Genomic DNA, 143,182 nt, shown 5'->3' with positions numbered 1-143,182 from the left:
TAAGGGAAACTTCCAAAAGACCCCTGAGCTTCCTCCGAGACCCCTTAAAAGCCCCCTCCTCCCTGCCTTGGGTGCGACTTCCGCCACTCTGCTTTCCAGAGTGGCGGAACCTCGCCCGAGGGTGCCCACCTCCTCCCGGCGCAACTTTCCTGGCTCCCCTTCTCCTGAGCCCTGAAACTTCGCTGGAGAGCGTTTTTAATAAATCTTGCCTTGCACCCACTTTGCCTGGTGTTGTGTTTATCTCGCCGGAAAAAAACCTTACAACTACCATGTCCAGTTCACTGCGAGAATCAGAACTGCAAACCCGCTCCAGGCGGAACCCCCACTCCACTTTCACCCCGAAAAGTGCCCCCTAGGAGCCCTGGCTCTCACCGCCCCCCTTCTCTGCCTTCCCCGGGTCTCTCTTTACTCCCAGCCATTCTGTCAGTGGCTTTTCCTCCTTGCCAGGGTGCAGAGGAGGGAGCTAATGGTTTCCGTAACCCATTTTCAGGCATTTCCTTCACAGGTTCTGAAGGTGGGCCGGGGCCGGGATGGGGCGATGATCGATCATCAGTCCCCAGCACTTTGTGAGAGAAGTTTCCGCTGGCCCTGGCCACGGCTGAGACAAAAAGCTTCCTATGTCAACATCTTGTTCTGTGAACGGGGTGGGGCCAAGTGTCACAGAGCCCCTGGCTTAGAAGGGAAGAGGAGGAAGGGGAAGCAGAGACTGCGTCCCCCAAAGGAGAAGTCCTCCTTGGGTGGGGACAGGGGGACAGGTCAGAAGCAAAGTCCCAGCTTGAGTTTTTGGGAGAGAGGACATTGCACTGCAAGCCTGCCCCTTTGGGGTGCCCCTGTGACCGCACTGCCTTCAACAGGAATGTGGCCTGTGTGGCTCACACCATCTGATTGGCTCAGCCTTCCACTTCCTGCCATGGCCCTGCAGCTTTCAGAGGTCTGGTATAGGGATGCTGGGCCAGGGTGAAGTTGCCAGACAACCCCCCCCCCCCCCCCGCAACTCTCCCCCTGAGCCACCACCACCCTTCCCTGCCCCTGCGGGCAGTTTCCTGGCCTTGGCAGAGGAGGGGAGCTCCACCCTGTTGGCCTTGGACACTGGCATCTGTGACTCCCAGGCTATTGGGAGGTCAGGCATGGGAGTATCAACTGTGAGTAATCAGCTCAATGGACTACAGATTTAAAACATACCAAGCATTTCACACTCATTGGGTTAGCAGAAAATGGCAAATTCTAATGCAATCACGTATGGCAAGGATGAGGGACAATGAGGACTTTGACACACTGCTGTGGGGAGCTGGAAAGGTCCAGGTTTTGCTTGAAACGTATACACTTTGGGAACCTTCTTATATTTAAAGAATACAACGTAAGGCAGGATCTTAGAAGGGGCCTGAGCTTAATTATGCGCCATCAGCTTCCAGGTAACACGGCTTCTGGAACATGTCCGTTGGAAACATCCTTTTGCACCCTGATCGGGTAACAGCTGGGAAAAGGAAGAAGTGCATTCCCTATGAACCAGGAAGTCGCATCCTCCCTGGGTGTTCTGGGAAGAACTTCCCCACATTGAACTAACAGGGCACATTCAAGAATGTTCTTGGCGATGCTAGAAGAACACAACAAACTGAAATCAGCCAACGCGTCCATTAAAAGAAGAACAGGTAAACAGCATCACCCCGCAGGATGTTACTATTTTCGTGAAGTGACACCATATAAAACAATGCCACGCACAGTCCACCCCGAGTGAGGCAGGCAGTTTAGGTTTAAATCAGCTCTGCTTGGGAGTCATGAACAAGACGTACAGCCCAGGGACTGTCCCGAGAACGGAGGGAAGAGAAGACGATCGCGGAAGAGCCGGTGGGTTTAGATGCCATCTGAAAAGCTTTATTTCCCGAATACTAAAAGTCAATCAGGTCAAATACTAAGATTTGACAAAGCATAGTGATAATCATGTGGGCGCCTTTTCTGTAATATGAAGTATTTCTTGATTTTTATTCTTTAAAAAACTTAAGGGAAGTCTCCATAACATAAAACGAGTCATCTTAAATTGACCTGTTCAATGGTGTTTAACACGTTCACCACCTCTAACTCCAAAACATTTTTGCCACCCCAAAAGGAAGCCCCGTTCCCATGAAGCAGTGGTTCCCCTCTTCTCCCTCTCATCTCAGTCCGTGGACAACCACCGGTTTGGGTTCGGTCTCTATGGATCTACCTATTCTGGATGTTTTACATAAATGGAATCATATAATTCATGACCTCTGGTGGCTGGCTTCCTGTACTTGGCATAATGTTTTCAGAGTTTATCAACTTTGCAGGACGTACCAGAACTTCCTTCATTCCTTTCTGTGACTACAGAATATCCTGCTGTATGGACAGATCGCAGTCTGTCTATCCATCCACTGAACTGGGGCCGTTTCCACCTGCTGGTTATTGTGAACAGTGCCGCTAGGAACACGCAGGTACATGTACTCATTCAGGTCCCTGCTTTTAATTATCTTGGTTAAAAATCTAGCCATTGAATTGCTGGGTCATATGGTAATTTCTTTTTTCAGAAACCATCAAACTGTTTTCCAGAAGCAGAACACCAGCAGTGTATGAGGGTTCTAATTTCACCCTGACCAAAACTTGGTATTTTCTGTTTTCTTTTTTTTAATAATAATCACCATAATTTCAGGTGAAACTACCCCACTGTGGTTTTTATTCTATGTTCTTTGTGATGAATGATGCTGAACCTCTTCCCATGTGCTTATGGGCCATTTCTACAGCTCCTCTGGAGAAATGCCTATTCAAGTTTGTTGCACATTTTCTAACTGGGTTGCGTGTCTTTTTGTTGTTGAGTTGTAAAAGTCCGTAATTAAAAGATTTTATTTATTTATTTGACAGACAGATATCACAAGTAGGCAGAGAAGCAGGCAGACAGAGAGAGGGGGAAGCAGTGCTCCCCGCTGAGCAGAGAATCCGATGTGGAGCTTGATCCCAAAACCCTGGGATCATGACCCGAGCCGAAAGGAGATGCTTTAACCCACTGAGCCACCCAGGTGCCCCAATAGTCCATAATTTAAAAAAAAAAAAAAAAAAAAAAAAAAAAAAAAAAAACCAACAACAACCCTCCCAGAGTTTTTTAACTCACTACTCTTTTCACACATGTAGACACATAAAGCTTCCTCTCTACAATGTTACAACGCAGGCAAAGGAAAATTTAAAGGGCCAGTGTCTGCTTTCTTTTCTGCTCTCTCAGACACCCCATGGGCAAATCCCCACCCTGGAGAGGAAGAAAGAGATTCAGATACACACTGGGGCACCTAAGGTCTCCCGGAAAGTTGGGAGGAAGGAAAGGAGGTGGGGAAGTAGGGCTGAGATTAAGGAGAAAAAAAATCACTCCTTTTAAAAAAAATTTATTTTATTTTAAAAGATTTTATTTATTTATTTGACAGACAGAGATCACAGGTAGGCAAAGAGGCAGGCAGAGAGAGAGGAAGGGAAGCAGGCTCCCTGCCGAGCAGAGAGCCCAATGTGGGGCTCGATCCCAGGACCCTGGGATCACGACCTGAGCCAAAGGTGGAGGCTTTAAACCACTGAGCCACCCAGGCGCCCCACTGAGCCACACAGGTGCCCTCTTTTTTTTTTTTTTTAAGATTTATTTATTCATTTCAGAGAGAGAGAGAGTGCACGTGCCAGAGGATGAGCAGGGGGAGCGTTAGAGGGAGACACACAGAGAGAGAGAGAGAGAGAGAAAGAATCTCAAGCTGATTCCCTGCTGAACACAGAGCCCAGTGAGTGTGAGGGCGGGGCTTAGTCCCAGGACATAGAGATCATGACCTGAGCCAAAACCAAGAGTCAGGTGCTTAACCAACTGGGCCACCCAGGTGCCATTAAGGAAAAAAAAAAAAAATCACTTCTAACACAGTTGAGGGGTTGATTTCTTATCAAGAGAGAATGATTTCTTATAGAAGAGAGAATGATTTCTTACAGAAGCCCCTACCATCTCAGGTCACAAAACTGCCCTGGGAGGTGTAAATTTCCACTAATTCATGGTTCTGAGATTTCGCACACCCAACCTTCCCCTTTCACATACTGCGATGTGGGGGTGGTATCCTCCCATCCCCACCCAGCAGACGGCTCTGCTTGGCTGGGCTGTTCCTACCCTCAGGGGCCCTCCTTCCCCTAAACTGTGATACCAAGAGGAGGCAAAGGGTACTGGGAAATTGTCCCTTCTGGAAAGCCCTGCCCCCGCAACCACTGCCACCTGCAACCCACCTGCTGCCCTTGAGCCCATTCTTGTCAGGGCAAGAGGAGAAGACCACAGTCTTCCACCTGGAGCTCAAGTAACACACTCTCCTGATTCTTGTTTTAATGCTCCTCAAATAGCTACAAAGGTAGAATAAACCACTCATAAGGGCAATTTAAGAGGCACTAAGAAGACCTTCTGTTGGTTAAAAATCTCTCTTGCCCCACCACACCTCACCATTAGCCATCATCTCTTTCAGTTACGAAACTCCGCCTTTGTAAATGCAGTAGCCTCTGAAAGAACCACCCACGACTGACTCCCAAGTCAGAGGGTCTACATGCTCTTTTCAGAAATCCAGCCTTGGGCAAGCACCGGCTAACTGCCGCATGGCTCAGACAAGCCATATAGGAAAAGAATGTTCTAGTGAATGCAAGCCCCTCTGCTCTGGGCTTGGGTGTCCCTATCCACAAAAGATGGGGCTGGCCTTAGTGGTGTCCAGGGTTTTCTAGATTAGATTAGTGGTGTCAAGGGTTTCTTCTAGATGTTACTTCCTTGATTCTGGCTAGCTCCAGGATTTGAAATCATTCTGGATACATCCCTGTTTGGGATCAACTCAACTCACACAACTTCAGTAATAGGGTGTCCTCAGGCCACCTCAGCCCCCTTTGCCCTTTCCACCAAACCCTCCACGGAGAGTAGAACCTGTTCCCTTTGCTGTTCACACCCTCCCGCCTCCCATTAGACAATAAGAAAGCCGAGATCCGGTTTTTAAACAGTTAGGTTTGGACGATTTCTTTTCCAATCAACCCTCCAGGCAGCCACTTCCGCAGTGGCGTGCAGGGAAGGAGGCTGGGTGGCCGCCAGGCAGCACACCCACAGAGTAACTACACCAGACCCTTACCTCCCAGGTAAGGGTCTGTGGCTCCTGCCGAGTTTCGGCTAAGGGCGGTCTGAAGCGTCGTTACAGTTATCCCCTTACTAGGAGGCTGGCGTGGGAAGCGCTCTTGGGCCACCAGCGGTGGCAGCGGAGACAGCACCACTTCGGCTCCAGCTCCAGTTAGGGACCCGTGGGTTTCCTGCCGCTCAAGGTCAGCCAAGCGCAGGGCCGCTCAGGCCAGCCCCTCTCCATTACGCCCACCCGCAGCACAGGGCAAAATGACCGTGGCCAGCAAACGACGGCCTGTTCTATTATTTCCAGATCAAAGTTGTGGCAAGTACCCTCACTCGCCAGAAACTTTCAAAGGCCAGAAGAGAACGATTCAGATTCAGCTCCTCCCAGAACACCAACCCAATCTCCAGGCGTCGGTTGGCGATACGTACTCAGGTTTCTTTTGATTTTTGTTTTGTTTTGTTTTGTTTTTTTAAACGAAATCCTAACCCTGGGAGAAGCTGGGCACTTGTACAAGGATGTTGCTCTCCAACAAGGGCATACTCTGCGCGGCTCCTGTGAAGTGAGCTGGGAGCGCGGCTTTGAAACCAGCGCACCGCAAGTGGACCCAGGCCTGCTTCGAACATTTGACCCATGTTGCGAATTTGGCTTTTCCACCTAGGTCCTGGAGACTGCTTACGCCCATTGCTCTTGTCTAGAGGGGGCCAAACGACCGGGGTGGGGGTGGAAGGAGAGAGGCTTTCCTCATTCCTGCCGCGCTCCCCGGATGCTCCGGGGACCTCTGTGCCGCTTGCGGACCCGGCCGCCACCACCCATCCCAACCCTTCCCCCGCACCCGCGCCGACGCGCCAGCCACTCACAAACTCGAAGATGAAGAGCAGGTCCGGGAAACTGGTGAAGACCGCGACGCCGCTGGGCAGGGTGCTGCCCCCCGACGCCGCTGCGGGGGCCATGCCGGCGTGCTGGCGTCGGCCTCGGGACTGGACGTGCGCGGCTCCGGCTCTGCGCTGACCGCTGGCTTGCTCTGCGGAGCCCAGTGGCCCGGGCGCCCCCGCGCGCGGGTTAAGAGTAGGGGAGCCCGGGGCCGAGGAGGGAGGAGCCGCGGTCCCCGCCCGCCCTGTCCCCGCCCAAGTCCTAGACTCGCGCGGAGCGCAGCGGGTGCGGTCCTGACCCACCCGGAGGGCGCGCTGCGGGCTTGTGGCGCTGCGGGCGGGAGACGGACTCCGACGTCCCACCTCCCGCGCCACCTCCCACCTGGAAGGTGACAAAGCCGCTTGGGCGAGGGGCTTCGCACGCTTCGCACGCTTTGCACGTGATCACCATCCCTTAAGAATGATTAAGAATGATAACCATCAATCATTAGGCCCCCCCCCAAACTCCTCGTGACACCGCTAGGGTCCTCATTGCTTTGAGTGTTCCTAAGTTGGGTCTCCTTCATCTTTCCGCTGGGTGCGTTGATCCGCCTTGATCCGCGCTCAGGCTCCAGGGGGAACGAGTTCTGAGTTCTGCCCTCAGTTGCAGGCTGGGGGGTCTGCAAGGGCGGCGCTGAGACCAGCTCTGGCCACCGACCCCTTCTCCCCGCGCCTTCCGAGCCCAACGCGCGGTCCGCTCCACTATGCTTTGGAGCTGCGAATCTGTCTGAGGGTAGCAGTTTGCTCCCTGCCATGTGACCCTCTCCTCCCCCCGCCCCACCCCCGCCCCCAGGAGGGCTGCTGGTGGCTGTGCTGGGGCAACTCCGCTTGGAAATCAAGGGCGGGGAGGGGCACATTCAGAGCAGATTTATCTCCTCTTAGAGGGATATTCTGGGGCCTCTGAGGGTAGAATGACTCTCCCCTATGTCCTCTGATTGCCTGGATTTGGTTTTGGTTTTGTTTCCGGACCACGATTTCTTTATTCTTTTCTCCCTTTATTTTAAAACATGTCTCAGACTCCAGTAGTTGCCACTTATTCTTAGATACAATTACAGTACTGAGTTTTCTTCTGCTGGCAGTTCAGGACATGCCCCCAACTCAGACTCCCCAGTGCTGCTACTGCTTGCCCCCCACCCAAAGATTTTATTTATTTGACAGAGTGAGAGAGCACAAGCAGGGGGAACAGCCAAGGGAGAGGGAGAAGCAGGTTCCCCGTTGGGCAGGGAGCCCAGTGTGGGATTCCATCGAAGGACCCTGGGGTCATGACCTGGGAGGAGGGCAGAGGCTTAAGGGACTGAGCCACCCAGGCGCCCCCCCACCCCCACCCAGTGCTTCTATTGTCTCCACCCACAGGAAGCAGCAGAGCATAGGGCTCCACTCTCTCCAGGGGGACCCTCAGTCTTTCTCTTCTACGCTGCTCTTTTTCTCCTACTCCCTAGGAAAAGAAGTAAATTCCTAGACACATTTTCTGAAGCAAAAATCCATGCCCATTGATGTAGGAAACAAAGGCAAAAGAAAGCCTAAATTTCCTTGTTGTCTATAGCCCTCTGACAGGTCCTTGAAATAGGCAGAGTGACTTTCCTCTAGGAACTCGGCTGCCTCAATGTTAATGCTTTGCTGCGGACAAGAGGCCATCTTTTCCTGGCCCGCTGCCCCGATTTCTGTAAGTCTACTTTAACATATAGAAATTGCTTTGGAAAATTTCCTTTATCTACACCCGTCAAGATACATGTTGGCAGTCATCCTCCAAGCACATGGCCCACTGATAGACATCTGAAGAGCCTAATGACTGTTTTTTTTACCAAATAGTAATGATATTTTCCTAAAATAGCGAGCCCCCTCAGATCCTGGAGACCTTGCTTCCAAGATACCTGGGAAGCTTGTGCTGTCCCTAGCCCCCTCCCAACTTGAAACTCTATAATCAGTTGCTCCTCACAACCTCAGTGCAGCTCTTTCTGCCTACAGGTCCTGTCCCCGTGCTTTAAGAAAACTACTTTCTTGAACCAAAGATGTCTCAAGAATTCTTCTTGGCCGTTGGCTTCAAACAGTAACATCTTTCCTACATCACCCATGAGCTGTCAATTCGGACCACTTAAGGAGAGGGACCAGGCAACTGAAATGAGAAAATCTCACCATGCCTCTGTGAGCCTCCTTGGTGCTGCTGGCTTTGGTGGCCCAAGACCTAGGCTGCCATTGTGCCAAGGCCTGTTGGCCCTTACCAGGTCCCCAGGGCAGGGCCTCTCCTGGCCAAGGTCAAGGGATGGCTTGTCCCTTGCTCTGTGAACACCTGTCTCACCTGTATCCTTTGCTTGATGTTCAATTTCCTGATCATACTCTACCTTCGGCAGGACATCCACCACGTCCATCCCTCATGTACCTGTCTTCTTTCCTGCATATCATGTCTTTGGTGCCTAGCTAGGACCCTCCCTATGGTAAATGCCCAAAGAATGTTTATCCAATGCCAGGATGGACACAGCCTTGCCTGTGCTGACTGCCCAAGGAAGAAATTAAATGACTATGGATGTAAAGAGTATCAGTAAGTAGAGATGGGTCTGTCTTGATTTCACAGCAGAGCTTCTAGAAGGTTCTCTGAGCTACTAGTGAAACTTTAGTTGGTTCATATTTATAAGAAGCCCAGGACCATACTTTGGTTTCCAGCAGGATGTGTAAAAACCTTAGCCAATAATAACTCCTTGCAATGTCCTTGGTCTTCCTAGCACCATAGTGAGTATGAATGTGAGGGTCATTCTGGGTAGATCTGAGGCTTGGGTCTAGGGCGGTTTCTACAAAGTGGACAATGACAATTACTATGCCATCCTGAGGGCACGAGAGGTTACTTCCAACTTTTATACTTAAGGGAAGGAATCGGGAGGGAGGAGAAGGATGTTTTCAGCGAAGGATTCACAGGACAGAAGTTGCCAGTAAAGAACGTGATTTGCTTCTGAGGTCTGTAGAATGACTGCCATTTTATGGATGGGGTATGAAGGCTCAGAGAGGTTAAGTAGCTGCTCAAGGCCACACAGCTGGTGAGTGGTGGAACTCAGCCTTGAACCTGAACGATGCTGTGTCTCCAAACCTGCAAGTATGTGATTAAAACAATGCTAAAGGTGGACAGTTGTCAGCCAAATGCCATGTCCATGCAGCTACCCAAATTGGTGGTCCTCCTGAGCGTGGCAGTGGGCACCTGTTCCCTCAGGGATCTCTGCCTGCCTGATAGGGCTCTGGACTTTTCCTCCCTAGAGTGGGTACACAAGGTTGGAAGCTGGATGAAGGCCCAAGTTCAGAGAGCTACCCTGGGCCAGCACTTATCTCAAGAGATTTTATTTTATATTTGTTTTTAAAGATTTTATTTGTTTGACAGAGAGAGAGAGAGAGAGACAGCCAGAGAGACGGCCAGAGGGGCAGTGGGAGAGGAAGGAGGCTTCCCACTGAGCAGGGAGCCCAATGTGGGGCTTGATCCCAGGACCCTGGGATCATGACCTAAGCCAAAGGCAGTTGCTTAATGACTGAGCCACCCAGATGCTCCGTTATAGTCACCCCAGAGCCCCAGATTTCTACGCACAGCAGGAAGCACTGAGGGCACCTGCTGGGTGCATGGGTTAATGGCAGTCACAGCTGCCTTGGTCCCTGGAGGGCAGAGCCAAATTAGCATCACTGATGGCCTACTAAGTGCCTACCTCGGCTATAAGCACTTGGCCCATATGACCTCCATTTAACTACATCACCCACTGCACAGGCTCGGAGTAAAGAGGAAATGTGCCCAGACCACATAGAAGGCAACCAGGCCTCCTGATTCTAAAAGGCAGACTATCCGCACTGCCTCTGTGCCTGATGCATAAAGTCCACACATTTAAAAACAAGAGGCAGTGGTCGCCCATCAGAGAGCTGTCCTTTGATCGGTGATGGGCACCTGTGCCCTATTCCCTCCAGCGACCACGAACCACGGCATGTGTTCTTTCCCCTTGTTCCCAGCTTTTTCTAGATTCCTGTTTCCTAGTATCGGGGAGACTTGGCCACCCTCCACCCTGAGAAAGCCATCAGCAGGCTCTCAGATTCTGAGCACAAAGTAGGGGCTAGCACTGTCTCGGTGTCACGGACGCAGGGATGGAAGGTGGAGGGTCTTTAAAGAGGGAAGCCAGAGTCCCTGCTCCCGAGTGAGTTCCAACCAAAGGGACTTCATAACATTCAAAGTCAACAGATACAGGGACTGGGCCGGCGCTGGGCACTTTCCCTATCTCTGCAGACTGACGGCAGAGGCACAGTGTTCAGTCCGGTTCCTCGGCAAGCAGGTGGGGGTGGGTGCAGTCTCCCATTTCTGAGTGCCTCTTGGGTGCACTGATGGTGTAGCAGTAAAGTGAATAAAGGCCTCTGTGCTCAATTGTCCCATCAGTCCCTGGGCAGCAGGGACATCATGGGAGCAGGCTGGCCATGGTACTGCCTTTTTGAAGCTTCGGTGGCACAGGAGACAGGTCAGTCAGACACGGCCCAATACATGTGTAAGGAAGTTTGTGCTGGAAGGAGAGTGCAGGGAGCCCCCAGGAGCAGGGACCAATGCAGCCTGGCTTGGCCTCCAGGTCCGGGGAGCTTGTGAAGGAGGAAGTGAGCAGTGGCTGCCCAGGGAGAGGGGAAGAGCCCTGCTTTCTCAAGGAGGAATGACATGTGCCCTGCCCCTAGCCCTCTCCTGGAATAGGCAGGCACCGTTTGGCACCCAGAGAGGGATGCAGCTATAAATGAGGGCATCCAGAACACGGGTCCGAGGCACTCAGGTAGGATCAAGAGGGAGAGTGTCAACAGCTAGAGGAATCCAGGACAGAAGGAAGTCAGCACAGGTAGCAAGTTCTGGAAGAAGGCAGGATGGTTGTGGACAGGAGAGTGAGAGGAGGGCCCTGGCAGACAAGAGGAAGAAGAGGGGCAGGCCAAGGGAGCAGCATGGATGAGTCTTGTGAGGCTGGAGGAGTCCTTTGATCTCTGTAGGGGCTCAGGGTGGCTCTTGGGGCAGAGCCGGAGAGGCCAAAGGCGAGCTGGGCTTAGGAGAAAAGAGGTAAAATTCAAAGGGCAGAAAGCATACATCGAGCTGTCCTTTCCCCCTGTTCAGCCTAGAGAGTCATCAGGCTCACTGTCTCTCCCTCTTAGTGGGGCTGCCCTCCGCCCCTTTACATGAGAGCTCAGCCCCCACCCAGAGCTGCACCAGGAATTTGGCCCAAGTTGCCTGAAACATCGCAAATGTCAGATGCACAGAGCAGGGCTGGGCCAGTGGCTCCTCGGAATGTCGTCTCAGCAGGTTTGGGACTGGCCTGCTCCCAGCCTAGCTCTTTCCTTCAAGTTTCCGCTTATAACACCCTTCAGATAGCCTTTGCCACACAATGTGTTTCTTAGACTCGGAAGCAGTTGTTGAGTAAATATTAGAATTTGGCAGGTGTGTCCCGGAGCAACCTTGTTGCCCGGGCCTTTCGCTCTCAAACTCACTGTAACCTGGGGCTTCCCCCGCAGGCCTCCCGGTGGGACCTCACCCCCACACGGATGACCAGGAACCTACCTTCTAGAGATGCCGTTTGCCCTCCAGCCATTGAGAGAAAGAAGGAAACCTTTAAGCTCCCAATGGCCAGGTTGGTGTGCCCTGACTTGCTATCTCTCCTTAGCATTTCCGTTTTCTGTTGGAAAAAATAAAACACACTTACACATAGAAAACATAGAAAGAGAACATTGTATGAGTGCGCTCCCTTTTTAAAGATTTTAATTATTTATTTATTTAGAGAGAAAGAGAAAGTTGCGGAGCGAGGGGCAGAGAGAGGAGAGAGAGAAACTCAAGCAGGTTCTGCACTGAGCATCCAGCCTGATGCAGGGCTCGACCTCACAACTCTTGAGATCGTGACCTGAGCCAAACTGAAATCAAGAGTCAGAAGTTCAATGGACTGAGACACCCAGGCATCCCTGTACTAGGGCCCCTTGATTCTTCCAAATCAAGGCAACTCTTTTCATCTCTGCATATTATCTCCTAGAAGAAGAAACCCAATGGAACAACATTGGAAAATAGAAGAGGTTGGCTCTGAAGAAGCTGACTTGTTACCTCCTGGAGCTCTTACATCCACATAGTCACCTACTGATTCATTCAGCTTCAAATGCGTGTTCCCACCAAAACGCTCCAGTGTCTGGGCGCAGGTAACTAGGCTGGAAAGGGAGGCAGTGTGGGAGCCTCGGTGGTGGAAATGAGGTCAACATACTGTAAGCCTTCAAGGCCTCTGCCAAGGCCAGCGGGAGTTTTCCTCTGGAGGAAGAGGGGGGAATCCAGCAGGTGCCCATGTTTCTTTGGTCTTGGGAATCCTTGGTCAGTACCCGCCACTCAAAACAAAGCCAAAAGAAACAGGGGTCCAGGGACCAGTCAGGAGATCTCAAAATTGACTCAGGGACCCTGGAGATCTGGAATAGCATGAGATCAGAAAACACAATAAAACTGTAAAACCTCACCCAAATAGAATATGAAACTTGGTGCAGAAGAAGAATGGAATAGTCTTATGGAGAAGAGTAGGGACTTGCTAATTTATCTCTGGGTGCCCAGTGCTTAGCACAGTGCCTGGGGCAGAGGAGGGGCTGTGAGTGTTTGGTAGACAGGGAAGAAGGGAGGCGGGAGGGCAGAGAAGGAAAGGGAGAGGGAAAATTAAGTCTGCAGGAAGGCTTCTGGAAAGCTGACGAACCCTCAGGTTCCACTGATCTTTTTTGTTTATTCCCAACCTGTTCTAGTTTCCAGTGTTGTTCCATTGGGTTTCCTAAACTTGCCAGCCATGACACAAAGTGTGTCCTTTGGGTAAACTGATTCCTATCACATCAAACAGACCTGTTTTTCCTGCTCTGAACTACCTTGGGTACCGGTCTATGACTCAGAGCAGCCAAGATCTTAGAAGAAAGAGCAGGGATCCCCTGCTTCCTCCTCTGGATGATAGAGGCGGAGTCCCCAGAGAGGTGCGTGTCGGATGTGTGCAAGAAAGGGCTTGGCTGATGAGGTGGACAGCAACCATATCCTGTGGGGCAGAGGGTCAGACTCTTCTCTGACCAGCCCAACTGGTCTGGGGAGCAGTTCCGACTGTGCAGAGCTGGCCATTGGGTCATGGGAAATGGCTCAGACCCCATCACTTCTGCATCACCTCTCTGACTCACCTCCTCACAAACTCATCACTTCCCAGACCCCATCAGGGTTGTGGGATCAAGCCCTGTGTGGGGCTTCATGCTCAGCTGAGTCTGCTTGTTCCTCTCCCATTGTTCCCCCCCCATTCACTCTCTCTCTCACTCTCTCAGATAAATAAATAGATACAAAATTTTTTAAAAAATCGAAGAGACTGGGATCCAGGCATGACCAGTTACTCTGAGACACGACTTCTTCACCCCAGCCCCACTCTGGTCCGTTGCTCAGAGGGGACGACTGTGTGGGAAGGGACGATCCATTTGTCCATGTCGGAAAGGAGGCCTTGTGATCCCATCCACTCAGCACAGGACAAGTCACCCGGTCACCCAGACACGCGAGGTCTGTGTTCCTCCCATAGGAGGCCACGCCAGTGCCAGAAAAGGGACAGTGGACATCTGTGTGCTGACTGAGAAAGATGGCCAGGGGAGTATTTTTTGGAGGTGAAAAGAGGAAACTGCAGAAAAATACATGAAGCAGCATCTATGTCTTTTCTTTTAAAGAAACGTAAGTTTGTCAATGCGTAGATAAATAAGGAAGGACAGAAGCCACGCTTTTCACAGTGGTTCCCTCTGGGGGCCAAACGGGTGGGTGAGGGAGAGGTGGGGCTCAGGGTAGGAGAGAGATGTCATTTTTTTCTTAAATAGTGGATGCAGCAAGCGAACTTGCCATTGGAAAACGCATCCCAGGAAGCCCATCGGGGCTCCAGCCTGCTGGTGTCTGGAGGTCTCTGTTCTGCCGCATGGGGAACTCTTGTATGCGGCGGAGCTGGGGGCAGGATCTCAAAGCTCCCCACTTCCAGAAACGTCATTTTTCTTCTCTCTATACCCAAATGGCCCCAACCTCTAGCGGGCTAGAGGCTGGACAGAGTTATTTGCACACCTGGGCTCAGGGGCAGGATGGTACGCCTCCCGGCCCCTGGAGGCCCCTGGCTGACGAACCACCCATGTTCTTTTCTCACTTGGGCTGCCTCAGGGCATCTGGTTGTGACAGCCCTCCTGGCTTGGGGTTTCCTTCCCACAAGAAGAAACTGAGCATTCAGGCACCTGACCGACTGAACTTTGACCTCTGACTTTCTCTTCTGAGTATTGCCTCCCACAAAGGTGGCCCCAGCCAGGGTCAGGGCTGTGCCCCCTCATTTTATCACAAACGCCGCCCTCCCAATGGTCCCATGTTGAATATACAACATACAACGACAGACCTTAGAGCGCCCTCTCATTCATAGACAGCGAACTCGAGACTTGGGTTTAGAGTTTCCCTTCTGTATTTACTCGCTGTACAATGCCAGACAGATCGCTTGATTTCTGTGCCTTGGTTTCCTTGTCTGTAAAATGGCCACAGCAATCCCTCCCTCACAGGATGATCTGTGGATCACACGAGATAATGTGTGTCGAGTGCCCTCTTGGCGCCTGCCGAGAGTGAGGTGAACTTTGAGGTATCAAGCGGTGCTCACAAAATGCCCCTGGGATTTATCACTGATGTGTGTGCCTTTCATGTACCTTCACTCTTAGACATTTTCTGCCTGACCTAGATGCAGATTCTATTAGAGAACATTCTGGCTCTCTTGCTCACCCACCTGCCTCACTGCCTCATTTGGTCGTCACCGCCATAGCCAGAGGCTGTTTCTGTTCCTTATTCTTCAGTTAGTAGAAGTTTCTGTTCTACTCACCACAGGAGCCACCAGCTGTGGATTCTGGTAACTCAGACCTGAGAGGCAACCCCGTCTTTACAGGTGAGAACGAAACCAGGGGATGACAAGGTGTGAGTGTCGCTGCTGCTCAATGTTGAGCTTTTAAAGGGATCCTGACAATGCTCAGGAAAAACAACAAATTAGAAAAGTTCCCAGAAGTTTGAGCAACAAATAAAATCCTTCAGCCCAGCAGAAACCCAGCCCATGGTTCTCCCTCATTGCTCCCACTCTGCCATCCACCGAGGGAACAGAGGACACTGGGTACCAGTGGGAGGCATCTTCTTCTGCCGCCCCTGATTTGAGTCACCCAGCCAGCCTGCACTGGACGGTTCACATTCTTGGGTCTGTGGGGGTGGATTGGCGGCCGTCCAGCATCCCCTAGTGTTCTGCCTAGTTCACTGGGGTCCCAAGCAGCCGCCCAGCCCAGAAGGCTCCATTTTGCTTTCATGAAAAGCTCTCACCTCCTGCTTTATTTCACCTGCTCAGAGGGCCTGGGTCCTCTCCCTCCCCTTGCAATTGTGTCTGGCTAGCTTCTGAGTTCCGGCCCTGGGAGGCAGAGGACCAGCGTGATTACCTTCGTCTGCGCCTGCACCTGCCCCCACCCCTGCCCCCCCACCTCTCCCCACTGAGCATGGAGCCCCACAAAAGTCTCGATCTCATGACCCTGAGATCATGACCTGAGCTGAAATCGAGTCAGATGCTTAACCGACTGAGCCACCCAGGTGGCCCTGGAGATCGCTCATACTTACAAAATAGGTTTACATCTTTCTTCTGGTGATACTGCGTGGAAGTGTGTATTGCTACTGATATGAACAATAACCAGGCTCTCTTTTGTCAAGTATTTTCCTGTGCTCACTATTTTACATAGTTATAATTGTCCAACAATTCTGCTTTAAAAAAATTTTTTTAAATTGTGATAAAATACACTTGGTATAAAAGTTACCACCTTAACCATTTTTTAAAGATTTTATTTATTTAACAGAGAGAGAGACCACAAGTAGGCAGAGAGGCTGGCAGAGAAGACCGTAACGAAAAGAATGGTGGGAAAAGAGGGTAGATGGAGTCCTAGAAATCAGAAGGACCAGTGAAAGCAGAGGGCCCAGTCACGTGATCTCCTGTTCGCGATACCTTTCCTAACACGCTCCCCCAGCCCAGGAGCTTCTTGCTCCCTACATCATTTATTAGGTCTCCCTGATCATTTCTCACGGCACTGTCTTTAATAGAAAACTGTCAAACACGTACTTGTTGAAGGAATGCTTGCCCTCTGGAATGCCTGCCTTGTTCTCTGAGCCCGGAGTAACGCTGGCCCAGAGAAAGTCCTCCGAAATAGCTGTGGAGCTTGAGTAAATGGATCCTACAAGGTAATATCGTGAGAACATCCGGGAACCAGGAAGCCGACGGACTCATCAAAAGCCCTGCGGGTCCTCGCGGTTTCTATGGATGAGAATTAATCTGTAGTCACCCTTGATGCTGAGCAGCTGCGTCCTGGGCTGGGGTCCGGCAGGTCTGTGGGGGTGGAGACAAGCAGGGGTCAGGAAGCACCCCGTTCCCAACGATCGAAACTCTGGTTGGTCATCTGTGCTGCTTACGTGACGCTGCCCAGCTTTCTTAATTCTCTGATCAACACCCTCATTTTCTCTGTCGAAGCGCAGGACACATTTCCTCTCCCTCGAGGACCAGTGAGAATCCTCTCTGTCTGCCCTCATTTTGCCCTAATATCTGATGTAATGCGCACAGGTCCTTTGCCCAGGGACCAGCACCTTCCTTGCCTTTCTCTGCGTCGGCGCATTTGCCTTTTGCCCTCTCTTCCATGTAGCACCTCGATCCCAGTTACCACCTGGGTGCCCCGCACTACCTCTCTTTCTTGCGCTCCCTGGGGCAGCTCCTTCCCAGACCTCTTGTGACACTTTATTCACGCAGCATCTCTCCTACAATAAGTATTTATTATCCCATGGGAAGAGCATAGGAACTTTTCAAGGAGAGCACGGGCTTAGTATTTTTTCTATCCTTAAGGTGTAGGGCATGAATTTTTTTTTTAATCTTTATTTATTTGACAGAGAGATCACAAGTAGACAGAAAGGCAGGCTCCCTGCTGAGCAGAGAGCCGGATGTGGGGCTCTATCCCAGGACCCTGAGATCATGACCTGAGCTGAAGGCAGAGGGTTAACCTGCTGAGCCACCCAGGCACCCCAGGCATGCATTTTTGATAACCGAGTGAGTGACTGACTGTGATTGGGTGAGGGCTCTGTCTGTAGGTGGCTGTCCTGGCAAGTTCCATGGTTCCTCTGACCAGGCTTGCAGAGGATGAATATGGGTCAGCAGCCAAGTTTGTCCTTTGTGGCTGACCTTGGCCACAGTCTACTCACAGCCATCCCCACCTTGCCTTCTTCTTTGTTCAAGACACTGAGTTTGGTCAGATCCTGGACCCCCATAAGCTCCATGGCCCCTTCCCAGGCTCAGGGCTTCCCATCCTTTCCTAAATTAAAGAGCGTTTGGTGTACTGGTCTCTTATAAAATTTAAAGATTATTTGAATGGTGAACACAATACTCTCACACTTGGAGAACTGAACGCGGAGTTTTTTTTTTAACTTACACCTCCAAACTGGAGAAGACGTACTAATAGCAACTTATGGTACAGAGCATGGAGCTAAGAAGGGCAGGGTTTTTGTTTTTGTGTTTATTTTTGCACCAGAAGCCCATAGACAGCTTCTGGATAGCATGAGCCATCCAGAGAGCCCAGAAGATGTACAGAGAGGTTGCTAAATGTCTATAGTGAAGGAATTTCTGAGCGCACTAACAGGAGTGCCTGCTGATTTTCGTTTGGACAGCTTTTAGAACCTTTTGTTGGTGACAGCCCCATTTAAGGAAGGCTGATTTGTAAGTAGCAGCATCAGTGAGATTCAATAGAACTTGTAAATGAGGAACAGGTTACCTGCAGAACCCAAAATGACTAAAAGAAGTTGTACTTGTAAGTCTTCCAAGAAAACAGAAGCCCTTGGAGGAGGACGTCGTTCATGTGATGTCACAGCTAGACCAAGGTGGACGCAATCAAGATCTTGTTTGTGATCCACGCTAATGACAGAGCCACTGTGGTGTCCCGTGGGTTGTCCCCGGAAAGGGGCACTGTGTCCCTTTGCAGTGTTTTAAAATGCAGATTTTATTATTATTCAGGTACAGCGAGGCCCACAGATTGGGTTTCAGATTGCCATTGAAAGGTCGGTTGCTACTCACAGTTCCCAAGAGGAGTTATATAATTTTTAAAGTAGATCTTGGATTTTCAATACAGTCAGATTATGGATCTTTGTTTCCACTTAATTATACATATGTGTGTATATAAATGTATAATTTAATTACATAAATATTAAAAATTATACACACACACACATATATATGCACATATATACACACACACTCCTCTACCTGAGTCCAAGTTTGTTTCTTTCTTTTCTTTTCTTTTCTTTTCCTTTTTTTGGCAGGGGTTTGGAGAGATTCTTCTAGAAGGCTAAAATGTGGTTTTTTCCTTTTAGTCTCTGATAACTGCTAGTTTGGACCTTCTAGAAGGTTAAGGAAAGAGGAGGGGAGGCCAGAGATCAGGGTTTGCACTTAGGAGAGTGGATAGCAGTCTGTCCTCAGACCAGAACCTTAGGCCCCCTCTACCACCTGCCCCATCTGAGGTGCAGTCCCTCTGCATGTTAATAGGCAGGGGCCCTTACTGGGGTCCCAGCACACTGGCCAGTGGACTTGCAATTTAAGTACTTGGGTAACTTTGGCAGGAATTGGGGTAGGGAAAAGGTGTGACCCACAAGTCCTTGAGGGTTTGGGGGCCAGGTGACAGTGAGGGGACAGGTAGCCTGCACCCCCTCCCAACCCCTGGAAACAAACTGACAGTGAGACCCAGCACGTGAGTCTCATTTTTCTTTCATTTTGTTGGGAGTCCAACCAACACCTTCTTCCACAGGGGTCCCCAAAACACACAGACAAACCAGGGTTCTATGCCAAATATTAATAAAGAAAAATGACACTGAAGAAGTGACCAGCTCCTGGAGGGGACCTCTACTCCACACGGGCTGTTCTGGAAACACACTGGAACACCCCCAGCCCGGAAGAGCAAGCGTGGCCCAAGTGACCTATTGCCTGAGCTGGGAGTCAGGGCCCGAGTCTGGTCTCTCAGCGCTGTCTTTAGCAGCATTCCCATCCTGAGGAAGTCTGGGGAAGGGCAGAGTGGCAGCTACGGGCTCACAGCTGAGCTTGAGTTCCGTCCCAAGCCCCTCCTCTCGCCTTGGTCTGGAACCAAAGAATCCACCCAGAGCAGTGGCCTGACCAAAGTCTCCACGGGCCAGCCGTCCTGGCCACGCCATCCTGCTCACAGCACCCATTGTTCCCGAAGATGTAAAGCTTCCTTTGATGGTGGACACAGCACAAAGACACTCAGATGAAAGGCGGACTCTGTTACTTACAGCTTCAAACAAGAGCAGGCTGCCGGGCAGGGCCGCTCAGGGACTGGCAGCCGGGACCAATGTAACCAGTGGCTGGAGCTGCAGGGGGCGGCTTATGGGTGGCCAGTGGGGTGTGGATAGTGAGTTTCTTGGGCTCCTTGTGGATTGGGCAAATTGAATGATCTCTCAGGAGTCTAAGAAAGCCTAAAGGACGGTGGAGGGGCTGTGTCCAGTTATCTGGTCTCCAGCCCTGGGAGTTAGGGCTGTGTACATAGGGTCTGGAGTGGGAAAGCCCCAGAACAGAAGTGGGGAGGACTTAGCTGTTGAAGGTAGCTGGCCAACCTCGAGCCAGGACCTCAAAACTGGCTCCAGACAGCATTAAAAAATAAAAAACACAAAACTCTGTGTTACAACTAGCGCAGGTGGCCGGGGGCCCCTTCCAGGGCTGGGGAAGGACTGTCCCAGCACCGATGGGACCTGCTCACTGAAATGCACTAGCTGGGAAGCTCTGGTCTGGGTCAATCGTGGCCAAGCGGTTCCCAGTTCTTAGTTCAGGCCTGGGCAGGTGCCACAACCCTGGTCAATTATAAAATTCACTGTTCTGTTCATTTGTACATTTATGCCACTCCTATCTAATGAGCCCCTGCTCTTTCCCAGGCGTGGCTGTGGGCACTGGGAAGTTTGCGACGAATGGAATGGAGGCCCTTCTTCATGGAGCTCACTCTTTAGCAGGGGAGGTCTCCTGGGGTGGGGGAGGATGTTGGAGTCCTTCCATTCATTCTGTTGGAACTGACGCCTGATCTTTGGGATGAGCTGGAGCTGGGTCCACCTTGGGAGGGTTGTTTGGCTAGGAGGGCCCTAGGGGAGTGAGTGAGGAGTTAGGCCATTGACGCCCCTTCCAGTTTCACCAGAGGCCAAGGGGGCACATGATAAGAGGCCTTAGTTTCAGGCCTTCTATGGCAATGGGGTGCTCCTGTGATGTGATTTCTTTATGTCTTTGGACCTTATTATTGAAGATACGATGCTTGGAGCTATGGCAGCCTCCCTGAGATAATGGGTAAAAGCCATGGAAACAATAGAGAGGCTGACCTAGGACCCAGCTGTGGTTGAGCTCCAGAACTAATCAACCCCGAGGTGCATGGCTCCAGTCTTTTTATTATGCGAGCTATGGCACTAAGTTTCTTATAGCTTAAGCCATTTTGGTTTGGGGGTTCAGTTCCTTGCACCAAGGAGCAGCTTGACTCAGTGTTCATACTGTATGATTCTACAAATTTCAGGGACCCTGACTCTACAACACCAAGGAACTTAGAGCAATTATGGGTTCCCTGTCTCTGGGTATGTCTGTTGTGCCATTTATACAAAAAAAAAAAAATCCAGAAACCCCAATGCCTCACTGGAGGGTATTGGGGAGAAGAAATACATCGGGAGGCTACCCAGACCTGGAGAGGCCGGGTATGGTCCACTAGGAAAGATATCCCCTGTCTGACAGGACTTGGATTTCAGCAGCGCTAAGATGGGTCACAGGTCATCCCAGCAGTGGGAGAGCTCAGCCTCGGTACCCACATTTAACCAAACAAGAGGAAACTACAGAAGAGGGGAATGTCCTCTCTGGTGTCAGTGAAGACCTGAAGACCCAAGAAGGTCTAAGCCCTGAGCACCAATGACTTGACCTCTAGACCACAAGGGGGTACTGCACACAGGAAGTAGGGGAATTTGGTAAGGGGTGAGGCCCTGGCGACCTGTCTTGGGGCCAGAGAAAACTCACCTGGGCACTGGTTGGTGGTTAGGGGCTCTCCCTCGGGGCCCATGACTTCTAGGCAAGGTTGTTGGTGTGAGAAGTTGGTGTGAAAAGCCATGTCTCACCTCCCCTTCTGAGAATTAGAAGGTGGCAGTGGATCTTTATTGAGCACATATTAAGGACACAGGGGCTTTCTACCCATGATCACTGATCTTTACAACCATCCTATAAATAATGAAAGTGATGTTCAGAGAGGCCAGTGACTCCCTAAGCCCACACATCAGGGAAGAGGCGGAGCCTGGTTGAAATCCATATCTGGTTGAAACCCAGAATGCAGAGGCTGCTCCCACCCTCCCCTCCCCCCTCCCCCCTTTCCCCTCTCCCGCCTCCCAACCCTTGGCCATCATCTTGGGTATCCAAAGCCTTAGGCAGCAGTTGCAGTGGCCAGCATGGGACATAGGCAGGCTGGACTATTACCTAGCTCCTGAGCCTCAGTCTCCCCATCTGTAAAGTGTGTGGGGGGGTGCAACTCATAAGACTTGGGACGGATGTGTCTGGTGCTCGACACAGGGCAGCCCTGGACCAACGAGGCACCTGCATCCTGCTGGATAACCTCTTTTAAAATTCCATTTATCGGGGCATCTGGGTGGCTCAGTGGGTTAAGCCTCTGCCTTCAGCTCAGGTCATGATCTCAGGGTCCTGGAATTGAGCCCCAAGTCGGGCTCTCTGCCCTGCAGGGAGCCTGCTTTTCCATCTCTCTCAGCCTGCCTCTGCCTACTTGTGATCTCTCTCAGTCAAATAAATAAATAAAATCTTTTGAAAAAAAGATAAATATAATAAAATTTCATTTATCAGAGGAAAAAGAGGAGGAGGCTGAGCTCATGATGGCATCATGGAGTCAGGCCCAAGGCTTTCAGGCAAATCACAGATGAATCCATCCTCTTGTTTCCCAGGGCCCAAGCAGAAGGCCTCTGGCCTCCCTGCAGCCAGTAGGCTGACAGCTGGAGCAACTGCGTATGCACAGGGGTTGGGTGGCCGATAGCCTCTAGCTTTTATAGCCTGGCTGCAGATCCTGGAGTGTGAGCTGCGTTTCCATCCCTCCTCTGCTGGAGAGGAACTGGCTATCACCGGCCCATGCTGGGCTGGGCCACTGGTCACCGGGTGCCTTAAAACTCCATCTGCTCCAGACAAGTCGGCCTGGAGCCCTGGAACCCAGGGCAGGACTGAGTGACTCAGGGGAGGGCAGGGTCTCCACCACTTCAGCTTCCCACACTCCGGCAGCATCAGAGGCTGAGTTTGGGAGAGGGCCCAGTCTAGCGGCGGGACTTGCAGGGTGGATAGGTTTGTGTGTGGCGGTTACGGGGCAGGGACTCAGGGGGGCTAAGGGACTGGCCCTCAGCGGGCACTGTGAGATCACATAGCATGAGTTCAAGGCCACTGCTGCGGGAAGTCATTGTGCTCCACGAAGCCTCAGCCCCCTTACCCGTGAAGCAGGCTCAGGGTACCTCCCCTCGAGGTTGCTGAGGGAAGTCCTTCCAGTCTGGTGCCCATCCCATATGAGTGGACTGTACCCAGGCCCTCGCTCTGATCCGGAGAGCCTTCCCACCTCTCCCTGCTTGATAGAACCCTCCTGGCCTGCCTTCCACTGGCCCAGGACACTTCCTCTCCACTCCCCCCCACCCTGTCCCTCTTGCAAGCTCCTCCAAGAAGCTTCCCGCCGGCAGGAGCCTCAGGGCCCAGATGGAACACACTCATTTACGACATTATTTCACCCACAGTGGGAGCGAAATACAGCAGTGTGAGGTCACAGAGGACTTTCCTGACTGAAGGAGGCCTCCTGTGGCATCTGTCTCATGGCTTGGGTATCTTCCGGGCCTGCTTCCGCTTTCTCTTCTTCCTGCCTTTGCTCAGCAGAGATCTGGCCCCTTGCCAGGTCCCCTCACCCCATGCTCACCCTCCACGAGGCCTTCAGCTGCTGAGGTGTGTTCTCCAAAATTCGTGTGGCATTTGGAGTGCGGACTTCTGAAGGAATGAGGTTTAGCTGAGGTCATAAGGGTGCGGCCCCACTGCGGGCTTCATATCCTTTGAAGATGAGAAGGGAGCCCAGGGCTCCCTCTCTCTCTTCCACGTGGGACAGAGAAGGCAGCCATCTACAGCCGGGAAGAGAGCCCTCTCCAAAGACCGAAACTGCGGACACCTTGATCTTAGCCTCCCCAGCTTCCAGAACTGTGAGACGTTAGTGTCTTCTGGTTATGCCACACTGTCTCTGGGGTTTGGTTGGTGGCCTGAGCTCATTAATACACAAGAGCAGGACCTCCACCCTTTGACTGGACTGTACAGCCACAATCGTGCCCTCTGCACAGGGACCCCTGTGCTGAAGCTTGTTGTAGGTTAGCCCACAGCGGCTCTGTCAGGGAAGTGTTGCTGGAGCGCCCATTGTCAAGATAAGAATCAGAGGCACCAGAGGATGGCTTTAGAGCTGGAACGTGGCAGAACTGGGATGCGCACCTGGTTCCGGGGGGCTCCCTGTCTGAACCGCACAGCCAGATTCTGCCGCAAACCGGCAAAGCGGCCTCTTGGTCTCAGGCATGCAAATTTAAAATGATTATTTGTACACTTGCAGATGGCAAAATGTACACAACACACAGCTATGTTTATTGCCAGGGTTCCCTCCCAGGGCCACGGAAGGGCCTGGAAGCTGAGGCTTCACAGCTTTGTGGCAAATCCCCAGTTCCTGCTCGAGGCCATCCAACCTTACAAATAACCGAAGAGAAGATTTATTACATAACAGGATCCGTGAAGCCAGCCTTCCCAATGAAATATTAAGAGCAATAGATAAAAATTCTGACTTTGGGGAAGAAATCAGGCCTTCTCTTGACTAATCTAATCATGGCTGTATTAATCATACCTAGGGGTCACTCTGGCTACCCCTGGCTTGCCCCCTGCACAGAGCCTCTTGTCTGGCATGTGCTATCTTCCGTGATGAAGGTTTATGGTGCAGGCTTAATATCCAACTCACGAAACTCCCCAAATCCTAGTTTGACAGGGTTAATATCCAACTCATGAAACTCCCCAAATCCTAGTTTTTTGCTTAAGCATTTAATGTAACCAACCCATTTTTAGATTTTACCTATTTTATCTCACTTATATAGCAATCATTTTAAGGGTGCCTTTATTTCTTGATAATTAAATACCCTTAAGTCCTTAAAATTATATCTAAAAATATGATAGTTTTAATTTTCCATTTACATAGTTCAGTTATTTCATTTATCTATATTTATTTCAGTCATTTGATTTATCTAAAATCTTCCTGAATAGTCAAATAAGTCTCATACACCTAAAACATCAAAACAAATTTAGAAATAGCATGTGTTTTAAGTTCTTGCAAATATTTTATTTAGAGGATTTTATTTTTTTTTAAAGATTTTATTTGTTTATTTTGACAGAGAGAGATCACAAGTAGGCAGAGAGGCAGGCAGAGAGAGGGGGAAGCAGGCTCCCCACTGAGCAGAGAGTCCCATGCGGGGCTTGATCCCAGGACCCTGAGATCATGACCTGAGCCAAAGGCAGAGGCTTAACCCACTGAACCACCCAGGCTTCTATTTTTAAGTGATCTCTACACCCAACATGGGGCTTGAATGTGCCACCCTGAGACCCAGAGTCGCCCGCTCCACCGACTGAGCCAGCCAGGCGCCCCAACCTTTCTCAAATACTTTAACACGGTTGGTAAATTTCAGATGTTCTGACTTAAAATCACAGACCTCAGTTGATGACACATTTCCATCTGTACTAGGCCACACTCTCTGGAACTTGACGAGACACCTAGAACATGAGATACGCACACATTTATGTGAACAATTATTATGAGTTTGATTCATTCTCAAATAGTTCTGTTCTTCACTCTGAATCTTGCTAGGCTGTGGCTGCACAGACAGAGAGGAGAGAGGCCAGCAGAGCAGAGGGCTGGGGTGGGAGCGAAGGTGCTGCTGGAGGCGCCCAGCAGGCCTGAGTGGCCGGCAGCCCGTGGTCAGGCCCTGGGAGGCTTCTCCCCCGGGCAGGTGTTGCAGGAACAGAGGGCCGCCTCCAGCCAGCCTACCAGGGGTTTTGACCTACCTGCCTTGCAGGTGTTCTGGGATCTGCCATGTGGAAATGACAGCGTGAACACAGTAACGTGGGAAGATGTTCCGGGAGTGGACACGGTGTGAAGTCGTTTGGCTTCACGTGAGTGCGGCACGTATGAACCTGGAAATGTCCTTGGAGGCACCGTAGACAGAAGAGGTTGCATGTCAGGGGAGGGGCTGGACCCTAGAGCAGAGAACGAGGAGGGGCCAAATGCCGTCTGTTTTAGAAGTTGGGAAGTCCAGGGGCGCCTGGGTGGCTCAATGGGTTAAATCCTCTGCCTTCGGCTCAGGTCATGATGCCAGGGTTCTGGGATCGAGCCCTGCGTCAGGCTCTCTGCTCAGCGGCGAGCCTGCTTCCCTTCCTTTCTCTCTCTGCCTGCCTTTCTGCCTGCTTGTGATCTCTCTCTGTCAAATAAATGAATAAATAAATCTTTAAAAAGAAAAAAAGAAGTTGGGAAATCTGGTTCTTCAGCTGTTGGGGAGGAGGTGAGGGCAGAGGTGGGGAGCTGGTATCAAGTCAAGGGCTTTCCGGAGCCTGTTTGAAGAGTTTGACCTGTGACCCGGAAGTGTAAGGGGTGTATAGACGGGTTTCAGATTCAAACTTGAAGAGCCCTGAGAGGAGTGACAGGCTGGCCAGTCTGCTTTCATGGTGGAACCCAGGTGCCAGAAAGGCTTGCCATGGACCAGACCGGGGCTAGGAGGCAAGAGACGGGGCTGGGATGGTGGTGTTAGCTCCTGCGGGAAGAGGACCGCATGGGGGTGCTGGGAGGAGTGGGGAAGCTGGCAGCCCAAGTTTCTTCGGAAAGCACCCAAACTGGACAGAGCCACGTCCTCCTCAGTGGTGGTCTGCCGGCCAAGGATGCACAGCGAAGCCCCTGAAAGGCAGGAAGGAGCCGGGGTGGGGAATCTCCGTAGAAATCCTGCAAACACCTGCCTGAGAAAGCCAGGGCCGGATCACACCACAGGACCTGGCTCCTAGAGTCCTTCCCACCGCCATTCTGCCCTCTTTCCTGATTCTCCCAGGAGGGTCAGAAGCTAGGTTAGCAAGCAGGGGTGTGAGGACGAGGGGAGAAGCCTGCCGTGTCACCCCTCCCGGGCTGTAGCAGGTGAGGGAGGGATATGGGTGGGGTTGGAGCCAGGCTTGATCACCTAAGAAATGACCTGACACTCTGTTGGGTTTTCCACCAGGTGAGAACTAGCCCCCAAAAGTGAGCTAAAGGGACAGAGGGGAGTTAGGATGTGGCTGCTTCTCGATTGCTTTGGTCACCTGTAGAAAGGGCTGGGCACGGCAGAAAAGCAGAGATGCCCTCCCTTCCCCACTTTGTCTTTTCTCCCACCTGATAGCCGTTCTCTCCCCACCTTCACCCCTTTTCCTCTGCCCAGGACCAGTACGCAGAGGAACTAGAAGACAAAGACAGAATCCTAGGCCACCAGAGTCCTGTAAGGGTACCGCCCTGGGAAGTTCCCTGTGCTGGGGGACTCCACCTGCTGTCCCCCAATGGGGTTTCCTGCTTTGCTGGCCCTTTGCAACTCAGCTCTGGGCTGCTGCCGGCTGTCCACCTACTCTGAACTCCCCTGGGGGAGGTCTTTGTGCCTCTCTGGTCCTCTCAGGACCCTTGGAGATCCCACTCCTATGTCTCCCCGCCACCCCGCCCCCGCCACCGGTTGGCCCCCGGCATCCGTGGAAGGCTGTGTTCCCTCCACGACTCTCTCTCTCTCCCCGCTCTCCTGGAGAGGCAGCTCCCACCACAGCTCTTGCTCTTTGATTTCCCAGGCACAGACCTGGTGCTGCCCACCTCCCTGCACTCCAGGGGACCCAACAAGTTCTGTGGCAGCTCTCCTGATGGTTTGAGAGCACCCTCCTGCCTTCCCTTCATCATCAAAGTGGGCAACGGACCAGTAGTAGCTAGCAGAGCACCCATTTGGTGAGTCCGGCTGGCTGGACTTCCTGTCGTGGGGATTCTTGGCAGCATCTGCTCTCCTTGGACGTGCCAAGACCCCATTGTCACCCTGTCACATTTACAAATACAGCCAGGAAGGGTGCGCCTGTACCAAAATACTAACATTGGCCGCCCCTGGCTAGCAGCGTTCCAGGTGATATTTTGTTTCATTTTTTACATCGTGGATTGTTTTTTTGACAGATTTTTTTTTTTTTTAAAGATTTTATTTATTTATTTGTCAGAGAGAGAGAAAGCACGAGCAGGGGGAGGGAGAGTGAGAAGCAGACCCCCCCCCCAACCCCAGCAAGGAACCTGATAAAGGGCTTGATCCTAGGACCCTGGAGTCATGACCTGAGCCCAAGGCAGACGCTTAACTGACTGAGCCACCCAAGAGTCCCTAAAATATTTTTTAAATGCCTACAACTTATTATTTCTAAATGAGAATTTTTTTTTCTTTGAGAAAACCAGTGAATTCTAGGAGTCAAGTAAGGTAAAAATAGGAATATTCTAAATAACATCTACATCTAAAGGGAAGTATATAGCAGAGTTTTGTGTGTATATGTGTGTGTGTGGTGTCTTTGCACACACACAGGTGGAAATAAAAAGCTATGTATTTGCAGACTCAAACTTCTCAAACAGCAGCTCTCTGGCCTTCCTCTGTTCTGGTCTGCACCATCTCCCAGGCTCCTGACTGCTTGTGTTGTGTTGTTTGCCAGTGGTAGGCTCTGGCAGGACACTGGAAGGTGGGGGAATGGTGGGGGTGGAGAACCTCTGTTCTTGCCCTCTGCTAGGGAAGTGGTTCCAGCTGCCCAGGCAGCTATGAGCACCAGGGGCTTCTGGTGGTTTCTCCCTTGGCAGCTGGCCCCCTGCTGCAGGATCAGCAGTGATGCCCTCCTGGGCTACAGGGTCACCCCAACCCCTTGTGGGCCCCTTTGGCCCTCAGGGCTGTGCTGACCTCCTGCAGTTACTAATCTCTGGGTTACCTCTCATGCTCCTTCTTTACTCCTTCAGCCCTTCAAGCCATTTGTCACAGGTCCCCAAATTAAATCCTCTTTCTGGGAAATACTTAATGTGGTTTCTGTTTTCCAAACCGGACTCTGGCCAGCTCAGCCAAGTGCGTGGCCGATGTGGGCCCTGGTCTCTACAAGGCCACGGCAGCCTTCTTGTCGCTCTCCACTCTGCTCCCTGCTGCCCCTGCCACGGCGGGGTTCTCTGCCACGCACAGGGAGCAGGCACGTCATCCTAACACAGAACAGCTGGCCCTCGGCTAGCTTGGCCCTGGGCCTGCAGCATGAGTGACTCCCAGGCCGGGACTCCTCTTCCCCAGCACCTCTCATCCTGTGCCTTGCCTGGCCCTGAAACCCCTCGCCCCCATCACCCCACGTCTCTGCGGGGATAGGACACGTTCCCACGGGCCTGTCTCTTCTGAGCAGCCTCTCATCCGTGGCCTCAAGCCACACCAAATCCACAGCTGTGACTCGACTGTCCACACTGCTGGATGCCTTGGGGATGTAGAAGCCTTTACCTTCCAGGTAAGGAGACAAAGTGAAATGGAAGAGAAGTGTCCTGCCCTGGGTCACCCAAGTGACTCATACAGGAGCCGCCACGGCCAGATCCCAGGCCTCAGGCCTCCTGGCCTAAAACACTTCGAAACAAAACAAAACACACAATTTTGGACCATAGTAGATGCCCAGGAGGTTGTAAGAAAAAAATGCAGAGAGATCACATGTGCTCTTTGCCCAGTTTTCCTTAATCATGACATCATGCAACAACGTCGAACAGTATCGCGACCAGGATGTTCATGTTGGTAGGTTCACGAGCAGGTTCACGAGCCTGCTGGTCAGGCTCGGATGTCCCCCGGCTGACTTGTGCTCGTGTGTGTGTGTGTGTGTGTGTGTGTGTGTGTCTGCGTAAATAGTTCTACCCGGTTGGATTACAGATACTGCCTATCCATCCCCACGGTCAACATACAGGAGGGTCCCCGACATGTCCTTTTATAACCATATCCACTTCCCTCCTACCCCACTCCGTCCTTAACCCTGGAGTCCACTAATCCATTCTATTTTTGTCATTTCAAGAGTATTATTTCAATGGAATCCTATAGTATATAATCTTTGGGGATTTTTTCCCTTTAGATCTAGCATAATTCTCCAGAGACTCCTCCAAGATTCTGTATCAATAATTCATTCCTTTTCATGAGTGAGTCCTACCCCGTGTTATGGACGTGCCACAGCTGGTTGACCACCTTCTTTTTTTTTTTTTTTTAAGATTTTATTTATTTATTTGACACAGAGAGATCACAAGTAGGCAGAGAAGCAGGCAGAGAAGGGGGTGCGGGGGGCTCCGGGAAGCAAAAAGCCCGATGTGGGGCTCGATCCCAGGACTCCGGGATCACGATCTGAGCTGAAGCAGAGGCTTTAACCCACTGAGCCACCCAGGCGCCCCGGTTGACCATCTTCTGTTGAAGGACATCTGGGTTGTTTCCAGGTTGGGGGCTACTACAGATACAGCTGAGGAGAGCACTTGTGTGCATATAGGTTTCATTTCTCTGGGATAAGCCCCCAGGAGGCAGCCAGTGGTTCTCATAGAGGAAGCACGTCCGGTCTTGCAGAGCGCTGTGCCGTGCTGACTCACACTCCATCAGGGATGTAGAACAGATCTGGGTTTTTGGCCTCCCTGCCTGCTTTGGGCGTCATCATTATTTCAAATCTGCTTATCACTGTTGTGATAAGCATGTGAGTTTAATTTCCATTTCTGGACTGGTGAGTAAAGTTAAAATGCTGGGCACATGCTTATTGACTACTTGTGTATCTTCTTCCATTTAGATCCTTTGTCCTCATTTTAGTGGGAATTTTAAAAAATTGTTGAGTGGCAAGAGTTCTTTTTATATCCCAGATACAAGTCCCTTATCCGATACCTGATTTGGACGTATCCTCTCCCATTTTGTGAGTTGTCATTTTTCTCTTTTAATAGTGTCCTTTGAAGCATACGATTTAAATTTTTCAACAAATCTGATTTTTCTTTCTTTATTTCTTTTTTTGGCTTGTCCTTTTGCTGGCACATTGAAGAAAACATTGCCTGATCCAAGGTCACAAACATTAACTCCTATATTTTCTCATACGACTTCAGCAGTTTTAGTTCTCGTTTTAGGTTTTTGACCCATCTGGAGTTAATTTCTGTATCTGGTGTGAGGTAGGGCTCCACCTGCATTCTTTGCACGTAGATATCTAAGTGTCCCAGCATTGGCTGTCAAAAAGATGAGTTCCTCCCGTTGAATTGTTTTCGCACTCTTGTCAAAAATCAGTTGACCATAAACTTGAGGATTCAAGTCTGCATTTTCACTTGTATTCCTTTCCTCCATATGTCCAACCTTTACCAGTACCTGACTATATTGATTAGTATAGTTTGTATTAAATTCTTTTTTAAAAAAATATTTTATTTATTTGATAGACAGAGAACACGAGTAGGCAGAGAGGCAGGCAGAGAGAGACGGGGAAGCAGGCTCCCTGCTGAGCAGACAGCCCAATGTGGGGCTGGATCCCAGAACTCTGGGATCATGACCTGAGCCGAAGGCAGAGGCTTTAACCCACTGAGCTACCCAGGCGCCCCATATTAAGTTCTGATACTTGGAAATGTGAATCCTCCAGTTTTGTTTTTCTTTTTCAGAATTGTTTTGTTTATTCCAGGTCCTTCAAATTTCCACATGAATGGGGGGGGTCAGCTTATCAGTTTTTGCAAAACTGCCATTGGGGTTTTGATAGGGATTGTGTGGAATCTGTTGGTTAATTGGGGAAATAATGTCATCTTAAGAATACTAAATCTTGGGATGCCTGGGTGGCTCAGTTGGTTAAGCGGCTGCCTTCGGCTCAGGTCATGATCCCAGCGTCCTGGGATTGAGTCCCGCATCGGGCTCCTTGCTCGGCAGGGAGCCTGCTTCTCCCTCTGCCTCTGCCTGCCTCTCTGTCTGCCTGTGCTCACTTGCTCGCTCTCCCTCTATGCCTGACAAATAAATAAATAAAATCTTAAAAAAAAAAAGAAAAAAAAAAGAATACTAAATCTTGGGAGTACCTGGGTGGCTCAGTGGGTTAAAGCCTCTGCCTTTGGCCCAGGTCATGATCCCAGGGTCCTGGGATCGAGCCCCATGTGGGACTCTCTGCTTAACAGGGAGCCTGCTTCCCTTCCTCTCTCTCTCTGCCTGCCTCTCTGCCTACTTTTAATCTCTGTCAAATAAATAAATAAAATCTTAAAAAAAAAAAAAAAGAATACTAAATCTTGGAGTGCCTGGGTGGTTCAGTTGTTAAGCATCTGCCTTCGGCTCAGGTCATGATCCCAGGGTCCTGGGATCGAGTCCCACATCAGGCTGCCTGCTCAGGGGGCTCCTGCTTCTCCCTCTCCCTGTGCCCTTCCCTGGTGCTCTCTCTTGCACTCCTGCTCTCTCACTCTCAAGTAAATAAATAAGATCTAAAGAAAAAAAAAAGAATATTAAATCTTCTGACCCAGGGACACCTGGAGGTATGACTAGCCCTTTTGTCACACAAGCCATCCAGCTACCGTTGGCTCCTCAAACAGGGCTGCTCTGAGCTCCGGGACCCATCCTTACACTGTTCCCTATCCTAACTGCCCTCCCCACCTGGCCGCGTCTTATCCTTTAAAACTCCAGCCGGGTGGCTTTAGACCAGGAAAGGATATGTGGCTGACGGTTAATCATTCTGGTAACTTCCTCAAGGTCCCATTTTCTAGGCAACCGCTCATAAATTCCTCCCCTCTACTTCCAGCTGGAGCCACTGCCTTGTCCCTATAGGACATGAGCCCTCTGGTCCCTGCCACACCCACCTCATGTTCTTAAGAGCAGGCAGGCTCCGCCCAGGGCTGAGCATGCAGGAGATGTACAGCAAAAATGCCTGCAACACAACTAAACCTGGATTTTTGCTGCAAGCAGACATCATGGTTGCTCCCAGAAGGTATGTGCTCCTGCAGGGCTCTGTCCTTGCCGGAAGATCCCAGCTTCTCCCACTGCTGTGTCTCCTGAATCCATACCAAAGGAGCCTGGCTTGGCGGGACCCCTGGGATTCGACTCGGGTGGCAAGAACTGCCCTCTTGGTACGTGAAAGTGTCTTGGGGGTCTCCCTCTTCGATTCTCCTTTCCACCCTCCCTGTCTGCCTCCCTAGGACGAGGAAGTGGCCCCAGACAGCCTTTGTGGACACCTTCGCACACACCTCAGTAAACAGCGAAGTAGCCTGAGGCAGACAGAAGGCACGTACCCAAGACTGTGGGTGTTGGTGCGTGCTGGAGTGGCTTTTCCCTCCCTGGTGAGATTCCCCAAAGATCCCATCTGGGTCCTGCAACTTCTGACTGGCCACCTGCTCTCACCGGGACCTCTCTGGGTATTAGAGTGGAACCCAGACGCCACCCAGTGGTATACCTGGGTAATTGCACCGAACGCTTTCATCCTTTTCCCCACCTCCATCTGGCTCCTGAATGATTATCCATTAAAAAAGAGTCTTAACTCAGGAAGGAGAAATAGTCCCATCATCTTAATGATGGTGAGGCTGTTTTCTATCATTGCGGAAGGAAGGGACGTGACCTCAGGGGTGTCTCATGGGTTCCTGCCAGTTTCCTTCAAACAAGTCCATAACGATTACGTTTCGTGGGCTCCCAAACCTACTGCCCACACTGTTTCTCCCTGTGCCCCACAGCCGCCCCTTCCCCTGTGTGCTCCTTGAGATGACCTGACATAAACACACCTTGACAGTCCTACAGGTTGGTATGAACACTTTAACCGGCTGGATCTGGAACCAACTTCCCCTTGGCATGACCTCATGCTGATACCTCTCCATCTTGAAGTGTTATCCTTAGACATTATGGTGTGGGGGTACCCACGCATCCCAGCTTACGGAGAGGACAGGTTCGGAAGCAGCAGCATGCCTTGCCCGAGTTTACAGAAAGATGCAGAAGCAGCATCCTCTGGACTCTCCTCCCTGCCCTCCATGATCTCCCAATTCAGGATCCGGGGCAGGTAGCTTGTGGAGTTGACCTTGAGGCAACTGTCCGCTGCATTTCCTTCTTCCCAGAGGTCAGAGTGGGTGCCCATGTAAGGAATCAACACCTGACAAAGAGCAGCTGCCCCCAGCTCCGGGGTTCTCCATGCAGAGAATACAGAGGACCCTGCCTCGTCACACTCAAGGCCACAGCTGGCCTTGGCCTGCAATCCTCGTGCCTCTCAGGCTTGGGTCAGACAGTTTTGGAGGCCAGGCTTGAGTAGCTGCCTCAGAAGGGCTCCCTGATAGAGGGTCATTAACCTTTTCATTAGCCCGACTGCATGCTGGACTCAGAACCAGCAAGGCAGCCAAGCCAGGTAGCTCCGATCAGACACAGCGCCGCCTGGCTCTGGGCCCCGCAGCCTGCCAGAGCTGGCCTGGCCCTGGTGGTGGTGACTGGGCTTACTTCACTGTGGTTGAGGTTCTAAGGTTTTAGGATGGAAGGAGCTAAACTGCCCCATGGGAGTCCGGGAGTAGAGGACTGAGCAGAGAACAGCTTTTTCTGCTCGGGATGTCAGACTGTGGGTTGGAGGTGAAGACAGAGAGGGCTCAGGATCCAGCTCTGCCTTCAGTCCCTGCAGACTGGCTATGGCCTTTGCAAGTCCTCATCCTGGTCAACCGTACAGGGGCAGAACTGAGACTGGTGGGGGCCAGCCAGGGAGCTTAGGGTAGGGCAATGATGGTAAAATATCCAAGAGCCAAAGCCCTGCCCTTAATGGTCTCGTAGTCTAGTCAGGGAGACCCTGAGGCACATGGGGCAACTCTGCGACAGCGGCACACACCCCTGGAGCAGAGGCAACCCAAGGAGAGAGTGATTAACTCTAGGGGGCGAGAAAGATCTCTTGCAAGGTTAACAAGGGTTTTTCCTGTGCAAGAGGGACTGGGCCTTCGTGTTCCCAGGAGGAGGGAACATAATGTCTGGCACGGGCATGGAGGCAACAGCAGGACTGAGCTGGCCCCCTCCTGACATGGCGCCACCATGGGGGCAGGGAGGGGCAGAATTTGACCCATGGCTGGAGGAATGGCCAAGTGTTCCTGGGGGTGGTCCCTGGCTCTGGGGACCCAGGTCCCACAATACCCAGTGATGAGGGACTGGAAGGTCTCTGGACTTGGGAAGAGCCCTACAGACAGGAAGCTGGCCTCCGGGACTGGAAGGTGCTGGCAGGCTGGGCGGTACGGCCACTGTAGTGAACTTGGGGGAGCTGGGGCTCAGGGTCTGGTCCACTGTGGGTCATGGATGGGTGCCTTGCATTGTGGGAAGCGAGAAGGATGGCACTCTGTCAGGAAGAGTGGGAATGGCACAGAGGGCCGGGCAAGGGGTCCACTGTGTCTATGGGGGCCTCTTCGCCTCCCAGGCCCAGCTAGCGCACCCCCAGCCTTGCTAAGCTGGGAATTTGGTTTCTGGAACTTGCACTCAAACTGTCCTTACTGAAGTGGAAATGGCACAGGCTCCAAGCCCTGGAGACAAACTCGGCCTCCCTTGCAGCTGCCCCAGGAGCAAGGCTGGTGGGCTGGGCCCTCAGACCCTCCCCTGGGTGTTTGGGTGAAACTGCTCTCAGGATGTGTGGGGCAGTTCCAGTCGCTAACATCACAAAAGTGACCAACTTAATACTTCTTACTATACAAACAACTTTTATTTGGATATGGCTACTCGGTAAATATTGAACAGTAATCATCCCAGGCAATAAAATGAGGGGTACATGGTGGCTTTTCAAGATAACATGGTGGTTGGAGAGTTGAGTGGTCAACAAGAAGAAGCCAGAATTTTCTCTTTGGTGGCTCCCCGTACCCGCCCCCCACCCCCATCAGGAGCAGCAAAAAAATTAGTACAGAACTGTAAGCCCCAGAATCGGCTGAAACTAGTCCCCTTCCCGTAATAATTTATTTCATTTCAAAACTAGAGCAGACACGTGTGGCTGTGGCGCTGTGTCCCACTCGCCGGGGTCAGGAGCTCAGACGAAGGATGGGGACTGGAAGCCTTGCATGGAGGAAGACAGGCCAGAGAGCGCAGCTTCCTTTTGAAAACCATTTACTTTGACATCAAGCACCTCGATTTTATGTTTCTGTATGCATAACACCCCCCCTTTTGTTTTAAAATGACCCCAAATCATGGAGGCCTTTGCATGTTGGGGTTTGCAAGCCCTTCCCTGAATGAGGCCTCATGCAGCTGGTGCCACTCGGGGGGACGCAGGGGGTCCTGGGGGCACATGGAAGAGCATGGACCCTGGGACAGGAATCCTTTCTGGCCCCCTGACGTGTCCCACAGTGTGGGACAGAAGCCCACAGAAGAATCCTTGCCTGGAATGTCCTGCCTCATTTCCTTGATGGTCTTTTCTGAGGGAAAAGGTGGCTTCGAGTCCTCAGGAGGCAGGTTTCTGGAGGCCTGGCACAGGTGTCCTGCAGCCTTGCAGTTCTCTGACAGGCTTGACTTGTGGAGAAGCAGGCCACCCCTCCCCCCATTCCACCCCTCCCCCAGGTGTTACTTCATAACAATTTTGTAGTCAGTCACTTATTTTCCCCACAAATCTATCCTCAAAGTTGCTTTTATGAAGATTTTCCTTGAATCCCAAAACTGGGGAGAACAGGGAAGGAGGAGTGGAACTGGGGGGGAGTGGGCTGTGTGGCTCGTCCCCCATCAGCTCCCTGGGGGGCACGGGAGAGCGGATTTGGACCACCGCTCCAAAACAAGGTCAGGACCATGCATCAGGATCCAGGCCTGTGGGTCTTCTTCTGAAGGCATCGGCAGCACCATTTTGATTTTAACAAAACAAGACGAAGTGTTCCCTTAAACCTGCTCCGGGGGAACCTCACTGCTGAGGTAGAATCCCCAAACAGGTGTGACAAATGGCAGACATGGGATTCTCCCCTGTGAGGACGTCAGATACCAGTTTTCCAGGAGAGTGAGGTTCCCTGTGAGAAGGGACAGTTTCTCGCCCAGGCAAAACCCAAACCAACCAACCAAACAAATAAGCAAACAACACCCCCGCCCCCCAATCTTTGTCATATTCGCCATAATGAATTAAAATGTCCAAACGGAGATGCCAGAGTGCGACTATGTCCCTCCGTGTGAGAAGCTGGTTTGTCCTCAGCCCACCGAGGGTCTTGCTGATGCTCTGTTTGTCACCCACGCGACCGATGTTGACTGCGAGCTTCGGGGGCCCATAGTAGGTGCTGCTGGGGTGCTTCCCCACCGCGCGCCCGGCTCCTGCCGCTTCAGTGGTAGTAGATGCTGAAGGCGTGGAGGATGTAGAGCAGGGTTGTGATGAAGGCGAAGAACTGGAAGGAGACGGGAGGCTCCTGGGTCAGCAATGGCCAGGGCCAAGGGCAGCCCCACCCACTCCCCGCAGGCCAGGAGGTCACGTGTCCTGACCCCGCTCCCCATGCCTGCCCCACACCCTGCCCTGCCCGCTCCTCTCCTTGATATTCGCTATCCCTGGGCACCCTCCTGGGTTCCAGCTCCGACTCTCCTGGGCACCCGTGTCCTCCTGATCCTGGGCAGGGAGCAGGCTCGCTCCATCCCTGCCCTGGGTCCTGTCTCCCTCACTGTCCCCTTGTCCCAACCAGTCTGCACTCCGATGACTTCCCCCACATGTCCACCCAGTAGCCCAGCACCCTGCTCTGAGCGCCCTGCTTGCCAGCACCCCGTGAGGGCTCTGGGGGTCCCTCCAGCTCTGAGTGGTCCAGAACGGACTGCTGAGCTTTCCTCTCCAGCCTCACTCACTCAGGGGGTCTTCAGGACCCCCATCTCACCCCGCTGCCTGACAGAAACCAGCCTGACGCCTCCCTTCCCCGACCGCCACATCCAAAGCCATCCCCAAACTCAGCTGCATGTACTGCCTGACCACCTCTTGTGCGCTCACTCACATGGAAGATGCGATCGAGCCGCTCCTGTCGTATGTTTGAAACTGTGTGAGGAGTCCCTGCTTCTCAGGATAGAGGCCACTGCCCTTAACAGGCCTTCCAGGGCTGGATGACCCTTTCAGCCTCGAACCGCCCCCCTGTCCGCTCACACCCTGTCCTCATTCACCCGCTCGCTCATTCAACAAACATCTTTCAAGCACCTGCTGTACTTCAAAAATGACAGTCGCCCTAACAGCGAACAAAACGTTCAAAAATATCTACCCTCCCGGTGCTCACATTCCAGCGGCAGGAGCAGAAAGTAAGCAAGATCAGCCAGGACAGTAGCAGGTTCGATGGGGCTAAGCGCCCCGGAGAGAAAATAAGCCAGAGACAAACCGGGCCTGCGGGGGAGGCAGAAGGACGAGGCTTCCCCGAGAAGGTGGTCGGCCGGTGAGAAGGGAACAGAAGGTGGCAAGGGGTTTGGCTCCTGGAGCAGGGGTGTCCCTGCCAGGGAGAGGCGAGAGCCGGTGTCGTGTGCTCAGGTGTGACTGGAGGCGGCCGGCGGCTGGAGCAGACCGACAGGGAGCAGCAGGACAGAGCTCAGAGGGCGCCGGGCCAGACTGTGGAAGGGCGGCGTGCGGATCCTGCTGGAGCCAGGAGTTTAGGGGAGTTAGAATAGTTTGAGAAGGAGGGAAAGGAGGTAGACGGGCTGCAGAGGCAGCTGAATACGTGTAGCTGCCCTTCGTGCCTGCAGGGCACCCCATTCTTAGGTGGAGAACGGCACCCCACGCCCCACCCCTTCCTCCTGCCACCTGATCCATGCAGGAGCACCGACACTGACACAGGCCGTGACCATTCTGGTGCCAGGGACTGGTTGCTGTGGGGCTTACCACGGTGTGGGTGTTAGATTCTTTCTGAGAAGTTTTTAAGGGGGGAATAAGGAAGGTCAGACTACTAGAGGAGGAAGCCGTGGGCTGTGAGTGAGCTGCCACAGGAGGGCGCCATTCCCTCACAGGAGAAGAGAGGCCGCCGCGGGCTAGGAAGGCAGGTGAACTGGCTGAGTCTCTGGTCCTAGTGGACCTAAGGCCTTGAGGGTCCAGCTCTCCCTACAGCTGGCTGGACCACCTGGCCCCTGGATTCCATCAGCCAACAGTTAGCCCGGTACACTTCTGTCACTGAAATAAAAGGACACTGACGCCCTTTGGCCACGCTGAGGAATTCGGGCTCCATTCCACAAGCAGAGGGGCCATGGAAGAACTTTCAATAGGAGAGAGAGCAGCGTTCCAATTTGTGTTTCAGAAAAAAGGTTCTGAGGGTGGTATAGCGAGTGTATGGGTGAGTAAGCCTGAGGTGGGAAAAGCAGAAAATGGGAGATGACCCCTGAACCTGAACAGCACATGGCTGTTGGCATGTGCATGTGTGCACACACAGACACACACACAGACACAGACACACATAGACAGACACAGACACACATAAACAGGCACAGACACACACAGATACAGACAGCACACACATACAGACACAGACAGACAGACACACACAGATAGGCACAGATACACAGACACACATAGACACACAGACACACACATATACAGCATACACACACACAGACACCCATAGACAGACACAGACACACCCAGACACAGACACACATAGACACAGAGACACACACAGACACAAACACAGGCTCACACACACGTATACAGCACACACACAGAGATACAGATAGACACACACACACACACACACATATACACACACACAAACATACACACACAGCTTCTCCTGTCCTCCAAGGCCCTGTCAGCCTGAGGCTTGGGGTCATCTCTCCGCAGGGGTAGAGGAGTCTCCGGCAAGGTGCCCCCCACCCAGCAGCTCTGAGTTCTGTCCTGCGCTCACCGAGGCTGCGGTGTTGATGAAGTAGTTCTTCAGGTCATAGATCTCGGACATGATGGTGGCGTGTGCCTGCAGGACCGCGGCGCTCATGTACAGGATGCCGGTGGTGCCGTGGTACAGGCTGTCCTGGAAAGGCAGAGGGGGCCACGGCCGGCGTCACGGGGGCATGGAAGCAGGTGGACACTTGCCCCCTGCACCATACAGCAGGAGGAGCGGGCCAAAGAGCCCGGCCTGCACCCCAGTCTCCTGCTCTTTCCTTCTGCAGTGTATCTGATAAACTCGAGATGCAGTGAACCATAGCGGATTAATAAATGCCAGTAGTGACATCTGTCCAAGCCAGCATTTGGCTGAGTGCTTGTTCGTGCTAAGCCTTTCCTCCTGTACCTCATGTAAGCTTGCCAGCTATGGGGTTGGCACCACTTAACATTAGTGCCATTTTGAAGAAGTAGGAGCTCAAGGTCAAGGTCTAGGAATAAAGAGCCAAGTCAGGATTTGAACCTAGGCCAGATGAACTCCGAGCTTGTGCTCTTACCCATTAGCATTACGAGGACCTGCTATGTCCTAACAGTATGTCATGCCGCCTCATTCATTCCCACAGCTAACGCCATAAGGCTGCAGCTCTGGGCACCCCGATGTGCAGGTGATGAGCTGAGCTAACATGTGGCGGAGTGGGTAGAGTCAGGCTTATCGGACTCCAGATTCCAGTGGCTGAGTCTCTGTGCTGAACGCTCAGCAGCGTTCTTCAACCCGAGAATGTCAGGCAGTCATTTAATAAGGGTTATCAATTCAGGAAGGCATGTCATCACTGGCGTTTTACAATCTCTAATGAGACACTCAGTTTGGGGGAAGCTCATTAAGAGGTGAAAAAAAGCATGAAGGAAATAGTTGATGGGGGGTAAGCCTGTCACACTGGAGATGTTATTACCAGAAAAGTTCACGCATCTTTCATTCAGGGATTTGGAGGCACAAATCACATCACACTGGGAAGAAGCAAAGAAAACCCAAAAACATCAGACTTCTATAGGACTGCTGACCCGCCTTCTTCAACCAGTCACTGGCAGGGAAGGCCATTCTGGGTTAAAGGTACCCAAGAACCATGACTGCCAAGGGCAACGCAGTGCCCCTGGGAGGATCCCGATCAAACAGGTCAAAGGTAAAGAGATGTTTCAAGTGTAACGGAGTAAATCTGATCATGGCCTGGGTCTTAGGTGATACAGAGGAATGATTGTTAATAAGTTTATATAAGCATGATGACATAAGAATGTGTGCATATTTTTTTGGAGTCATACTGAAGTGTGTAGAATGGAACAACATGATGCTTTGGGTTTGCTTTAAAATTCTTTAGGAAAAAAAGGCTAGGTACAGCAAGTGTGGGAAAATGTTAATAGGGCAGGAATCTGGGTTGTGGTTTCTTGAGGGTCTATGATGTGATGTTCACTACTTTTGTATATGTTTTTAAATGTTCCATACAGAAACATTTTAAATGGTTTTCAAGATCTGTGACATGAAAGCAATTTAGTGACATAATGTTAATGAAAGAATTGACACCAAAACTATTGGTTCGGCATGATTATATATACACTTTTACATAAAATACATAAGGAAGAGAGGAATCGCTGTAGGACGGGGGTGATCCCCCCCCCCCACTATCATGTCCTTCAATCCAACTCCAATGATTTAACCATAAATAAAGCTTAAGGGGAAACGAGTCAAGATGTGCTTGATAGAGAATGTGTATATTCCTAACAAGGAAGACAATGGAGGGGAATACGATGAAACATTTACTGTGGCAAAAGAGTGCTTTCATTCTGCCTTACTAGTAAACACATTAAGATAAAAAAGTCTTGGTTCCATAGTGGCCCAGCCATGACAAGGTCTCCGGTCCCTGGTGTCTGGTCTCTGGTCCCAACCTGCTCCCCACCCCACCCCGTGCCCAACTCCTGTCCCAGCCCAGAAGGGCTCAATGGTGTCCAATGAGGACAATGGTGTCCTCACAATACCCAGAATGGACATCCAGAGAAGCCCAAGGGTCTGGATCACTCCCTCTGATTCTTACCAGGACTCGCCAGGACTCATATCTTTTGTAAAATCCAAACAGGTAAGACAACAGGAACATCAGGGAGATGAGAAAGGAGGTGAGCGAGACATACATCACCCATCCTTGCAGCAACGGATTTGCTACCTGGGTGGCAGCTACCAGAATCCAGACCCAGCAGCCAAATATCTGCAAGAAGAAACCATAAAAGAAGAACTTTAAGTTGCTCGTGTAGGCATACTTCCCTTTGCACAGCATCACTCTTCTCTTCCGTCTGGTTAAAAGCTCTTCAGGTGAAGTTAGGTGGAACAAGAGGGAAATGGGGAAGGAAGCCTGGCCCTGGGAGAAGAGTAGATTTTTTTTTTTAAGTCAAGTGGTTAATATAGAGGTATAAATAAATAAAATTAAAAAAAAAAAAAAGAAGAAGACTTGACATCCTTAATGGACCACTTCCCCTTTACCCCCAACCCCACGCCATTGTGTGGTATGTTTTCTATTGCTCCTTTTCACTATGGCACACTATTTCCTTTTCCTGGCTCCCTTTACCCACTCACAGTGCCAGCCTTGCCCTGTGGGCATTTGGTTTGGGCCCCTGGGCAATACCATTCCAGTTTGATTACCTCTCAGCCCTGTCCAGGCTGTTACTATCGCCTTGGTGGAGAAACCAAACCTTCCCCCCATTCTCTCTGGGCTCTGTATTTGTTTGCTTTTGTGCTGGGTTTATACCCATATGGGTCAGCCCAGGGAAAGAATTAAGTACATGTCCACATGGTAGCATTTCCAATTAGAGGCCTGAGGGAGCACCAAGTGGTTTTGTTGTTATTAGTTTGTCTCAGACTTTCTTTCTTTCTTTCTTCCTTTTTAAAAAAAAGATTATTTATTTATTTATTTGACAGAGAGAGAGAGAGATCACAAGTAGGCAGAGAGGCAGGCAGAGAGAGAGGGGGGGAAGCAGGCTCCCTGCTGAGCAGAGATTTTTCCCCATGCAGGGCTTGATCCCAGGACCCTGAGACCTTGGCCTCAGCCGAAGGCAGAGGCCTAACCCACTGAGCCACCCAGGCGCCCCTGTTTCAGACTTTCTAGGCTCCTCTCCTTCCTGGGTTCTCCTTAGGATGTCCCTGTGAGCCTCCTCAGTTCTCCCTCTTCTCACTCCTGGTAAATCTGTGCACCCTATTAAATCTGTGCACCTGTTCAATCTAAGCACCATATAGGCCGGCAATCCCAGGCCTTCAGTCCCACACATCCACTGGCCCACTTGGAAGTCTCCATTCAGATATTCCACTGCAGGGGCCAACCATACTCTGACAGGACCCTGAGGGTGAATGCCTTATTAAATTTTGCACCCTGAGCACCTCATTTGCCCCTCAAGCTCCTCAAATGCAACAAATTACAAAATCTGAACTCATTGCCACTCCCCAAATCCCTCAGAACCTATTCTCCTCAGCACCTTCTGAAAATGACCCTTCTGAGGGAGAGAGTGATGGGATTGGGAATGAGTGTACTGAGACCTCCAAAGACAATGGTAAAGTTCTATTTCTTAGATGGCACAGTGGGTAATTTTTTCTTTTATAAAGCAACAAAATAATTTTGGGGGAAAAAAAAGAGAGAGAGAATTTTTTGGACTATGAGAACATTGGAGATTTGGAATAATGGGGAGAGGGAGCCCCCTTGGTGTGGAGGAATCACACTACCAGATTTTAAAACTTTCTGTAAAGTTACAGTAATCAAAATAGTTGTGAGTATAGGTGGCTCACATTTCTGCCCATCTCTGGAGATAGCTCATCCCCTTCCCCAGTTCTGTTGCTTCCACACAAATTTTAGAAGCAGACTTTTTATATCTATAATATCTATCTGTTGGGATTTTGGGTTAAATCTATAGATCAGTTTGGGGGGAGAATTGACATCTCTACTATGATGAGTTTTTCAATCCATGAACATGGTATGCTTCTCCAATAATTGAGATGTTCTTTGACTTCTTTTATCAATATTTTGTTCTTTTTAGCATACAGATACTATACACACTTCCTGTATGTATGCCTAAATATTTCGTTTTGGGAAGCTATTGTCAATAGTATCGTTTTTTACAAATTTCATTTCCTAATTGTTCAATACCAGTAGATAGAAACATGATCAATTTTTTGTGTATTAATATTGTATCTTACAACTTGCTAAACTCACTTATCAGTTCAAGAAGGGTTTTTTGTTGTTGTGGTGGTGGTGGTTGTCATTTGGCATATTCCTTGGGATTTTTATGTATCTCATTAGGTCTTAATTTTTTATGATTATAGATAAGATTGAGTTTACTGGGGCACCTGGGCGGCTCAGTGGGTTAAAGCCTCTGCCTTCATCTCAGGTCGTGATCCTAGGGTCCTAGGATCGAGCACCACATCGGGCTCTCTGCTCAGTGGGGAGCCTTCTTCCCCCCGCCCCCCGCCTGCCTCTCTGCCTGCTTGTGATCTCTGTCAAATAAATAAATAAAATCTTTTGAAAAAAAGATTGAGTTTACTTTCATGTTTTTTTATCTTCTGTAAAATTTTAAGCTGTTTTTTGTTGGTTACAAATTTCTTGTGGGTTTGCCTCTTTCTTACGGATTCAGAGTAATTTTTTCTCATAGTGTGGATCTTGTTGACTGTTAAAATTATTGCAAATATATTCCTTCAGGATGTGTCTCACACATATAATGATGCCTTTTGATGAAATGAGTTCTTAATTTTATTTATTTATTTATTGAAAAGATTTTGTTTATTTGACACACATACATGCACACACACAGATCACAAGTAGGCAGAGAGGCAGGCAGAGAGAGAGGAAGGGAAGCAGGCTCTTCACCAAGCCAAGATCCTGATGTGGGGCTTGATCCCAGGACCCTGGGATCATGACCTGAGCCAAAGGCAGAGGCTTTAACCCACTGAACCACCCAGGCGCCCCGAGTACTTAATTTTAATGTAACTGAATATGTTCATCTTTTCCTTTATAGACGGATTCCATACAGATGGAATTTAAGAAATCTTTCCCTGCTTTGAGTCATGAAGATATTCTTGTATCTCAGATATTCCTCCTGGGATTACTTTCTTTCTTCCTGAAGTACAATCATTAGTAGTTTCTTTAGGAAAGGTTAGTTGGTAGTATTCAGTTTGTCATAAAAATGTTATTTTTGCCCTGATCATTGTTTTCTCTCAGCACTTTTAAGATATTTTCCCACTGTGTTCTACAACCTTCTGTATTATTCCATTGTTCCAGCTGCCATTGTTCCTGCTGCTCTTCTGGAGGAATCTGCCTTTGGTATCTGGTTGCTTTGGGAGTCTTCTGTCTTTGGTGTTCCGCAGTTTGTGCAATAGTTATATCATGTATTGAAGTGTGGGTGTCTTTATATTAATTTTTCTTGGTATCAATTTCATATTCAATAGCTGATAATTCCGTTTCCTCGGTCTTGGTATTTCTTCTGCAGTTTTGAATGACTGTGGAGGAGGCTTATTTCTGAATGATGCTGATGAAACAAGTCCACACAACTTCTGTCTAGCTCAGCTGAAAGATATGCAATGTTCGGTTCTGATTTTCATAACATATCCCTGGCTTTATGGGACTAGCACTTCTCATCTTACAAATAAACAATACATAGACAGAGATATGACAAACGTCCCCTGTGAGGCTTCTACTATTGTTGTCCTGGAGAGGAAAAGCACTTTTGAATTTATAGAAATTTCGTAGTTTCTTAAGAAGAGAAAAGGAACAGGAGATGAAGAGCCAAAATCAACTAAGAGGGGGACAACAAAGCTCTTACTGGGCTGGACAACAACACCGGAAGCTTGAACTCCAATTAAATCACAAGCTCCGGGAGCACATTTCCCCAGATTTATTTTATTTCATTTATTTTTTAAAGATTTATTGTTGTTTTTGTTTAATTATTTGAAAGAGAAAGAATGAGAGAGAGAGAGAGAGCGAGTGCATGAGAGGTCAGCAGGAGAAGCAGACTTCCCACCGAGCAGGGAGCCTGATGTGGGACTCGATCCCAGGACTCCAGGATTATGATCTGAGCCAAAGGCAGCTGCTGCACCAACTGAGCTGCCTAGGTGCCCTATTTCAAGAGAGAGTGAGAGCATGAGTTGGGTTCAGGAGTTAGAGACAGAGGGAGAGGGAGAGAGAGAATCCTAAGCAGGCTCCACACCCAGTGTGGGATGCCCATTGACATGGGACTTGATCTCATGACCCTGAGATTATGACTTGAGCTGAAATCAAGAGTGGATGCTTAACCACCCAGGTGCCCACACATTTCCTCAGATCTTAATAATCCGGAAATTTTGGAAATCTTAGGTTGGGCCTGGGACTGCCTGTGAGTGAGTTGGCAGCTTGCTCTAAAGAGTGGTTGTTAAAGGACAGCTTCTGTCCTGCCCCCCCCGCCCCCAGCCAGAACTGGGTTCTTTCATATTGATCTCAGTGACAGGGGCTGCACCTGCCAAGCATCCTCCCTACCCACACTTGGGACTTGCATAAAATTGCCGGCGCACTGTCAACACCCAAACAGTGCTGGCTCTTCGTGCGAATGGTATTTGGGATTTAGTGACTGCACCAGAACTTGTAAAATTTGGGGCTCACACCAGACCTCCGAGGGCAGAGAATGCTCTGGGCCGTTCTCCACTACACGCCAGGTGCCTAGCATGGGGCCTGAACCAAAGTGGGTGGGGATGGAGTCAAAGAACATTCTTTAGAAGGAATCCGTGGTGACATCACCACCGCCTCACCAGGTGCTTTACAGCTGCATATCTTTCAAGCTCAAATGGCCTCATTTAGTCTCCATGGCAATTCTAATTCGCTTGAGCTTTTTGAGACCAGAGAGCAGCCACTTGATTCCTGCCCCCGATCACTGCCAGTTCACCTCTGCTAGACCTGGGGGTGGGCCAGGGGGCTCAGGGCCACTGTGCTTGTCAGTGCCTGCAGAGGGGTCCGCCCCCGCCCCCCTCCTACCATCAGAGGCTGCCCTGGGCAGACATTGCCAAATGTACACTATTTACACATCGGTGCTAAATTCTCACCACAGGGTGTGAGGTGATGCGATACTGGAGGGGCCCGAGCCTGAGGTCACACAGGACATGGGGTAGGACAGCTCTGGACCTCTTCTCACAACAGAGCTCCCTCCTGGGGGCGGTGGCCTGTGAGCATTTGGGTATCTACTCAAATTGCATGAGAATTTTCTGAAATGGCTTTAGTGTTGCATAATCCACGTGACACAGAGGAATGTTATTTTTTTTATTTCCACACCCTCTACCCTCTGGACAGAAGGAGGGACCAGGGCCAAGGATAAACTCCAGGTAAATTTAAACCCAGTTTTTGTTATCTCATTTCTGCCCCGAGCAGTCTAGGTTGGATTCTTTTAAAGGTAAGGCAGTTTCAAGTTGTTGTCTTTATTTATTTATTTTTTTGCTCTTATTTAGCTTTCCAAATTTCCTTGGCAGGCTAAACTGCTTTTTTATTTTGACCTTCAGTTTGTATTTCCCAAGAGCAGGAGAGATTTTGAGATGTTTGGGGCTGGCCCTCAAACTGGAAGAATGGTTGATTGTAGTAAGATATCGGGATCAAGCGGATTCCAAGAGCAGCTTTGTTCAGAACCCGTTTCTTTCTTTCTTTCTTTCTTTTTTTTTTTTAAACAGAAGCTCATGTCTTTTTTTTTTTTTTTTTTAAGATTTTATTTATTTATTTGTCAGAGAGAGAGTGAGAGCAAGCACAGGTAGACAGAGTGGAAGGCAGAGGCAGAGGGAGAAGCAGGCTCCCCGCGGAGCAAGGAGCCCGATGTGGGAATCGATCCCAGGACGCTGGGATCATGACCCAAGCCGAAGGCAGCTGCTTAACCAACTGAGCCACCCAGGCGCCCCTCTTTCTTTCTTTTTAAAGATTTTATTTATTTATTTGAGAGAGACACACAGTGAGAGAGGGAACACAAGCAGGGGAAGTGGGAGAGGGGGAAGCAGGCTTCCCTCGGATCAGGGAGCCCGATGGGGGGCTCGATCCCAGGACCCTGGGATCATGACCTGAGCTGAAGGCAGACGCTTAATGACTGAGCCACCCAGGCGCCCCTCAGAACCTGTTTCTTATGAACAAACACAGATCAGTTGTCTATACATTGTCCAAAGGCTGACTCAAAATTTGAAGAGATCTGTTCAGGTAGAATGGAGCTTAACATTTGGTTTGGCCACTGATTCTTCCCTGGAGCAATGGCGAACAGTTCCTTGGGTGTGGAGAGCTGGTTAAAGCACTAGGATACAGGAGCCGAGCAGCAGTGTCGAGACAGTGTTCTGGGAGAAATGCTGATTCCAGGGCTGGGGCAGAGAAGTTCAACCCAAGCATCTTACCACACCAGACAGTGAGAGAACTTTTAAAGGTACCCAGGGTTAGGTCAGGAGGATTCAGAAGGCTCTTGCTGACCAAAGATGGGACAATAGAACTTCAAATAAGGAGGACAGCCATGGATCGAAATGTAGCAATGAAGTTGAAATCCATGGGTTGAAAACGATACTTCGAGAAAAGCGCAGTTTGGGTTACTTTTGGGGTGGGGGGATGCTTATTATTTTGGAAGGCAGCTGTGCTCATCATTATACCACCAGCGCTTATTACTATGCAAACTGCTTCACTAGGAAAAGAATCAACATATGGGGTAGGGGTAAGGAGATTCTGAAAGACTTGTGTACCTGGGGCTTCCCCTCAGAGCTGTGCTTTGAGTCCTGTCACTCCCGGACTCTTTGAGAAATCCCTGGGGTCTGGATCCTGCCCCAGAGATTCTGTCTGAGCCGGTGAGAGAGATTGCCTTTTTAAAAGTTCCCCAGAGGCTGCAGTTTGGTCTGAGAACCCCTGGAGCTTGTCTCTTTGTTTCCCATCCTACCCACTGGTTGATGTAGCTGGGCATGCAGTCCTGTTCCTCCCTCTGGGTTCTGATTCCAGCTCTGCCTGCTGGGCAGGTTACTTGACTCATCAGTACCTCCATGTCGCAGTGCACCCAGCAGACGAGGTAGGGATCACTGCTTTCATGTGATTCTTATGAGAACTAGCTAAGTCCTCCTGGCACACAGAGAGTCTGGGGTAACCACTGTTGACCATGTTAGCCATAACCATATGGAACAGTACAGAAGACAGGAGAGAATGTTCCCCAACAAAGACTCAGAGGAGGGAATGTCCAAGGCCCGTCTTCCTGAGGTAAGGGAAGTTCGTTTCTGGGAGAGCTGGGAGATCGATCAGCTGGGTGAGCGAGAGAACATTCAGGGGCTCAGATCCTTCTGAGGGGTTGATGAAAGTTTTGGTCACCTAGAAAGATCTACCTATGTACATGCATGATTTTTATCTACAGATCTGGGGACTCCCAGTCCCTCAAAGCCCCCCGTATAGCTCCCAGGTTGAAATCCATTGCCATCTCCAGGTTAAGTAAGAGTGCCATCAGCTGCTGTATTATTTTGACAGTATCAATCAAAACACAAAACACACATATTGTGTGATCCAATAATTTCACTTTTTGGAATCTGTCCTATAAATAACACACAGGAACAAAATGATAAATGTACAACATCCTTTATTGGAGCCTTGCTGGTTATAGAAAAGATAAGATACATTCTAAATATTCAACCAGAGAGGACCAGTCAAAGCAATTATGTCTGTCCAGTGGAACACTTGGCAGCCTTCAAAAAGAATGAAAAAAAAAATCCTTGTATACCAAATGGAACAAACTCAAGAACGGTATAAGGCTCAGACCAGTGTGCCCAATGTGCTATGATTTATGTAGATAAAGGAGAAAATGTGTGTGTGTGTGTGTGTGTGCGCGCGCGCTTTTGTTTACAGATGCACAATTTCCAGATTGACACCCAATAAACCAATCATGTCCCAGGCTCCCGGGAGAACTGCTCGACGGGGTTTTGAGTGTTTAAATGAATCAACCCCCCCCCCCCCAGTGTTTACATATACGAAGATAGAAGATGCTGTGCTGGATGTTGGAGGCTGGCTTCAAAGGTCAGAACTTTTTAATGGGAGAGTCAGGAGAACCACTGGTTCTTTGGGGAGGATGGCTCTGTCCACCCGGACGGAGCAGCTGGGAGCTGAGGCCTCCGATGTTCAGGGCAGAGGTATGTCATGCCCTGAGAGGTTCTAGAGAAAGACGCTGCCCTCGACATGACCCCATGTGAAAGCCAAGCAAGGTCAAAAGGAGGCCTGGTCTCTGATGGGCACAGCCCAGGCTCCTGGCTGGGGCAGGGCGGTGTGGGCTCAGGCGGAGCAGGTCAGGGGCTGGGAGCCTGGGAGGAGCACCAGGGCGATACCCCAGTGGCAGGTTTTTCTGCATAGCTGGGCAGTATCTCAGCATGGCGGAGTTCCCCACCAGCGCCGCTGTCCTCTTCTTGCCACCTGTCTTCCCTGGAACTTGGAGGAATGCCAGGCTCTCTCACAAAGCCTCAGAAACTTCTGGCTGGGAGGGAAAGGCCCAAATCGGGACGGTGAGGTCTAGGAGGTCCGAGGTATCAAGCGATGTTCTGGCCTTGCCCATGGTGGGACTCCCTGAAGACTCCCTTGGGATGAAGGACTCCATAGTGCCTTACACTCAGGAACCCTTGGCTCATGAGGTATAAGTACAGTGTCTCTTGGCCATCGTAGACCTCTCTTTTAGAAAATTGTATAAAATACGCAGAACGAGCTTTACCATCTTAACCATTTTTTTTTTTTTTTTTTGGTCATCTTAACCATGTTTAAGTGTATAGTTCAATGGTATTGATTCCCAGGATTGTGCGGCTGTCACCACCATTCATGTCCAGAATGCTTTCCATCTTGCACAACTGAAAACTGCGCCCATCGCACATTCGCTCGCCACGTCTCCCCTTTCCCCCAGTCCCTGTCTTTCTTATTTATTTATTTATGTATTTATGTATTTATGTATTATTTAGTTTTTTGTAAGTAGGTTCCTCAAAGCATGGAGCCCAAAGTGGGGCTCCATCTCATATCCCTGAGATCAACACCTAAGCTAATACCAGGAGTCAGATGCTTCACTGATGGCGTCATCCACGTGCTCCCCTGTCCCAATCTTTGGTCTCTGTGAATTTGTTCGCTCTAAGTAGATCCCGTGAGTGGAACCGTATAGGATTTGTCTTCTTGAGACTGGCTCATTTCACTGAACAGAATATCCTCAAGGTTCATTCATGTTGCGGTCTGTGTCAGACTTTCCTTCCTTTTAAAAGACTGAATGATGTTCCTTTACGTGAATATACCACATATCTGTTTTGCTTAGCCATTCATCCATTGATGGATGCATGGGCTGCTTCCACTTTTTGGCTGTTGTGAATAGTGCTGCTAAGAACTTGAAGGTTACGGTACAGTATAGTGATGAACATAGCATAATAATAATAATAATGATAATAAGTAATGAAAAAATAAAAGGGAAACACAAGACAAAACCCATCCTGGGACTGTGCTTTGGACCCCACAAAATACACCTTCAAACAGATACCCCCCCTTGTTTGTGCCACTGTGGCTGGAGACAGAGTCCCTTGGGAGTGTGACATCATCACTCAAAATGCCTCAACCCCACGGCGGTTTTAATGACTCCAACATGGCAGTTTTAATGACTCCAACCAAAACCATATGGCAGGAGGTAGAGCTGTTACTAGTTGTCAATGGGAAGATTGTAAATTGGTTGTAAAAATAATTGTAACAGTAAAGGAATTTTCTGTTATGTTACCTTCCCTCTTAAGCCCTGTGTTTAGGCATACATATTTTCTATAAAGGTATAAAGCATGATGAACATAAGTTTTGTATTCTACTTTTAATATTTTGTATTTTGCTACAGGGCTTCATAATAAAACTGATTCTTGTTACTCAAGATAGTTCTACAGAGTTGGCCTGAACACTGAATCCATGAACACCAGACCCTTGCTCCCAAGGTAAAAAGGAATTAAGGTTCCTGCAAACCTTTGGCCACAGTATTTTCAACAACTGATTAACACATACCTTTATTTTAGGTGTGTTTCTGTTTAAAGACACCTCATTTAATATATAGTGTTGATTCACTAACCCCGGATTCTTGGCCAACAGCACTATACACTCAACGAACGTGTGTTTTCGCTGAAAGACAAATAAATCACAACCTTCCCAAGCTGAAACACTAGGTCTAACTTCAGCACTAACTTAGGAGCTATTTTAAACAGCAAAATCACCAACAAAAAGCCCCAAAATACGAAAGACGTGGCAGCAGATAAACTTTGAAAAGGACACTTGTTTGCAGTGTGAGAGCAGAAACAGTGAGAGAGTCAACTGGTTCGGCTTCAAGTGGGAGCACGCACATCAGACAACCCAGACTTCTTGCTGCTCTGCACACAAAAGCACAGTGAGTACTGATTTGCGGGTTGCAAAGAAATTTTAGTGACTAGGTAGATTTGCAAATAGAGAATCTGTGAGTAATGAGGATTGACTGTACATTTTTCTTTTAGAGAGAGAAAGCACGAGTTGGGGTGGAGGGGCAGAGAGAGAGAGAGAATCTCAAGCAGACCCCCCACTGGTCACAGACCCTGACTTAGGGCTCGGTCCCAGGACCCTAAGATCACGACCTGAGCTGAAATCAGGAGTTGGACGCTTAACTGACTGAGCCACCCAGGCGCCCCAAGGATTGATTGCACTTTCCAAGCCACAGTTACATTCCATCAAGTCAGTAAACATCATGTACCCCGTTAGGCCCCTGTCTCTAGCTTTCCCCAACATAGACAATGCCCCAGTGAATAATGTTGCAGAGATGGTTATCTCCATTTAAATTGTGTCCTCAAACTCCCCAACTGGGCTTACTGGTAGGAAATATGGGAAGGAATGGGGTGTAGGTGGTGACTTTCTGACATTCACTAGGCTTATTACTTGCCCTGGCTGGACACTTGTGTGACTTCATCCAGCTCTTCCAGGGGGACGCCTTTGGGGGACCCCTGGGAAAGGGATCTTTCTGCCTCAGGAGACCCAGATGAGATAGTCCCCATTCTTACTCTGGCCATTGCTGTGCCTGGTAGTAGGCCTGGAACTATGAAATGGAAGAGGAGAGAGGCGGCGAGAAAAAGCCTGGGTCCCGGGGACACAGCTCTGCCACGGAAAAATCAGTGCTGAGCTACAGCTGGCGGGCTCTGACTTCCTAGCACGTGACATAGTCCCCCTCCCTTCTGTCCAAGCCAGCTGGAGCCAGTGACAGCCCTTGTCACAGCACTGCTAGGGACCAGCTGGGACCCAGAACCCCACCCCTCTTCGAACACCTCGCTGGCTCCCGGTGCCCCTCAGACCAAACTCTGGGCCGCGGCCCTGCAAGCCCAGCCTGCCTCACCCTCTCCTTCTGGGCAGGTCTTTCTGAGCCTCGGTTGGCATCCCCAGCCCTGGGGCTTCCCAGCGTGGGCTGAGATTCACTCGTGGGTGGTGAAATCCATTTAGTTAGCAACAGCATTAAAAGATTAAGTAGACTAGATTAGCAAACTGGAGTACATTGCCCATGGGAAAGGGAAACAGTGTCCTGAATCTGTTGTTTCAACACACACACACACACACACACACACACACGTGAGTACCGGGTTGCCATGAAAATCTCTCTTCTGTGGGCCACAGTCGGTGTGTGGAGACCTTTGCTCCAGAACGCCTTGCTTCCTCTAGTCAAGGGCCTCTGCCTGTGCTAGTGTGCACCCCCGTCCTTTCCTCCATGGCTCTGTCCCTGGGGCTGAAGACAGCCTGGCTGCTGCAGCAGGAGCCCCCCAGGGACCTGAGGCCACAGTGGGGCCTGTGTGGGGAATGGGCAGTGGGCAGTGGGAGCCTGGGACAGGAAGGGAGCAGAAACGCTGCTGACAGCACAGGGACAGGGACATGAAGTGTCCCATAGCTGCAGTGACAGAAACTCAGTGTGGAGGAGCTGGGGCCTTCACAGCTGGGTGGTGCTGGCCTCCTCTAGGGCGCCTCGGGAGCCAGGCGCTCCTGGGCCCCTTGACCGGCGGCGGGCCTCGGTGCGGTCAGCTTGGAGACCCTAGCGCCCACGCGGGTGCTGTCCACAGCCCACGAAGTGGCTCCCAGGACTGAACCTGGGGCCTGGCAGCCTGTGAAGCTTCTGGACAAGAATCCTTCCCTCCTTCGTACAGGGAAGGAAACCTGTTCTGAGAAGCCAAGGGACCTACCCAGTTACCCGTGGGAGCGCGCCAGGCCTGGACTGGACTCCTGTACCCATACACATCTAGCATTGTATGGGAGTTCAATGCTCCCTAATTTCACCTAGGACACTTCCAAACACTGAGTCACTACATCCTGATTCAGAATGAGAATTTTCTCTGTGGCTTTAAGGTTAGCAGGAAATTGTGGCCCAGGCCCCCTGGCCTCCGGTGAGGGCCCGTGTCTTATCCGGTCCACTCCAGGAACAATAGTGCTGGCCAGAGCTCCATCCACCATCGCTCCTGGCAGAAGGAGACCTATAAGGAGCCCTTGGTACCTATAAGTGCTCTCAGGACGGGGCTGGCCGCAGGCCAGGGAAAGGCTGTGCCTACCTTGGGGTTTGTGCTTGGGAGAGGCAGGATGCCAAGGCCCAGGAGGGGCTGGTGAGTCAGCGGGGCCTCCTCTGCCTTCCTCCCCTCCCTCCTGGCTTCCTCCCCCAGGACCGCGCCCACCCATTTAGACCTCAGTACCCCCACGGACCCAGCTTTTTATTGACTGAGCAGTACAGATTTACAGAAAGCATGATAATAAAAACATTCTTATCCATCCAAAGTCTAAAGAGCTTTTTCCTTCTTATCTCTTAAGACAAAACAAAACAAAACTAAGACTTTTTAGGGCAAAAATGTTTCTACTTTTTTTTTTTTTTTTAACTTGTGTACCTTCAACAAGTTAGAAAGTAGAGATAAAAGATGAAAAAGCAGATAAATGCATCCCACTCCCCAGTCCCCATGGTGGCCTGGTGGACAGGCTCCCTCCCACCATGGTCTCTTTCTCCTTGGTTTCCACAATGGTTATTAACCTCGTGTTCCTTCACATGTTTCCAGAAGGTTGCTGGATGAACCCAAGAGTTGGGCTCAGGGGAGGTCCCCCACCTCCTGCTTCCCTCAGGAACCCACAGACATTTGGCAACCAATGGCTATGATCCTGAACTTTGTCAGGCACTGAGGACCCAAGGAGATGACCATTCATTCATCTAGTCCTCACTGACTCCTGCTCAGCTCCTCCTCCCCCACTTGTCTATGACCAGACCTTTCAGGGCAGGACGTAGACCAGGATCACCTCCTCCAGGAAGCCATTCTTGACTGCGAAGTCCCCAGTGCACCTCTTGCTGACCTCCCTCATGGTTACTGTCTTTCTCCTCTACCTTCTCCCCAGGCCCCAAGCTCCTGGATGGACTCTGCCCTGTGGTTTTTGTGTCCCCTGTGTAGGGCACAGAGCCTGGCACAGAGTGGGTGGTCTGTACATGCTGCTGGCTTGAGGCGGCGGCGGGAGGTGGGCTGCTGGACCCTCCACTCCCTAGCCGCTCAGTCTCGTTGTCTGTCTGGCCTGATTCCCATGCAGGTGGCACCAGCTGACTACTTCAGGGCCTGCCACTGTGTCTCAACCACAGACGGGCATTTTCTGCCAGGAGCCGGGACAGAATGGAGACAAACACTCATTTGTTTCATCCCCTCCCATTTCCTGCTCCATTACCTCACAGGCTCGAGAAATTCTCCAGATTGGCTGCATCTTCCCTCAGAGAGGGGAGAGGATTCCCTGGGAGGTTTTCCTACCCCTTTGCCTTCTCCCCTGGCGTGTAGGAAGGACTAGGCAAACACGTGCTGTCAGTGAGGGTTCCACTAGCCACACCGCCCCCCCCCCCACATCCATCCAGCATCTGCTGGGCCAAGAGAGGGTACAGATGGGCATGGTGGGTGGGGGCGGGGACTGTGAGCAGCACAGAAGCAGAAAAGCAAAGCTCAGAGAATCCCTCTGGGGAGAGGAAGCTGAGGCGGGCTTCCTTGATATAGGTCAGAAGACTCTGGATTCCCAAATCTAGGGTATCTGGGCCCACTCTCCGACCCACGTGGAACCTTCTAGGTATAGCTTGAGGCAGGAGAGTGGGCCCAAGAAGCCTTAAGAAGCTGTGCTGCCTCGGTATAGGGCCAGGCCCTATGTGAGCCCCAAGCAGACATTTACTGAGATGGGGGAGATCTGACCTAGTGGTGACATCTGAGGGGCAGGGCTGGCTGGCAGGGGTGGGAGGATGCAGGGGAGGGGCTAGGAGAGAAGAGAGGGGTAAAGGCCAGGGAACCTGGGTGTGGCTCCTCCACCCCTCCCTATTCTGGCCTGCTTCCTGCTACTTGCCAATCTGGACAACACTCCAGAAACTTCTCCTGCCTCCCACAGATCTGCCTTACCCCAGGGGAAAGTCCTCTAGGCAAAAGCTCCTAGAAGGGCACTGGCAGCAGGCGAGGCACTTCTTACTGGTGAGACTGCTGATCTGGGGCTCCCTGCATTCCAGCAAGTCAGAATGTGCCAGGCCCCTCCCTGCTACCCAGGGAGGCCCTGGGTTATTTCCTTTGGAGCACCTGTTAAGTGAAATCTTCCCGGTGGGCCGACCTGCCAGCCGTAGCTGGGTGTCTGCCTTCTCAGAACTGACAGAGTCCGCTAGTTCAGAGAAAGCTGTGCATGGTTTGGCCATAGTCAGGGGAAGGAAAGGACCAGAAGTCCAGACTCAGGCAGAGGGGAATGTGCAGATGGGGATGGTGCCAGTTCGTTCCCAGGGTCTCGCGGCTCCAGCCCACCCTTCCGTGGTCTGCTCTGTGACAGGGACAGGAACTCTGTAAGCCGCAATGCTCAGCTCCCTTAGAAGTTGGATTTTTGCTAGCATCTGGCAAAGGGGCGGGGGCCTGGAAGGGACCTGGAATGGGAGGAGAGGGATGGGTACTTCCTTCCTGTTGCCTGGTCCAGGTCTTGCTATCACTCCAGCAAGGTCCCTGTCTCCCTCCTCTGCCGTGCCCACTCCGTCACAGCACCCCCCACTCAGAGGCCAGAGAAGCAGCAGGAGGGTCTTACTCTGGAGGCCCAAGCACTGGTCCCCCTCCCTAGACTCCAAACACTTCATGTGTTTCTTCTCTGGCTTTAGCATCTCTTTTCTGCTCGTTTGGCTTCTCAGCGGTGGCAGAAACATTTCCCTGTATTGAATCTCCTCTGTGCGCAGCACCCATGGCAGCCTCTGTCTCCTCCCGTGCCCTGACAGTGCCCTGACAGCGCAGCTCCATTCGCGAGTCTCCTGGGCTAGTCTCCCTCCACCCCATGAGTCATCATGGTAGGGGTGGTGTCTGCCTTTGTCTTTATATCCCCATGCTTGGCACCGAGTAGGTGCTCAGTAAGTACTTGCTGAGGGAATACATAGGATTAAACATGGCCGTCTCCTCTTTCCTCACAGCCGGATTTCTTCTATCTGTGATCCTCCTGGTCAGAGGAAGTGCTTGTCTGAACCAGCACACATCTAATCCCCCAATCCAAACCGTTGAAGAAGACCAAGACTCCGCCTTGAGTAAGCTTAACCTGACAACTCCCAAGCTCTCAGAGCCTTCAACAGTTGGGGCTTTGCGCCCTGGCTTTTCACTCTCTCCTATCTTGGGGTGTTCACCGCATGTTCAGACGCCACTTCCTTAAGACGGGGCTCCTGATTTACCTCATCCCCCTTCTTAAGACCTTCATGCTCCTGTGGCCCCTGAGAGCAGAGCACAGGTTCGCATCTCAGTGAACACCTGTTGGCTCACAGTTGGAAGTTGCTCACAGGAGACCCACACTTTCTACGGAAAGGTCCAGACGACCAACAACAATAAAATACGCAGGCTCATATTTCTAGAGCGGTTGGACATGCTGTGGTGGCCTGGGAATGTCCCTATTGAACCTCCAGAGCTGTCTAATGAGATCTTTACTGCTACTCTTTCCGTCACTGAGGCTCAGAGTGGTTAAGGAATCTCCCCAGCTTCTCACAGTGACGAAGCAGCACAGCCAGGCTCTTGACCCGGCACTGACTGATTCCGTTACTGAACCTGAGCACACTGGCGTCCCTGAGAGTAAGGCTGGGGCTGGTGCAGGGCGGTCAGCGTGGGTCCAGGCAACATAGGGAGGTTGACATCGACTTCTTTCTACATTGCCCCTCCAGTCCTTACCTCCCAGGGCCTCGCTTCTCCCCCGCCTCGTGCTCTGCAATCTCTCTCTTTCTTTTTCTAAAAAGATTTTATTTATTTATTTGACACACACACACACAGAGATCACAAGTAGACAGAGAGAGAGGGGGAAGCAGGCTTCCCACCAAGCAGAGAGCCTGACGTGGGGCTCGATTCCAGGACCCTGGGATCATGACCTGAGCCGAAGGCAGAGGCTTAACCCACTGAGCCACCCAGGCGCCCCAACGCTCTGCAATCTTTCCTCCCTGTCCCCTGTTTCCTCGTCCAGGAGTCATCCTGGGAGCATGGTGGTGGGAACCGGTGGCACCCTGAGCCTGGAAATGGCTAGCTCCCTTGTCCTGCAGGAGCAGGGGTGGGGGTTAAGTTGGATAGTAGTGAGGTGGGGTGTGAAGGGAGGGACAAGAGCAACAAAGATGAAGTGAAACGGGTAAACTGAATTAACTTTTGGGTAAGCCCTCCCCACAGCATGGAGCGCTGGAAAGCACTGATCGCAGGGGAAAGGATTTCTCCTTTTGGAAACTCAATGCACGGGACTGATATGAGAGGGGAGGGTGTCTACCCTCAGCCCCCACAATAACTTCAGCCGGCACGGGTGACCAGAGACAGGTCTGGGGTGTCAGGAAGTTTTCAGATAGGCTTTAATTAATTAATTTATTTATTTATTTATTTATTTATTTATTTTACAGGGTGGGGAGGGGCAGAGGGAGAGGAAGAGAAAGAATCCCAAGTAGACTCCCCACTAAGCTAAGCCGAGAGCCCCATGGGGGGCTAGATCCCATGATCCTGAGATCCTGACCTGAGCTGAAATCAAGAGTCAGATACTTAACCAACTGAGCCCCACAGATGCCTCTCAGACCGGCTTTTACATATAAACAGAGCAGAAGTAGAAGCAGGCTAAAAATAAGGTGAAGCTGGGGATTTAAGTAAAATATAAAGGTGAACTTCCCCAGCTCAAGGATTCTGGAATGAGCTTCTAGGGGAATCAGAGAATTTCCCTCTGCCCACCGAGCCAGCGAGTTAAGAAGCTGAGAACATTAATCACCAGTGTGTCTGAATTGTTTCGCCTTTTACTGGCTGACTCTAGAAATCTTCTCAGCTGTTTCTTTTTAAATAAACATCGAATCAATTACGTTAACTAATGAAGAGGTTAAAGTCAAAAAACATCTTGGGGCGCCTGGGTGGCTCAGTGGGTTGGGCCACTACCTTCGGCTCAGGTCATGATCTCAGGGTCCTGGGATCGAGTCCCGCATCGGGCTCTCTGCTCAGCGGGGAGCCTGCTTCCTCCTCTCTCTCTCTGCCTACTTGTAATCTCTCTCTGTCAAATAAATAAATAAAATCTTTAAAAAAAAAAATCTTGGACTCTGATTCATATAGCACTCCCCAGGTCACAGTCGCCTGGGTCAGCTCTCGGCATTCCCCGTCCACTTATAAAAAAGCTGATGAGTCAGCTCACAGCACACAGGCTATCTCCATCCCTCAGCCACCTGCACACTGTGTGCTCTGAAGAGTGGGCGCCGCCGGTGGGGGGAGGGGGTGTGGTGTTGTGACTCACCTGGTCCCCAGCCCCGCCCAGCACTAGCACCAGCAGGCTCTCACACTCTCCGAATAAAAGACAGACGGAACACACCATGTCCATTCTCACCTTAAAATGCACTGTTCCACACCTGGAGATTACGTTTTGAAATCCATATCATTTTCAAGTGAGAAATCTGAACTCAACAGTAAACCGAACAAAATATGAATTTTAGTGTTAAAATCTCAGTCTCCTCCACTGCTGGTAGGAAAGTAAAATGGTGCTGGCATTCTGCAAAACAGTTTGTCAGTTTCTTAATAAAACGAGAGCATACACTTATTGTGTGCAACCCAACAATCTTTCCCGGAGGGGTGAAAGCAAGACCCACACTAATGTATGTGAATGTTCATAGAGTTAGATTTAGAAGAGTTAAAAACTGCAAGCAACCATGGTGTGTCTCAACGGGTCCATGGTGAAATCAACAATGGTATGTCCATGCCATGGAATACTATGCAGCCATCGAAGGAACTACGGACACACACAACTTGGGCAGACGTCCAAGGGTGTTATGCTGTGGGCAAGAGGCCAGTCTCAAAAGGCCACATACTCTGTGACACCATTTATTTATATAACTTTTTTTAAAAAGATCTATTTATTTTAGAGAGAGAGAAAGAGAGCAAGCATGAGCATGGGGAGGGGCAGAGGGAGAGAGGATCTCAGGCAGACTTTGAATTGAGTGTGGAACCCAACACGGGGCTTGATCTCAGCACGCTGAGATCACGACTTGAACCGAAACCAAGAGTCAGACGCTTAACCGACTGAGCCCCCCAGGCACCCCTGTTTATATAAATTTTTCTTGAAATAACAAAATTATAGAGATGAAATTAGTGGTTTCCAGGGGTTCTGGAGGGGATGAGGGAAGACTGGGTGAGGGTTGGGTGACTGTAAAAAGGAAGCGGGAGGAAGATCTCTGTGGTGACGGAATAGTTCTCTTGATCGTGGTGGTGGTGTGAGAAGATGGCACAGACAGGTGGACATACCCGACCAACGTGGGTTACTTGGTTGTGATGGGACAAGCATTACGAAACCATTGGGGGAAGGTGGGGAAGGCTATGGGAGACCTCTCAGAACTATATTCGCAACTGCCTATGAATCTCTAATTACCCCAAAATAAATGTTTAAAACGTGCATGTTAACACTAAAGAGTGTAAAATAAAGCAACTTTGGCAAAGATCTGAACGAGCAGGCTCCGGGGGCAGAGCTGGTAGGGAACATGCAGACCCTCTTGCCACCCTAGTTTGTCACTGTCGTTACTGCGAAAGAGCCTGAGCCGACCCCCTGATGCTCTCCAGACCTCACAGTGGGAGCTCAGTGAGCAGGGGCTGGAGGGAAGGACGTGAGTCTGCAGACACCACCAGTGTCCACCCTGGGCCACCCCCGTCACAGACTACATCTGAATCCAGGAATGGATTTCACTTGCTCATTGCCGCTTTTCCCTGGCCTGAGCTCCTGGTTTTAGGATCCACTCTCTAGACTCATGTCCTTAGAAAAACATATGGCTGCCTAGGATGCCTCAGGCCCCAGGACTGAGAATCTGCTGGGACCCCAAGGCCTAGTGCTCCGTGGTCAGCCCCAGTGTGCAGTAGCGGGCAGTGTGGCCAGGTGACCAGGGACAGAGAGGTTCCTGATAGGCTGATTCTCACCCTCCTCTCCAGCCCAGGGTATCTTCTGCTCCGTGGGATCAGAATCAACCAGCCAACTTGATATTCTCCCTCCTTTCCTGTTTACCTCTCATCCCTGGCCCCAGATACAAGGCAGACATACTTGAGTCTACAGTCTGTGCTAGGAACACTCACTTAAGAAAAAGATGATGCCAAATAGCATGTACAGAATAACTCCATAAAATACAAACGTATGTGTGTATATGCACATGAATATGGATTATATTATTATCCATAGGTATAGATTATACTTACTTCTATATATATTTTCTAAATATTCCACAATGAATAAGGATCACTTGTGAATTAAAACTAAAATCGTAGGGGCACCAGGGGGGTGCAGCCGGTTAAGGGTCACAATCTTGATTTCGGCTTAGGTCGTGATCTCAAGGTCCTACAATCGAGCACCTTGTCAGCCTCCCTACTCAGCGTGTGGTCTACTTGAGATTCTCTCTCCCTCTCCCTCTGCCCCTCCCACTCATGCTCTCTCTTTCAAAATAAGTAAGTAAATAAATAAATCTTTTTTAAAAACCCCTAAAATTGTAAATAAGGAAGCATCAGACAGGGCCAAATGAAAGGATATTTGCAAAATAACTGATCTCTATTCTTCAAAAGTGTGAAGATACAGACTAAAGGAGACGGAGGATGTAAGACTCCCAAATGCAATGCTGAATCCTGGACTGGTAACTGGACCAGAAAATTGACATGAGGGGCACCTGGGTGGCTCAGTGGGTTAAAGCCTCTGCCTTCGGCTCAGGTCATGATCCCAGGGTCCTGGGATCGAGCCCCACATTGGCTCTCTGCTCAGCAGGGAGCTTGTTTGTGCCTCTCTCTCTGCTTGCCTCTCTGCTTACTTGTGATCTCTCTCTCTGTCAAGAAGATAGATAAATAAAATCTTAAAAAAAAAAAAGAAAAAGAAAAATGACATGGGGGGGCAATCAGCACAATTTGAATGAAGTTTATTAGAGCAGCTGATCAATGAAAGTATCCGTGCTGATTTCCTGATTTTGATAGTTGCATTGCCCAAGATGTGGCCTTTAAGGGAAGCTGAGTAAAGAGTGTATAGGAACACTCTGTCCTATTCACACAGCTCTGCTATAAATCTAAAATTACCTCCAAAGGAAAATAAATGAGTACAACTGAGCCAGTGACAACGTCCCACCTCCTAGATACTTAAGGCTCCAGAGCATCGGCCTTCGCACATAGAGCCCAACCTCGTGGGGCCAGGTGCAGGCGATGGGCCCATCACGACAAGGTTATCCTGGGTGTTTCTGGGTTCTGTAAGCCCCTTCCCTCCAAGCTCCTGCCTGCTGGGCTCTCCTGGACTCCCGGCCTTCCCTGTTCTTGGCCCCCGACCTGGAAATGCAGCCTGTCCTTTGAGGTCCAGCACCAAAATCGGCCCCTCCATGGTAGGTCTGGACCCCTCCCTGACTTGACAAGGTCAGATTGTTTCTCCTTGCTGATGCCACAGCCCAGGACAGTCACTGCCTCAAACACAGTCTGACTGTGGAGGAGTCCTCAGGAAACCTGGGAGGGCAGGGTCCTTCACCAGGGGCTTGCAAGATTGGCATAAAGCCTGTGCTCAGTATGCAGTGGTGGCGTGAACCGCAATCCTGGAGATTCATGTGGTTATTCTGAGGTGAGGGACACGCCCGGGTCCGGGCACAGAGAACTCGCGAGAGCACTCAGATGTCATCAGCCTGGCGGGATGCCTGTGCTCATGCCCTCCCCCACTCCTCCCTTCCCTTGGGGGGGCAGGCTTGGCAGAAACCTGCCTCTTGGGTGGGGTTTTAGCCAGAGCCACCCAAATGCTGGGTGCACACTGCCTGGTTTCCCTTTCTTGGTGCCATCCATGGGCTCACTTTAACCTGTTTGCCACAGGGTCACTCCCTCCGTCCCAGCCTTCAGGCAGATGACGAGAGAGGGCTGGTCACATCAGATTGAAAGCTGGAACAACCTTCCACCTTCCCCTCCCAGGCCTGGGGTCAGCACTGCCAAATTCAGAGCCAGTAAGCATGTCACCCACAAGCTAGATATTTTAGGATGTGTTCAAAACACAAAACAGACTCCTTCGCCCTGAATGGTTCCCCAGAATTCAGTGTCCCTGTGAGTAGAAAGGGGATGGTGGCGGCTGGCTCAGATGGACACCGTGTCTACAGAGCCCGGCAGACTGCCACATGCAAGAGCCACTCCCAGCCCCTGGCCGGGGTTGGAGCGGCAACCCAGTTGCAGGGCATCTCAGAGAGTGTCACACAGTGACAGGTCCCCGTGTGCCCCAGGGGTGGCTCACACAAATGTTTTATGGCAGATGTTGTCACAAACTACCTCTTGCACAGAGTCTACAAGTCAAAGTTCAAAGTCAGCGCACATGACTATTAATCCTGTAAGACCTCCTCTTACAGAAGGAAAGACAGAGCCACCCCCCCCCCACACACACACACCGCTTTTGAACTTTAGAAAAAGCAGGAACAAGTAAGTAGTTGGAGAAAAGACATCATAGAAAAGTCCATTGCCAGCATCTCTCTGAGGACCCGGGACACTTTAGCAGCATCCCCCTTACCCCTCACTGGCCCCTCCGATCACCAGAGCCTGTCACCCACGGTGAGTGGGTTTGTTTTGGAAGCAGAAAACCCACCCCATATTGCAGGAGTTGGGAGGAGCACCTGGAGGGATTAGGGACCACCCCGGGTGCGTCTGGTGGGGGAGACCGGAAACCACAGCAGCTAGAGCCCCGTCCCCCTTTCCCAGGGAGTGCGGCTTCTCCCCAGCCCTCCCCTTCCGCAGGTGACCCACGCGGCAGCACTCACCAGCTCGGGCAAGAAGAAGGCATAGGGGATGGTGATGAACAGCAGGAACCCCAGGGGCACCTGGGGCGGGGAGTAGCTGGTGGGGGGCGGCAGGTCCGGGGAGGCCATCTCTCACCCGCTGCCTGGTGCCCTTGGCTCCGCACAGCTGGCCCGCGCTGCCCGTCAAATATCACCTCCTGCCCGACACACCCATCGGACGTCGCCTGGGAGGAAAAAAAAAAGTTCCAGCCGAGCAGGTCCTTCCACTGGCTGCAGCCAACAGACTCCTCAGCTAAACGCAAATGCGGATTCGGATTTGCCTCGGATGGGCCCTGGCTCCCAGGGCAGAGACACTGGGGCACTGAGGCCAGAGATCTCTTTCTACCCTTTTCCCCCTCGGGAATTTCGAATCCGGGAGCGGATTACTCCAGGGATGCCAGCTACAGCCACCACCCTTCCTGTGGCCAGAGTCTAGGCGAAGGCCACCTGCTTTGACCAGGAGCCTTTCTGGAGGACCTACTATGAGCTAAGCGATCCGCAGGCCGACTCTGGCGCTCCCCACAGCCACGCTCAAGGCGATATCATCTCTTTCCCAAGTGAGGAGGGGAGAATTTGTTAGGTTTAGTTAAGGTCACGAAGCTGGTCACAGGCGATGCTGGGTCTTAAATCCGGCCGACCCTGCTGCCTGGGTCCCTCCTTCTTCACTCGTGGGGGCCACCCTCTGTCTCAAACAGGGAGAGAAGCCGTCCTGGCTTCCAGCTCCTGTCCCCAGGAAACAGGCGTTTCCCTCTCTCCCTGCATCCCCTTCGCCACCGTCCGCTCCTCTCTGCTCACACAGCAGATGGAGGAGTTCTCCCTCCCTGGGAGAAGTCCACCCCAGCAGGCACCTGAGAAGGGCTCAGTTGGCTGGGTGCTGTCCCAAGTTTGAGCCTTTCTTCCTCCCTGCTACGGCCCCCAGTCAGTATCGCCAGGAGCTGGGCTTGGGGCCAGGCAGTTCCTTCCTGCCTCCCGCCCACCCGCTGGCCACGCAGGGGGGCTGTGACCCAGTGGCCAAGCAATTCCTCTCACTCTAAAGACAGGTCCTGGAGACTTGAGGCCTCTTCTCCTCTACCTTAGAGTTGACCATCTGCAGAAAGGCCTGGAACCCCAAGAATCTGCTCGGGGTGCCTGGGAATGGGGTCCTTTCTCCCTGCCCTCCATGGTCAGTTTCGGCCCCAGGGAAGTCCAGTTTGGGAGATGCTCCTTCGTGAGGAGCGGATGTGGGAAGGATCACCGTCCTGGGGTCACTAGTGTCTTCCACAAGAGGCCAGTATCTGTTCATTAGCAAGAGCTGTGCATTCCAGGGCCTGCCCTGCCAGGCACAGGTCAGTCAGTGGAACAGCCAGCTGGGTCTTTGCCTGGTCTAGGGACAGCGAGCGGAGAGTGGGGTTTTGGACAAATGAAGCCCAAAGCAAAGCGTTGCAAGGAGAGGCGAAGAGCACACTGACTAAACCTCAAGCCAACCTGGTCATTCCCTCTTGTTAGGCCCGCGGAGACTGGGGGGAAAGTGAGGCTCTCATTCCACCTGCCATCTGACCCCACCTCATTCGCAGGATGAACTCAAGCTAAGTGGGCATTGCCTCAGGAATCCCACCTCTCGCCGCCTCTCCTGCAGGTTGTATTAGCTCCATGACATGCTTCTGGCCTGTAGGATACTTGGACTTGACCACTGACAATAAATACGGCATCCTGGGCGCAGCTTAGGGAATGCAAGAAGGAACACGTGGTCCTTAGGCACAGTTCTCATCTATGAAGCAGCGGGAATAGTAGAACCTTAGATGCTGACAGAGCCTGAGCCAGTTTCACTTCCCGAGGCAATTAGTATATTAAGAAATGAAGATGGGGAGCACCTGGGTGGCTCAATCGGTTGAGCGTCTGCCTTCGTCTCAGGTCATGATCCCAGGGTCCTGGAATCCAGCCCTGCATCTGGCTCCCCGCTCAGCGGGAAGCCTGCTTCTCCCTCTTCCACTTCCCCTGCTTGTGCTCCCTCTCCGGCTGTCTCTCTCCCTCTGTCAAATAAATAAATAAAATCTTGAAAAAGAGAGAAAGAGAGAGAGAAATGAACATGGAGGCTCTTGGGGGCCCAGTCGGTTGAGCGACCAACTCTTGATTTTGGCTCAGGTCACGATCTCAGGGTTGTGAGATGGAACCTGGAATCGGGCTCTGTGCCTAGCGTGGAGCCTGCTTGGGATTCTCACTCTCCCTATCTCTGCCTCTCTTCCCCTCTCTCTTTAGAAAGAAAGAAAGAAAGAAAGACGAAGATGTGACAAAAAGTGTTTATAAAAACCTGGGCATATTTTCAACATTTTACGTATAACCAAGTGATGCTGTATCATCTGTGACAAAGAGTAGCACACTTGACTTAGGCAGTTGATGAGAAAGCTACAGGATTCATAATGCACCCCAGGGAGCCAGAGTCCCCGCAGGGACAGCAGTTTAGAGCTGTAAGAACAGCTGCAACTGGGAAGAAATAGAAAACAGCTCATGCGTTCCTGAAATGGTTCTGATTTTTGTATCGTATTCCTGGAGGAGGTATCACAGAACGCTCCAGGAGGCACTCCCGATGGCCGTCCTGCCGACATGTGTTTCAGAAGGAGGCAGTACCCCAGATGCAACAGGTCTGGCTGAGTATCAGCAAAGGGCTTCAGATAATCAGACCACGTGATCAGCGCAATACCGTCCCCAACCCCCTAACCACTGCCCCACCCCCAACCTTGCCTAGGACAGCAGGGTGCGAGGAAGCTCTCAGAAATGATTCTTGGGTCATGTTTTCTGACCCCTGCTGGGTTGTTGGGTTTTTTTTCCCCTTCTTTCTTTTTGGATCGGTTTTTATACTTCTAGCTTACATCCCAGGACACTTCTTAACCAACATACTGTTAAACATTCTATGTAAAAAGTTTTATTATCTGAGAATGTATTAGGAAATAAATCTTTTTCACAGAAAAGCTCAAAGAAAAATGAACAAAAGGACACCTCTGCCATGCTTTCCATGCCATACAGCAGATTTAAGTTTTGTGTAAGATAATATTTTTAAAGTAACAATAAAATTGTGAAGCATGGTGAAGAGAGGCATCTCTGGGACTATGGGTATATAAGCCCTTGAAGACAACAAGGTCAGCAGTCTGCTGTGAGGCTGTGGGGGAATGCCAGGGCGCAGGAGAGGGGTCTTCCAGACTCTTCTGCAAAGCGCCTGCTGGTTTCCATTTCCTGGACAGAGAATTGGCATTAATCTTGAAAATCACGCAACAGTCCTCAACACTCCTGATTCCTGTTATCGTGGTGTCCATGCTCTCTTTTGCTCATGAGGGTGGGTTAAAGGGGATGATGCATAAGAAAGCACTTAGGGGACGCCTGGGTGGCTCAGTTGGTTAAGCAGCTGCCTTCGGCTCAGGTCATGATCCCAGCGTCCTGGGATCCTTGCTCCGCAGGGAGCCTGCTTCTCCGTCTGACTCTGCCTTCCACTCTGTCTGCCTGTGCTCGCTCTCTCGCTTGCTCTCTCTGACAAATAAATAAAATCTTAAAAAAAAAAAAAAAGAAAGCACTTAGGACAGCTCAGGCATATGGCAGATGCTTAGTAAGTACTTGCTTATTTTTCTAATTCTAATCCTGAAATCACTTCTCTTCTGGCTTTCTTTCCTCTCCACAACAGAACCTCTTCTGTTCATACTTCCACCCTGATTTTTAAAAATAGTTTCACAAAATTGTTTTTATTGGTGCATAATACCCTTATAGAAAAAGTACACAAAACACACAGACCATGAAACTGCCACCCAGGCATAGTATGTTGCCAGACTCCCAGTCATTTCTCCCGCCCTCCTCCTGAATACCTGCTCTCAAGCCGTCTTAACCCTGTAGGCTGGTTTTGCCTGTTTTTGAATGGATTCCTTTGTGTCTGGCTTCTTTCACTCCTCAGCCTGAGGTCTCTGAAACTCATCCATCTCTTAGCCCTGCTGTGGCTCATTCACTGCTGCCTGGTGTCCCACTTTATGAATATGGTAAACTTCATCAACCTGTTGTTTTTTGGCCATTTGAGGTTTTTTTTGTTTTGTTTTGTTTTTTTGGGACATTGGAGTTCTTTCAATTGGGGTTCTAATGAAGAACAATACTATGAACAATACTACGAACATTCTAGAACATGTCTTTCAGGGTATCTATGTATACTTTTCTTTTTAAGATTTTATTTATTTGAGAGAGATGGGGAGAGTGAGTGAGCATGAGCAGGGGGAGGGGCAGAGGGAGAAGCAGACTCCCCACTGAGTGTGGAGCCTGATGCAGGACTCGATCCCAGGACCCTGAGATTATGACCTGAGTCAAAGTCAGATGCTTAACGCACTGGGCCACCCAAGTGCCCCTGGGTCATGTGGTGTGTGTTTTTTGCAGATGACATCAAGCTATTTTACAAAGTGGTTTAAACTATTTATATTCCCACCAGCAATGTATGCAAGTACTGTTGCTGGTAACTGTTACCTGCATATATATTATAACACACTTGGTGTTTACATGGTATATATTTTTTCCAGCCTTTTATTTTGCTTCTCACCCTTTTTACTTTAACTTTTACTTATGTTTATAGGGGTTTTGCTGCGCTTGTGATTTAAATGGGTTTTTTTCTTTCAAAAATCCCTTCTGAAGTCTGCTGCTTTCAATAGGTTTAGACTTTACATTGAATAGAATTATAGGTTTGTTTGGATTTAGGTCTACCATTTTATTTTTTTGTTTGTTTGTTTGCTTTGTGTTTCATTTCTTTGCTTCCTCTTTCCTGCATTCCTTTAGATTTGGGGAATATTTTTAGTGTCCCACTTTAACTCATCTACTGAGTTTTGACTACGTGTCTTCGCACTGTTTATTTTGAAGTTTGCTCCAAGAGTTATACAGTATTTGCAGTTAACTTTCCAGTCTACTCAGAATGAATATTTTGTCACTTCAAAGGGAGGGCAGAAACCTTATGACCATATAGGTCCACTTTACCTTCTTGCTTTCCAGTCACAACTGTCGTTTGTAGTGTGTATATGCAAACATTCAAACTCCACCAGACAATGTTATGACCTTTGCTTTCAACTATCATACAAGTTTTAAAGAACTTAGAGGAAAAATAGAGTCCGTGCAATGAAGGTTTTCTGTTTGGTTATTGTTTTTATTCCCCAAACTTCAATTCTGTTCTTTTTGTATTGTTTATTTCTCTGATGAGACTATCTTCCTATATATTTCATGATTTGCCTTTATTTCTTGGAACATGATTATAATAGTTCCTTTAATGTCTCAATTTTAACTCTTGTGTCATCCCAGAATTCTCTCTTGGTTGTCCTTTTGTCTTTTTCTTTGGGAGATGTGGTGATTTTCCTGGGTCTTCAAAAATCATGTAATTTTGGATTATATCTGGACCTTGGGAATACTGTTAGGAGATTCTGGTCTTGTTTAAATCCTACACAAATGTTGATTTTTTGGTTTATCAGGCAAATGCCTGCTTAGGTTCCTGCTGCAAGTTGCTCTTTGTCATCTCTGGGCTGTAACCCCTGACCAATGTTTTCAAGGTTTTGCAGTGTGATTCCAATGTGCTCAGTGTGTGTGAGTGTGTGTGTGTGTGTGTGTGTGTGCACATGTGCACTATTCCAGGACTTGGGACCAACCTGGGACCCTGGAGCTCAGTTCCAAACCCTTTAGTATGCTGTGTAGGGTCAGTTTTGGGGTTATCTCAGGCATTCATGGGCTATTTTAAGGAATTGTTTTCTCAAGCTCTCTTCTTTCCATGATTTCTCCAATGTTTTCCAATTCCCAGGAAACCCTGCTCACCTCCCCTCTCACCTTGGTCTTCTGGCTAAAAAGTCAGGGTTTTAGTTTCTCTACTCTGCCAACATACCCACACCCACATCCACACACCCCAAGAGACAGAGGGACAGAAACCGAGACAGACAGAGACAGATCGGGGGGGGGGTAGCATCAGGGATTTCCCCCCAGTGCTCTTAGGAGCCCCATTTCTATGGTGGGAGAGAAGGTCTCCCCTGAGTCTTCATCACCTGTCTGGCTGCCACGGCCTTTCACCACGACTGTCACTAGATAGCTGGGGGCTGGGCTAGGAAAGAATGAGAAAAGCAAATAGAAACCTCTGACCAGGAGGGGCTCTCTTTCCCATCCCTCAGACCGAAACTGAGGGCTCCTTCTGCAGATAGGTTTAGTTTGTAAGCTGTGCATAGTTCTGGTTTCACAGTGTCTCTGAGCCAAGCCTGGGGATAGAAGAGGAAAGAAAATGGGTAAGTCACCACTATTCTCTATTGGCCCGGAACCAGAACTACACCAGCCTGTTCGGATTCTCTGAACAGCACTTATCCCCACCTAGTATTTTTCTTGTTTATGGATTCATTGGCATATTGTTTGCCTCCCTGCCCTTCCCACCCCTCCGTACGAGGTTGGCTTCAGGACAGCAGTCTTGTTCATATTGAAAACTGCCAAGAACACAGTTGGCGCTCAATAAATGTTTTCGAATAACTGGGTCTACACTTTCAGTCATAACGACTCTGGAGACAACTGCTTATATTTCTGACTCCTCTGCCTCAACCTCTCTGCCCACTGTCTCATCCATTTTTCAGAAAAGATTTACTGGTTGCCTGACAGATAAGGAGCAGGCCAGGAGAAAGCTAGAGATGGTTGGGGACAGGAGAGCAACTGTAGCCACTTGGACTCTTCCCATTGCAAGGGTTAGGAGAACCATTCTAATGTAAACAATGAAGGGAATATATTACTTTAGGCAAGTGACAAGTTCAGAGGGAAGGCTGCCTTCAGGTGAGGCTGGATCCAGTGACTCAAACAATGCTTCCGTGGGTCTAGATCCATTCTGCCTGTCAGCTCCACCTGTCACAGTCCCTGCAGTTGGCCTTGTTCTTAACCTCATTCAGTGCTACCACCACCTACACACAGCTATAAACTCTCTCTCCCTGGTAGCAATGTTCCTACAGCACACAGTGGCTTCGAGTCTCATCTGTCCCACTACACCAGGCAGCAGATGAAAGTGCTCTGGTGAGTAAATCTCCTGGGATTGATTTGCTCTCTGTTGGTCCATTCCCCAGTCCCCTGGTTGTGACAGGGGAATGGGACATGCTGATCCACTTGGGGCCATCAGAGCCCCCCTGGAGCTGGGATGGAAGGTGCATGTGTGCGTGTGTGTGTCAAGGCGGTTCCTCTAGAAAGAGAAGAAGCATAAAGCTACCAGGAGAGAAGCATGCGGATGCTGGGCAGCAAAAGCTCCAGCTGGCTACTACAACTTTCCATGGCACATAAAGGCACACGGCTCTTCCCCTTAATGCTACAGGGACGCACATACCCCACTAGCTCCAGTCTCTTGATTCAGACACAGCGGGACTGCAGCGACTACTGTCTCTACAAATAAAGGTCACCTCGACTTTCAGATCAGGGAGTTAGCATGCACACGGATAGGCCCCCACTTGGGAGGGGGGCTCTGGTTCATGCTGTCTCTGAGGCCATCGGGCAGGACAGAGTCTGGATCCCAGGATCTGTGTGGGCTCTGGGCAGGCATGGAACTCGTCAGGGCCAAAGGGTAGCTTCGAGGAAAGAGGAAGGACTCACTGCGACAGAGATACCTACCTGGAGGCGAGCTCAGAAAGCTTGGAGCCTTTTTCAGCTATCCCCCAAAATGGCTTCTTTGAAAGGACAAAGTTCTGCAAAGTTAATCTTTGCTGGCAAAGCCAGACACAAGTGAGCAGGTTAAGGTCTAGTCTGTCTCCCGAGCATGAGGAATAGACTAAGTGATAGACACACTAGCAAAGTCCTGAAATTGAGCTGTATTCCATTAACGATTTTCACTTTAGGTTGCTGCTTACAGACCTGCGCACCCTCATCCGGTGCCATGGGGGAGGCAGAGAGTCAGAGGCCGCAATTTTCCTCAGTCAGAAGGCTCAGCCCTTCACCTGCCACTCACTTAGGGCCCCACCCACCTTCCCTCTCCATATATATTTGACAGTGAATCTGGTGCTGAGAGATACTAGGTTGTCAAACCCATGCATTCCTGAGCTGCAGAGTGGGTGACGGGAGCTCAGATAATCAGGCACACGTCCGAACACTGACTGGAATCAAGCTGGTCCCCAAAGGTCAGACAGCGGAGTTGGGGGAGAAAGGAGGCAGATCAGGAAAAATAGCTACCCCGGCCACTTACTTGGGCCTGCTGTGGTGCTATGAACAGTCTGGGCCACGGCAGTGTTGGAATGTGGTGAAACAGCAACAATAAAAAGACACAAGGAGAGGCTCTTCTAAAGGCCTGTGCTCTTCCTTCGTGGTTCTTGTGTGTGATTACTGTCTACCTCATGCTTCTTAAGTTAGGACAGGGATCGGGTCAGGGCTGCCCCCTGTCCCACCGCCCCGCATCCTCAAAGCTGAATTCTGTGCCTGGAGCATAGTAGGTGCTCAGGGAGTACCCGCTGAATGAATAAAGGAACGGATGACACAAACCTCAGATGCACAGGGCCTTAAGGAAGGAGGGTGCAGGCTCTGGTTCTCTGCTTCGAGGAAACAAAACAGAAAGCAGCTGGGTGATAGCTAGCGCTGGTCACCTCCACGCCCCAGGAGAACCTCCCAACTTGGAAGGCTTCACACAAGAGGAAGCGGGGCCAGGTCACGGCAACGGATATCCTATAATCCTGCAAAGTGACAAAGCCCTCGGCTGGGGGATGACACTTCCAGTTCCCTCCCTCTACTGATGGGTTTCCCAGATGCTACTGGGTTGGCAAGTTAAACCTGCTCTGTTTGCGTGTGGTGTATTTCCAATGGTTCCCTGCGAGTTGTTCTGGCCCCATACCTCACACCAGAAAAACCACTCGAGACTGAAACTGTCCCCGCTCTTTAGTCCACACCCTGTGCCCTCACCTTCCAGCCCATGCACGCAGACAAGGGCATCATTTTTCACCTCCAGCAGATCTGAGGGATCTGACACTCAGTCACTCATAAGAGGCGGGAAAGTTGGGGGAAAGAGGGCCATGTAGTTTCCAGTGTCAAATCCCTGCCCTGCACCCCAGTGGTTCTGAGGCGCAGAGTCCCCATGGCCTCACAGGAAGGCAGCACATACGGGGTCATTTGCCAAAGGCCTGCTAATCCCCTCGCTGCTACTCCCCCACTAAGGCTATCACAATTAATTCCATGTTGCCAAGTCACACTCCTTGAAACAGACCCCAGGACTCATTTCCAGGATGTTTTTGGCTGCCTGACAACGTCTTCCTGTTTTGGAAGCTAGAAAGTGACATTTAAAAAGCCAGGGAGGTTTCATTATTTTTTTTTTTTTAAAAAAAGATTCCATTGACTGAAGAGACAATGTGGAGTCTCTCAATGGCAGAAACGGGCTCACCCCTGAGGAACTGTCACCTCCACTTACATTAACTGCCTTCATGCCTCCTTGCTTTTTGGCCTAATCATTTTTGAAACTGTTTTCTCCCATATTCCCGGATTTTCCTCACGTGTCAGAGACTGTGAAGTTGCTCCTATTTGTTAATCATGACACATTTCAAATGAACACAGAAGACAGTCTGAAAACGTGTTCCAAAGAAAGCTTGTTCTTTTCATGCGTACATTTCGCTGGAAGGAATTCACCAGCAATATTTTCTTTCATTCAAAATGCCCAACCTCTGGTTTAATACTAAGCGAAGTGATTAAAAAAATAGAAAGGTGGAATAGGGAATTAAAGATTCTACAAAGGGGCCCCTGGGTGGCTCAGTGGGTTAAAGCCTCTGCCTTTGGCTCAGGTCACGATCCCTGGGTCCTGTGATCAAGTCCCATATCGGGCTTCCTGCTTAGCGGGGAGATTTCTCCATTTTTCTCTGCTCCTCTCCCGAGGTTGTGCTCTCTCTCTCCCAGTCACTATCTCTCTCAAGCAAATAAATAAAATCTAAAAAAAAAGTAAAGATTCTACAAAAATATGACCTTTACAATGGCAAGTGACCTGGTTTCATGGTGCCTTCAAACAAGACTACAGGGACCTTAGATGAGGCAGCTTAGTGACAGAATGGGGAAAAGTCCCTGCACACACTCTCACTACCTCCATTTGGGAAGGCGGGAACCCCTTTCCCTTGGAGCAGGACTTGGGGAGGCAGTGCCTGGGAAGGGGATGGGGCAGCTGTATCACAACGGCCATATGAATGGTGTCTGGACGTCCAGTTGCCCACACGGCACAGAGGGGAGATGGAGAGATTTCCAGAAAACCCCTCTTGGAGTTATAGTGAAATCACTTTTTCAAGGCCAAGTTCCTTGTCAGATTTGTGGCTGGGACCCCTGTCACACCATGTTAATTTCTGAGATGAAGACCCAAGTGGGGTTTAGATTAAGGGTTTAGGGCAAGCTAAGACGAAGCTGAGGAGTTACATGATATGATGGCTCTCTACAAGTAAATGCCTCTTCTAAGGCAGCTTGTGGGCAGAAGTACCTCAGTTCGTACTCGGGCTATTTAGGTTAAACTCGAATTGGTCGTTTTATTTGCACATGCAATTCCTCAACCTTTGTCCTGATGAGAGGAGTATCTTTGGTTGCAGAAAATTATACTTGATAGCTCTACTTGGTATATTAGCTGCACTGTTTACTCTGGCTTTGGACAAGGTGCTTAACCTCCCTGACCTGTTGCTTCAGCTGTATTACAGGAACAAACCGGTACCTAACTTCTGATAGTAGTTGTGGGGATTAACCTAGTTAACTGTGAACATGCACGGTAGGAATTTCATAAATGCCAGCTATACTATTACTACTAACAGCAAAGGCTTGGTACAACTCACCAGCAGTCAGAAGTTTATCTGAAATGCAACAAAACCTTTGTTCTTTGGCATAGGGGTGGGTTAACTCATTCCTCAAAGCCTGAAAGCCTTTTTTTTTTTTTTTTTAAAGAACACTATAATATGGACTTGAGATTGATTGATTTTTAAAGATTTTATTTATTTATTTGACAGAGAGATAGAGAGAGACCAAGCAGGGAGAGCAGCAGGCAGAGGGAGAGGGAGAAGCAGGCTTTCCGCTGAGCAGGGAGCCAGATGCGGGGCTTGATCCCAGGACCCTGAGATCATGACCTGAGCTGAAGGCAGACGCTTTACTGACTGAGCCACCCAGGTGCCCTGAGATTTATTTATTTTATTTGAGAGAAAGAGTGCGCACGTCTACATATGAGAGAGAGAGAGGGAGACAGAGACAGAGACAGAGAGAGGAGAGGGGCAGAGGGAAAGACTCTTCAAGCAGACTCCCTGCTAAGTGTGGGGTCTGACGTGGGGCTGGATCCCACAACCCATGAGATCAGGACCTGAGCTGAAACCAAGAGTCAGGTACTCAACCAGCTCAGTCACCAGGCACCCCTGAGCACTTATATGGACTTGAAAAGGCAAAAACAGATCTCTCTTTTATATCTAATTAGGAAAAGCACTTTCAAATTAGATTGTATTAAGTGATTAACAGCACAATTTTCTCTGGTTTCCCCTTCATTTCACAGTATAAATTTTATTAGCAATAATCATGCATTCATATATGCTAGATACTAGCCTAGAGATGATTTGCAATTATTTTCTCCCATTCTGTGGATTTTCACTTTCTTTTTCTGAATCATTTTATTTTTTTCATCATGATGAGTGCACTCTTTAATTTTCATCCCCTATTTCTCCTGTCCTGTCTACTTTACTTAGGGTAACCATTATTTTGTTCTCTATAGTTAAGATCTGTTTCTTGGTTTGTCTCTCTTTTCTCCCTTGCTCATTTATTTTCTTAAATTCCACATGAGTGGGATCATACAGTATTTGTCTTTCTCTGACTGACTAATTTCCCTCAGCATTATACCCTCTAGATCCACCCATGTTGTTGCAGATGGCAAGATTTCATTCTTTTTTATGGCTGGAAAATATTCCATTGTATGTATATACCACATCTTCATTACCCATTCATCTATTTATCGACACTTGGGCTCTTTCCATAGTTTAGCTATTGTGAATAATGTTGCTATAAACATAGAGATGTAAATATCCTTTGGAATTAGTTTTTGTGTTTTGGGGGTAAATACCCAGTAGTGCAATTACTGGATTGTAGGGTAGTTCTATTTTTAATTTTTTGAGGAACTTCTGTACTGTTTTCCACAATGGCTGTGCCAGTTTGCACTCCCACCAACAGTGCACAATGGTTCCCCTTTTTTCACATCCTCACCAACACTTGTTTCTTGTGTTTTTGATTTTAGCCATTCTGACAGGTATGAGGTGATATTTCATGGTATTTTGATTTGCATTTCCCTGATAATGAGTGATGTGGAGCATCTTTTCATGTGTCTGTTGGCCATCTGGATGTCGTCTTTGGAGAAATGTCTGTTCGTGCCTTCTGACCATTTTTGAACTGGATTTTTTTTGGGGGGGGTACTAAGTTATATCAATTTTTTATATGTTTTGGATATTAACCCTTTATTGGATATCTCATTTGCAAGTATCTTCTCCTATTCAGTAGGTTGCCTTTTAGTTCTGTTGTTTCCTTCACCGTGCAGAAGCTTTTTATTTTGATATAGTCAAAATATTTGTATTTTCACTTTCTTGAATAATCATAAATTTAGCTTTTGATAAAATCTTGCTTTTATACAAATCTATGGACATAGTCAACTTAAATTTAAGTTAGTTGGTTTTGAAAGAGATTTTCTCTAAATTTCAATAATGGCATTCCATATAAAATGTATTTTATTGTGTTAACGCATATTCAAATTATCAGGTAAGTATTTCTTATAGAATGTGGTCTGTACAAAAAAGAATAAAGCCCAAGTGATAACGTGACAGTTACTTTTGGTCCTGTCATTTTATTCAGGTCATCAAGGAGGATCCATCAGATTCAGTGGGAAGCTGAGGGTCAAGGGCCACCACTGTCAGGCTGCGTTCTTTCTTATTTCACCCAAGAAGTCATACGTCTGTTCTGAAATGTCGAAAGGTTCGTGGACTCCATCTGGTGACAGCAGAGCTTGGAGGGCACCCTCATTTTCTTGGTTTTGCTTAAGGAAGTCAGTAATAACCTTCCACCGGGCAGCCTCTGTCTCCTCTTCTGCCCACCTGAATGGGGGCAGGAGTGTGGAGTGCAGAAGAGGGATCACACAGTCATGGTAGACGAGGAGAAACGTGGCCTTCAGGAACTCTCTGTCTCTCTGGGAAAACACCACCACCACAGATAAATGTGAAATGATCCATATCGTTACTTTTTAAGTGTTAAATACTATGAACTCCATAAACTAAAATCCATCTAAGGGGTGGGGTGGAGGGTGCCATTAGTGTGTGGCAAGGAACAGGCTCTGAACCAGCTGCTCAGTCAGGAAGCCGCACTCTCTGAAGGAGAAGCAAACAAGAGTCACTACGGGGGAGAGATGAGCTGTTCCCCCTTGGAGCCTGGGAAAGTCTCCTAAGCTCCCCTGAGGGTGTCTCACACATTCCATTGAGGACACTGGGGTGCTAAAATCTAATTCTGGTGACAAGGGTGTGTTTCTAGGTAAACATAACTAAAACACAATGGGAAGTCCGCTGTAGTCACTTAATTAGATTACAGTATATCAGAGACAATGTCAAGTTGATGTAAGAGAAGGGTGGCATGAAATCCAGCGAAAGGAGACCCCAGGAGTAAGAATGTGTAGACTCTTTCCAGAAAGCAAGAGTGCTGCAGTATGGACATGATCAGTCTTCCCCGACACTGACAGGCTGGGGCAGGACTCTCAGGGAGCACGGCAGTCTGAAGGAGAGATATCTATACACAGCAGATCCACACATAGATGCGGCCCCTCCAAGCAGCCATGTGGGGGGGGGCCATTTCTACAGGCCTGAGGCCCAGCACTTGTCCACTGCTGTCCTAGAAAAGCATTAAACCTGCCAGTTTTGGCAAAGGTCAAGTGAGATGGTACAGTCAAATGGAAGTGCAAATAAGGATACAACACAATTTAACAATAAATAGTGTGTGCATCTGTGTGTATAAAACCACATATATTATGTATAATACATAGTTTATGCTTCTTAAAAATTTTTAGGAGTTTTAGTTTGCTCTCCTGTGTTCCTTGTAGATAATTAACACTTTAGACCTGAAGTCCAAAAACCATGGACCCTCTACCTGTTTTTGTAATAAAGTTTTAGAGAAACACAGCCTGGCTCAGAGTTTACACGCAGTCTGCAGTTGCCTTCGTGCTGCACCAGCAGAGGTGAGTGTATTATACCAGAGACCATACAGCCTGCAAACTCCAAATATTTACTGTGTGACTCTTTATAGAAAAAGTTGGTCAACCCTGGATCAGAGCAGTGAAGCCATTACTCACTGGTTAATACAAGGTCTGTTGGGTAATCACCAAGCTTCTATGGTGACGTAAGCATGAGCCATACATTTTTTCAGTGTATTACATGGTTAGGCCAATTTCCCTTTTCCTTCTCCTTACATGATATGGACTTTGAGAGCTAGAGGAATTTTTTTAAAGTAAGAGAAAGAGAATAGCCAACTGGAGACTTTGTTTAGAAACTTCTCCTCAAATAACACTCAGTGATCTGAAACAATTGTTTTGATCAAGTGTTTCTTTTCACATTGGGAATTGCTCACCCGTACTCTTCTTGGAACATGTCTCTGCAACCACGATGACACAGATTAACTGGCTAAGAGGGATTATGACTATGGTTACTTTGGCTAAGACAGAGGTATTATTAGCATGTGTAAGCAAACAGTGAGCACTGCAAATATTCAGTTCAGTGTGGAAAATCACATTACCTTCTCTGATCTTTTTAATGTGCTTTCTTTCTCAGCCCATGAACTCTAAAAAGCAAATCAATACATTATATTAATCCCAGTATTCACAAGCCTATGCCACACTTCTGCAACTTCATGGTAATTAAATGTATGGACAGGGTTAAAAACACTCTACACAGGACCCTACACGTGTAAGAAGTGAATCTGTAGGCACCTGCTGTTAACAACCAGAACCAGACCCACTGGGCAGTGAAAGCTACCGTGGAACCATCATTATTCTTCCAAGTTAGAATTAATTTAAGAACAGTATCAGTGAAACATCAACATATCTATGCAAATGCAGAAACATAGTACCTGAACAGTAAAATACTACTAAGATTTTAAGTTTGGACAATAATGAAAATAGAGAACTTTGTCAAATACCATATTTCTCTGCAACTCTGTCTACGGTGATGATGACAGGGATCGGGGAGAGAAAATGAAGTACAGTTTTGCAAACATCCCAATCTGCCCACAAAGCTTCACATAAGCTTCTTTAAAAAAATTAAAAGTAAAACAAAAACAAAAACCCAGCATTCAATTAATCCCACAGAAATATGAATTGAAGACTTTCTCAGCTCCAGTTCTGGGCAAACTGTGAGCATGGGGGGAATGTATCCATTACTCCAGGCCTCTGTTTTGTGCCTGCCTGTAGGAATTTTCCTTTTGGTGCCTAATGTCACAGATCCCATGAAAGCATCAGCCCTTGTCTCAGTACGGAGATCCCAGGTTGAAGATGACATATGGCACCAAGAACAAGAGTCTCCCTGAAATGAAGGAGATGTTTCCTTCCAAGAGATCACAGGCTGTACCCCTAATGAGCCACGTCTTGGGATGGTCCCATTTACCATGATCTGTTACCATGAATGGTCAGTTATTACCATGGAAGAGCTACCTTATGAGACTGGGGTCCACCAACCTATTGACCGCTGCACCTGTGGGTCCTGGAGAGTTTGAAGAGGACCCTTAGAGAGCCAGCATGCTTTACTAAACAGGCAAGTACTATTATTATTATTATTATTATTATTATTAAAATACCACCAACAAACTAAACTTAGCTAAGTTGACACTAGGAGGCTCACATACTTCATGATGTAAACTTTAAAAAAGGTATCTGGCTTCACATGACCATCACTTAGCAACTTTAGACTTAACATCTGGTAAAATGTGCCTATTGTCTATTGTGTCAAGGTCCCACCTCATTTTTCACTGAGCTACCAGCAAGCAGTAAGGTGTTTCACTTATAATAACTCAGTGGTGAAGAGCAAACATGCGTGTGTTGGCGGGGGGCAGGGAGGAAGTCACTACTCTACACCAAGACCTACTTCCTTCCTTCTGGAGCAAACAGAAGACTCCATCTCCCAGTTCTCTGGAAGTTAAATGGGGCCATGTGACAGGTCAATGAAATGTGAGCAGAAATGGCCTATGCTCCCTCAGGGCAAAGGCAGTGGAAAGTCCAAGGACAATCCTCTATTCTCTTTTTTTTCCTACATGTGCAACTGGCAACAGAGGAAGCCACTTGTTCTAGATGATGCTAGAGGAAGCGGAACCTCCACCAGCCTGCATGCTTGCATGACTATGGAGAAGGGTCCTCTACCGATTCATGCTGGAAAGTTACCATGAGTGAGAAATCAACCTGTATTAGCTACCACCTCTCAGGCCAGCTTATCCTAAGTAACAAGGTATGCCATGAAGACAGGGCTCAAGAGTATAGGAATAAAACACTCTTTTAAAAGATAATTAACTATGGAAAAGTGATATACAGATAAACAAAATAACTCATGACCCAGAGGTCATCAGTATTACCTTTCTAGAGTATATTCTTACAGATAGTTTTATAGACAGATATATAAATGTAAATATATATATTTAAATACACTTACTACAACTCAAATGGGTTTTTTTTTTGCCCCCACTTGAATAATGTCTGTGCACAACTTTACCTATATGCCTTTTCTTGAGCTTTTGGGGGATCTGAATGCACCCAGAGCTGACCTGCAGTGCACTTGTCCGGGCTATCTGCTCATCAGGAAATGCGACTTTAGATGAGATTAGTGCTAAAACTCCAGATTCTAAGAGTGTTACACACCTGGAGAAAAATGCCAGCACCTACAGAGTGCCGTAGCCACAGTGAGCTCTTGCAAAATACTTGTTGAATGAATCAATGGACCTGTGTTCTGTATAATGAGTAGATATTATAATACTAATGACTTTATAGAGGAAAAAAGAGAAATTCTGCATTGCCTAATGCTAGTGTCAAATGAACTTGTCTGAAATTATGGATAGTCATATGCCATTAAGTCTTTTTTCAGAAAACTTCATTGTTACTGTTGACATGCCAAACCTAGCCAAACCAACACGTGAAATCATCTTGAAAGTCTAGTAAAAGTCTTTGTTGATGATTGCTTCTATTTCTCTGTCAGGCCCACAGGATTTCTATCTTTATTGACAGGAATTACCTCCTAGCACAGCTCACCTCCCTCCTGCACAGGTACTTTTCTGCCCATGTATCAGAGGCTTTCCGAAAGCAGAACAGATTACCCATCGCCTTCCATACACCCTCTTCATGGGCAATGTGAGACTCCGATCCACTTTGCCCACCGGTCAACAGCATTATTCTACAGGCCAAACTAGATCCTTTGCTTTTCTTAAGAGCAAACAGAGTACTCTCTATTCCTTCCTGCTCCAAAACGTTGGCTCATTGCTGATCCTTCTACCTGTGATGTCTTCTCTCCCATCTCAGCATGTCAAAATCTGACTTGGCCCCAGATTTTTATTAGGTCTACCTCACCGAGAAGTTCTTATGAAATAGATTCCTGAACCTCATTTGCTGCCCTCTCTAAATCTTCAAGGACCTGAATTATACATCCCCGATGGCACTTATCATGGAATCGGAGAACTATCTTGCAGGCATAATGGACTCCTACTATTTGTTGACTCTGATATATTAAGTTCAAAATATGGCTGAAATTAGAGATCTCATAGGGTTGAAACAAATACCCAGTTGCTATATCATATAGCAGACAGTATATGTTGAATCAAAATAAAAAATGATACACATGCCTTGATTCTTCACTGAAAGGTCAGTTGATTTATCTAACAAACCATTTTGGATTTTTGCTCTTAGGACACAATCAGTGGCCATCTTAAGTCACGGAATAATCAAGAGTCAACCATCAGGTTTCCATCATGATGTGTGCTACCCACCCTAAGTGCGTCCATTATGTCGGGCTGCTCCAAGAGCTTGGGGAAAGTAGCCAACACAGGGTTACTAATTAAATCTGAAATACAAAAGAACAAAAAGGATTTTATATAAACTTCATCCAATGTATTTGACTGCAACAGACATAAAAACATTCATTCAGATGAAAATTATTGTGCCACATGATTTGTCGATAACACATTCTACAGAGTCTCCTACAGAGCCCTCTAGGAGGGCTCAAAGCTGTCTGCTCAACTTCTATCCACCCCTTCATTCATATCCCAGGGAGTTCTGAAATGAGTCTTGTACCAAGTAGATAGAGCTTTTAGGGTTAAAGTAAAGAAGCTCTGAACAGAATAAAACTAGAAAAATTTTGTTCTTTTTTGTTGTTTTCCAACCTCTCTTTCCTCCTTATAACTGTGGTATGATAAAGGAACTAGTTAGAGAACTTAATACAACTCAACACCAAAAAGTCAAATAATCCAATTAAAAAATGGGCAGAAGACCCCAAAGATACAGATGGAGTGAAAAGAAGGGCCATCTGTACCCCAATGTTTATAGCAGCAATGGCCACGGTCACCAAACTGTGGAAAGAACCAAGATGCCCTTCAACGGACGAATGGATAAGGAAGATGTGGTCCATATACACTATGGAGTATTATGCCTCCATCAGATACCCAACTTTTGTAGCAACATGGACGGGACTGGAAGAGATTATGCTGTGTGAAATAAGTCAACCAGAGATAGTCAGTTATTATGGTTTCACTTATTTGTGGAGCATAACAAATAGCATGGAGGACATGGGGAGATGGAGAGGAGAAGAGAATTGAGGTAAATTGGAAGGGGAGGTGAACCATGAGAGACTATGGACTCTGAAAAACAATCTGAGGGTTTTGAAGGGGCGGGGGGTGGGCGGTTGAGGGAACCAGGTGGTGGGTATTAGAGAGGGCACGGATTGTATGGAGCACTGGGTGTGGTGCAAAAACAATGAATACTGTTACACTGAAAAGAAATTTTAAAAAATGGGCAGAAGACATAAACAGACATTTCTTCAAAGATGACATACAGATGGACAGCAGACACATGAAAAGATGCTCAATACCACTAATCATCAAGGACATGAAAATCAAAACCACAGGAGAGGGGCACCTGGGTGGCTCAGTCAGTTAAGAGTCCAACTCTTGATTTCAGCTCAGATCATGATCTCAGAATCGCAAGATTGAGCCCTGCATCAGGAACCATGCTGAGTGTAGAGTCTGCGTCAGAATTTCTCTCTCCCTCCCGCTTTGTCCCTTTCCCACCCACTTGCACTCTTTCTCTCTCTCTAAAAAAACAACAACAAACCATAATGAGATATCATCTCACACCTGTCGCAATGGCTTAAATAAAAAACACAAGAAACAAGAAGTACTGGCAAGGATGTGGAAAAAATAGAACCCCCATGCACTATTGGTGGGAATGCAAATTGGTGCAGATACTGGGGGAAACAATGTAGGGGTTCTTCAAAAAGTTAAAAATGGAATTTTCATATGATCCAGCAATTCCGCTAGTAGGTATTTACCCAAAGAATCTGAAAACACTAATATGAAAAGGTATATGTGCCCCCATGTTTACTGCAGCATTATTCACAATACCCAAATTATGGAAGCAGCCCAGTATCCACAGACGGATGAATGGATAAACAAGAGATACACACATAGACATACACACATGCAAACACAAATACACAGGAATAGTAGTCAGCCATAAAAAAGAACGAAATCTTGCCATCTGCAACAACATGGGTGGATCTAGAAGGTATAATGCTAAGCAAAGTAAGTCATATAATTTCACTCACATGTGGGAGTTAAGAAACAAATGAACAAAGGAAAAAAGAGACAAACTAAGAAACAGACTCTTAACTATAGAGAACAGATGGTTACCAGATAGGAGATGGATGGGGGGGGGGAGGATGGGTGAAACAGAAGAAGGGATTGAAGAGTACACTTACGCACTGAGTAGGGTATAAAATTGTTGAATTGCTATATGGTACACCTGAAACCAATATAATGCTGTATATTAACTATACAGGAATTTTTTTAAAAAAGAGAAAGATGGAACCAGTTAGGTTCCCCTAACTGGCACCAGTTAGGCACCCCTGCTCTCAGAAGTTTGAGCAGGAACCAGTAAGTGCTGAGGGACAGGAGATGCAGGACAGGCTACTCAGGCCTGACTCCGGTTCACCAGAGCTCAGGGAAAGAACCCCAAACTGGTATTTGGGATCAATGAATGGTGGTGGATGAAAATGAAAGGAATCAGGAGTTGAGGATTCTAGCCATAGGCCTAAATACCATGTAGGAGAATACTGATATTCCACAAGAAATAATGGCACATGAAAGTCCTGTGCAAAGAAGCACAGCAGGAAGGACACTCCTGAAATGGCATGGGCAATACAGTCTATGGTCTTGTGTCCCCAGCAAAGAAAAATCCTTCCTCTAGGTCTTACATTCCTCCAGGTTTATTCTGATGGTCAGATTCAAATGATGACAACAGTTCTGAGCAACCTCCTCCCAACTTAAAAGCTAATAAGCCTTATCCTAAGAAGCCATATCATTCATGAAATTTTTCTAGAGTCATTGATATAAATTCAAAAGCAAGAGATGATGAAAAAGCATAGTGTCTTTCCCTTGGAGTTATAATTATTCCTTGAGAAATGGTGGTACTTCCCTGATGTAGAGTTCCATTTCTATCTCCCTATTGGGTACTAAGTTCCTGGGAAAGGGCTCCTGTCTAACCATGAACTCTACTTGTCCACAAGTGCTAGGGTTCTTGGTTTTACTCACTCTGCTCCAGCCAAGCTGGCTTGTTTTCAACTGTGATGCCTCCAGTTTACTTGGGTTGTCTTGCCTCGGGTGTTCAGGATACACTGGCCCCTCTGCCCAGACACGTTCTTCCCACAGACCTCTAACTCCTCTCTCAGGCCTTATCTTAATTATTAATTGCCTAGAGACTTCCGTGAGGTCTTCCTAGGGTATGCTCCTGTTGGCTTTCTTCCTTTAGAACACTTATTTTTAGAAGGTTGGAAAGGATTATTCATATAATTTTGTGTTTGAAGTCTGTCACTACACCAGAGTAGGGATGCCTGTGCCTGTCACATCCATCACTGGGCCTAGTACAATGCCTGGCGTATAGGAGGCATGTGATATACATCTGCTTACTGATTCACTGAATTCAAAGACTATTCATTAAAATTAAACTTTTTATTTTAGAGGCAATTTTGGGAAAATATTTTAGTTATTTATTCCAAGGGAGGGGGAGGCAGGAGCATAGGGAGAGGGACAAGCAGACTCTGTGCTAAGCATGGAGCCCAACATGGGTTTCAGTCCCAGGACCATGAGATCATGACCTGAGCCAAAAACCAAGAGTTGGATGCTAACCAACTGAGTCACCCAGGCACTCCTAGAGGTAATTACTATAACACATATATATCTTTTTTCAAGTTCAATCATGTGTGACAACTCATTGATTTTTAAAATTATTTTTTACTGGAAAAAGTTTCAAGCTCACAAAGAAGTTGCAAGAATAAAAACAGAACACCTGAATATATCTTGCCTTTATTCAATTTTTCTTAATCTGTTGATATTTAAACTTCACGCATAAGAACCAGTTATTTTGGATGATTTTGGTCTCTTCCCAAAAAGATGATGTACATGTCAAACATGTGGTAAAAACAGGTTATTCAAGCCATTGGGGGGAAAGAGAATTATTTCTGAGTTTTAAGATCTTGAATTTCCAGAATTTGTAATGTGAAAATATGTATATTGTAAAGAACTGAATATATACTAAGCTTACACCGGATATACACAGGAGCACAATGGAGTACGATGCTGTGCATCTGAGGTATTTGATTAACACTGATGCTAACCTAAATATTTTATTCCACATGTCACCTTCAGAAGCAGAAGATAAAGGATGGCATAGGTTACACGTACTCAAAGCACGATGCATTATTGTACATAAGGAAATTGCAAAGACCCTTACCAGCACTTTGCATGGTCATCCTGTCTTTCAGGAGTACATCTCCAAGAATTTGGCGATAAAATATCAACAAATGAATGGAACACATACTTCCAATTAATGTTTCTGGCAGTAAACTGTTAAAGAAAAAGAACATGTACTCATTAAACAACCCCCTACAATCCAACTTATAGTGTTTCTGGAAATAAATACTGCTTTAATGAATAGTTCCAAGTTTTGCTTCATTACTGAAAAAAATGTTTAACAATTTTAAAGAAAATGTCCAGTATGAGTTGCCTACAGAAAACTTCAGAAAACTAGTATTTTTTTTTAACTAGTATTTTTATGTGTACACCTTCAAGTCTGAACTCTGTTCTGCCATTCTTGTGTTTCCATTTTAGCATATGCACCCATGTTAAATGTTAGATAAAAAAGAAAAGCCATCAATTACGTGCTTGGAGAAGAAAGGGACTAGTCAGCTGCAAGTTTTGACAAAGCTATGTGCCCACCCCTTCCAACATGATGAATGAACAGGAAACAGGAATTCAGACTATTCATTGTGCTGGGTGGAATTTGGGAGGGTGACCTGGACTGAATTCTGACTTTGCTTCTTCATAGCTCTTGTGGCTTTGGGTTAATTAATTATTGTCTTTGTGTTTTGGTTTCCTCATTTGTAGAAGGCAGACAGTAATACCTGCTGTAATGTGTGCTCCATAGTAAGGGCTCAAAAACCAAAGAAAATGTCAATATATTTTTTAAAGGTTTTATTTATTTATTTGACAGAGATCACAAGTAGGCAGAGAGGCAGGCAGAGAGAGAGGGAGAGGGAAGCAGGCGCCCTGCTGAGCCGAAAGCCTGATGCGGGACTTGATCCCAGGACCCTGAGATCATGACCTGAGCCGAAGGCAGCGGCCCAACCCACTGAGCCACCCAGGTGCCCCAGAAAATGTCAATATTGATGGTAAGTTTATATCAGTTTAAAATAGATTGTTGTAACTTTAAGATGGTATATGTATTCCCCATGATAACCACAAAGAAAACAAATCTATAGAATATACACAAAAGAAATGAAAAATGAATTAAAATGTGTCACTATGGGGTGCCTGGGTGGCTCAGTGGGTTAAAGTCTCTGCCTTTGGCTCAGGTCATGATCCCAGGATCCTGGAATCGAGCCCCACATCGGGCTCTCTGCTTTGCAGGGAGCCTGCTTCCTCCTCTCTCTCTCTGCCTGCCTCTCTGCCTACTTGTGATCTCTGTCAAATAAATAAATAAAATCTTTAAAAATAAAAAAAAAAATGTGTCACTACAAAAAATGTATCAAACACAAAGGAAGGCATTAAGGGAAAAACTGAGGCACAGCCCACCAGAAGTCCCCCAGAATATGTACAAAAAACAAATAACAAAATAACAATACCAAGTTGTTCCCTATCAGTGATTACTTTAAACATAAATGAATTAAACTCCCTAATCGAAAGACACAGATAGGCAGAATGAACAGAAAAACAGGATCTAACTATATTTTATCTACAAGAAGCTCACTTTAGATCTATGGACACTCATAGGTTGAAAATGAAAGGATAGACAAAGACACTCCATGCAAATAAGAGAGCAGGGGTGGCTATAATAATATCAGACAAAACAGACCTATAAGTTAAAAAAACTTTAAAAGAGATGAAGGATATTATATGATGATAAAAGGGTTGGTGCACCAAAAAGATATAAAAATTATAACAATTGTAGCAAATATTAGAGATCCTAAATATATGAAGCAGACACCAACAATCATAGTAGGAGACTCTATTACACCACTTTCAATAAAGAACCACCAAACAAAAGATCAATAAAAAAATAGAAGACAACACTGTAGACCAACTGTAACTAAGACATACACAGAATGCTCAGTAATAGCACAATACACATTTTTCTCAAGTGTGCATGGAACATTCTCCAGGACAGGCTACATGATACCAGTCTTCATGTTAGGCTGTTGGGCTACATATGTTAGCTTACATATGTTAGGCTACAACACCAGTCTTAATAATTTAAAAGACTGAACTCATACAAAAGTATCTTTTCTGATCCCAGTGGAATGAAATTAGAAATCAACAGCTGAAGGAAAACTAGAAAATTCACAAATATGTGGAGATTAAACATCATACTCTCAAGCAATCAATGGCACAAAGAGGAACTCACAAGGAAAATTAAAAAAAATCTTGAGACAAATAAAATGAAAACATAACATACCAAAACTTATGGGATGAAGTGAAAGCAGTGCTAAGAGGAAAGTTTATAGCTATAAATGCTTACACTCTTCTTTATTAAGAAAGATCTCAAATCAACCACCTAACTTTAAACCTTACGGAAGTAGGACAGAAAAAAACAAATGAAGCCTAAATGTAGCAAAAGGAAAGAAACAATAAAGATTAGAGCAGAGATGAACAAAACAACAGAGAATATCAGTGAAATCAAGAGTTGGCTCTTTGCAAAGATCAACAAAATTGATACCTTTAGCTAGAGGACTAAGAAAAAAAGAGAGAAGATTCAAGTTATAAAATCAGAAATGAAGAGATGTTACTACTGATTTTCCAAAAATAAAAAAGGATTGTAAAAAAAAAAAAAAAAGGATTGTAAGATAGTACTAAGAGCAATTGTATATCCACAAGTTGGATAATCTAGATAAAATGGACAAATTCCTAGAAACACAAAACCTACCATTGCTGAATCAGGAATAAATAGAAAATCTGAATAAATTTATAACTAGTAAGGAGATTGAATCAATAATCAAAGACCTCCAAGTGAAAAAAACCCCATGACCAGATGGCTTCACTGGTTTATACACACCATGAACAAGTGGAATCTATTCCCGGAAAGCAAGGACAGTTCAACATTAAAAAATCAAATCAGTGTGATACACGACATTAACAGAATGAAGGAAAAAACCCACACAATCTTCTCAACTGATACTGAAAAAGAATTTTACAAAATTCAATACCTTTTCATAATAAAAACACTCAAAGATCTTAGGAATAGAAGAAAACTACCTCTACATAATTAAGGCCATATATGAAAATCCCACAGCTAATATCATATTCAATGGTGAAAAGCCATTAGCTTTTTCTTTAAGATCAGAAATAACACAAGGATGCCTGCTTTCACTACTTTTATTCAACATAGTACTAGAAGTCCTAGCCAGAGTCCCAGGCAGAAAAAGGAACAAAACGCATCCAAATTAGAAAGGAAGAAGTAAACTTATCTCTGTTCACAGACAACATGGTCTTATATAAGGAAAACTCTAAAGATTCCAAAAAAACCCTGTTCAAATAAACAAATTTAGCAAAGCTGAAGGACATAGAATTAGCATACAAAAATTAGTCATGTTTCTATACACTAATGAAGAATGTGAAAATTACAACCAGTTCCATACACAACAGCATCAAAAAGAAGAAAATATTTTTTATAAAATAGAGCCAAAATTTCAATATTATTTCAGAAATAATAATCTGAAAACATGACAAGTGAGTGTTTAAAAATCCTGACACATGACACGTGCTAAATGCCTCCTGCGAATTCACTGAGCACAAGATCTAAAGTTAGAAGATACTCAAGAAAATGTCTTGAATCATTCTAAATATACATTTTCTAAGAATTATTTTTGGAAATACATGAACTCTGTCATTAAGCATGAAGAATGACCGCAAAGGAAATCTTGAAAACCTTTTGCAAACCATGTGCTTAATCAAGGAGGAAGTATCTTCAGAATAAGAAATCCAACAAAAGTTAAAAAATAGACTTTTAACTTTTATAAATTAATCCTTTATTTTAATTTCCAGAATAAGTATTTTATTATTTATTTTTATTTTTAAAGACCTTTTTTTTTTTTTTTTGACAGAGAGAGAGAGAGAACACAAGCAGGCAGAGTGGCAGGCAGAGGGAGAAAGAGAAGCAGACTCTCTGCTGACTGAGCAAGGAGCCGGATGTGGGACTTGATGCCAGGACCCTGGGATCATGACCTGAGCCGAAGGCAGCCATTTAACCGACGGAGCCACCCAGGTGTCCCCACAATAAGTATTTTAGAAGGGAGCATTGGTCGCAGAGGCAATGGTCAGGCTTCCTGCCCTCAAAGAGGTTGGAAGAGAACAGAGTGAACGTAATCCCCGTGGTGATGCGAGAGCAATGGGATCCCCAGGTGTAGTCTCACAGAGTTTTGTAAGTATCCTTGACCGCTTCTTAATCCCTGCACTTCTAGAAACATCTAAAAAATGCCAGACAGCTCCTCTGCCATTCATATAGGGCATGTGGCACCCAAAGTGAGAAATCATTGTTTTCCACTGCTGCTGCTCTGCTGCTCTGCTGCTGGTCTTGTGTCTGACCTGGATTTCAAAGACTGGCCGTGGAGAATCAGTTAGGCTCCTCTGAGGCCACCACATGCCTGCCTGCTGAGGGCTCAGCTGTGATTCTTAAGGTTTGGTGCACATCCTGCCCTCTGGTCTATGGCCATTTTGGGCCGTGTTTCAGATGCATGCCCAAACCATGGCTCATGGTGATTTTGTAAGATATAGCCAGTGATTTTGCTAGAGGAAGGGGTGTAACCTTCCTTCCATTTTTCCCTCTCCTCTCACAGACCCGCCTGCTCGGTCTGGCTGCCATCGTTGCCAGCTTGCGGTAGAGGCCTTCGTTCCTCCCACAGCCTGGGCGCTCCCTTCCTTCGACATGAGGCAGGACTGCTGCACTTTATTAGTTTTTTTTTTTAGGGACATCCTCTGAATTTCCCAAATCTAAGATGGCCAGAAAGTTCTGGGCTCCTGAGTTTGGCTCAGTTGAAGAAGTAAAAATGTGCTTCTTACTGATCTCACAAATACACCAGCAAACTCTGATGGTGCAAGTGCAGTGAATGTAATCACGGGCCCCAGGCTAGTAACAGGATTACCTCATTTATTTTTAGAAACAATACAATGGAAGTGAAAGAGGAAAAAAAATGGGAGACATCATAAAAGGCAAAGGCAAACAAACAGGTTTATGGCGAATTTATACATATGCACACAGCCTAGTTCTACAGACTGGTATTTTTTGGAATTCTGAACGCATGCACTGGGAATCTGGGTCGAAATTGAGCGCTTTTCCTCATCTGGGGCTTAAAAGCATGCCTTTGGCCAAATCACATCAGGGTAAAAAAACCCCATTGAAAAATGCCTCCAAAATCAGAATGGCACGTCTTGGGGAAACTGAAGGATCTCTTTGCTCCCTCTTTGCTCTCATGCTGAGAGGGTCACCATGATTACAACTATCTCCACGAAAGCAGTCCCACGGGCAGGATTCTGGTGCTATTTCTTTGGAAAGGAGACAAGTCTACGTGGGTTAATTTGCATTTTTTTTTTTTATTTTTTTTTTTTTATTTTTTTTTTAAAGATTTTATTTATTTATTTGACAGAGAGAAATTACAAGTAAGCAGAGAGGCAGGCAGAGAGAGGAGGAAGCAGGCTCCCTGCTGAGCAGAGAGCCCGATGCGGGACTCGATCCCAGGACCCTGAGATCATGACCTGAGCCGAAGGCAGCGGCTTAACCCACTGAGCCACCCAGGCGCCCTAATTTGCATTTTTGAGGGTCTCTGGATATCCAATGGTATGCACAGCAATGGTATGCCAGCAAGACTGCTGGCTGGTGAGAGGTTAGTATAAGCCAGCTAGCAAGGGCATGGGGGAAAAATGGGCGGGAGGGCAAACTCTCACTGGGCTTCCCACCCTTGTGTAGGCGCGCATTGTTGTATGTCGCTTGGCATAATGTTAAAAGCCTCTGTTCTTTCTCCTTGAAGCAGAGGAATCTGGCCAAACAAAGGTGAAGTTCTTGAGCAAAGGAGGATGGGGAGAGAGGTGGGATGTACTTTTGAAGGAGAGGAGGAGGGCTGCTGGTACCATTATGTGCCTTCCTCTCCCAGCCACTTGAAGGTGGCAGTCAGGGGTGGGGAGGGGGCTGAGATGGATCACCTCCAGGGTGTGCAGGCTCAGGGCAGAGATGCCCAAAGACACCCACGCTGGTGTCCAGTCTCTCACTCTGGACCCACAGCACAGCCCCCACATCACAGCACCTGGGCTCCGCAGGGAGGCGTGGGCCTCTGGATTCTCTGTGCCCATGGCCTGGTCTCCGTGAGAGCCAGCCCCAGCCTAGGCTGCACCAGAGAGTAGCCCCAAGCCAGGCATACACATTTCTGGATCACACGAAGTAGAGTGGCAATGCTCAGGTCCCCCGCTGGACTGTGGGAGGAGAAAAGAGCACACACCAAGACAAGGTACAGGGATGTTAGGGACAGCAGGAGGCAGAGCAGAGGTCCTAAGAAGTACACTTTTACCTAGCAGGAAGATTTCCACTTAGAAATTCTTCAGCAAACATTTTTCGGGTACCTAGTATGTACTGTGATCAAACAAGCACCTTGGTTCCTGGGGTTTGGAGGGCAAGGACTCGGGACCCCTCTCTGAGAACCAGCATACAGGGGCACCTGGCTGGCTCAGTGGTTTAAAGCCTCTGCCTTCAGCTCAGATCATGATCCCAGGGTCCTGGGATCGAGCCCCGCATCTGGCTCTCTGCTCAGCAGGGAGCCTGCTTCCCCCTCTCAGCCTGCCTCTCTGCTTACTTGTGATCTCTGTCAAATTTAAAAAAAAAAAAAAAAAAAAAGAATCAGCATATAGAACATTCACTGCTTAGGAAGCAAGGGCCTGCCTACCTGACCTGTGTATAGCCCAGACAAATCTGATCTCTCGATTGTAAAAGTGTCTTGGAACCAGTATTTGGGGGCAAAGCAACACTATTAAGATCTGTGCTTGAAAGACACACTTGGGAGTACTTGGGGACTCTTGGAAGCTTACCAATGAGATGAGGAGTGGGAGGCTGCAGAAGCAGGAAGAATGAAGTCAAACAGGATTTTGGCTTTTCTTTTACAAAGACTGCTACTGTGCTTCTTTTTTTTAAATCTTGAAAAATAACAATTTTCCAAGGAAACACTGGCCAAAAAAGGGAATTTGCAAGTGCTATAAACATCCGGGGGTGAGGGGAAGGACAGTCAAGAGAATGAATAATATCCATGAACACATTATTAATGGTTATTGAAAGATTTAATTGTCAATACTAGAATTATAAAACACATTTCAGTATCATATATAAGAACAAGGAATATGGAAACTAGGAGAATGATCCAGAATGAGAAAGCAACAATTCAGGAGGCTATGTCATGTTTTCATCTATTACTCTGTTTCTTGGTAATCAGCAAGCAAGAAGCAGGTCATGGCGGGACAGGTCAACTTCATCAGTTTCTGCTCCCAGGCCCTGCTCTTCCCTTCCACCCTTCCTGTCCACCATATGCCCTCTATACTTCGGTTCCTTTTCTCCATGGCTTCCTATCTTCACATGTGCACATCTCTCCCATCCTTCAAAGCCTGTTTCAAATCCCTCCTGATCTTACCAGCTATAGAGCCCATCTTCATTTAAACCAATTTTATGACATAACTGTACCATGGACCTGGAATTATATTTGCATTAATCTATACATATGATAATAATAGTAAATAACTACAGTTAACACTTACTGTGTTTTACTCTGTGCCATATCCTATAAAAACAATCTAGGTGTTTTTTATACTTTCTTTTCATTGAACCTCATTATAGCTTCATGGAGTTGATATTATTATGCCCATTTAAAGATGGAGACATTGGGATCCTGAGAAAGATAGTTAAATAACTTGTTCAAGAGGCTACTGAGTTGGAAGGTGATAGATCTGGGAACCTACTAGTGTAAAAGATCCTTGCAATATGGGGCGCCTGGGTGGCTCAGTGGGTTAAAGCCTCTGCCTTCGGCTCAGGTCATGATCCCAGGGTCCTGGGATTGAGCCCTGCAATGGGCTCTCTGCTCAGCGGGGAGCCTGCTTCCCTTCCTCTCTCTCCGCCTACTTGTGATCTCTCTCTGTCAAATAAATAAATAAAATCTTTAAAAAAAAAAAAAAGTTCCTTGCAATAGGTGAAGGTGATTAAGAGTACATTTATCATGACGTATGGAATGTATGGAAGTGTTAAATGACTATATTGTACATCAGAGATGGATGTAGCACTGTATGTTAATTACACTGGCATTAAAACAAAAATCTAAAAAGAGCTTTATAAATCAATAAGAGAAAACTGATTAAAAAGTAAAATAAATTTTAAAAAGCCCCCTAAAGAAAATGCAAATTAAAACCACCACGAGATACCATTGCTCACTTACTAAAATGGCCATAATAGAAAAAAAATAGATAATACCAAGAATATGATTAATTGGAACTTTCATACATTACTGCTAGGAGTGTAAAATGCTGTAACCACTTTGAAAAACAATTTGGAAGTTTTTTATAAAATTAGAAGGACACGAGATGACCCAGCAATCCTGCTCCCAGGTATTTACATCTCTGTGAAATAAAGTCAGATGGCCACACACAAAAAACTCATATGTAAATATTTGGAGTGGCTTTACATATAAATGCCCAAACTCAGAAACAACCCAGATGTCTATCACTTAGTGAATGCACACAGGCATCATGGTCTATCCATCAAATGAAACACTATTTAGAACAACGAAGAACAACTTCTGCTATATGCAATGGCACAGATGACCCTCCAGCGCAGCAGTATGCTGGGTGAAGGCAGGCAGACTCAGTAGGTTACATACTGAAGGACTCCATTTGTATGACATTCTGGAAAAGGCAAAACTGCTTGGAATACAAATTGCCAATAGACACATGAAAAAATGTTCAGTATCACTTAGCATCAGGGAAATACAAATCAAAACCACAATGAGAAACCACCTCACACAGGTCAAAATGTTTAAAGTTACCAAGTCAGGAAACGGCAGATGTTGGTAAGGATGTGGAGAAAGGGGAATCCTTTTGCATTGTTGGTGGCAATGAAAACTGTCCAGCCACTACGGGAAACAGTATGGAGGGTCCTCAAAAGTTAAAAACAGAGCTCTCCTATGACCCAGGAATTATACTACTGGGTATTTATCTCTGATTGAAAGGGGCACTTGCACGCTGATGTTTATAGCAGCAATGTCCACAATAGCCAAACTAGGGAAAGAGCCCAGATGTTCATTGACAGATGATGGATAAAGAAGATGTGGTGTGTCTGGGTGCGGTACATAAACAATGAACCTCAGAACACTGAAAAAAAATTAAATTATAACAAAAGAAAGAAAAAAAATGATGTGGTATGTATGTATATACAATGGATATTGCTCTGCCATCAGAAAATGAAATCTTACCATCTGCAACAAAAGAACTAGGGGGTGTTATCAATCAGATAATCAGTGTTATCAATTATCGTACGATTTCACTCATACGTGGAATTTAGGAAACAAAACAGAGGATTATAGGGGAAGGGAGGGGAAAAAAAATAAGACAAAATCAGAGAATCAGAGAGGGAGACAACCATGAGAGACTTAACTACAGGAAACAAACCGAGGGTTGCTGGAAGGAAGGTGGGAAGGGGGATCGGGGATAACTGGGGGACAGGCATTAAAGAGGGCACATGATGTGATGAGCCCTGGGAAGAGCATAGTTCTATGCAGCTGATAAATCACTAAATTCTACCTCTGAAACGAAAAAGTGAGAACTGAAAAGCAAAAACCAAATGGATGGGAAAGAAGAGAGGTGAGTGGCTGCCTGAGGCTGCGCCTGGGGAGTTGACCACAAAGGAGACAGCTGTTTAGAATGAAGGGAATGTTCTCCATCTTGGTTGTGGTGGTAGTTACATGACTATACACATTGATCAAGACTCAGAGAACTGTAAACCTAAAAAGTAAGTTTTATTGTATGTAGAATATACCTCAACTAACCTGATATTTAAAAAAAAAAAATTTCCCTGACAATAGGATCATGGTTGTCAAGCTCAAATTAGCCAAGTTTCTCTACTATTTCTGACCAAATGTATCACTTGAGCTAACTAGTTAAACAAAAGAGTAAGCTGATTTGAATTTTCCTACCATTCCATTTCTCTTCTGATCCTTGGCAGATGAATTAAAGAGGAAAAAACTAACCAAAAAAAGTTGACCATGAAGGAGGAGAAGCCAAAGGCAGAGATGGTTTATAAATGCTAAAGGAACTCAAGTTTACTGGCCAGGTGAGTGGGTACCAACCTCAGCAAGTCTCTTGATCTTCTGTTCAAAGATCTCAGTTTTACTAGGAGTTGAGGCTGCCTTCTCATTGTCATCATCTGATGGAAAACACTCCCATGTGCTTAAAAAAAAAATTAAAAATAAATCTCAAAACTTGAAGTGCTTGAGACAGTGAGTATAATAAAACAACATACCTTTTACAATAAAACAAAGATTTGGGGTAAAAAAAATCATAATCGTATGAAAAGGAGGAGTCCCTCACATACCCTGATTGAGCTGATAACAAGATAAGGCATGGCATTAAAGCCTCCCAGCCTCCCTAAGGATATGTGACAGGCCCCTGGAGCTACCACTACACCAGATGCATTGGCAGCATTGTTGCCAGGTTTTATAAAGGGAAAAAGGAAGTTTAAAAAGCATGCCCACAGGGGCGCTTGGGTAGCTCAGTCATTAAGCGTCTGCCTTGCGTTCAGGTCATGATCCCAGGGTCCTGGGATCAAGCCCTGCATTGGGCTCCCTACTCAGCGGGAAACCTGCTTCTCCCTTTCCCACTCCCCCTGCTTGTATCCCCTCTCTCACTGTCTCTGTCAAATAAATAAATAAAATCCTAATTTTTTTTTTTTTTTAAAGCATGCCCAACTCCAGGTAGATCCAACTGCTTCCCAGGTCCCAAACCCTTTCCTGTTCAAGAAGGTAGGCCTGGCATCACCAGGGCAGCAACAATGCTATGTGTTCTAAGTCATGAAACAAGGAGAGTCCAAAACCTGTCAGGAGCTGAGCTCTGCAAGGCAAGGATCGTATCTGTCTCACTCTCCATTTTCCCATTATCTAGCACAGTGCCTGGCCAATGAATGTATTAAAAGATGCTCAATATTTATGGAAGGTAACTTGGCATGTATACCACAATTTGAAATGTCTATGTCTTTTAACCCAGCAACAGGCAACCTCAGAATTAGTCTATGTCATTAATTCTGTGCCAGTTGCAAGTATCAGCCCAGTGTTCAAAGAGAAGCATTAATCAACAGTCCTCAAGTTTACCAATTTCCTACATTAGAGTCTTGTATATGCTACCAAGAAAAGAAGCACTTAGATCAAAATAATTAGGATTTTACTGTCAAATGACTTATTTTTAAAAAATGTGAATTCAATAAAGAATGTTATACTTATTAGAATATACTTCGCTGATGCATAGTCTGTGTACTTTTTCAGGAAAGGAGAGAAAGCAATGCCTAATTGTTGTACCTCTTCTGGATATGGAAGGGTCCACTTCAACACCTTTTTCATAAGGGGTGCCACCATTCAAGAAGAGTTCATATGTTCTATGAAAGAATAGCAAAAATCACATGTTTTCATTTTGAAACAATGAAATCAGTAGTGAAATATTTTTTTAGCACAGATAACATGCCCAGACATTTATTTGTCTCATTGGTAAGTGAGAATGAAAGTTCTTGATTCCTCTAAATAAAGTTTTTTTTCTTTTAACTTTTAACTGTAGAAAATACATTTTCCCCATTAAAGTGAGAAAAAATAATTGATGCCATTAAAGTGCTTTGATTTTAATGACTTACATTAATGAATGTATTAATGATGTATTTTAAATATATTTTTCAAATGTTTAAATGGCATAGAAATGGTAAGTAAAAAAACAAAACAGGGGCGCCTGGGTGGCTCAGGCAGTTCAGCGTCTGCCTTTGGCTCAGGTCATGATCTCAGGGTCCTGGGATCTGCCTAGTGGAGTCAGGCTCCCTGCTGAGTGGTGAGTCTGCTTTTCTCTTTTCCCCTGCCCCTTCCTCTGCTCTTGCTCTCTCAAACAAATAAATAAAACCTTAAAAGAAAAAACCCAAACCAAAAAAACCCCCTAAAACATCCTTCCCCACATCCCCTCTAGTCTGGTAAGGCCCTTGCCCTACCTTTGTCTATGCAAATGCAAACAAATATATATACACAGTAGATCTCAAAACGGACATATTTTCTTTCAAAGTTGCATATTACCTAAGTATAGAAAGTAGAAAATAAAAGCTCTCTTAAATCCTACTGTGTTACTCCCTAGTTCTGTTCCTCAGAGGCAACCTCTGGGAACACCTTACACAAGCCTGCCCACATATGCACACGAATACAGTTTTTCATGAACAAAAGTGGAGCCACCGTACACATACTATTCTGTAATGTGCTTTTTCCATATAATAATATACACTGGAAATGTTTCTGTATCAATACATGGGCTTCTACCTCACTTCAAAAAATAGCTGTGACTTCCCTTTTGGAAAGATGGAGTAGACATCCTTTTCCCTCCCACCATTTAGAGCTAAAAACCCTAGACATTCTTAAAAACAAAACAAAACAAGACAAATTTAAATCACAAGCAGTCTGGACTTTTACATTCTGGGAGGACGTGCCCCTCCCCCTCTCACGGGGATGATGTCGGAGCAGGACAAGTGGAGTCTGAACTTTCACCTCTGCCCTGTGGTAAAGAGGCCATGCCTCGTAAAGAGGCCATTCCTCTTACCCCTCTTAAAGAGGGGTGTAAGCAGAAGTTATAGAAGGCAGGGAACATTGTCTAAATCAATCCTCATAATAACCCTTAGGGGTAGGAACTTTTACAATCTCCCATTCTGAAGAGGAAATTGGCGCTTGCAGGCAAGAAATCTGGAACCTGGCTTACAGTTACACAGACAGAGCCAGGGGCAAGCCCTGAATGGTATACTTCCAAACCTTGGATCTTAATTACCATCCTGATGACTGCCCATGTCTATCTCCTCTGTGCATTTCTTGTTTATATCTTAGACTTAGATTTTTTGTGTATGCCCATTTAAAAACTTGGACTGTGGTGGGTATTAAGGAGGGTACATATTACATGGAGAACTGGGTGTGGTGCAAAAACAATGAATACTGTTATGCTGAAAATAAATTAAAAAAAAAAAAACTTGGACTGTCTTTTTCTTACTCATTTTAGAGAACCCATTTTATATGAGGGATAAAAATCTGACCATTATGTATATAACACAGATATTTGGTACCCGTCTGCCTTTTGGTCTTAAATTTTAAATTCATTTACAGGGACTGCCATTACAATTTCAGTTTATCACCTATAGGAGAAAGGTAGAGTCACGGAGGACCTGGGGACCCTGGACTTAGCTTTCCCACTCTTTGGAGAGAATCAGGTTCTGTTTCAGCACTGTGAAATGTGCTAATACCATAGAAAATTACTTAAAAACATTTCCAACAGAGAGTAAACAACTTTTATTATTTGTTTGATTTTTTGTTTGTTTGTTTGAAAAAGAGAGAGAGCGAGGGAGCGAGCAGGGGTGGGAGAGGAACAGAATGAGAGGGAGAGGAAGAGAGAGAATCCCAAGCAGGCTCCATGCTCAGAGCAAAGCCAGATGCAGGGCTCAGTCTCACCACCCTGAGTTCATGACCTGAACCACAACCAAGTCGGATGGATGCTCAAATGATTGAACTACCTAGGGCCCCCTGGGTAAACATCTTTCAAAATGCCTATTCTGTAAGTGGTATTTCTTCCTCTTTAAGATGACCCTGTTCATGCTGTTCTCATATATCACTCAAAGAACATTAAAACTTCTCCCCCAAGTTTTTGAAATGCTAACTCATTATACACTCTGCAAACCCGACATATCCAGATTCTAAATAATGAATTTCTACAAAATTATTCATTTGGAAGGAATATATAGGCAACTTACTTTGCTGGAATAGGAATTCCACTGGCATCAAAAAGTTTAAGAAACACCCAGCCACAACTTAGTTCTCCTCTTTCACCGGTTGACTAGGAAATAAACAGGCACACAAAACTTACTATGTGAACCAGTCGAATTTAAAAGCACATACCAAGTCTTTTAAAGGGAACAAAATTAGCATTCACTTCTAGGACTAAAAAATTCTTCACAAGAAAATAAAGTAAAACACAGTGGGTCCCATTTTCCTTGCCGGCCAGATGGCAAAGGTAGTATATAAAGTGAAAATCCTATCTTGTCAAATTACTTTTGAAAATCCCAGGGCACCTGGGTGGCTCAGTGGGTTAAAGCCTCTGCCTTCAGCTTGGGTCGTGGTCCCAGTGTCCTGGGATCGAGCCCCACATCGGGCTCTCTGCTCTGCGGAGAGCCTCCTTCCTCCTCTCTCTCTGCCTGCCTCTCTACTTGCTTGTGATCTCTGTCTGCCCAATAAATAAATAAAATCCAAAAAAAAAAAAAAAAAAAAAGGAAGAAAGAAAATCCCTTAAACCTGACAATGTGGCAACTGCTGCTATTGTTTCTTGAATGATATAAACATTCTGTGGAATGATCTAAACCACATCAGTACTACATGGGACTATGCAGCTTTGTCTCAGTGAGAGATGGAATGCACAGATTAAATTATTTTTAATTTTTTAATCATCCACCAGATCTTTATCTCTACCTACTAAAGGCCACTGGGGACTTGCTTCGGGCCCTGCTCCCCTCTCCTGTCCTACCCACCCATAACATGGATGGGTGCATCTGCCTTAAAGAAATGAAAGGATAGTGTAATACTATCAATATAATAGCAGTTGGTTTTCTGGGTCACCTTGAGGCCTATATACTACACCTAGTGAGGTATTCTTAGAATGTGGAGATATTTAATTACTATCACGTCAAGTAGGTGAAGATGATTAAGAGTACATTTATTATGCCGAGCACCGAACAACGTACAGAACTCTCAATTACTATATTGTACGCCTGAAACTAATACAACATGGTATGTTAATTATACTGGAATTAAAATAAAAGACTTAATAAAATAAAAATAACTATCACAGACCCTCCTGGTTCAATTGTTTATATGACATGAGTTAATCCAATTTTCTGGTGCTCCCTTTATAAAAATTACCACTCTGACAGGTCCCTTAATTAGAGCTGTCAGTCACAAGGTTAAATATACCCTGACCCTCTAGGATAGAGGTAAAACACTGTGGGAATGCCACTGAACATCTCTCATCACTTTCTGCAGTCTCATCCTTTTCAAATCTTCATTCTTTAAAAGCACTGAAGTTCCCTCAAGCTATACATATAAATATACTTTTATTGTAAGTGCTACTGAGAAAGCAGCACTATATATAAACTAAGAACCATAATTCCCATTCCTCAAGAGATTAAAATTTTATTACACACAAAAGCCTCAATTATTTTACTTGTAAATGTAGACTTTTTTCTTAAACTTCCCTTTCATTGATACGTTAGAAAGCTTTATCTTTCAACTGACATACATTGCGAATATAAGAAATTCCAAGTTCAAATAATATTCCAAGATCTGGAGATGAAGAATTGGATCTGATAAAACAATCGCCATCAAGCAAGCAAGGCAAGATGCCAGTAACCTGGAACAATAAAGAAAATGAAGTTACGAATAAAAATTTAAAATGGGAGGGAGGTTTCAGCTCTACTCATTTGTGCACAGTTTATAACTTTGCATCATAATAATGGTCCTTTTAAAGGAAACAGAGAGCAGATGGATGGGACCTATCCACACCAATAATTTTACGTTAAAAAAATTTAAGTTTTGGGCACCTGGGTGGCTCAGTGGGTTAAGCCTCTGCCTTCTGCTCAGGTCATGATCTCAGGGTCCTGGGATTTAGCCCCGCATCGGGCTCTCTGCTCAGCAGGGAGCCTGCATTCCCTTCGCTCACTCTCTGCCTGCCTCTCTGCCTACTTGTGATCTCTGTCAAATAAATAAATAAATAAATAAATAAATAAAATCTTCAAAAAAAATTTTAAGTTTTATGTTGAGGGAAATACCTTTATCTTCATTCACTCTTTGGTGAGAATAGAGGCTAGTGTGAAACATGTACGGTACCTAAGTCTGCAGAGGTGTTATAAAAATAGTTTGCATATATAATAAGATATGTATATTAATCCTTGTTTTTTGTAAACAGAACCAAAATTGAAGACTTCATACACACATTTGCTCAACTTTTCCAAGGTGTGCCTTGCAAATTTTCCTTTCCTTTCTCTTTCGCTCATTCCTTTTCCTCTCTCTGGACAACCACACCCCTCTGTCTTGCCTATAAAATTCTCCCCAGCCCTCAAAGTCTGGTTTCTCTTCTACAAAACCTTCCCTGAGCCTGAGGATTGGAATTAAGGTCATCCTCCCCTGCGCTTTCACAACCCTTGGGAGCCCTGCAACCATGACATTTTGCCCTTGTGGTGGTTATCAACACACCCCACCCCCACAGGGCTATTCTAAGGATTAAATGAGATCATACATCATGCCCAGGAGGCCCTACCACCATGCCTGGCACATAGACACAGCTCCATAAAGACAGGTTATTGTTATCATAGCCATATATGTTTCTTCTCTACCAACATGTAAGTTCCCACAGTGCCTAGGAAGAATGTCTTGCACCTAACAGATGCTTAATTTCCCTCAAAAAGGAAAAATTTCTTAATATTTATTCTTCCAAACAGTTTGTTTTTACATCCAGAAAAAAATTAGAAAATTCAACCCTAAATGCTTCAAATACACAGAGATGCACCTTCAGAACTGTGAGGCATTATGCCGAGATACAAGCAGCAGGGTGCTTAGATCAAACTGGACTTTCAGGAGATGTATGACAGGCAAGCATGGGCACATGCAGCACACACACCGGGTGGCTGGGCCTCCTCTATGCCCTGTGCCCTCTCTTTGAATCCCTACTGCTTGAAGATCTTCAGATGCAGTAAGAGAAAGGTTCATGGAGGGTTTTTAGGGTGCAGTGCCCCAAGGGAATTAGTTATGGGAAATGAATACTAAAGTCATGAAACTTTAGAGGTAGGAAAAAAGTAAAGTAAAATAAACCAGAGACAATAAAAGAACATCTAGATATCAAATCTTCATGTTCAAATACATCTATGTCATAGAGACTCTGAGGTTTGAAGTCACCTAACCTCATTCCAGTCTTTTTTTTTTGTTCCAGGCTTGACAGTGCCTGGATATAATGTACCAGCCCCGGGCGTCACCCTTGATTTTATCTGAAGAAATCCCAGCTTTCATTAGCACGGTTGATTTCATTTGTGAAAAACACTTCCTAAATTTATCTCTCTGTTTTCATTTTCATCAGGGGGCATTTCCTAGAATTGAACCCCAAAATCCACGGAATGAGATGATTCATAGGAATTATTACTCTGATGAGTCAGAAACAAAAGTAATTTTTATGGAAGTCTTCAAGGAATATTAATCTAAAGATTCAAATCTGGCCCCATATATTCTGTGCTTAAAATAAGTACATTGTTTCAGGGATACACATGGACAGATTTGCTTCAGTAATTAATTGCCTATCACTTAACAGGTAAAAGATGTTCACGTTTCATTCCATTCCCTTAGCAGATTCCTTACCTGGGGAGAAAAGGTCCACGTTTTGGGCTTTTTAGGTAGCCATGTGGCTCTGACTGTGTGGATATTGCTCAGAACCTGAAACAAGATTTCCTTATTAGAGATGATGTTGTATAGAGCACTCTAAAACATCCTCGCTTCTAGGGGTGCCTGGCCGACTGGGTAGGTTAGGCATCTGATTTCTGATTTGGGGTCAGGTCATGATCATAGGGTCCTGGAATCAAGCCCTGAGTTCCAGGCTTGGGTGGGATGGTCTGCTTGAAGATTTTTCTCCATTTCCCTCTGTCCCTCCCCACTGCCATCTAAAATAAATAAAATTTGAAAAAATTTAAAAAGAAAAAAACCCAAACTGTTCACCACTTTTACAACCCAAATAGTTAACACTGAACAGGCCCCATACTGCGCAGAGCCGAGGGCCTCCAGTGGGTTCTTTCACTTCTTAGTTTGTGTAACTCTGTGACTGTTTTCTTTTTACATCAAGGACATACAGAACTTTAAAAATGAGTAACAAAAAGCTATTGTGGCACTAATTTATAAAATAACAAAAGAAGTGATACATTCAGACTCAGATCTTGGCACTAGTAATAAATTATAGTAAGTGGAATATTTACTATCTGGAACAGGTTTATCAGAAAAGGAAGTGAAATTCCAGATACAAATGACCTTTTAAGAAATGTGACCCAGAAGAGCATTTTATGGTAGCCCATCACCCTGCAACTAAGGACAGATAATGCTGATAATAGCTCAGATATACAGCCTCAGTTTTCTTCAAGATCTCCAGCCGCATACGTTATAGTCTTCCTGAGACTTATCTCTTGTAAATGCTACTGTAAGAAGTCTGTCCTACAATGTAAAAAAAGCAATGAAATACAAAAGAAGCAAAAACTGAAGAGTTCAAATTCCACAAAGATATGGCTAAAATTGCCATCTTCCAAAGAAAGAGAAAACATAAAATATTTATTTTATTTTATTTAAGTTTATCCATTTATTTTAAGTAATCTATACACCCAATATGAGGCTTGAACTCATGATGCCAGGACCAAAAGTTGCCTGCTCTTCTTCTTCTCCTTCTTTTTTAAGATTTTATTTATTTATTTGACAGAGAGAGATATCACGAGTAGGCGGATAGGCAGACAGGGAGAGAGGGGGAAGCAGGCTCCCTGCTGAGCAGAGTCTGACCCTGAGATCATGACCCAAGTCAAGGGCAGAGATTTAACCCACTGAAACATCCAGGTGCCCCAAAAGTTGCACTCTTCTAACTGAGCCAGCCAAGTGCCCCTACAATTTTTATTTTAGGTAACAGTATTTTAGTATAGCATCGTTAAAACTAAGCTTTAAAAATAAGTAGATAGGGGCACCTGGGTGGCTCAGTTGGTTAAGAGACTGCCTTTGGCTCAGTTCATGATCCTGGAGTCCTGAGATTGAGTCCCGCATCAGGCTCCCTGCTCGGCAGGGAGTCTGCTTCTCCTTCTGATCCTCCTCCTTCTCATGCTCTTTCTCTCATTCTCTCTCAAATAAATAAATAAAATCTTTTTTGATGTAAAATTTGATATAATGAAATTTACAAGCCTTATTTTTATTTTATATGTAATGCCCAATAAGGAAACATGAAAACAGACTGGCTAGGAATCATAGGTCCTGAAGTGAGTGCTGTCAATGGAGGCCTAGTGAGGAGCCTGAACTTCTACTAGGGCTCCAAGGTCAGGAAGCACATTGTCCTCCCAGGGGTGTGAACAGAAGCCAAGTGGGGAACCTGGACTTCCATTCTCACTTGGAGTAGTGAGGTGGCACCACCTTCCCTTGATAGCATGGTGTCAGAAGCATGCTAAAGTGAAAATTAAAATAAGATCCAGAAACTCCTAACACCCACAATGTCCAAGATCCAATAAGAAGAAAAAAAAACAACAATCATCATACCACTAATCAGGAAAATCTCAACTTGAATGCGAAAAGACAAATGTTGGAATTACCTGACAAGCATTTTAAAGCAGACACTGAAAAATACTTCAGTAAGCAACTACAGACATGTCTGAAAAAATGTAAAATACTGAAGAAATACGAAGTGTCAAGAAAGAAATAAGGAAATCTCAACAAAGAAATAGAAGATAAAATGAAGAACCTAGTGGAAATTCTAGAACTGAAAAATATAATAACCACAGTTAAAAACACACATGTGCACAAACACACAACTCGCTGGACAGACTCAAATGCTGAATAAAAAAGAGAGAAAAGAATCAGTGAACTTGAAGATAGGAAAATAGAAATTATGCATTCTGAACAACTAAGTTAAAATCGATGGAAAAAAGTAAACAGAGCCTCAGGAACTGGTGAGATTATAACAACAGATCTCACACTCATGTCATCAGAGTCCTAGAAAAGAGTCTGGAGCTAGGAAAGTGTTCAAGAAAATAATGGCTAAAATATCCCCAAGTTTGGCAAAGGACACAATCCTACAGTTCAAGAAGCTGAGCAAACCTTAAACAGGATAAACCCAAGAAATCCATGCCCAAGGACAAGTACAAAAACTAGACACACATTTCTTAAAAGCAGTGAGAAATAACACTTAGATTTACCAACAGGGAAACCCATTCTAGTGACAGTGGATTTCCCATCAGAAACCACAGAAGGAAGTGGAACAATATTTCTCAAGTGCTTAAAAAAAAAAAAAAAAGCCAGAATTCCACATTTAGTGAAAATATTCTTTAGGAATGAAAGGGAAACAAACATTCTTGGATAAAGTAAAACGAAGAGAAATTGTAGCTGACATAAAGAATGGTTAAAGGAAATTCTCTAAACAGGATATGATCTTTGAACATCAGGAAGGAAGGAAGAACAATGAAAGGAGTAAAAGTGACAGTAAATACCCTCTTGAGTGTTCTAAATTATGCTTAACTGTTGAAGTACATACAATACTGTGTGATGTGGTTGTCAGTGTATGTAGCGTTTTAATAACAATGCTTTTTAAATGGAACTAGTGAAGTCCTGTTAAGTAAATAGCAATGAGTATTTATGTAACTATTAAATATCTTCTAAAACTTGTCCATTGGAAATCCGATATAAATTAGTTACATAAATTCACTTCTATTACTTTTAAATGAATCACTTCTATTATTTTGATTTGTTACTTAAATAAAATTTCAATCTTTAGTTTCTCATAAATGAGACTAGGAAGAGCTAAAGTAAAGTATCAAACCAGATCTGAGCAAAGAAGGCAATTCATCTTTTCTTGGTCATTGATGACACCTACTGGCTTCTTAGTGGCAGTGGCTTTTTACAGGGCGTGTAGAAATGAGGGAGGGATCACTATAATGGCACAAGTACAGAAAAAAAGAAAGGCACTGGGAGCAGGAAGTATACTCAGCACATGCAAAGCTAAACCCAAACTCCTCCAAACCTGATGGGCTCCTGATGTTCCTATCTCATTGAATGTCACGGCCATCCACCCAGATGCGGGTCATGGTGGACACCCCACTCTTCCTCACTCACCATTTCCAAGCCATTACCAAATTGTGATTTTTACAGTCTAAATATCCTCCCGGCCATAGTTCTCCTCTCCATTTCTACCTCCCTAGTCTAAGTTCCTAGCCTCATATCTCATCTATCCACACGTGACATGTTCTATGTATGTTCTAAGTGCTTTACTGGTTATATTAACTCATTTCATCCTCACAGCGGCCCCAAGAGATGTGTGCCAGATGTCAAAGGGGAAAGAGCAAGGCCAAGTAATCTGGTCAGGGTCTTACACCAGGCTGGTGGAACCACAGTTAAACTGGGGCAAATGGCTCCAGATTTGGGGTTTTTTTTGGAGATGACATGGCTGCCTTTTGACCAACACACTTTGCCATAGCCCCTAAATTGTCTACTCATATCTCTTCTGGACCCCCTCTAATTCATCTCCAAAGAAGAGCCAGAGATATTCCTAATGCATAAATCTAAAACTATATCACTTCCTCCAATGACTTTCCCTGTTTTTAGGAGAAAGACAAAACTCCCTCACATCAGGGCTTACAGTGTCTTACACTGTGCTCCTTCCTGACATCTCCCATTTCATTCCGTCCTACACTTCCCCTTGTTCTCTCCACTCGGCCACACTGGCCTTCCCTAAGTCGTTTCCCACTAAGGCCTTTGCCTGTGCTGCTCCTTTGGCCAGGTTCACACTCCCCTTTCCTTTCACCTTCTTAAGGCCTACTCATCCCTAGATCCCAACCCAAGCATCATCTTCTCAGGAGGGAGCTTAGACTATCAATTTGAAAATTCTTTTCTAATGTAACTAGAGTTGTAAATTTCCACCGAAACAATGCTTTATCAACACTCCACAAATTATGTGACTTGTTTTCACTTTTTGTTCAGCTCCATTATTTTCTAATTTCCCTGGAAACTTCCTTTTAATGCATTAATTTCCAAGCATTTAAGGATTTTTTTCAGTTATCTTTCTGTGACTGATTTCTAATTCAATCCCACACAATCAAAGATGATTCATTGTATGATTTCAATTCTTTTACATTTGTTTAGGGCCATCTCTCTTGGCAAATGTTCCACAAGCACTTGAAAGAATGGGTACTTTACTATTTGGGGTGAACTGCTATACAAATGTTTATTAGATCCAGTTTGTCGATGGTGTTAATTCAGTTCTTCTATATACTTACTAATTTTCTGTTTGCTTGTTCCACAGTTTCCTGAGAGAGAAGTGGTAAGTTTTCAACTATAACTATGGCTTTGCCTATTTCTCCTTTCAGTTTATCAAGTTTTACTTCATGTATTTTGAAGCTCTATAGGTATATACATATTTAGAATTATTATGTCCTCTTGGTGAACTGTCTCTTTTATCATGTAATGTGTTTCTTTATTCCTGCTAATTTTCCTTCTTCTGAATATTACTATCTTTTTGAATTGTCTACCCTTTTCATCCTTCTCCTTTTAGCCTGCCTATATTTATTATAGTTAAGGTGGGTTTCTTATACATATATAGAAATGGATCTTTCTACATATACATATTTAGTTGGCTCTCTCTCACTGTGATTTTAACTTGCATTTCCTTGAAGACTTCTTATATGTTATATACATATCTTTTTATGTCTCTTGGTTTTTGATATATTTGTTTAAGTGCCTGTTCTCAAGTCTTCTGCCAATTTAAAAAACTGAGTTGTCTTTTTTCCCTTGGACATCCTTGATTTGTTCCTGATCTCAGGGGGAAAGTATTCAAAATTTCACCAGGAAGTATGATGATGTCAGCTTTAGTTTTCTCTTATTGCCCAATTTGAGGAAGTTCCCTTCTGTTCCTACTTTGTTGAGAATTTAAAAAAAATTATGAATGGGTATTGAAATTTGTCAAATGCCTTTTCTATATCTTTTGAGATGACCACGTAACTTTTCTACTTTAGTTCTGTTAATATGGCAAATTACAATGATTTATTTTCAAGTGTTAAATGTTGGTTACACAATTATGTACAACTGAATTCCTGAAATAAACTCCAGTTAGTCATGCTACAGTGTCCTTTTTATATATTGCTAGATTCAATGTGCTAATATTTTGTTTAGGGTTTTAGTGTCTACATTCATGAGAGATACTGGTCTTATAATTTCGCTTTCTTATAATGTCTTGTTATGTGTTGGTATCATGTTTTTCTTGGCCTTATGAGTTGGGAAGCATTTCCTCTTTATCTGTTCTTTGGAAGAGTTTATATACTATTGCTATTATTTCTACCTTAAATGTTTAGAGAAATTCACCAGTGAAGCCATATGGGCCTAGAGTTCTCTTTGTTGGAAGATTTTTAATTACATTTTCAATTTTTTTAAACAGAGGTTGCAACTTTTCTATTTCTTCTTATGTCAGTTTTGGTAAATTATGATTTTCAAGGCATTGAGCTATTTATCTGCACTGTTAATTTATTGGCATAAGGATGTTTATGATATTCCTGTATCATCCTTTTTTTTTTTCCTGTATCATCCTTTTAATGTCTGTGGATCTGAGATGAGATCTCCATTTTCATGTCAGATAATGATCATTTGTTTTCTTTTTCTCTTTTTAAAATTTCTTTATCAGTGTTAATAAGCATTTTTCAATTTTGTAATCTTTTCAAAAAATAAACTTTTGCCTTTTAAAATTTTCTCTTTCATTCACCTGTTTTCTATTTCATTAAATTCTACTCTTTTTTGGCATATTAATTTAGGTTTGTTTTATTTAAGCTTAGTTTTTTTTTTCATTGAATTCTACTCTTATCTCTAATATTTCCTCCATTCTACTTTCTTCTGGTTTAAGTCACTCTTCCTTTTCTAGCCTCTTGAGTTGGTAGCTTAGATCACTGATTTTAAATCCTTATTTTTGTCTATTCAGTTAAAGCTATAAATTTCCAGCTAAGCACTGTATTTAAGCTGTATCTTATAAACAAATCAATTAATTTTTAAAGAGTCATTGAGAGTCTTTGGTTCGGGGTAAAAATATTCTCTTAGGAATTGGGGAGGAGTGAAATGGAAAAGGACACAAAGAAACTCTGTAAGGCAATGGTAACACTCCATATCTTGATTTGGGTGTTGGACATACAGGTATGTACATTTGTCAAAAACATAATACTCTGTACACTCAAGACTTGAACCATGTATAATACTAGAAGATCGACATCAGTACCTTTTTTATAAGGCTTCAGAGGAGTTAACTGTGATAGATACATATGAACATCATGCACTTAGCAACGGAAAGAGCCAGGAATTAAGCCTATGTCATCAGAACCCTCATTCTACCACATATTATTTTATATGTATACACACATATATACAGCGAGAGAGAAAGAGAAAGAGAAGGGAGACAAAGACACAGACATACCCCAAGCAGTACATGTTCAATATGTGGCTTTAAGAAAATTATCTTTCCAACTGCTGTGAACTGATTTACTCCTCAGTAAACTCACCTTATTACCATCAAATAGACAGAGGCGTACATGTCTACTGAGAACCTGGATGCTCATTCCTGGAAGAGGAATCATTTTACAGCTCCAGAGGGTCAGAATGAATGAAACACGACTTGGTCTTGACCTAATCTAAGAGCGAAATTATTTATAAAAAAGGTTTATTTTATGGTTTATAAGACAAATTCATTTTCAAGACATCTTTTATAAATACTTAAAATGTACATACAATAAAAAAGGATGAAAGGAAAAAAATTATACCTAAATATACATATGAAAAGTTCCAATAGTCTGTTCAACTTAAAATAAAAACCTTAGATAAATTTTCCATAAACCTTTATATTTGAAATATTTGCATTTTGGGGGTAAATACACAAAAATCATAATGAAAAAATAGTACAATCAGGTAAAATGGAGGATGTGACTATGAAATCAGTGCATTCCAGGTTCATTCTTAGAGTTCATATACAATGTGGGTAAGTGTAGAAGGTCACCATAGCATAATAACCAGTGACACCCAGTATTATCCAGCTGGCTCCTCCTTGTTTTAATTCTAAGCATGTACCTACAATGTTCCTTGGCTTCTTACACAGATGTTTTGACAGAATGCACTGACCGTTGGATAAGATTATTCAGTTCTATTTCACAAGTATAGTTCAGAAGGTCAATGAATAAATTGGCAATCAGGTTTCTTATTTAAAAACATCTTCAACTCTTAAAATTCTGCTTTATGATCCTTGGCCTTTTCATTCAAAGACCTTATATCATGGAAAAGGTAAGACAATATCTAACAGTTTGCAACATTTTCAATTTAAGAAATGAGAGCTGAATATTTAGCTCTCTGGGTACAAGTTCATGACATTGAATGCCATTATTCAAGCACTAGTACACTAAGCAGACCAAACACAACGTCTTTCCTGACTTGCAATAAAAGATACTTCACACTAAGAAGGCCCCAGGCAATGCTCAGGGTGAGAGGGGAAAGTTCTACACCACCTCTCCCCACAAAACCTAAACATACTGGGCCCCTTTTATTCTTCCCTTGAGGCTCTGAGAGAGGAAGGGAGAAAAGGCAGAAGGTAAACAGGAAAGAGAGTGATATACTCTAATGTGGTTCGTATCTGCTAAAAAGGAGGAGAGTGTAATTATATATCCAGAGTATTTCTTACTTCAAGTACTCAGGATACCAGGAATCTTTTACCCTAAGCTACCCCCAAAAAAGTATAATTATAAAAATCTTTCAACTTTCTCATTTCCATTTAATTAAAAAAAATTATCACTACTAGTGATATTGGCTAACATTTATTAAGTTATCATGGGCCAGACACTGTTCTAAGCCCTCCACACATATAATGTAATTCTCATAATAACCCTATGTTAGAGGTATTATTATCATTCCCTTTTATACAGATGCAAAGAATGAGTAAGAGACATACCTCCTATTACTTCTTTTGTAAAATGGAAGAAGAGAGCAACAGTTTTGTTGTCTTAGTAATTAAATGATCACTGAATAATTAAAAATTAAAATAGAGAAACTTTTTTTATTTTCTAGAATGCATTAATCAATTTACACGTTATCTGTATTGCAGCCATAACCAAATCTGGAAAGGTATAATTCTGTCGATAGCAACCATACTCACAGTGCCTGTTTTAGCATCCCACATTAGATCCCTGAAGGCCAGTTGTGAAGGAGTGAGCTCTGGCTGTAAGAAGTAACTTGCTCGAAACTGATTCCCTGAGAAAATAATTTTTCCTTTATTTTCTTACAAAGAAAGGGATGAAATACAAAGCCAAAAATATATAATGTTATGCAACAAATTTAGGAAACAGACATCCAAAATGTCAAGTTGCCTACTAGGAACTTGCTTTGTAAGACATGTATGGCAATGGCGATTTCCTTACTGGTAAGAACAACGGTAGAAAAAGTAAAGACAGAAGCACATAAGAGCTGATCTTAAAGTAGCTTTAAGAAAGACCTTAAAAACTGGGCGCCTGGGTGGCTCAGTGGGTTAAGCCGCTGCCTTCGGCTCAGGTCATGATCTCAGGGTCCTGGGATCGAGTCCCACATCGGGCTCTCTGCTCAGCAGGGAGCCTGCTTACTCCTCTCTCTCTGCCTGCCTCTCTGCCTACTTGTGATCTCTGTCTGTCAAATAAATAAATAAAAAGTCTTTAAAAAAAAAAATTTAAAAAAAGAAAGACCTTAAAAACTTTTAGGCCAACAGCGTGCCCTGTGATAAAGATGATCCATTCAAATATTTTTGTAAAAAGCAGAAAATGTATAAACACTCTTTAGAAAAATATATGATTATTAATTTTACTTAACACAAAACCATTATTATACTGTTTTCTCATACTTCAGTATGAAGAATAAGGATTACAAAATCATTTATTCATTTGAGAAATAATTTCTGAGTTCCCGCCGTGTGCTAGGCACTCTGCCAGGACCTGCAAATACATATGTGAATCAGAGAAATACGGCCCCTGTCATTTACAGTTGGGTGGGGGAAATAATTAAAAAAAAAATAAGTAGAAGAGAGAATAAAAAAATTATAAACTAACTTAGACCCATAAAGGGTGCTCAAGTGGAAGGGTATGACTGAAAGAGCGCATCTCTTGGAAGATGGAATTCCTTGGGCTGCAAAGGATGAGAAGTTGCTGGACACGCAGGGAGGGCTGAGAAGAGCCTTCCCGGCCGAGGAGCCTCAAAGCAGCCTTTCCACAGATAACTCAACAACTCAGGGTATATGGGAGATCCTCCCCCAACATCATTTCTCTTTAACGAGCTTATGGACAAATGTTGTTAAGTACAGAAAAATCCAAGAATAAATAAGAAAACAGAAAAGCAAATGGATAATAACTCTTCAGAAAAGTCTTTGGTCAAAGAAAAGGAGAGAAAGGGAGGCTGTGGCTAACGTGGGATAGGGTGAGAAGAGCTGGGTCTGAAGGGTATCAGGCATGCTCGTAGACTGGTGAGGGCAGGAACCAGTAAGGGGAAGGTGGGCTGAAGATACACAAAAGGGCTCATAATTAAAACAGTCATATTTTTGAAATAAAGCAAAGGGTCTAGAAGCCAGAGCACAGGTAAACACACCGGCATCTGACAGGATCAGGGAAGGATCTGCCCTAGGAAATAAAAAGGAATAGAGGAGTACCAAAGAGATGTGATATTCAACAACTTTTTAAACAGCTTATTTTGGCTAAAATAATAACATTAGACATAAAACTTCGCTGCTTAACTACAAGCTTGTGGTGGCTCAGCGGCAACTGTTACCTTCCTCCAGAAGCTGGAAGAGTGTGGAGGGCCTGAACCCTGCAGGAATAGCTCCCATTGTGGTCAGCACATCAACAGTGTTTATCTGCTGAAGACAGTAAAGACAAAAAACTGAGTTGTTTCCTCACCTCCATAATACTTTCTCTTATCACTATAGCAACGATGATGCAGAAAAGGAAAACACGAACATGCAGACTTCAGTGGACAAATACAGCAATTTGAGCCCAAAGTCCAGAGGATGTCATCCATCACTGAATCCCATGCAGTGCCTGATGGGCAGAGCTCTGTGCTCCAGACCAGGTGCTTCCTGTACATCTTTCATCAAAATGTCCCTATTCTGGTCCCGCCCTGGGGTGTACTGCCACGTAACAAATGAGTGAACATCAGAAACTGATATGCACTGAAGAATTCATGGCCTTTTTGTATAGGTGTACATACACATACATACATACACATGAGCATGTCCATGTAAGCGATTTAAGCGATAGGTAGGGTAAGAGGTCAGGAAGCATACTGACTAAACTATTAATGGTGATTAGTTATGGGAGGGAAGGAGTGGATTTTCATTTTGTTATGGAACTCTTTGAAATGATAGGAATATGGATAATTTACTTTCTTGAGCTTTTTGGAATCTTTTTAAAAAAAGATTTTATTTATTTGACAGAGAGTGACACAGTGAGAGAGGGAGCACAAGCAGAGGGAGAGGGAGAGGGAGAAGCAGGCTTCCCACTGAGCAGGGAGCCCGATGCGGGGCTCGATCTCAGGACCCTGGCATCATGACCTGAGCTGAAAGCACTTAATGACTGAGCCACCTAGGTGCATCTGGAATTTTTCACATTAACGGAATTTAACATCAGCCCTTTATCCAAATGGTAGAAAATTCAGGCAGAATCAACAAGATACAGTTGCAAGCCCTCAAATCTACTTTTCTTATAGAAAAGGCCTAAGTAGAAATACTACTTGGAGCACGGCTTATTAAGCCAGAGCCATATGATTTATGCTCTGTACACTCCATGCCTTGTACCCTATTTAAGACCCAATGTTATCTTCTACAGTCTCCACCCTGTTTTGATTCTGCACTCTATCAGAACTGTTAGGTAACAAAACATGACATCATTAACAGAACAGGTGATACCAACCTCTGAGATAGCTTTTCGTACAGCACTCCAGTGAGAATCAGTTCTGGGGGGGCCAAAATAGCGAGATGAGTGCACAGACAGCTCATGCTTATTGACTCCATTTTGGAGCATCATCAATCAAAGCACAAAGCACTTAATTGTCAATAAGTTCTAAAAATTTACAAGTCTCTAAATGAAACCTAGAAAGAATAATATCATACACGAAAAATAATGATGAAATTAAATTAGTACTGATCTTTAAGCAAATAGTAACACAAAAAAGCACTGTTCTCAAACTGTAAATTGTCTCGGTTTCAAAAATTCTTGAATTGTTTACAACAGTAAAAATAAACAAAAAGTTTCTTAAACTCACTCTGATATCCTCTCACACCTTTTACCTTTGTTTAACTTCTTCCCCCTCTGCTGTTTGGTCCTCCACCTCCACATCTTCTTCGCTGCCTTCTTCACTTGAGTCTTGGCCACCTTCTTTATTATAGGGCTGGAAAATTATCAAAATAATCATTCCTTTTTACCTAACGCAAAAATCAACCAATAAAAATATTTTCAGAAAGGCTCAACTATAGGTAGGAATATATGCAATGGGTTTATCAAAAATCTGTGGGAAAAAGATTTCAACATATTGTCAATAACTTCATTATCTGAAAAAATTACAAGGACAGAGATAGAGAGCAAGTTTAATCAAAATAAATTCCCAGTGGAATTTATTACAATGAATAAAAAAAGAAGGTAGAAATAAAAGAAGTTGGAAGTGTTAAAGTGTTAAGAAAAGTGTTAGAAGAAAGTAATGTTGAGATAGGGATGTCCTTGCCAATTATAATACCAAAACCAAAAATCATAAACGGAAACACTGACAGACTTAGCAACATAAAATATAGACTGGTTCTAAGTCAACAAAGAAAATACCTGTCACAGATTTCCAAGGCTTAATACCCTTAGTCTGAAAATATTATGATACTCTTATAAATCAGTACAATTTAAACAAATCTGTTAGAAAAATGGTCAAAAGAACTGAAAAGGCAATTTACAAAGAAGACGTAGAAATGGTCATAAAGTGTATGAAATGATGCTCTACCTTATTAGCAGTACAATAAATGCAAATAAAAACAATAACAGGCCTCTTTCTTGCCTACCACACTGGCAAAAGGATAAATGGCAGCCATCCAAAGCTGCACACATCACACATCACAAATCCATGTGTGGGGAAAAAGTACTCCCAGATGCTGGGGGGGAGGAAACAAACAAGCATGACTTTTCTGAAAGGCAACATGGCAAACTAAATGAAAATAAATGTGTAAATCTTTTGAACCAGCAATAAGCACCCAGAAATATGTCTGAGGGCGATAAACCAGACAAACCTACAAAGATGTCTGTGTTGACTGATCACAACACAGGTTGCTGGTTGTCTCCCACCTAATCTCTTTTCTAACAGAATCCCTGATTTTAGCAATGAGCCAGCTAAAAGTCTACATTTTTCAAACCCTCCTTGTGTCTAGGTGTAACAAGAGACTCAATTCTAATCAAGGAGATATCATTGGAAGTTTTGGGTATAAATTTTAGGAAACTGTCTTAAGAAGATAGCAGCTCATACCTTTTGGTCTCTTATTCCCCTTTCTTCTTTCGCTTTTTCGAATCATTGAAAGATCTAGCAGCCAACTAATCTATCTCTTTAGATAACCCTTGGAAGACCTGTCTCCCACTTAATTACAGAGTAAAATCTTAGATGGTCCTTCACCAACCCTTCACTGCCTTTGTCCATACTTCTTCCATGCACAAGAGAAATATGCTTCTACCTTACTTAAGCCACTATTTGGGGGGATCTTTTGTATCTCATAGTGGAAGGTAACTGTAGCTCCATCTGACATAATTTATAGTTCTTAGAGGCTGGAAGCAACATGTCTACCTGCATGACATTGGAATACTATGCTACCAATGAAAAGGATGATTCAAACTTGAACTGTGTAAAACACTTGTTATGTGTGGTTACTGACACTTGAAGTGTGACTAGTTCAAACTGAGATGTGCTATTTAGGTGTAAAATACACACTGGAATTTGAATACTTGGTATAAAAAAAGAGAAAATATTTTAAAATATTGATTATAAGTTGAAATGATAATATTTTGATATATTAGATAATATAAATACATTATTTAAGATGTCACCTGTTTTTTTCCTTTTTGCAAATGCATGTGGTCTAATAAAAAATATGTATATATTTGGTCTTTATTCCCAGTTCTTGGCAAGAGTTTCTGGAACTCTTGGAACTTCCTGAGTGATAGGAGTGTCTTATGTTATTCATAACATAACATAAGCCCCCTTCAACCAGACTTGAGTTTATGCTAATGAGGTGATGGAGGAGGGTGCGGCCCAGGCTGCCAGAGGAATCAACCATGTGGTTAGAAGGTTAGAACTTTCAGCGCCCCACCACACCACCCTCTTCACCTTCAGCAAGGATAAAGGAGTAGGAAACTGAATTCAATCACCAATGGCCGATCACTTAATCAATCGTGCCATGCCTATATAACAAAACCTCCACTGAAACCTCTAAAATACAGGGTTTCAGAAGCCTTCCAGGTTGGGGACCATGAAGAAGTGTACTGGGTGATGGGGGTGGGGAAGCCCCAGAAAAGGCATGGAAAATCCAGATCCCACTCCTTCCATCTCCCCATACCTTGCCCTATCCATGCCTTCCATTTGGCTGTTCCTGAGCTGCAGCCTTATGATAAACTGGTAAACACAAGTAAGGTGTTTTCCTGAGCTCTGTGAGTCCCTACAGCAAGTTATCAAGCTTGAGGAGGCCTGTGGAAACTAAATTTACAGCTGGTCACTCAGAAGCACAGGTGGCTCATGGGACTTGGGATTGGCATCTGAATTAGAGCAGCTTGTGGGGTGAGCCCTTAACTTGACAGGTCTGCACGAACTCCAGGAGTTAGTGTCGGAATTAAATTGGATTACTGGACACCTGATTGGTTTCAGAGAACTGGTGTGGAAAACAACATGTATTTGGTGTTGGAAAAAAATCACACAATTAAAGTGTTAGAAGTGGTGTCAGAAAAAAAGTCAGTGTGGTTATGAGAAAATTTAAAATTACATTTGTAGTTTGCATTATTTTCCTATTGGACAGCGCTGATCCAGAGAGATACCTACATATATTGGCAAAGAAAACGACCATGTTATATAATGAAATATTTAAAAAAAAAAAAAAGGGGCGGCAAACATGCATATATGTACATGTACATCCTGGTAAGGGATCATATATTGCCATTAACTGTGGCTTCGTTTGACAACAAACAATACACTCTTACTAATTTTTCTGATCAGCATGAATCCACAAAGCACTTTGTGTTATAACATTCTAGGCCTCACATGCATAACAGCACTTCACAGACCCCTAGCACTGTTAATAGACAAGGTTTTCCCCAGGCCCTGTCGCTCTAAAATTGAAGTAAATTCTATATCCGAAGTTATTCACTAGTCGATTGATCAAAGAATACAGCTGAACATTTTATTAAAAATGAAGACAAGTTTTGAAAAAAAAAATTTAATGGAAAAATGTTTTCAAAGGAGAAAAAGGGAAAGAATAAACAATAAAGACTAACCTCCACGTAGGTTCTGGGAATGAGACCTTTGTTTCCTTTGGCATTCTTAGCTATCCACCAACCATCAGGTTTTTTTTCAATTATAAGGAGAATTTCCCCTTTCTTAAATCAAAACAAAAGACATTTTAAATTAAAATTGACCCCTAAGTCAGAAATTATCAACACTGAAACTATTTTCTAAAATAGAATAGCATTTAATTTCACCATTCTCCTACTAGGTAACTTTGATGACATAATTTTACATGATTACTGCCGGTAAATCATAATTTTAACTTATTTTATTAAAACAGATGGTCTTTAAAAACAATACCAGGAATATGTAATATAGGCATATAGGTAGAGTTTTATTATTCTGTCAAGTACGCAAACTTATCCTTAGGTTAGTTCTAGTCTTGTTTCTACCTTAAATGTAAGATCCCCAGCTTGCTGAGCAGCAAAATCTCCAACAGCAATGTATTCTTTACTTGTCTGGCTGTGGGATTCATTTTCCTGTTTCTCTTCCTCTTCTGTTTCTTCTTCCTCCCCACCACTTCCTTCACTTTCTTCTTCTTCATCATCTTCTTCTTCTTTTTCAGCTTCTTCATCTTCGTCAGCAGAGTCGTCATCTTCCTCTCTTTCAGAAGGTGTCTTGATTCTGTGGAAAACAGTTCTATGTTAAGGATCACTTGAAATAACATCTAAGAACAGATCGAGGATGAGGACAGCTGCTACATATAGAAGATCCTGCCCATATTTGGAACTGGGTAAATAAAGGAAATAAGGAGAAAGCACAGCTCATGGTTTCTACCATCTAACCAACAATGTGTGACTTGAAGGACTGAGTGGGGAAGGGGTTACTCTATCTGAGGCACATGTGGGACACTGCGGAGCATGCATGGGACTTGAGGGTATGGGATTTGTATTCAAGTCTTGGATTCATCCATTCAGCAAATGCTGCTCGAGCACTGTAACACACGGTTAGAGCATGGGCTCTGAGTTCACATCTGGCACCATCGTCTCCTTGTTGAGTGACCTGGCATAGCTTTCTTTAAAGTTTTCCATTCCTCACTGGTAAAGTGAAGGTAATAAAAGAACCTGCCTCACAGGACTGTCATGAAGGTTACATGAGTTACAAATCTGAAGAGGGTTTAGAACAGGGCCTGCCTTTCGCAAGTCTTTAATAGAGGTCAGCTATGATGATAATGATGTATGTCAGGTTCATGTCAACCAAGCTGGATACAAAGCCTGGCAAACCAGGTGAACAATTCCCTGTCCTCAAGGAGCTTACAGAGAGAGAGAGAATCTAGAAACCGGGTCATTACAATATAGTTCGATAGGTACATTAGAGGTATACACAGGATATTAAGGAAACACAGAAAGGGACATTCAACCTACACTACATGGGTAGGGATGGGGAAAGGCTTAGAATTAGGTCTGGAGGGATGACTTGGAATTAATGAATTAAAAAGGAAGTAGAAAGGAGTGGGGGGGAGTGGTGAAAGGAGGATCAAGTTGGGGGAACCGCAAGTAGCTCACGAATGGTAGGACAAGTTTTGAAGAAATGAGTAAGAAAGAGATGAGGCTGAAAAGAGGTGAGCAAAATGCAGCCCAAGTGAGCTTTCTTTCTAACACGGTCTCTAAAAATGAAGTAAGAGAAGGCCATGATCTCATCTGTACTTTGGAAAGATGACTAGGCTACGATGTGGGGAACAGATTGGAAGAAGGGCTAAAGGCAAAGACAGTTGGGAAAAGTGAAACAAGACAACAATTTTTTTTATAAACTAAAAAAAAGCCAAAACCAAAACCCAAACCAAAAAACAAAAAACAAAGAAACAGCTTTAGGATGAAGAGAAAGACATTTGGAAAGATATTAAGGAGGTACAATGGGAGGTGAGGGAAGAGAGAGGAACTAAAATAATACCAGTGTGGATGAGTCACTAAATCTCTCTTTGTTCATTCAACCCTCAGCAAAGTCATCAAAGGTCATCAAACAGTGTGTGACAGATGCTATGTGCTGGGATACGACAATGAATAAAACAGAGATCGTTGTTCTCTGAAAGCACTAGAGAAACTTATCTTAGAAATGGGGATAGAGGGGCGCCGGGGTGGCTCAGTGGGTTAAGCCTCTGCCTTCGGCTCAGGTCATGATCTCAGGGTCCTGGGACTGAGCCCCGCATGGGACTCTCTGCTCAGTAGGGAGCCTACTCCCCCCTGCCACTCTTTGCCTGCTGCTCTGCCTACCTGTGATCTCTGTCTGTCAAATAAATAAATAAATAAAATCTTAAAAAAAAAAAAAACAGGGATAACAATGTACTTAGATTGATGCAAATGAACATTGCTAAATATAAAACCAGCCAGTTATGAGATAGTCTCCAGAATAAAGAGTACTGGGTTCACATAGTATAAAATAGTTGTAGGATGCACTCATACCACAGTGACCTAAACATAAACAGTAACTTAATGAAGTTTTTATACCATAAAAATAAAAATCCACAAAATATGTCACATTGATTTTATGTACCCTTTTCTTTTTTAGGAGATCTTTTGCACATATTTTATGAGTCAATTATTCTAAAATGTTGCCAAGGATAACAGGAACTTCACATGATTATTCATGGTTCTTCTTCACTGTGTTAAGACAGTGAATTTCAATTATTGATTTTTGAATGTTAAACTAACCCTGCATTCTAGAATAAATTCCACTTCGTTATACTGTATTGTTATTTTGAAATGACACTGGATTCTGTTTGCTAATATTTTCTATTGGGTTTGTTCATATGCTCATGAGGCCCTTGCCATTTTCTTACAATATTCTTACCTAGTTTTGATACCTAAAGCTCATAAAATGACTTGGGAAATGTTCTTCTACTCTCAATAAAAGTTTGTAATCCTGGTATTATTTTTTTAAATGTTTGCAGCAATCCATTAGTAAAACCACACAAGAGTTGATTCCGTGGGAAGGTTTTTAATCATACATTCAACTTCTTAATAGATATTTTAGCAGGACTATTAAGATTTTTCTCTTCAGCTTGTGTCAAGTACTTTTTATTTTTCAGGAAAGTATTTTTTAAAAATTATTCTTACTAATATATAATATATTATTTGCCCTAGGGGTAAAAGTCTGTGAATCATCAGTCTTACACAATTCATAGCATTCGCCATAGCACATACCCTCCCCAAGGTCCGTAAACCAACTACCGTCTCACTACTCCCTACCCCCCAGCAACCCTCAGTTTGTTTTGTGAGATTAAGAGTCTCATGATTTTTATCCCTCCCGATCCCATCTTGTTTCATTTTTTCTCAAGAAAATTATTTTATCTAGATTTTCAAACATATTGGCATAAACTTATTCATAATATCTTCACGGCATCCTTTTAATTTCTGTAACATTCGTAGTGATTAGTTTTCATCCCTGGGTTTTTGTTGTTGTTGTTTTCACTTCTCTTCCTCTTTTCTTGATCAGTCTTGCTAAGAATTTATCCATTTAATTAATTCTTCCACAGAACCAACTTTTGGCATTATTGATGCTATCTACTGTATGTCTTTTTATTATTTCCTGTTTTCTGCTCTTATTTCTATAATTTCCTCCTTTCTACTTGCCTTGGGTTTAATCTCTTGTTCTTCTTCTGTTTCCATAAGTTCGAAACTTCAATAACTGATACTCAACTTTTCTTCTTTTCTAAGGTATGCACTTAAAGCTATAAATTTTGTTAGCAGCCATTTCTCTGCTTGATTCCTCCTTATCCATCCAAGCTATCCATCTCTTCCAGCAAATTTTGTAATAAGTCGGCAACAGTTGTTGTATAGTTCTTGTTTGTTAATTTTCACATTTGGGTCATCTGAGCTTCTACTGATTATTTTTTCTCTTTATTAAATACATGACATTTTCCACCTCTTAATTTTCACATTTGGGTCATCTGAGCTTCTACTGATTATTTTTTCTCTTTATTAAATACATGACATTTTCCACCTCTTTGAATCTATATATTAAATCAGACTGAGAAACTTCTCAGTCATTATTTCATCAGATACTTTTACAGTTGTAGAATGTTCATTTTCTACATCTGAATGTTTTAAAAATACTTAAAATACTTTTTTCCATTTCATCCATCTTTTCTTCTTTTAACATATTAATCATTATTTAGAAGTCCTTGTCAGCTAACTGTATTATCTAGTTTGGATCTAAGTCTTCTTTTATTGACTGTCTTATTATTCAATTGCTGATTATTTATTCACCCCTACTCTTTTTTTTAAAAGATTTTAATTATTTATTTGACAGAGAAAGAGAGATCACAAGTAGGCAGAGAGAGAGGGGGAAGCAGGCTCCCCGCTGAGCAGAGAGCCCAATGCGGGGCTCGATCCCAGGACCCTGAGGTCATGACCTGAGCTGAAGGCAGAGGATGAACCCACTGAGCCACCCAGGAGCCTCATCACCCCTACTCTTTTGTACTTCCAGTAATTCCTCTATTAGGGGATATTACAGATGAGACATTTAGAGACTTAGGATTATGCCATCTTTCTTTATTGAGTATTGAATTTTATTCTGTTACACAGTTAAATTAGCACCTTCTTGTTAAGGTCTAGTTTTAGGCTTGGACAAGACCTACTTCAGTTTTGTCTTTGTTTCAAGATCACAGTTCTCAGTATTAGGGTATTTTCATTACTCTTAATAAGAGCAATGACAATGACAATGACAGCAGGAATAAGGCCTCCTGTGATCTCCACTAAATGCCTGAAGCATTCACCAAAGTCTCTTTATTCTAGCTGGGTATAAACTCCAATATTTCTCCAGGATTGTCTGACTTCCAGAATCTTTTAAAATCTCAATCTCCTAGCAGGTACTTTCTGCCAGTGCTTCTGGAATCACAGTCTTTGTAGCCCAGGAATCTATTCAGATTTCTGTAGTTGTCTCTTATAACTCCCTTCTCTCTCCCACAAGTCCCAATGGCCTTGAGAACTCCAAAATTTGATCTCTGATCCTGAGTTCAGTGACACTGCTGTTCCCTGTTTCGGATCCACCTTTCTGTGCCACAGCCCATAAATTTTCCCCAGGGAGAGGATCTGGGTGAATGTTGAACTCTGTTCCTGTGTTTTCCTGTCTTAAGGACATCAGCCCTACTGGACTAATGTTCAGTGACTTTGACCAGCTGTTTCATATATTTTTTCCAGATTTTATAGTTATTTATAGTAGGAAGGTTAAGTCCAAAACCAGCTACATTGTCATTCTCAGTACTAGAAGTTAGTAGAAATTCTAGAATCCTTGGATCTACATCCTTTGGCATTTTCCCCAGGATATAGTGTAGAAGTATGTAAACAGCACTTGAAGAGTCTAAATAGTTAATTTTTTTTCCTTTTTGCTTTCCACAAATTGGGTTTGTTTATACCATCAAGTTTTCTTTCTACTCTGCAAAGGCTGTTATTAACATTAACATCTACTATAGCAGAAAAGCAATGCATACTTCTGCCTCTAATTTTTAATGAATATTTATGAAAGAAGCAAATAATCCAAATAATTTCTTTTTATGTAACAACACTGACATTAGAGGCATTGTCCTTATTTTCTGACATTTGTTTATTTAGCTATTGAGATAGTTTTTTGTTTCCCCAACTAGATGATTAATTACCTAAGGGCAGAGATTGTGACTTTCATTTCTTTACATCTTTTATAGGCTCTAAGACTTTCTATTATACATAATAAATAAATGTCAACTAATTATACTTGTTATCACCATTTGTTTATATCTATACTCTTAAAATGTCTTTATTCTGAGTCAAACATTAAAGCTATTGGTTACATAATATCTGAGACAAAGAAAGTAAGGAAAGAAGCATACTCAGTTATATTTTCTCTGCTTATGGACACAGCAAGTTCCTGCAGTTGGTGGGTAAGCTTATCCAAAAGATTGTGCTCCTCCTCTTTTTTCTGATTATAGTTCCCAACAGGGGCAGGTTCATCCGCCTATGAAAGAATATAAGTTTATTTCACCGAAGAATTTATTTCAGTTTCCTATTATATTTATTTTAGAAGGAAAAAAAATACAACCTTAAGTTCTAGAAGACAAAGTAAATGTCAGTATGAGATTAGGCCTACCTTAGAGAAATAGGATGAAAAGAAATAGATTATTATGTTGAAATGTAACCCAAATGAAGAAATAAAATTATACTACTTGGCTTTTTGTTTTGTTTTCTTGCTAGCTATTCCAGACCCTCTATAGTCAGTAAGAGATAGGTTCTAGACAGAAGATAGGCCTTGGAGTCAAAAAGATGGGTGCCAATTCCAAGTTCTGCCACTTACTGGCAGTGAGACATTGAGAAAGCTGCTTCACCTCTGGGAGACTCAGCTTCCCCACCCATGGAATGGCATAGTTAGATTTCAAATTTAGGGTCAGCCTGCCTCCTAAATTTAAGAGTTCTGTGTCGCTGAAATGCCGAAGAGTCATCTCTTCAGTTGGGAGATGACTTTTAGATGCTTTCCACTTTAAATGCTCTGTGAGTCTCTGGCCCTGGACACTTGGCTGAAGCTCAGGCTCATACTACTAGGGAAAATCCTGAAGGAACTTCCAAGAGTAAATTCTAGTTCCTCCTATTTCTGCAGAGTCACTGATATTAGAGCCGCCATGTGATACAAGAAGCTTCTACCCTAAGGGCCAGATTATGTACTCTCCCCACAGGGTAATGAAAATCAAGACAATTCTCAACTATAAAACATAATACTCACACAATGCAAAAATAAAAATAGCTTCTTCTTGGATTTTCTGGGTCCTCAGTGCTGGGTAAGTTCACCAAAGCTGAACTTTTCTCAGCATTCAGAGGCCTGCCTCTTCTGCTCCAACCACACACTCAGTAAGCTGGTCGGGCAAGCTGGCCCTGGTCACAGTTAGACTTCACCACCACTAAAGCAAACCCAGAAACTTACCTGCTCTAATGAATTCCCACTTAATGATAACATCTGTATACAAACAGGTTTTCTGTAATATCATTAACCGTAATACTCACTTTGTTTAATTTTTGAAGAGCATTTTTATTTTCATCTATTGCTTGTTTTAACTGGACACATCTAAATTTTTGAAAAGAAAGAAAAAAATATTAATTTTTCTATTGTCAAACTACAGCGTTGTTTTATAGAATTACACATAAGTCTTCAAGCTGGCAAGGCAACTACTATATGCATGATGTTGAAAAGTTCACCCATCACCGCTTCCCACCCACCAGCTCAAGTGATCCTCACACGCTCTAAGGCACACAGGTATGACAGCCTCGGCTCCAAAAGCTTAAGTGACTCTGAGTTTCAGTTTCCCATCTCTAAAATAAGGAAAACACTGGACTTCAAAATGCTTCTTCAGCTCTAAAATTCCATAAACCCAGGATCTAGCACAGGAGATACCCCTAAGGACGATAATGACAAAGTGTACTGAGCATCACGGGCGCTTCCCAAGTGCCACCAGATTTGAGCCTCACGCCAATCTCACTCCGGCAGAAGGAAGGTGCGCTTCTAAGGAGGGGCCACAGCTGGTCGATGGTGGAGACACGTGAAGACAGGGTTTAGGATTCTATAGTTGGCCTCTTCCCGTGGCAGCGCCCATTCCCCCTTTGAGCTTGGCCTGTCTAGATGGGTACCCTGTTTTAATTATTCCACAGACAGCTCATATACTGTAGCTTAAGTCGTAGACCCAAGTAAGAAGTATGAAAATGACTGAAAATGGGCCACCTCTACAAATGACAGTTCTCAAAATTCAAACGCTTTCTAAAAAGAGAACCCAGGACCCTGAGACCATGACCTGAGCCAAAGGCAGAAGCTTCAACCCACCAAGCCACCCAGGCACCCCGAAGTCTGACTTTTAAAAGAGTCTGTTTACAGAAAATCTGAGCCCTCTAGCTTCCCTGTTCTTTTATCTTGCCTCCCTCTGTTCTCCCTCTTTACTAGAGGATTTGTCTCTAAAAAATAAAATTAATGAATGACCTGAGGACAATTACAGCTGCCAAATAAATTTTCTATACACCAGGTTTAAAGCCCACGCTATTCTGGCTTTGGGCACCCCCTAGGCTAACACCTAGCTCTCAGCCCCCTGGAAATCCCCACCCGCATACAAAGAACTTCACTATTCAGGGGATAATACTGTAGGAAAGAGACCTATATATACAACAGTAGAATAACCCTGGTTATTCTAACTGCTATCTAGAAAATCAAATTTAAAAAAATTAAAAAATAATCAAATCAGTCCCTCATTCTTTTTTTTTCAGTCTCCCATTCTTAAATAAAAATGAATGATCCAAGGACCACCAGATATAATAAAGTAAGCCAGCAGCATGGAAGATAAAAAATTTACAACAAATTTTACAAGTCCAGAGGAACCAAAGACGAGAGAATCTCCCAAGTGTAAACAAAAAGACAAAGAAACAAAAACTTCCAAAGGGGAGATAAGAGACCAAGAAGAATAGCCCAGGAGGTTCAATATCTGACTCAAAGGTGTTTCAGGAAGAAACGGACAAATATAAGTTTAAAAAAATAAGGGAATGATCTTTAAGTAAAAGAAAATCTCCCAGAGCTCAAGAGAGACAAGAGTTTCAAGTTGAAAAGACCCAGAGTGTTTAGCAAGATAAAAAAACGACACCTAAATACATTGCGATGAAATTTTAAAACACCAAGGCTGAAAAGAAAAGCCCCAAACAGATCAATTATAAAGGAACAATCATCAAACTTATTCCTGTTGTTGAGTACAAAGAAACCTGACAATGTCTTCAAAGGTCTAAGTAGAAATTATTTTTACTGTATATCCAGCCAATTATTAATCAAGCATTGGGGCTAACTGATATTTTCAGACATACAAATGTCAATGTGAATTTTTAAATGACTGTGATGCAGATCTTTTTATACACAAAGAAGATTATTTACAGTTACTTGTGTTTAAAAATAATTATTAAGGGGCACCTGGGTGGCTCAGTGGGTTAAAGCCTCTGCCTTCCGCTCAGGTCTTGATCCCAGGGTCCTGGGATTGAGCCCCCGGGCTCTCTGCTCAGTGGGGAGCCTGCTTCCCCGCCCCTCTCTCTGTCTGCCTCTCTGCCTACTTGTGATCTCTGTCAAGTAAATAAATAAAATCTTTTAAAAAAACAATAATTATCAGTTTATTAAAATAAAATTTAAAAACTTAGTTTTCTCTGGGACATTAAATTCAGCCTATAAATCTTACTCTATTTTAAAATCTAGTAAGGCAAGTATAATCACCTTCACTTTTTCTTTCTTTATTATTTGATTAATTCAATTTGAACTGAATTCCTTAACCAGTCAATCCTAATAACTGTAGTTTATTAAGTTTCCTTCCACGTTTTAAAATTCACTTCAATTTTATTTTGCTTGTAAGCACTTTGAATGCCTAAATTAAGTAAAACTTTTTCAAATGGTTCAGGTGAATCATTTAAACTAATAAAATGAATTTCATGTTCTTTTGAATGTTATACACTCTTAACTACCCAAAGCACACAGATTATCATAATAATGTCCTAAATTGAATACAACAATATGAATGGACTAATTCGATTTAGTGCACCATGACTATGTCATTTCAAACTTGATTTAATTTTAATCTCTCTTAGGGAGATTAAATTGTCAAAACAAAACAAAAAAACACCCACCAAAAGAACAGTTTTCCCATGTCAAGGGAGTTAAGGTCTCCATCTCAAGCAAGGTAGAACTGCTAATATTTTCTGACCAGGTCCCAGGATCTGAGGCTACCGTAGGCCAAGGATCAACCATAACTACCTCAGCCACTCTGTGGACACTGAGCAGTTTTTATAGCTGTGGTCACAACAGCAAGTCCATAACCTTCAGGTTTAGCTTAGTTTTTTGTTTTTTGTTTTTTTTTAAGATTTTATTTATTTATCCGACAGAGAGAAAGATCACAAGTAGGCAGAGAGGCAGGCAGAGAAAGAGGGGGAAGCAGGCTCCCCGCTGAGCAGAGAGCCCAATGCGAGGCTCGATCCCAGGACCCTGAGATCATGACCCCAGCCGAAGGCAGCGGCTTAACCCACTGAGCCACCCAGGCGCCCCTAGCTTAGTTTTTCCTAGATCCAAGTTATACCATGATGTAATCCTTACATTTGATTCAAGTGGACCAAAGTCTCCAACTCCAATGAGACTCAGTGAAATTCTCTCTTTTGACAGAATTCTGCAGTTCTCAGCAGTCTTCAAATATTTTAATTGCCTGCCCACTTTAATGTTTTATAGAAATTCAGGGTAGACATATATCAAACCACTGTGGGAAACTTAATTTTCTCACCTATATTAATAAGTATCTCATGGTATTATTGTGAAAATTAATCAAGAAAGGTTTTAGAGTGTGGACTACACTGCTTGGGACATACAGAGTACAGAATAAATGTAAGCTGCTGCTTTTTAACATTTGTAATTCTTTATTTGATCTCACCATTCCATCACTATTTAGACCTGGGAGATAAAGAAAATTACAAGAAATACTTTTAAATCCATTTTAGAAAGTTGCATTCATTGTTCCTCAGTATTATTTTCCATTATTGTGTCTTTTTAGAAATTGTAGCATAAATAAAGAAATAATGCCTCAAACAATTTCTATGCTATAAATACTGCCCACTGAAGTGTAAGTATGGTTTCTGGGAAGTTTATATAATTTAGTAGATTTTACCTTTGGTAAATATCTCTCCTTTTACTGGAATCTAGAACTCCCTTCAATCGACTCTCAGAAAGCAAGCTATCAACCTACAATAAATAGAGACTGTTAGAATATATTGTTAAATACCATATAACCTTAGGAAATAAAATTTTAATGCTCTTTTCCTAGTATTTCACAAGGAACGTTTTAAAGCATACAATGAAGTTTATAAAGAATTTCGCAGAGAACCCCCATATACCCACTACCTAGATTCTACTATTAACATTTTACTATACCTTTTTGATCCATCTATTCATCAATCCATCTTACTTTTTATGTATTTCAAGGTAAATGCAATACTCATCAATGACGCACCACGGGTATCACTAATGAGAGTTCTATGTTAAGTAAAAAATTTACATACCATGAAATGCATATATCTTAAAATATATACTTGCTGAGTTTTGGCAAATGCATACACTCATGTAACTCTAACCCCTATCAACATAAATTACCATTACCAAGAATGTTCCCAGAAAGGATGTACTCTTTTGTACCATTCTTTCAATCAGCATGTTTCTGAGATACTGCCATAGAGAATCATTAGTTCATTCTTTCATACTGCTCAGTAGTATTGTATGATTATGACACAAGTTTGTTTATCTTCATTCTTGTATCTTACACCCTGACTTAGCATTTTCTAAACACTACATGTAACTTTGCCAATATATCCCCAAAAGAAATATGTACATATGTTCTTTTCTAAAGATGATGTGGGTACATATTTGGGTTTTTTTTTTTCCCTAAAGATGATGTGGAGAAGATAAAGCAGATGAAAGAAGAGGAAAAGAAGAGAAATTGAAGTTCACTCATTTCTTCTCTACTCTTCCTATTCTGTATCTGAGTGTTAGTTACAAATTCACAGCTGTTGACAGAGTCAGTCATAACAGGCATGACCCAGATGCGGTCTTGATTACTTGTCTACCACTTGGACACCAAGTTGGAAATCTGTTCATTTTTTGCTTCAGGTGTAGGTTACGGAGACAGGGAAAACCTAGCTTCCACTATCAAAGAGCCCCTCCAAGAAGACCCTTGGGGCTAAGTCTTCTGCAGTTTGACTAACCTTTGTAATTGTTTTGTTTCATCTTTGTTTTAGTAATAATTTTTTTGCAGTTTACTTCTGAAACTCTCCTGGTTCTCCCAATGTCCCATGAAATTTAAAATCAGACACAGAACCATATTAAGCATCTAGCCAAAGCTCACATAAGTCAAAGCCTCATCAAGTTTTATTTCTACCAGAGGAGTATTTTGTTTTTATTGCACCACTATAAAATCTAAAAGTCACTTAAGAAATATTTATCTATCAAATCTTTGTACTTTTAATTTTTTAATTTTTATTTTTTAAGATTGTATTTATTTATTTGAGATAGAGAGGGGACAGAGGGACAGAGACAGAGGAAGAAGGAGAAGCAGGCTCCCCACTGAGCAGGGTGCCTGATGTACTCAATCTCAGGACCCTGGGATCATGACCTGAGCCAAAGGTAGACATTTAACCCACTGAGCCTCAAGCACCCCGAATCTTTGTAGTTTTTTTTTTTTTAATCTTTGTACTTCTTAAATGAGTCTGAAACAGGACTAAATATGAGCACTCAATAAATCTTGTGTCTGTCGAAGATTAGAAAATAATTTTATTTAGTAATAGATCAAATAAAAAAAGTAAAATCAGCAAAGCAAAATAAGAATTTTGGAAAATAAACTAACAAACCAGTAATTACTTCCTACTTTTTCTTTATTGTTTAAAGCCATATACAGTTGGTGTTCAAAATTATTAAAATAGCAAGAAGTATGAAGAGAAACATAATAAACATCAGCATTCTAGCACACACAGTTACTATCCTGGGATGTGTCCTTCACTCTTTCTTCTAAGTATACTAGATATAAAATAATTTTATTGAAATGCTGTATATTTAATTTTATATTTTATAGTCTTTTTCTAACTAGGATTTTATCACAATATTTTCCCTAACATGCTAAAATCTTTCAACAAAATTTTAATCATACTATTATATCCTATCCTAAGTTATTTATCCATTCCCCAATTACTCATCATTTAAAAGATATCCAGTCTTTTCTAAGTAACACTATGATGAACACTTAACACATTAATCTCTGTCCCAATAAATTTTTTAATATTATGTATGGCAAATCCCTGGAAATGTAATTACCGAGCCCAGGAGCGTGAATATTTGCTACATCTTGTTAAACTGCTTCCCAAAAATGCTGTTCCTTACACTCTGGAGCAGCGTGTATCAGTGCGTGTTTCATCACACCCTCCCTAGTACTGAGCACACATTTTTAAATATTTGTTATATTTTATTTCCTTCGCAGTTACTTGATTATTTTTTAAGTGAACTTTTCTCGTGTTTATGAGTTCCTTGCACTTCTTTAGTTCATGTCCTTTGCTAATCTGTCGTATCCTAGTATTTTTCTTACGTATTCGGATTATTCTTTGACGCCTATTTCGTTTGAGTTCAAGAGAAGCAAAAACAGCCCCTACTGGAAGACGGCTCGAAGGTAAGGGGGCAATGGAGAGTGGAGGAAAGCGACAGGAGCACAGATGGTTGGAAAAGGTTGTTGAGATTAGATTTGGAGGTGAGGTGGGTAAGGGAATTGTCAGGTTCGAGACCGAGATGCGGGGGACGGCGCTTAGTCGATGGGTCAAGATTTTTGGATGGTTCAGCTTCCCCGGGGGTTGAGTTTAGGAGCAGGAGGGGTTAGAATCGGGGTTAGTGCCGGGACGCCGGGGTGGAGGAGGGAGCGCTATAACTCGGGAAGGTACGTGGGTTGGAGATAGGCTGCCAGGATTAGGGTACACCCCAGATCTCGCCCGCCGACGGTGCCCAGCCCCTGGCTGGACAGCCAGACGCTACCTGTAGCTTCAATTCCTGACTTCGGCGCTGCAGGGCCTGCAGAGGATGGCGCTGCCGCCTGGCCAGCATCTCTCTCGCCTCGGCGCTGAGCGCGCACCGGTCGCCAGGGAAACCACGGCGGCGGCGAGGGAGGTGACGCAATCACTGCGCGTCCGTTTTGCAAAAAAAGAACCTGGAGGTCGTCCTGTGTTGTGGTGGCCGCTCCGCAGCTCCTAGACTCGGATTAGGCCCGCTGCCCAGGTAGTCCTCTTTTACCGGCCAGTTCTGCAGGGTTGGGGTGGAGATGGGAGAGAATGCCCGACGGTGTCGGGAGCTACATGTTCTATGGTACCTCAATATTACCACGCCGTTACTGTCGGGGTTCCCCCGTGTTACGGCATTTGTTTTCTGATGCCAGTTTTGCTAAACGAATCTTAAGGTATAATTTAAGCATCTTAAACTCTTAAATTAACTGCAAGAATACCTTTCCTATGTGGCCTTCATGGGATCCATGATTTTGTCGCATATTCTCATTTCAAAGGACAGTTTTTAGTTCTTTGCCATTTGGGGAATTGATGGTTCCGTTTCATTTTAGTTTTGCGCGTTGTCCATCCTGAGTTCTGGGACGACGGTGATTTTTTCTGTTCAGCAAGTATGTGAGCAAATAATTATGGTTCTCTCACATAATTTGTAAGAGATTGTAATACCATTTCCCCAGGTGGTATTGAATCCTTTAAGTCCCAGTTCCCAAACTTTGCACTACACCGAAGAATGATGATGATGGAGCTCACTTTTCAAATGATGAACTACACTAAATGAATGCGCTTCAGCACAGAAAACAGGTTGATTCCACAGGCCCAACTACTATGCTAGTTATTTGTGTATTTTTCCTTCAAATATAGAGAAAAGTGACAAGTGTCCACCTCGTTGAATTTTCATATTGAGCACACCCTCATGTCACATCACCCAGAATGGGATACAGATTATCAGTACCCTAAGTAGTCTTCCCTTCCTAATCCCTACCCACCTCCCTATGCCATAACTAAACACTGTCCTGACTTCTAACAACAAAAACTTGATTTGCCAGAGAAAGACAACTATCACATGCTCTCCCTGATATGAGGAAGTGGAGATGCAACATGGGGAGTTAAGGGGGTAAGAGAAGAATGAATGAAACAGGATGGGATTGGGAGGGGGACAAACCATAAGTGACTCTTAATCTCACAAAACAAACTGAGGGTTGCTGGGGGGAGGGGGTTTGGGAGAGGGGGGTGGGGTTATGGACACTGGGGAGGGTATGTGCTATGGTGAGTGCTGTGAAATGTGTAAACCTGGCTATTCACAGACCTGTACCCCTGGGGATAAAAATACATTAGATGTTTATAAAAAATAAAATTAAAAAAAAAAAAAAACTTGATTTGCCTCTTTTAAAACTGTACAATGGAACCATGCAGTGTGTCCTGGCATCTTCTTAGGCCTTTTTTCAGTCAACATGTCTGTAAGATGCACCTCTATCATTGTATGTAGTTCAATCTTTTAAGTTCTCATTGCTCTCTGGCATTTTGTGTATGATACACTCAATATACTTACTTATTCCACTGTTGCTGGACATGTGGGTAGTTTTCAGTTGAGGCTGTTGTAAACAGTGCTGTTGCTTACATATATGCATAGTACAAGCATATGTACACAGTGCTGGGCCAACAGGGCATGTTTTATGTTCCGCTTTAGTAGATACTGCCTATTTTCCCAAAGTTGTACCAATTTACTCTACTTTTATGGGGTTTTGTTCCTAACCTTGAAAACTTGGTATTATCTGCTTTTTTTGGTTCATGTCTTTATTTTGAATTAACTTCTCCATTATGACTCATGATACTTTAAAATTCACTTAAATAGCCAGACATAGTATTTTCATTAAAAAGGTTTGTAACAGGGGCATCGGGGTCACTCGGTTGGTTAAGTGTTTCACTTCAGCTCAGGTCATGATCTCAGGGTTCTGGGATATGCCCCACGTTGGACTCCATGCTCAGCGGAGAGCCTGCTTCTCCCTCTCCATGCTTGTGTGCAGGCACTCTCTCTCTCCCAAATAGATAAATAACATTTTTAAGAAAGGAGATGTAACAGGGCCTACTTGGGTGGCACATGTACTAAAATTGAACTGATACAGAGAAGCTTGCCATGGCCTCTGTGCAAGGATGACATGCAAATTCATGAAGCATTCTATATTTTAAGAAAAAATTGTAACAAATGAGCCAAGAGAAAGGATTGCTATAAAATATTTTAAAATGGATTTATCAGTACTTCTAAGCAATATTTTAAGAGCTTACCAAAATTCATCATTTATGAGATCCTTATTTATTTTAAATATATGTATCTATAAATTAGAAAAAATATTCTATATCTGATTTGTAAGGATTACCACATTTTAAATGGAAAAGTTACAGGGTCATGAATATAGTATAAGTCTATGTTGGTAAAAATAAACAAAACCCCTACATGTTTTGTATGTATAAGCAATGGGGAAGGATGCAAAAAAGCTTCCTACTGCTGTTCACCTCAGGTGGACATTTTCTACCATATTCAGGGTTATAACCATTGATTCCTTTGAATCTTGGGTCAGCATAAACATCACTTAGGAGCTTGTTAGAAATGCATATTCTCAGGCCCCACCACAGACTTACGGCATCTGTACCTGTATTTTAATAATACCCTTGTGTTTCATGTGTACATTTAAGGCTGAAAAATACTATTCAAGTGTTCAGTGTGCTATAGGGATGAGATTACTCAGCTGTCTTTTTCATTAATTTGTATTTCTTTTGATTTGTAATGATCAGCAGTCACCTTAACAGTAGTCATTGCTTCTTTCTTGTTATCCTTTGATGCCATTATGAAAATCAAAGTGATGTGGGAAACAAAGGCAAAAGAAAACCTGAATTCCCTTACTACTTACATTGACAAGTCTCTGAAACAGGCAGTGACCTTCCTTTAGGAACTGTTTCCTCAATGTTAATACTTTGCTAAGGGCAAAGGGCAATCATTAGCCTGACCCCCAGGATCCTGTAAGTCTACTTTAACATACAAAAATTACTTTGGAAACTTCCTTCATCTCTACCTCACAAGATACATGTTGGCAATTATCCCCGAAGCATATGACCCAACATCTGAAGGGTCTCATGACTGAGTTTTGGGTTTGTTTTTTTTTTAAATAATAGTGTTTTGTTTTGTGTTTTTTACTAACACATAATGTATTATTTGCCCCATGGGTACAGGTCTGTGAATCAATAGGCTTACACAATTCACAACACTTACCATAGCACATACCCTCCCCAGTGTCCATAACCCAGCCACCCTGTCCCTACCTCCCCACCCCCCAGCAACCCTGTTTGTTTCCTGAGATGCTCCCTGCTGAGCAGAGAGCCTGTTTTCCCACCTCTCACTCTACCTGCCTCTCTGCCTACTTGTGATCTGTCTGTAAAATAAACAAATAAAATCTTAAAAAAAAAAAAATCTCTTATGGTTTGTCTCTCTCCCATCTTGTTTCATTTTTTCCTTCCCTACCCCATACAACACCCCACCCTGCCTCTCAAATTCCTCGTATCAGAGAGATATGATAATTGCCATGACTGAGTTTTAACTAAATAGTAATAAATGACCTTTTGCTAACAATAACTAACCCCTTCAAGATCCTGGAAACCTTGTTTTCAAAATTCCTTAAGAGACTTACCCTATCCCTAACCCACTCCCAACTTGAAAGGATAGAACTGCCACCCTGCATGACCCTAGTGCAGCTCTTTCTGCCCATGGGTCCTGCCCCCATGCTTTAATAAAACCACCTTTTTGCACAGATATCTCAAGAATTCTTTCTTAGCCATCAGCTCTGAACCGTAACATCTTTCTTACATCAAAAGTAACCTAAAACAAGAGTCTTGCAGTGAGGTAGCTGAAACCAAGCCAAAACATGGCGACTGTTTCTCCTAAGAACAAGCTATTTTGTAAAACTCATTACAATTTTCTTACATCGGTGTGTTAAAATGAATACCAACTGTGTTGCTACCTTATAGGAGACCCTGAAAAAGAAATTGATAGCTTTTGAGAGACTCATAATGTAGAACTAGTGGAACCACATCATTAGGAACCTACTAAAAACAGATTACAGCAGAGAACAAAGAAAGTTGCCTATTTCAGAATCTTAAAACAATTCACCTTAAGATACAAGTGTCAAATATGTGAGCACCGTGGAGGAAAGCAGTGGTTGGACCTGTGATACAAGATGATTAAGGCACTGGCCTCAAAGAGCTCATGACCTACGGTGACAGACTAGAATCATGTAGCTGTACCACCTACCAAGTGTTGTCATGGAAGTGTCAGTTGGTGTGCAGAATTTCCTGCCAAGTACACATTGCATTTGAATTCTTGAGTAAGATTATTCAATGAAAATACCCAATAGGCAGCTTAAATGTGAAGCTGGAAATCAAAGGATCAGGTGGGACAGAAATATCTTGGAGGGTGTTCTGCTTGGATATAATAGTTAATCCTGGGGACTGGTTAGGCAGTCAAAAGGAAAGGACAGAGCAGAGGACCAAGGATTGAAATTGAAGGAACCCACAAAATGAAGCAGTTGCAAAAGTTTAGAAATGCCAAAGTTTCAAATTATTAGGGAAGTGTAGGAAGACTTTCAAGGAGACACTGACATTATCAAATACTCTGAAGGTAAAAATTATTCAGAAATGGCCATTGGATAACAAAAGCTTTCAGGGGGTACAAAGAGCAGACTGCAGCAGGTAAATGGGAAGACATTTAGGAAGAAAGTGATAGTATACCACTTTTTCTAATTAGCAAATGATGGGGTCAACTTAAGATTTTTTTTTTTTTAAGTCAAGATCTTGAATATGTTTTAAATAGAGGGAAAGCAGGGAGAGACTGCAGATGCTAGACAGAAATGGTGTAGTAGAGAACAAGGAAGGTCCTTAACAGCGGTGGGATGCAGAATTCATCTCTTCTGAGAAAGGAAAACTAATGAGATAAAGCCTCAAAACCAACGGTTTTCAACCTCTGCTGGGCATCACAATCACCTGCGGAGCTTTAAAAATCTAATGCCCAGGCACACCCCAAGCTACGGAAATCCAAATCTGTGGGGAGTGGATCAGTACTTTTAAATCTCTCTAGATGATTATGTTGTGCAGCCCTGTTGAAAACCACTGCCCTCAACAGCACTATTGACAGGAAGAATGATGAGGAAATTCCCACTTAATGGCTTTTACCTTTTCATATGGTTGAGAAGCAAACTTCAGGCCAGATGGGAAGAGCTCTAAGAACCAAAATTTTAATCCTTGCATTCACAGAATGAAAACAAGAATTGGAAGTAATAGAGCATTATGGCCCAGTAAAATGGGGAAAAAAAAAGTTTTGTGTGGAAACAACTTTTCTAGCTTTTCTTATGTTAATATGGAGTTGCTGTTAAATGTGCTGAGACACAAAATTAATCTTTACAAGAATGAACAAGAACAGTGTTATAGAAAACACTTACTGCAAATTGAAAATAACCAAGGATTTAGTCAGTAACTTTTGATTTTTAGATAATAGTTGGAATACATCACTAAGCTTTAGTCAAGAGGGTTTTCCCTTTAATATATATTCTATAATGACATATAAATGCAATTTTTGCCAGTAATATTCAGAGTATGTTATCATTCTATACTTGGGACATATACCTCACCCTTAACTCAGTTATTTTTACACAGCCACTTGTTTTCCTGAACAGATCCAGTAACAGTTGGCCAAAAGGATTCACATGGTCACTAGGCCAACTCTGCTTTGCAGCTGTACTAAAGAACTGGCATAGATTCCTTAAGAATGAGGCTATCTCTTCAAAAACACTAATAGATCTGTTTTGAGAATCCAGATCTTTTGATGAAGTAAACTACTTGGCAACATATTCCTTTCCTTTTGATGGAAGATTCAGAGATGTTTAAATTTTTTTTTATTTTGAAAATAAAATTGACTCATAAAGTGCAAGGAGAAATTAGATCCATCCAGTGCTCTATATCCATCTTCGACAAACTGCTGGAAACAGAAAAGAGAAAAATAATCAGAAATATACAACCATTAACTTCAAATTATTCTATCATGTAGTTAAGAACTATGAACTATAAGATTTGATGTTACAGATAATTGAATGTGCGCAGATCTGATGATAAAGCTACCACTAGATAAGCTACCACTAGATGCAAGACTCCTAACTTCCAGGCCACGGGTCTTTCCACTTTATCAGGCTGCTCACAACCAAAGAATTCGGATTGAAGATTACAAAACGTGAATGCAAAGATGTACTATGGTCTACTAAGGATATTATCGAAAAGAATGATAAGGGGGTAGGAGGTGGCAGGAATACCTCCACGGTCCCTTTTCTTTCTTCTTTTCCTTCTTTCCAGGATTTCCTTTTTTGAAGTTTAATGTCAAAGTGCAACAATGTTGCACATGGTAAGGCATTCCCACTAAAGGCACGCAGTGAACTGAACTAGGAAAGCGCAACTGGGGAAAGTAAGTTACTGGGAAAAGCAAAACCTCCTCAGAATCCTTGGGGCAAGATTTTCGCCGGCTCCCAACGTCTCCTTTTACAGCCCCGTAAGGACTACTCACCAACTCTCCAAAAAGAACAAGGCGCGGCAGGCGGTGAGTGTGAAGCCGGCCTGAGCCCCCGCGCGGGCGAGGCGAGGAGGGCGCGTGGGGGTCGGCGCCGACCGACAGCGCGGGGTCTCAGGCCAGGTCCAGCTTTTTCTGAGTCGTCGCCAGCTTGTCCTGCAGCCTCCGCTTCCTCCAGTCCAGGTAGCGCCTCCGTAGTCGGTTCGCCTGCCAGCCCACGAGCACTCCGGACGCGAAAGCCACCAGCACAGACAGCTGCAGCGTCCGCTCGGACACGTCCGCCATGGCAGCCGGCAGCGTGGAGCCCGACGTACGGCGCGGCGGCGGGGTCAAACGGCGCCCCGCGTTCCCGGGCGGCGCGCGCGGCGGTGCGTGCGCAGCGCGGCCAGCGCGGCGCGTCGGCTCAAAACAGCTTCGTCCGGCTCTCCTCTTGCTGAAGTCTGGCTGGCGGGACTGTGGGCGCCCCCCGCCCCGGCTTCCCGTCCTCTGGGCCGCCGCAGGGTTACTGTTGGGCATTAGACAGCTGTTGTCTTGCCTTATTAGCTAACTTTGATGGTGTGCATTTCCTCATTGTAAGATCAACTCCCGTCTTTTCTCTCAGCAGTAGACTGCGAGCTGTATATGTAACTCTGTTTACTGGTAACCTATTAAAAACAATTCTAAAACTAAAATTATTTTAGAAATATATTTTGTTTAGTCCAATAGATACAGGATGTTATTTCAACATGTAATCAATATAAAAAATGATTAATGAAATTTTTTTATACTAAGTGTTTGAAATCTGGTGATTTTATAATAGCATATCTCAATGGGAACACTAAAATTTTCAGTGGCAATACTTGATCGTCTCTAGATTTCATAAAAGTTCATTGAAAAATTAGATTCAGGGGCACCTGGGTGGCTCAGTGGGTTAAGCCTCTGCCTTCGGCTCAGGTCATGGTCCCAGGGGCCTGGGATCGAGTCCCGCATGGGGCTCTCTGCTCAGCAGGGAGCCTGCTTCTCCTCATCTCTCTCTCTGTCTGTCTCTCTGCCTATTTGTGATCTCTCTCTCTGTCAAATAAATAAAATCTTTAAAAAAAAAAAAAAAAAAAAAAAAAAAAAAAAAAAAAAAATTAGATTCATATACCCAGGTTGTTCCAAAGACACATACAAATTTCTCCAATAATTGAGTTGAATATCAATTTTTAAATTTAATTTAAATTCATTAAATTTGTAAAAGAAGTTCAAAGTTCCACTCTTCCATCACACGTGTCACAGATGGGGCTAGTGGCTTCAATATTGGATAGTGAATTCTAGAGTGCCATGCTATACCAGACCTATGGTTAAAAAAATTTCTAATGATAAAAGTCATTGTGGTAGACCCTAATGTGGTCCCCTATGATTTCCATTTCCCAATGTGCATGTCTTTGTGTAGTTTCGTCTCGTTGAGTGTGGGCTTGACCTGTGACTTGCTTCTAACTGATAGAATAAAGCAAAGGTGCTGGGATGTCACTCCTGGGATTCCTTTATGCTCTACAACATTTCTTTTCAACAGATGGCTGACTCTCCTTGTGGGCCAGATGAAGTGAGTGAACGTGTTGAAGAAGCTCATGTAGCCACTGCAGGAGGCTTCTAGAAACAGCAGGATGCCTCCAGCCAACAGCCAAAAAGCTGGAGCCTTCAGTTCTGTGGTCCAAGGAAATAAACTGCCCACAACCTGAGTAAGTTTGGAAGCAGAATCTCCCCCAGTTCATCCTCCAAGTAAGAACACACACAGCCTGGAGGATGCCTTGTGAGAACCGAACAGAGGACCATGTGTCTGGACTCCTAACCCACGTAAAGCTGATTTTATAAATGTGCATATTTTAAGTCACTACATTTGTGGTAATTTATTACACATTGTGGTAATTTGTAAAACCAGTAGAGTCAGGAAAGAGAGACCAGCCTGTGGAGTCCAAACTCGTTTAGACTGGAGGCTGGCTGACTTCATATTAGCACATGGATTTTCATACTTGAGGCAGAATGCATCTTGGCAGACAGACAATAAAGATGATATTGGGTCCAATGCGAATTCACATCTGCCCATGCTTCATGATCATTTATTTGGCAAACATTTATTGAATACTGCAGGAGGCATTGGGAATGTAGAAGTGAATACAGCACATCTACCCTCTGCTTGGTGCAGAGTGAAAGATGGAAAAACAATTAGACACATCCTGATGAACTGGAATATTTAGTTAAGTATGTAGTTTAGACTTAAAAAAAGAAGAAAACCCTCAGAATCACTCTCTCTTATATCTAATCTGTCAACCAAATCTGTTGGTTATATTTTCTGTCAATCTAATCTGTCAACCAAATCTGTTGGTTATATTTTCAAAATATGGCCAGAATTAAGCCACTTCTGACTTGACTGCTGCCACTGGTTCCAAACTGCTATCATCTCCTACCTAAGTCACTGCAATAGCCCCTTCAGGTTTCTGTGCTTCTGTATCTGTCCACCACATTCTATTCTCAATGCAGCAGCCAGAGTGAACCTTGGAGGTCAGGAGTTGGATCCCTCACTCTTCTGCTCAAACCAAGGCCCTCGCAGTGGTCCACAGAGCTCTGCGTAACCAGTTTCTCTCCAATCCTTACTTCTCTCACCGATGTGTTCCTTGTTTCTTGTGCTCACCAGGCCTGCTGCTACCTAAGAATATTTGCATATGTTAGGGTGCCTGGGTGGCTCAGTAGTTTGGGCATCTGGCTCCTGATTTCCGCTCAGGTCATGATCTCAGGGTGCTGGGATCGAGCCCTCTTTGGGGTCCATGCTCAGTGCAGAGTCTGCTTGAGGATTCTCTCTCTCTCTCCCTCTGCCCCTCCCCCCCAATTACACACACACTCTCTCTTTCTCTCTCTCAAACATCCTAAAAATAGGGACGCCTGGGTGGCTCAGTTGGTTGAGCAGCTGCCTTTGGCTTGGGTCATGATCCCAGGGTCCTGGGATCGAGTCCCACATCGGGCTCCTTGCTCAGAGGGGAGCCTGCTTCTCCCTCTGCCTCTGCCTGTCTCTTTGCTTGTGCTTGCTCGCTCTCTCTCCCTCTGTCTCTGGCAAATAAATAAATAAAATATTTTAATAAATAAATAAATATCCTAAAAATAAAAAAGAACACTTGCATGTGCCGTTCCCCTACTTGGCATATGGAATACTCTTCTCCCAGGTGCCTGTATGCCTAATTTCCTCACTGTTTCTTGTCAGTTGCCACCTTCTCAACAAGACCTACATGACTATTTAAAAATCACAAATGAACCAACCCCTGCTCTCTGGCACTCCTGATCTCCTTTTCCCTGCTCTATTCTCCGCCTCTAGAGTATTTCTAGCCTTCCACCTATGGTAGGATTTACAGTATTTATTTGTATTTATTACACTTATTGTTTATTGCCTGTCTGCTGCTACAATGTAAGCTACTCAAGGGCACGGATTTTTGTCTCAGTTGTGTACTGGTGGATCCCAAGTGCCTGCCACAGGGGCTGGTACCTAACACACAGCTAGTAAATATTTGGGGTTGATGACAGCAAGGAGTGGTCAGGGAAGTCTTAACATGTGTGTGTCTGAACTGAATCGTGAAAGGTAAATAAGATCATTAGAAGGAATGAAATTTCCCTGGATCTCAGGTTTTTTTTTTTTTTTATTTGTAAAATGAAGTTTGGTATGGTTCAGTAGCTCTAAGGCTTTCTTATTTATATTTTTTTACATAAGCTCTATGCCCAGCACAGAGCCCAGTGTGGGTCTCAAACTCATGACCTTGAGATCAAGACCTGAACTGAGGGGCGCCTCGGTGGCTCAGTGGGTTAAGCCTCTGCCTTCGGCTCGGGTCATGGTCTCAGGGTCCTGGGATCGAGTCCTGCATCGGGCTTTCTGCTTGGTAGGGAGCCTGCTTCCTCCTCTCTCTCCCTCTGCCTTCCTCTCTGCCTACTTGTGATGTCTGTCAAATAAATAAATAAATAAAAGACCTGAACTGAGATCAGGAAGTGGATACCTAACTGACTGAGACACCCAGGGGCCCCTAAGACTATTTTTAGTTCTGTCAGCCTGAAGTTGTGTGCTCTGGCCACTACTATTATTGCAAATTTAAACTTCACTTGGAATTCTTACCTCATCCCTAAGTGGCCTTTGGGCTAAAAACAACCAGATCATGCGCACACATGCACCTCTTCAAGCCGTGAATGTGGGAAAACCTTAGGTGACTAGAGCTGGCAGAGACCATAGAAATGTCCTTTTTTTTTTTTTTTTTTTTTTTTAGCAAGAGCAAACTTCAGCCAAAGGGGAGAATACAGCTGCTGGGAGGGAGGCAGGGGTCTAAGATTTTAAATCCCTTTTAAAGAGTCAGTGCGTCCCTGCCCTGAGACTGTATTTTTTCCCTATGGTGCATCATTTCCATGTGACATGTTAGTAGACTTGATAATGGTCAACCAGCTTTGAGGTGATGATTAAATTTGGATTAACAGGCTGAATAGTTAAGTATAACGAGTTAATTGATCACATGAGTGTCTTCTGAATGATACATTAACTGCCATTATTGAGTTTGCTTTTTGAAGTATTTGCCCAAGGAAAAGGTTTTGCCATTTACAGTATTAAACCTTTATTACTTATACATTCTTTTTAAGCATATAAATGGAATTGATTTCCTCTGCAACTCCAGGACCCTAAGTAACAAAGCAGTCATTTTATACCCTGAAGCCTCCAAAAGGGTGAAGCTTTGCCGTGATTAACATGGAGCATTCATCCCCTTAGGTCCTTGAGGTCTGGCCCAGAAGAACTCTGGCTGATGCTGTTCGCCTGAGCCACCAGCACACAGCCCTGTGTCTCAGGAGTTTTAACTGTCAGACCTTTTATCTTCCATTCTCTTCCCTCGAGTTTATGGAAGTGTGATTGGGCCTTGTGCTGAACTCACTCACCTGACTTCACTAGTGCACACTCCAAGAGGCTGGGACTTGGGCAAGGTGGGCAAGCAAAGTAAATGTGACTGGTTGTGTGATTTCTTGCCTTCTCTCTCTTTTAAAAAATTTTAAAAAAATTTTTATTGGGTTATGTTAGTCACCATAAAATACATCATTAGTGGGGCACCTGGGTGGCTCAGTGGGTTAAGCCTCTGCCTTCAGCTCAGGTGATGGTCTCGGGGTCCTGGGATCGAGTCCTGCATCGGGCTCTCTGCTCAGTGGAGAGCCTGCTTTCCCCTCTCTCTCTGCCTGTCTCTCTGCCTACTTGTGATTTCTGTCTGTCAAATAAATAAATAAAATCTTTAAAAAAAATACATCATCAGGTTGTGTGATTTCTAAGTGAGAATCATTTCCTCCCCGGTGCATAGGCAAGAATGAAAGCAATACTTTGGGGAAAGGTGAGCCTCGAGCCTTCTCTGTCAGGAGCTGTAACACACTGCAAGTCCGCCTCTCTAGTCTGTCATTCTGGAAACGTGCACAGTAGAATGGCCTCCTACAATCCTTTCAGAAAGGACAGGAGACTCCTTCTGAATAAGACCCCAACCTGTCTCCTCATAATTCAAGATAAGTGGTCGTCTATGATTCACTCTATTCCAGTAAGTATTTCCTGAGTGCATACCGTGGCTGGATAT

The 143,182-nt window shown here is 45.0% G+C and overlaps 4 protein-coding genes, 1 long non-coding RNA gene and 1 other non-coding gene across 11 annotated transcripts in view; 2 read left to right on the top strand and 4 right to left on the bottom strand.

The window, feature by feature from the left end:
• The window catches only part of MAL (mal, T cell differentiation protein), a 25,194-nt gene extending 19,023 nt beyond the window's left edge, over positions 1-6,171 (bottom strand). Inside the window, exon 1 of the mRNA XM_059188416.1 lies at positions 5,966-6,171. Within this exon, the coding sequence (XP_059044399.1) occupies positions 5,966-6,058 (93 nt within the window). The 5' untranslated portion in view covers positions 6,059-6,171. The remainder of the gene's footprint in view (positions 1-5,965) is intronic.
• Positions 6,172-34,763: 28,592 nt separating this feature from the next.
• Positions 34,764-64,061, bottom strand: MALL (mal, T cell differentiation protein like). 3 transcript variants are annotated; one of them, XM_059188419.1, is made up of 5 exons: positions 63,981-64,061; positions 63,115-63,317; positions 40,950-41,117; positions 38,897-39,019; positions 34,764-36,430 (listed from the first exon to the last, which is right to left on the bottom strand). In XM_059188419.1, the coding sequence occupies exons 2-5, from the start codon at positions 63,220-63,222 to the stop codon at positions 36,368-36,370; spliced, it is 462 nt and encodes a 153-aa protein (XP_059044402.1). In that variant the 5' UTR covers positions 63,223-63,317; positions 63,981-64,061; the 3' UTR covers positions 34,764-36,367. The 3 variants fall into 3 exon arrangements, with proteins under 3 accessions (XP_059044402.1, XP_059044403.1, XP_059044401.1); XM_059188420.1 differs by lacking the exon at positions 63,981-64,061 and adding an exon at positions 63,614-63,924; XM_059188418.1 differs by lacking the exon at positions 63,981-64,061 and having other exon boundaries at positions 63,115-63,494.
• Positions 64,062-75,905: 11,844 nt separating this feature from the next.
• NPHP1 (nephrocystin 1) lies at positions 75,906-131,094 on the bottom strand. Of its 2 annotated transcripts, none has more exons than XM_059188414.1 (20): positions 130,977-131,094; positions 128,080-128,153; positions 124,421-124,481; positions 123,259-123,383; positions 117,848-118,079; positions 117,446-117,547; positions 114,226-114,326; positions 113,849-113,891; positions 112,710-112,797; positions 111,079-111,173; positions 109,442-109,570; positions 102,540-102,614; positions 100,435-100,545; positions 98,897-98,979; positions 96,441-96,517; positions 95,220-95,319; positions 85,094-85,206; positions 81,079-81,152; positions 77,854-77,898; positions 75,906-76,264 (listed from the first exon to the last, which is right to left on the bottom strand). In XM_059188414.1, exons 1-20 carry the CDS (start codon positions 131,043-131,045, stop codon positions 75,992-75,994), a joined length of 2,070 nt encoding a protein of 689 aa, XP_059044397.1. In that variant the 5' UTR covers positions 131,046-131,094; the 3' UTR covers positions 75,906-75,991. The 2 variants fall into 2 exon arrangements, with proteins under 2 accessions (XP_059044397.1, XP_059044398.1); XM_059188415.1 differs by having other exon boundaries at positions 112,710-112,794.
• Positions 131,095-131,111: 17 nt separating this feature from the next.
• On the top strand, positions 131,112-142,854 carry LOC131840455 (uncharacterized). Of its 3 annotated transcripts, none has more exons than XR_009357358.1 (3): positions 131,112-131,216; positions 139,129-139,409; positions 142,345-142,854. It is a non-coding gene; the product is annotated as an uncharacterized LOC131840455 (long non-coding RNA). The 3 variants fall into 3 exon arrangements; XR_009357357.1 differs by having other exon boundaries at positions 131,114-131,216; positions 139,129-139,294; XR_009357356.1 differs by lacking the exon at positions 142,345-142,854 and having other exon boundaries at positions 139,129-139,446.
• LOC131808689 (U6 spliceosomal RNA) lies at positions 133,076-133,182 on the top strand. The gene has a single exon (XR_009344897.1). It is a non-coding gene; the product is annotated as a U6 spliceosomal RNA (small nuclear RNA).
• Positions 136,916-137,924, bottom strand: MTLN (mitoregulin). Its single transcript, XM_059188421.1, has 2 exons — positions 137,592-137,924; positions 136,916-137,012 (listed from the first exon to the last, which is right to left on the bottom strand). The coding sequence occupies exon 1, from the start codon at positions 137,877-137,879 to the stop codon at positions 137,709-137,711; it is 171 nt and encodes a 56-aa protein (XP_059044404.1). The 5' UTR covers positions 137,880-137,924; the 3' UTR covers positions 136,916-137,012; positions 137,592-137,708.
• Positions 142,855-143,182: the final 328 nt, after the last annotated feature.

Source organism: Mustela lutreola, chromosome 9 (genome assembly GCF_030435805.1).
Source record: "Mustela lutreola isolate mMusLut2 chromosome 9, mMusLut2.pri, whole genome shotgun sequence".
Lineage (NCBI taxonomy): Eukaryota > Metazoa > Chordata > Mammalia > Carnivora > Mustelidae > Mustela > Mustela lutreola.
The sequence above is the reverse complement of the archived record's forward strand: the minus strand, read 5'-3'. Positions and strand labels throughout refer to the sequence as shown.

Excerpts from the sequence above, each read along its gene's own strand:
- MALL (XM_059188419.1), bottom strand. The coding sequence starts at position 63,222 with ATGGCCTCCCCGGACCTGCCGCCCCCCACCAGCTACTCCCCGCCCCAG. Across the intron at positions 39,020-40,949 it reads ATGAGTCCTGGCGAGTCCTG|GACAGCCTGTACCACGGCAC; the intron begins GTAAGAATCAGA and ends CTGCCTTTCCAG. Across the intron at positions 36,431-38,896 it reads TCATCAACACCGCAGCCTCG|TTCTTCGCCTTCATCACAAC; the intron begins GTGAGCGCAGGA and ends GTCTCCTTCCAG.
- MTLN (XM_059188421.1), bottom strand. The coding sequence starts at position 137,879 with ATGGCGGACGTGTCCGAGCGGACGCTGCAGCTGTCTGTGCTGGTGGCT.
- NPHP1 (XM_059188414.1), bottom strand. The coding sequence starts at position 131,045 with ATGCTGGCCAGGCGGCAGCGCCATCCTCTGCAGGCCCTGCAGCGCCGA. Across the intron at positions 109,571-111,078 it reads GGGATGCTAAAACAGGCACT|ATTAGGTCAAGACCAAGTCG; the intron begins GTGAGTATGGTT and ends TTTCGCTCTTAG. Across the intron at positions 95,320-96,440 it reads CCCTTCCATATCCAGAAGAG|CACATGGGAGTGTTTTCCAT; the intron begins GTACAACAATTA and ends TTTTTTTTTAAG.